Genomic DNA, 144,179 nt, shown 5'->3' with positions numbered 1-144,179 from the left:
AGGTTTTAAGATACTTACTAGTCAGGTACATTCTTAGGCGTTTAATATGGGGTTTTGTGTCCATTTCGTTGAGCAAGGAGTAGCTCTTGTCTATTCCATATTTGGCTTAAGGAACTTTATCTGTGCTCATTTCAATCTCTGGTTTTATGCAGCACCCCAACTCACCTTTCCCCTTAAGCAAGCATAAGTTGGTTTTCTAAATTTGAGACCCTGTTCTGTTTTGGAATGCAGTTCCTGTGTAGCCAAGTTTACATTCCGTGTATTAGTGATATCTTATGATGTTTCTTTTTCTGTGTGACTTATTTCAGTTAGACTCATCGTACCTGAATCCACTCATTATGCTGCTACAGGCCTGATGACATAGATTTCATTGCTGAGTGATACTGCATTGTACGTAAGTACCACAAGTTCTTTATCCATTTTTCACTTTCTGCGATGTTGAACTTGTACTGTAAACGATGTTCTTGTAAACAGAGGCGTCCCAAACTTTGGGGTGGCTGTGTCTTTTTGATTTTAATTTCCCTAAGCTATAGGACCATAAGCGGAAGTGCCCTAGGCTCTGTTGCTTTGTTTTTAGATGTTTCAGGAAACACCATACACTTCTCCCAAGTGGTTGTTGGCAATTTACATCCCGCCCATCAGCATAACAAGGCTCCCAGTTCTCCATGGCCTGTAATGCCTTTCTGGATTTTACACTTTTTTCAGATGGCCCTTTTGACCCGGGGGAAGTGAGACTTCATTGTAGTGCAGATTTCCTTTGCAAGCTTGCTTGGTTGGCCAAAAAGGGCGTATGCGTTTTTTCCTGAATATATTCAGGAAAAAACGCATACGCCCTTTTTGGCCAAGTGCATCATTGTGGACGTTCTGCCTTTTCTCCTATGCTTTCAATGCAATTCCAGTCTACCTCCTGAAATCGGTTTCCTGCAATTCTGCCCCGCTTTCAAGTCCTCTTGGCAGCCTTACTTCAGTCTATTTTTGGACGATAGCTGTCATTTATAACTCTGCAGGTTTGTGAATTACAGTGCCCCTGAGCTCCTTTCTTCAACTCGCTTTCTTTTGAGCTGGCCGCAACACTGCAGGATGGCTTCAGGCCCTAATCTGGTTCCGGTACGGCACGCTGAGCCTCTGGTTATTTCCTCTTCCTGGTGGGAAATGAGAGTTAAATTTGCCCGTCCAGACACCTCCAGCTAGCCTCTCATTGGTTCTCGCTATTCCTGTTCATCTTCCACAGAAATTGCAAACTGTGCCAAACAGGAGGTTAAAGGCGCTGACTCTCCAAGTGGGGAGAGTGTTAGTAAAGCGTCTGGAATGTTGCACCCGAGTACCAGGGTACGAAAACTGAGACATATTTGAACACGTCTCCCGATCACATGGTTGATCATACTCTGGGTTCCACATGCATGTTTTAGCTGAAGGAAGAATACCTAAAACCTGGGTAGTTGAAACCCGTGGAATGGGTACCATGCAATATGACTTCAAAGGGTCTTCATTTGCTCACCGAACCTCTCCAATCCTATCACTGCTGCGTTTATGCCCCTGTACACATGCTTGATTCTCTTTCGGAGACATAGCAATCCATAGGTTTTAAGATACTTACTAGTCAGGTACATTCTTAGGCGTTTAATATGTGGTGTTGAGTCCATTTCGTTGAGCAAGGAATAGCTCTTGTGTATTCCATATTTGGCTTAAGGAACTTTATCTGTGCTCATTTCAATCTCTGGTTTTATGCAGCACCCCAACTCACCTTTCCCCTTAAGCAAGCATAAGTTGGTTTTCTAAATTTGAGAACCTGTTCTGTTTTGGAATTCAGTTCCTGTGTAGCCAAGTTTACATTCCGTGTATTAGTGATAACTTATGATGTTTCTTTTTCTGTGTGACTTATTTCATTTAGAATCATCGTACCTGAATCTACTCATTATGCTGCTACGGCCCTGATGACATAGATTTCATTGCTGAGTGATACTGCATTGTACGTAAGTACCACAAGTTGTTTATCCATTTTTCACTTTCTGCGATGTTGAACTTGTACTGTAAACGAGGTTCTTGTAAACAGAGCCGTTCCAAACTTTGGGGTGGCTGTGTCTTTTTGATTTTAATTTCCCTAAGCTATAGGACCATAAGTGGAAGTGCCCTAGGCTCTGTTGCTTTGTTTTTTAGATGTTTCAGGAAACACCATACACTTCTCCCGAGTGTCTGTTGGCAATTTACATCCCGCCCATCAGCATAACAAGGCTCCCAGTTCTCCATGGCCTGTTGCCTTTCTGGATTTTACACTTTTTTCAGATGGCCCTTTTGACCGGGGGGAAGTGAGACTTCATTGTAGTGCAGATTTCCTTTGCAAGCTTGCTTGGTTGGCCAAAAAGGGCGTATGCGTTTTTTCCTGAATATATTCAGGAAAAAACGCATACGCCCTTTTTGGCCAAGTGCATCATTGTGGACGTTCTGCCTCTTTTCCTATGCTTTCAATGCAATTCCAGTCTACCTCCTGAAATCGGTTTCCTGCAATTCTGCCCCGCTTTCAAGTCCTCTTGGCAGCCTTACTTCAGTCTATTTTTGGACGATAGCTGTCATTTATAACTCTGCAGGTTTGTGAATTACAGTGTCCCTGAGCTCCTTTCTTCAACTCGCTTTCTTGTGAGCTGGCCGCAACACCGCAGGATGGCTTCAGGCCCTAATCTGGTTCCGGCACGGCACGCTGAGCCTTTGGTTAATTCCTCTTCCTGGTGGGAAATGAGAGTTAAATTTGCCCGTCCAGACACCTCCAGCTAGTCTCTCATTGGTTCTCGCTATTCCTGTTCATCTTCCGCAGAAATTGCAAACTGGGCCAAACAGGAGGTTAAAGACACTGACTCTCCAAGTCGGGAGAGTGTTAATAAAGCGTCTGGAATGTTGCACCCGAGTACCAGGGTACGAAAACTGAGACATATTTGAACACGTCTCCCGATCACATGGTTGATCATACTCTGGGTTCCACATGCATGTTTTAGCTGAAGGAAGAATACCTAAAACCTGGGTAGTTGAAACCCGTGGAATGGGTACCATGCAATATGACTTCAAAGGGTCTTCATTTGCTCACCGAACCTCTCCAATCCTATCACTGCTGCGTTTATGCCCCTGTACACATGCTTGATTCTCTTTCGGAGACATAGCAATCCATAGGTTTTAAGATACTTACTAGTCAGGTACATTCTTAGGCGTTTAATATGCGGTGTTGAGTCCATTTCGTTGAGCAAGGAGTAGCTCTTGTCTATTCCATATTTGGCTTAAGGAACTTTAAATGTGCTCATTTCAATCTCTGGTTTTATGCAGCACCCCAACTCACCTTTCCCCTTAAGCAAGCATAAGTTGGTTTTCTAAATTTGAGACCCTGTTCTGTTCTGTAATTCAGTTCCTGTGTAGCCAAGTTTACATTCCGTGTATTACTGATATCTTATGATGTTTCTTTTTCTGTGTGACTTATTTCAGTTAGAATCATCATACCTGAATCCACTCATTGTGCTGCTAAGGGCCTGATGACACAGATTTCATTGCTGAGTGATATTGCTTTGTAAGTAAATACCACAACTTCTTTATCCATTTTTCACTTTCTGCGATGTTGAACTTGTACTGTAAACGAGGTTCTTGTAAACAGAGCCGTTCCAAACTTTGGGGTGGCTGTGTCTTTTTGATTTTAATTTCCCTAAGGTATAGGACCGTACGTGGCAGTGCCCTAGGTTCTGTTGCTTTGTTTTTTAGATGTTTCAGGAAACACCATACACTTCTCCCGAGTGGTTGTTGGCAATTTACATCCCGCCCATCAGCATAACAAGGCTCCCAGTTTTCCATGGCCTGTCCTGCCTTTCTGGATTTTACACTTTTTTCAGATGGCCCTTTTGACCGGGGGGAAGTGAGACTTCATTGTAGTGCAGATTTCCTTTGCAAGCTTGCTTGGTTGGCCAAAAAGGGCGTATGCGTTTTTTCCTGAATATATTCAGGAAAAAACGCATATGCCCTTTTTGGCCAAGTGCATCATTGTGGACGTTCTGCCTCTTTTCCTATGCTTTCAATGCAATTCCAGTCTACCTCCTGAAATCGGTTTCCTGCAATTCTGCCCCGCTTTCAAGTCCTCTTGGCAGCCTTACTTCAGTCTATTTTTGGACGATAGCTGTCATTTATAACTCTGCAGGTTTGTGAATTACAGTGCCCCTGAGCTCCTTTCTTCAACTCGCTTTCTTGTGAGCTGGCCGCAACACCGCAGGATGGCTTCAGGCCCTAATCTGGTTTCGGCACGGCACGCTGAGCCTTTGGTTAATTCCTCTTCCTGGTGGGAAATGAGAGTTAAATTTGCCCGTCCAGACCCCTCCAGCTAGTCTCTCATTGGTTCTCGCTATTCCTGTTCATCTTCCGCAGAAATTGCAAACTGGGCCAAACAGGAGGTTAAAGACACTGACTCTCCAAGTCGGGAGAGTGTTAATAAAGCGTCTGGAATGTTGCACCCGAGTACCAGGGTACGAAAACTGAGACATATTTGAACACGTCTCCCGATCACATGGTTGATCATACTCTGGGTTCCACATGCATGTTTTAGCTGAAGGAAGAATACCTAAAACCTGGGTAGTTGAAACCCGTGGAATGGGTACCATGCAATATGACTTCAAAGGGTCTTCATTTGCTCACCGAACCTCTCCAATCCTATCACTGCTGCATTTATGCCCCTGTACACATGCTTGATTCTCTTTCGGAGACAGAGCAATCCATAGGTTTTAAGATACTTACTAGTCAGGTACATTCTTAGGTGTTTAATATGCGGTGTTGAGTCCATTTCATTGAGCAAGGAGTAGCTCTTGTCTATTCAATATATGACTTAAGGAACTTTATCTGTGCTCATTTCAATCTCTGGTTTTATGCAGCACCCCAACTCACCTTTACCCTTAAGCAAGCATAAGTTGGTTTTCTAAATTTGAGACCCTGTTCTGTTCTGTAATTCAGTTCCTGTGTAGCCAAGTTTACATTCCGTGTATTAGTGATATCTTATGTTTCTTTTTCTGTGTGACTTATTTCAGTTAGAATCATCGTACCTGAATCCACTCATTATGCTGCTACGGGCCTGATGACATAGATTTCATTGCTGAGTGATACTGCATTGTACGTAAGTACCACAAGTTCTTTATCCATTTTTCACTTTCTGTGATATTGAACATGTACGGTAAACAAGGTTCTTGTAAACGGAGGCGTCCCAAACTTTGGGGTGGCTGTGTCTTTTTGATTTTAATTTCCCTAAGCTATAGGACCATAAGTGGAAGTGCCCTAGGCTCTGTTGCTTTGTTTTTTAGATGTTTCAGGAAACACCATACACTTCTCCCGAGTGGTTGTTGGCAATTTACATCCCGCCCATCAGCATAACAAGGCTCCCAGTTCTCCATGGCCTGTCCTGCCTTTCTGGATTTTACACTCTTTTCAGATGGCCCTTTTGACCGGGGGGAAGTGAGACTTCATTGTAGTGCAGATTTCCTTTGCAAGCTTGCTTGGTTGGCCAAAAAGGGCGTATGCGTTTTTTCCTGAATATATTCAGGAAAAAACGCATACGCCCTTTTTGGCCAAGTGCATCATTGTGGACGTTCTGCCTCTTTTCCTATGCTTTCAATGCAATTCCAGTCTACCTCCTGAAATCGGTTTCCTGCAATTCTGCCCCGCTTTCAAGTCCTCTTGGCAGCCTTACTTCAGTCTATTTTTGGACGATAGCTGTCATTTATAACTCTGCAGGTTTGTGAATTACAGTGCCCCTGAGCTCCTTTCTTCAACTCGCTTTCTTGTGAGCTGGCCGCAACACCGCAGGATGGCTTCAGGCCCTAATCTGGTTCCGGCACGGCACGCTGAGCCTTTGGTTAATTCCTCTTCCTGGTGGGAAATGAGAGTTAAATTTGCCCGTCCAGACACCTCCAGCTAGTCTCTCATTGGTTCTCGCTATTCCTGTTCATCTTCCGCAGAAATTGCAAACTGGGCCAAACAGGAGGTTAAAGACACTGACTCTCCAAGTCGGGAGAGTGTTAATAAAGCGTCTGGAATGTTGCACCCGAGTACCAGGGTACGAAAACTGAGACATATTTGAACACGTCTCCCGATCACATGGTTGATCATACTCTGGGTTCCACATGCATGTTTTAGCTGAAGGAAGAATACCTAAAACCTGGGTAGTTGAAACCCGTGGAATGGGTACCATGCAATATGACTTCAAAGGGTCTTCATTTGCTCACCGAACCTCTCCAATCCTATCACTGCTGCGTTTATGCCCCTGTACACATGCTTGATTCTCTTTCGGAGACATAGCAATCCATAGGTTTTAAGATACTTACTAGTCAGGTACATTCTTAGGCGTTTAATATGCGGTGTTGAGTCCATTTCGTTGAGCAAGGAGTAGCTCTTGTCTATTCCATATTTGGCTTAAGGAACTTTAAATGTGCTCATTTCAATCTCTGGTTTTATGCAGCACCCCAACTCACCTTTCCCCTTAAGCAAGCATAAGTTGGTTTTCTAAATTTGAGACCCTGTTCTGTTCTGTAATTCAGTTCCTGTGTAGCCAAGTTTACATTCCGTGTATTACTGATATCTTATGATGTTTCTTTTTCTGTGTGACTTATTTCAGTTAGAATCATCATACCTGAATCCACTCATTGTGCTGCTAAGGGCCTGATGACACAGATTTCATTGCTGAGTGATATTGCTTTGTAAGTAAATACCACAACATCTTTATCCATTTTTCACTTTCTGCGATGTTGAACTTGTACTGTAAACGAGGTTCTTGTAAACAGAGCCGTTCCAAACTTTGGGGTGGCTGTGTCTTTTTGATTTTAATTTCCCTAAGGTATAGGAACGTACGTGGCAGTGCCCTAGGTTCTGTTGCTTTGTTTTTTAGATGTTTCAGGAAACACCATACACTTCTCCCGAGTGGTTGTTGGCAATTTACATCCCGCCCATCAGCATAACAAGGCTCCCAGTTTTCCATGGCCTGTCCTGCCTTTCTGGATTTTACACTTTTTTCAGATGGCCCTTTTGACCGGGGGGAAGTGAGACTTCATTGTAGTGCAGATTTCCTTTGCAAGCTTGCTTGGTTGGCCAAAAAGGGCGTATGCGTTTTTTCCTGAATATATTCAGGAAAAAACGCATACGCCCTTTTTGGCCAAGTGCATCATTGTGGACGTTCTGCCTCTTTTCCTATGCTTTCAATGCAATTCCAGTCTACCTCCTGAAATCGGTTTCCTGCAATTCTGCCCCGCTTTCAAGTCCTCTTGGCAGCCTTACTTCAGTCTATTTTTGGACGATAGCTGTCATTTATAACTCTGCAGGTTTGTGAATTACAGTGCCCCTGAGCTCCTTTCTTCAACTCGCTTTCTTGTGAGCTGGCCGCAACACCGCAGGATGGCTTCAGGCCCTAATCTGGTTCCAGCACGGCACTCTGAGCCTTTGGTTAATTCCTCTTCCTGGTGGGAAATGAGAGTTAAATTTGCCCGTCCAGACCCCTCCAGCTAGTCTCTCATTGGTTCTCGCTATTCCTGTTCATCTTCCGCAGAAATTGCAAACTGGGCCAAACAGGAGGTTAAAGACACTGACTCTCCAAGTCGGGAGAGTGTTAATAAAGCGTCTGGAATGTTGCACCCGAGTACCAGGGTACGAAAACTGAGACATATTTGAACACGTCTCCCGATCACATGGTTGATCATACTCTGGGTTCCACATGCATGTTTTAGCTGAAGGAAGAATACCTAAAACCTGGGTAGTTGAAACCCGTGGAATGGGTACCATGCAATATGACTTCAAAGGGTCTTCATTTGCTCACCGAACCTCTCCAATCCTATCACTGCTGCATTTATGCCCCTGTACACATGCTTGATTCTCTTTCGGAGACAGAGCAATCCATAGGTTTTAAGATACTTACTAGTCAGGTACATTCTTAGGTGTTTAATATGCGGTGTTGAGTCCATTTCATTGAGCAAGGAGTAGCTCTTGTCTATTCAATATATGACTTAAGGAACTTTATCTGTGCTCATTTCAATCTCTGGTTTTATGCAGCACCCCAACTCACCTTTACCCTTAAGCAAGCATAAGTTGGTTTTCTAAATTTGAGACCCTGTTCTGTTCTGTAATTCAGTTCCTGTGTAGCCAAGTTTACATTCCGTGTATTAGTGATATCTTATGTTTCTTTTTCTGTGTGACTTATTTCAGTTAGAATCATCGTACCTGAATCCACTCATTATGCTGCTACGGGCCTGATGACATAGATTTCATTGCTGAGTGATACTGCATTGTACGTAAGTACCACAAGTTCTTTATCCATTTTTCACTTTCTGTGATATTGAACATGTACGGTAAACAAGGTTCTTGTAAACGGAGGCGTCCCAAACTTTGGGGTGGCTGTGTCTTTTTGATTTTAATTTCCCTAAGCTATAGGACCATAAGTGGAAGTGCCCTAGGCTCTGTTGCTTTGTTTTTTAGATGTTTCAGGAAACACCATACACTTCTCCCGAGTGGTTGTTGGCAATTTACATCCCGCCCATCAGCATAACAAGGCTCCCAGTTCTCCATGGCCTGTCCTGCCTTTCTGGATTTTACACTCTTTTCAGATGGCCCTTTTGACCGGGGGGAAGTGAGACTTCATTGTAGTGCAGATTTCCTTTGCAAGCTTGCTTGGTTGGCCAAAAAGGGCGTATGCGTTTTTTCCTGAATATATTCAGGAAAAAACGCATACGCCCTTTTTGGCCAAGTGCATCATTGTGGACGTTCTGCCTCTTTTCCTATGCTTTCAATGCAATTCCAGTCTACCTCCTGAAATCGGTTTCCTGCAATTCTGCCCCGCTTTCAAGTCCTCTTGGCAGCCTTACTTCAGTCTATTTTTGGACGATAGCTGTCATTTATAACTCTGCAGGTTTGTGAATTACAGTGCCCCTGAGCTCCTTTCTTCAACTCGCTTTCTTGTGACCTGGCCGCAACACCGCAGGATGGCTTCAGGCCCTAATCTGGTTCCGGCCCGGCATGCTGAGCCTTTGGTTAATTCCTCTTCCTGGTGGGAAATGAGAGTTAAATTTGCCCGTCCAGACACCTCCAGGTAGTCTCTCATTGGTTCTCGCTATTCCTGTTCATCTTCCGCAGAAATTGCAAACTGGGCCAAACAGGAGGTTAAAGGGACTGACTCTCCAAGTGGGGAGAGTGTTAGTAAAGCGTCTGTAATGTTGCACCCGAGTACCAGGGTACGAAAACTGAGACATATTTGAACACGTCTCCCGATCACATGGTTGATCATACTCTAGGTTCCACATGCATGTTGTAGCTGAAGGAACAATACCTTACACCTGGGTAGTTGAAACCCGTGGAATGGGTACCATGCAATATGACTTCAAAGGGTCTTCATTTGCTCACGAACCTCTCCAATCCTATCACTGCTGCATTTATGCCCCTGTACACATGCTTGATTCTCTTTCGGAGACATAGCAATCCATAGGTTTTAAGATACTTACTAGTCAGGTACATTCTTAGGCGTTTAATATGCGGTGTTGAGTCCATTTCGTTGAGCAAGGAGTAGCTCTTGTCTATTCCATATTTGGCTTAAGGAACTTTATCTGTGCTCATTTCAATCTCTGGTTTTATGCAGCAACCCAACTCACCTTTCCCCTTAAGCAAGCATAAGTTAGTTTTCTAAATTTGAGACCCTGTTCTGTTCTGTAATTCAGTTCCTGTGTAGCCAAGTTTACATTCCGTGTATTACTAATATCTTATGATGTTTCTTTTTCTGTGTGACTTATTTCAGTTAGAATCATCATACCTGAATCCACTCATTGTGCTGCTAAGGGCCTGATGACACAGATTTCATTGCTGAGTGATATTGCTTTGTAAGTAAATACCACAACTTCTTTATCCATTTTTCACTTTCTGCGATGTTGAACTTGTACTGTAAACGAGGTTCTTGTAAACAGAGCCGTTCCAAACTTTGGGGTGGCTGTGTCTTTTTGATTTTAATTTCCCTAAGCTATAGGACCATAAGTGGAAGTGCCCTAGGTTCTGTTGCTTTGTTTTTTAGATGTTTCAGGAAACACCATACACTTCTCCCAAGTGTCTGTTGGCAATTTACATCCCGCCCATCAGCATAACAAGGCTCCCAGTTCTCCATGGCCTGTCCTGCCTTTCTGGATTTTACACTTTTTTCAGATGGCCCTTTTGACCGGGTGGAAGTGAGACTTCATTGTAGTGCAGATTTCCTTTGCAAGCTTGCTTGGTTGGCCAAAAAGGGCGTATGCGTTTTTTCCTGAATATATTCAGGAAAAAACGCATACGCCCTTTTTGGCCAAGTGCATCATTGTGGACGTTCTGCCTCTTTTCCTATGCTTTCAATGCAATTCCAGTCTACCTCCTGAAATCGGTTTCCTGCAATTCTGCCCCGCTTTCAAGTCCTCTTGGCAGCCTTACTTCAGTCTATTTTTGGACGATAGCTGTCATTTATAACTCTGCAGGTTTGTGAATTACAGTGCCCCTGAGCTCCTTTCTTCAACTCGCTTTCTTGTGACCTGGCCGCAACACCGCAGGATGGCTTCAGGCCCTAATCTGGTTCCGGCACGGCACGCTGAGCCTTTGGTTATTTCCTCTTCCTGGTGGGAAATGAGAGTTAAATTTGCCCGTCCAGACACCTCCAGCTAGTCTCTCATTGGTTCTCGCTATTCCTGTTCATCTTCCGCAGAAATTGCAAACTGGGCCAAACAGGAGGTTAAAGGCGCTGACTCTCCAAGTGGGGAGAGTGTTAGTAAAGCGTCTGGAATGTTGCACCCGAGTACCAGGGGAGGAAAACTGAGACATATTTGAACACGTCTCCCGTTCACATGGTTGATCATACTTGGGTTCCACATGCATGTTTTAGCTGAAGGAAGAATACCTTAAACCTGGAGAGTTGAGACCCGTGTAATGGGTACCATGCAATATGACTTCAAAGGGTCTTCATTTGCTCACCGAACCTCTCCAATCCTATCACTGCTGCGTTTATGCCCCTGTACACATGCTTGATTCTCTTTCAGAGACATAGCAATCCATAGGTTTTAAGATACTTACAAGTCAGGTACATTCTTAGGCGTTTAATATGCGGTGTTGAGTCCATTTCATTGAGCAAGGAGTAGCTCTTGTCTATTCCATATTTGGCTTAAGGAACTTTATCTGTGCTCATTTCAATCTCTGGTTTTATGCAGCACCCCAACTCACCTTTACCCTTAAGCAAGCATAAGTTGTTTTTCTAAATTTGAGACCCTGTTCTGTTCTGTAATTCAGTTCCTGTGTAGCCAAGTTTCCATTCCGTGTATTACTGATATCTTATGATGTTTCTTTTTCTGTGTGACTTATTTCAGTTAGAATCATCATACCTGAATCCACTCATTGTGCTGCTAAGGGCCTGATGACATAGATTTCATTGCTGAGTGATATTGCTTTGTAAGTGAATACCACAACTTCTTTATCCATTTTTCACTTTCTGCGATGTTGAACTTGTACTGTAAACGAGGTTCTTGTAAACAGAGCCGTTCCAAACTTTGGGGTGGCTGTGTCTTTTTGATTTTAATTTCCCTAAGCTATAAGACCATAAGTGGAAGTGCCCTAGGCTCTGTTGCTTTGTTTTTTAGATGTTTCAGGAAACACCATACACTTCTCTCAAGTGTCAGTTGGCAATTTACATCCCACCCATCAGCATAACAAGGCTCCCAGTTCTCAATGGCCTGTTGCCTTTCTGGATTTTACACTTTTTTCAGATGGCCCTTTTGACCGGGGGGAAGTGAGACTTCATTGTAGTGTAGATTTCCTTTGCAAGCTTGCTTGGTTGGCCAAAAAGGGCGTATGCGTTTTTTCCTGAATATATTCAGGAAAAAACGCATACGCCCTTTTTGGCCAAGTGCATCATTGTGGACGTTCTGCCTCTTTTCCTATGCTTTCAATGCAATTCCAGTCTACCTCCTGAAATCGGTTTCCTGCAATTCTGCCCCGCTTTCAAGTCCTCTTGGCAGCCTTACTTCAGTCTATTTTTGGACGATAGCTGTCATTTATAACTCTGCAGGTTTGTGAATTACAGTGCCCCTGAGCTCCTTTCTTCAACTCGCTTTCTTGTGACCTGGCCGCAACACCGCAGGATGGCTTCAGGCCCTAATCTGGTTCCGGCCCGGCATGCTGAGCCTTTGGTTAATTCCTCTTCCTGGTGGGAAATGAGAGTTAAATTTGCCCGTCCAGACACCTCCAGCTAGCCTCTCATTGGTTCTCGCTATTCCTGTTCATCTTCCGCAGAAATTGCAAACTGGGCCAAACAGGAGGTTAAAGGGACTGACTCTCCAAGTGGGGAGAGTGTTAGTAAAGCGTCTGGAATGTTGCACCCGAGTACCAGGGGAGGAAAACTGAGACATATTTGAACACATCTCCCGATCACATGGTTGATCATACTCTAGGTTCCACATGCATGTTTTAGCTGAAGGAAGAATACCTTAAACATGGGTAGTTGAAACCCGTGGAATGAGTACCATGCAATATGACTTCAAAGGGTCTTCATTTGCTCACCGAACTTCTCCAATCCTATCACTGCTGCGTTTATGCCCCTGTACACATGCTTGATTCTCTTTTGGAGACATAGCAATCCATAGGTTTTAAGATACTTACTAGTCAGGTACATTCTTAGGCGTTTAATATGCAGTGTTGAGTCCATTTCATTGAGCAAGGAGTAGCTCTTGTCTATTCCATATTTGACTTAAGGAACTTTATCTGTGCTCATTTCAATCTCTGGTTTTATGCAGCACCACAACTCACCTTTACCCTTAAGCAAGCATAAGTTGGTTTTCTAAATTTGAGACCCTGTTCTGTTCTGTAATTCAGTTCCTGTGTAGCCAAGTTTACTTTCCATGTATTACTGATATCTTATGATGTTTCTTTTTCTGTGTGACTTATTTCAGTTAAAATCATCATACCTGAATCCACTCATTGTGCTGCTAAGGGCCTGATGACACAGATTTCATTGCTGAGTGATACTGCATTGTAAGTAAATACCACAACTTCTTTATCCATTTTTCACTTTCTGCGATGTTGAACTTGTACTGTAAACGAGGTTCTTGTAAACAGAGCCGTTCCAAACTTTGGGGTGGCTGTGTCTTTTTGATTTTAATTTCCCTAAGCTATAGGACCATAAGTGGAAGTGCCCTAGGTTCTGTTGCTTTGTTTTTTAGATGTTTCAGGAAACACCATACACTTCTCCCGAGTGGTTGTTGGCAATTTACATCCCGCCCATCAGCATAACAAGGCTCCCAGTTCTCCATGGCCTGTCCTGCCTTTCTGGATTTTACACTTTTTTCAGATGGCCCTTTTGACCGGGGGGAAGTGAGACTTCATTGTAGTGCAGATTTCCTTTGCAAGCTTGCTTGGTTGGCCAAAAAGGGCGTATGCGTTTTTTCCTGAATATATTCAGGAAAAAACGCATACACCCTTTTTGGCCAAGTGCATCATTGTGGACGTTCTGCCTCTTTTCCTATGCTTTCAATGCAATTCCAGTCTACCTCCTGAAATCGATTTCCTGCAATTCTGCCCCGCTTTCAAGTCCTCTTGGCAGCCTTACTTCAGTATATTTTTGGACGATAGCTGTCATTTATAACTCTGCAGGTTTGTGAATTACAGTGCCCCTGAGCTCCTTTCTTCAACTCGGTTTCTTGTGACCTGGCCGCAACACCGCAGGATGGCTTCAGGCCCTAATCTGGTTCCGGTACGGCACGCTGAGCCTTTGGTTATTTCCTCTTCCTGTTGGGAAATGAGAGTTAAATTTGCCCGTCCAGACACCTCCATCTAGCCTCTCATTGGTTCTCGCTATTCCTGTTCATCTTCCGCAGAAATTGCAAACTGTGCCAAACAGGAGGTTAAAGGCGCTGACTCTCCAAGTGGGGAGAGTGTTAGTAAAGCGTCTGGAATGTTGCACCCGAGTACCAGGGGAGGAAAACTTAGACATATTTGAACACGTCTCCCGATCACATGGTTGATCATACTCTGGGTTCCACATGCATGTTTTAGCTGAAGGAAGAATACCTAAAACCTGGGTAGTTGAAACCCGTGGAATGGGTACCATGCAATATGACTTCAAAGGGTCTTCATTTGCTCACCGAACCTCTCCAATCCTATCACTGCTGCGTTTATGCCCCTGTACACATGCTTGATTCTCTTTCGGAGACATAGCAATCCATAGGTTTTAAGATACTTACTAGTCAGGTACATTCTTAGGCGTTTAATATGCGGTGTTGAGTCCATTTCGTTGAGCAAGGAGTAGCTCTTGTCTATTCCATATTTGACTTAAGGAACTTTATCTGTGCTCATTTCAATCTCTGGTTTTATGCAGCACCCCAACTCACCTTTACCCTTAAGCAAGCATAAGTTGGTTTTCTAAATTTGAGACCCTGTTCTGTTCTGTAATTCAGTTCCTGTGTAGCCAAGTTTACATTCCGTGTATTACTGATATCTTATGATGTTTCTTTTTCTGTGTGACTTACTTCAGTTAGAATCATCATACCTGAATCCACTCATTGTGCTGCTAAGGGCCTGATGACACAGATTTCATTGCTGAGTGATATTGCTTTGTAAGTAAATACCACAACTTCTTTATCCATTTTTCACTTTCTGCGATGTTGAACTTGTACTGTAAACGAGGTTCTTGTAAACAGAGCCGTTCCAAACTTTGGGGTGGCTGTGTCTTTTTGATTTTAATTTCCCTAAGCTATAGGACCATAAGTGGAAGTGCCCTAGGTTCTGTTGCTTTGTTTTTTAGATGTTTCAGGAAACACCATACACTTCTCCCGAGTGGTTGTTGGCAATTTACATCCCGCCCATCAGCATAACAAGGCTCCCAGTTCTCCATGGCCTGTCCTGCCTTTCTGGATTTTACACTTTTTTCAGATGGCCCTTTTGACCGGGGGGAAGTGAGACTTCATTGTAGTGCAGATTTCCTTTGCAAGCTTGCTTGGTTGGCCAAAAAGGGCGTATGCGTTTTTTCCTGAATATATTCAGGAAAAAACGCATACGCCCTTTTTGGCCAAGTGCATCATTGTGGACGTTCTGCCTCTTTTCCTATGCTTTCAATGCAATTCCAGTCTACCTCCTGAAATCGATTTCCTGCAATTCTGCCCCGCTTTCAAGTCCTCTTGGCAGCCTTACTTCAGTCTATTTTTGGACGATAGCTGTCATTTATAACTCTGCAGGTTTGTGAATTACAGTGCCCCTGAGCTCCTTTCTTCAACTCGCTTTCTTGTGAGCTGGCCGCAACACCGCAGGATGGCTTCAGGCCCTAATCTGGTTTCGGCACGGCACGCTGAGCCTTTGGTTAATTCCTCTTCCTGGTGGGAAATGAGAGTTAAATTTGCCCGTCCAGACACCTCCAGCTAGTCTCTCATTGGTTCTCGCTATTCCTGTTCATCTTCCGCAGAAATTGCAAACTGGGCCAATCAGGAGGTTAAAGACACTGACCCTCCAAGTCGGGAGAGTGTTAGTAAAGCGTCTGGAATGTTGCACCCGAGTACCAGGGTACGAAAACTGAGACATATTTGAACACGTCTCCCGATCACATGGTTGATCATACTCTGGGTTCCACATGCATGTTTTAGCTGAAGGAAGAATACCTAAAACCTGGGTAGTTGAAACCCGTGGAATGGGTACCATGCAATATGACTTCAAAGGGTCTTCATTTGCTCACCGATCCTCTCCAATCCTATCACTGCTGCGTTTATGCCCCTGTACACATGCTTGATTCTCTTTCGGAGACATAGCAATCCATAGGTTTTAAGATACTTAGTAGTCAGGTACATTCTTAGGCGTTTAATATGCGGTGTTGAGTCCATTTCGTTGAGCAAGGAGTAGCTCTTGTCTATTCCATATTTGGCTTAAGGAACTTTATCTGTGCTCATTTCAATCTCTGGTTTTATGCAGCACCCCAACTCACCTTTCCCCTTAAGCAAGCATAAGTTGGTTTTCTAAATTTGAGAACCTGTTCTGTTTTGGAATTCAGTTCCTGTGTAGCCAAGTTTACATTCCGTGTATTAGTGATAACTTATGATGTTTCTTTTTCTGTGTGACTTATTTCAGTTAGAATCATCGTACCTGAATCTACTCATTATGCTGCTACGGCCCTGATGACATAGATTTCATTGCTGAGTGATACTGCATTGTACATAAGTACCACAAGTTGTTTATCCGTTTTTCACTTTCTGCGATGTTGAACTTGTACTGTAAACGAGGTTCTTGTAAACAGAGCCGTTCCAAACTTTGGGGTGGTTGTGTCTTTTTGATTTTAATTTCCCTAAGCTATAGGACCATAAGTGGAAGTGCCCTAGGCTCTGTTGCTTTGTTTTTTAGATGTTTCAGGAAACACCATACACTTCTCCAGAGTGTCTGTTGGCAATTTACATCCCGCCCATCAGCATAACAAGGCTCCCAGTTCTCCATGGCCTGTTGCCTTTCTGGATTTTACACTTTTTTCAGATGGCCCTTTTGACCGGGGGGAAGTGAGACTTCATTGTAGTGCAGATTTCCTTTGCAAGCTTGCTTGGTTGGCCAAAAAGGGCGTATGCGTTTTTTCCTGAATATATTCAGGAAAAAACGCATACGCCCTTTTTGGCCAAGTGCATCATTGTGGACGTTCTGCCTCTTTTCCTATGCTTTCAATGCAATTCCAGTCTACCTCCTGAAATCGGTTTCCTGCAATTCTGCCCCGCTTTCAAGTCCTCTTGGCAGCCTTACTTCAGTCTATTTTTGGACGATAGCTGTCATTTATAACTCTGCAGGTTTGTGAATTACAGTGCCCCTGAGCTCCTTTCTTCAACTCGCTTTCTTGTGAGCTGGCCGCAACACCGCAGGATGGCTTCAGGCCCTAATCTGGTTCCAGCACGGCACTCTGAGCCTTTGGTTAATTCCTCTTCCTGGTGGGAAATGAGAGTTAAATTTGCCCGTCCAGACCCCTCCAGCTAGTCTCTCATTGGTTCTCGCTATTCCTGTTCATCTTCCGCAGAAATTGCAAACTGGGCCAAACAGGAGGTTAAAGACACTGACTCTCCAAGTCGGGAGAGTGTTAATAAAGCGTCTGGAATGTTGCACCCGAGTACCAGGGTACGAAAACTGAGACATATTTGAACACGTCTCCCGATCACATGGTTGATCATACTCTGGGTTCCACATGCATGTTTTAGCTGAAGGAAGAATACCTAAAACCTGGGTAGTTGAAACCCGTGGAATGGGTACCATGCAATATGACTTCAAAGGGTCTTCATTTGCTCACCGAACCTCTCCAATCCTATCACTGCTGCATTTATGCCCCTGTACACATGCTTGATTCTCTTTCGGAGACATAGCAATCCATAGGTTTTAAGACACTTACTAGTCAGGTACATTCTTAGGTGTTTAATATGCGGTGTTGAGTCCATTTCATTGAGCAAGGAGTAGCTCTTGTCTATTCAATATATGACTTAAGGAACTTTATCTGTGCTCATTTCAATCTCTGGTTTTATGCAGCACCCCAACTCACCTTTACCCTTAAGCAAGCATAAGTTGGTTTTCTAAATTTGAGACCCTGTTCTGTTCTGTAATTCAGTTCCTGTGTAGCCAAGTTTACATTCCGTGTATTAGTGATATCTTATGTTTCTTTTTCTGTGTGACTTATTTCAGTTAGAATCATCGTACCTGAATCCACTCATTATGCTGCTACGGGCCTGATGACATAGATTTCATTGCTGAGTGATACTGCATTGTACGTAAGTACCACAAGTTCTTTATCCATTTTTCACTTTCTGTGATATTGAACATGTACGGTAAACAAGGTTCTTGTAAACGGAGGCGTCCCAAACTTTGGGGTGGCTGTGTCTTTTTGATTTTAATTTCCCTAAGCTATAGGACCATAAGTGGAAGTGCCCTAGGTTCTGTTGCTTTGTTTTTTAGATGTTTCAGGAAACACCATACACTTCTCCCGAGTGGTTGTTGGCAATTTACATCCCGCCCATCAGCATAACAAGGCTCCCAGTTCTCCATGGCCTGTCCTGCCTTTCTGGATTTTACACTCTTTTCAGATGGCCCTTTTGACCGGGGGGAAGTGAGACTTCATTGTAGTGCAGATTTCCTTTGCAAGCTTGCTTGGTTGGCCAAAAAGGGCGTATGCGTTTTTTCCTGAATATATTCAGGAAAAAACGCATACGCCCTTTTTGGCCAAGTGCATCATTGTGGACGTTCTGCCTCTTTTCCTATGCTTTCAATGCAATTCCAGTCTACCTCCTGAAATCGGTTTCCTGCAATTCTGCCCCGCTTTCAAGTCCTCTTGGCAGCCTTACTTCAGTCTATTTTTGGACGATAGCTGTCATTTATAACTCTGCAGGTTTGTGAATTACAGTGCCCCTGAGCTCCTTTCTTCAACTCGCTTTCTTGTGACCTGGCCGCAACACCGCAGGATGGCTTCAGGCCCTAATCTGGTTCCGGCCCGGCATGCTGAGCCTTTGGTTAATTCCTCTTCCTGGTGGGAAATGAGAGTTAAATTTGCCCGTCCAGACACCTCCAGGTAGTCTCTCATTGGTTCTCGCTATTCCTGTTCATCTTCCGCAGAAATTGCAAACTGGGCCAAACAGGAGGTTAAAGGGACTGACTCTCCAAGTGGGGAGAGTGTTAGTAAAGCGTCTGGAATGTTGCACCCGAGTACCAGGGTACGAAAACTGAGACATATTTGAACACGTCTCCCGATCACATGGTTGATCATACTCTAGGTTCCACATGCATGTTGTAGCTGAAGGAACAATACCTTACACCTGGGTAGTTGAAACCCGTGGAATGGGTACCATGCAATATGACTTCAAAGGGTCTTCATTTGCTCACGAACCTCTCCAATCCTATCACTGCTGCATTTATGCCCCTGTACACATGCTTGATTCTCTTTCGGAGACATAGCAATCCATAGGTTTTAAGATACTTACTAGTCAGGTACATTCTTAGGCGTTTAATATGCGGTGTTGAGTCCATTTCGTTGAGCAAGGAGTAGCTCTTGTCTATTCCATATTTGGCTTAAGGAACTTTATCTGTGCTCATTTCAATCTCTGGTTTTATGCAGCAACCCAACTCACCTTTCCCCTTAAGCAAGCATAAGTTAGTTTTCTAAATTTGAGACCCTGTTCTGTTCTGTAATTCAGTTCCTGTGTAGCCAAGTTTACATTCCGTGTATTACTAATATCTTATGATGTTTCTTTTTCTGTGTGACTTATTTCAGTTAGAATCATCATACCTGAATCCACTCATTGTGCTGCTAAGGGCCTGATGACACAGATTTCATTGCTGAGTGATATTGCTTTGTAAGTAAATACCACAACTTCTTTATCCATTTTTCACTTTCTGCGATGTTGAACTTGTACTGTAAACGAGGTTCTTGTAAACAGAGCCGTTCCAAACTTTGGGGTGGCTGTGTCTTTTTGATTTTAATTTCCCTAAGCTATAGGACCATAAGTGGAAGTGCCCTAGGTTCTGTTGCTTTGTTTTTTAGATGTTTCAGGAAACACCATACACTTCTCCCGAGTGTCTGTTGGCAATTTACATCCCGCCCATCAGCATAACAAGGCTCCCAGTTCTCCATGGCCTGTCCTGCCTTTCTGGATTTTACACTTTTTTCAGATGGCCCTTTTGACCGGGTGGAAGTGAGACTTCATTGTAGTGCAGATTTCCTTTGCAAGCTTGCTTGGTTGGCCAAAAAGGGCGTATGCGTTTTTTCCTGAATATATTCAGGAAAAAACGCATACGCCCTTTTTGGCCAAGTGCATCATTGTGGACGTTCTGCCTCTTTTCCTATGCTTTCAATGCAATTCCAGTCTACCTCCTGAAATCGGTTTCCTGCAATTCTGCCCCGCTTTCAAGTCCTCTTGGCAGCCTTACTTCAGTCTATTTTTGGACGATAGCTGTCATTTATAACTCTGCAGGTTTGTGAATTACAGTGCCCCTGAGCTCCTTTCTTCAACTCGCTTTCTTGTGACCTGGCCGCAACACCGCAGGATGGCTTCAGGCCCTAATCTGGTTCCGGCACGGCACGCTGAGCCTTTGGTTATTTCCTCTTCCTGGTGGGAAATGAGAGTTAAATTTGCCCGTCCAGACACCTCCAGCTAGTCTCTCATTGGTTCTTGCTATTCCTGTTCATCTTCCGCAGAAATTGCAAACTGGGCCAAACAGGAGGTTAAAGGCGCTGACTCTCCAAGTGGGGAGAGTGTTAGTAAAGCGTCTGGAATGTTGCACCCGAGTACCAGGGGAGGAAAACTGAGACATATTTGAACACGTCTCCCGTTCACATGGTTGATCATACTTGGGTTCCACATGCATGTTTTAGCTGAAGGAAGAATACCTTAAACCTGGAGAGTTGAGACCCGTGTAATGGGTACCATGCAATATGACTTCAAAGGGTCTTCATTTGCTCACCGAACCTCTCCAATCCTATCACTGCTGCGTTTATGCCCCTGTACACATGCTTGATTCTCTTTCAGAGACATAGCAATCCATAGGTTTTAAGATACTTACAAGTCAGGTACATTCTTAGGCGTTTAATATGCGGTGTTGAGTCCATTTCATTGAGCAAGGAGTAGCTCTTGTCTATTCCATATTTGGCTTAAGGAACTTTATCTGTGCTCATTTCAATCTCTGGTTTTATGCAGCACCCCAACTCACCTTTACCCTTAAGCAAGCATAAGTTGGTTTTCTAAATTTGAGACCCTGTTCTGTTCTGTAATTCAGTTCCTGTGTAGCCAAGTTTCCATTCCGTGTATTACTGATATCTTATGATGTTTCTTTTTCTGTGTGACTTATTTCAGTTAGAATCATCATACCTGAATCCACTCATTGTGCTGCTAAGGGCCTGATGACATAGATTTCATTGCTGAGTGATATTGCTTTGTAAGTGAATACCACAACTTCTTTATCCATTTTTCACTTTCTGCGATGTTGAACTTGTACTGTAAACGAGGTTCTTGTAAACAGAGCCGTTCCAAACTTTGGGGTGGCTGTGTCTTTTTGATTTTAATTTCCCTAAGCTATAAGACCATAAGTGGAAGTGCCCTAGGCTCTGTTGCTTTGTTTTTTAGATGTTTCAGGAAACACCATACACTTCTCCCAAGTGTCAGTTGGCAATTTACATCCCACCCATCAGCATAACAAGGCTCCCAGTTCTCAATGGCCTGTTGCCTTTCTGGATTTTACACTTTTTTCAGATGGCCCTTTTGACCGGGGGGAAGTGAGACTTCATTGTAGTGTAGATTTCCTTTGCAAGCTTGCTTGGTTGGCCAAAAAGGGCGTATGCGTTTTTTCCTGAATATATTCAGGAAAAAACGCATACGCCCTTTTTGGCCAAGTGCATCATTGTGGACGTTCTGCCTCTTTTCCTATGCTTTCAATGCAATTCCAGTCTACCTCCTGAAATCGGTTTCCTGCAATTCTGCCCCGCTTTCAAGTCCTCTTGGCAGCCTTACTTCAGTCTATTTTTGGACGATAGCTGTCATTTATAACTCTGCAGGTTTGTGAATTACAGTGCCCCTGAGCTCCTTTCTTCAACTCGCTTTCTTGTGACCTGGCCGCAACACCGCAGGATGGCTTCAGGCCCTAATCTGGTTCCGGCCCGGCATGCTGAGCCTTTGGTTAATTCCTCTTCCTGGTGGGAAATGAGAGTTAAATTTGCCCGTCCAGACACCTCCAGCTAGCCTCTCATTGGTTCTCGCTATTCCTGTTCATCTTCCGCAGAAATTGCAAACTGGGCCAAACAGGAGGTTAAAGGGACTGACTCTCCAAGTGGGGAGAGTGTTAGTAAAGCGTCTGGAATGTTGCACCCGAGTACCAGGGGAGGAAAACTGAGACATATTTGAACACATCTCCCGATCACATGGTTGATCATACTCTAGGTTCCACATGCATGTTTTAGCTGAAGGAAGAATACCTTAAACATGGGTAGTTGAAACCCGTGGAATGAGTACCATGCAATATGACTTCAAAGGGTCTTCATTTGCTCACCGAACCTCTCCAATCCTATCACTGCTGCGTTTATGCCCCTGTACACATGCTTGATTCTCTTTTGGAGACATAGCAATCCATAGGTTTTAAGATACTTACTAGTCAGGTACATTCTTAGGCGTTTAATATGCAGTGTTGAGTCCATTTCATTGAGCAAGGAGTAGCTCTTGTCTATTCCATATTTGACTTAAGGAACTTTATCTGTGCTCATTTCAATCTCTGGTTTTATGCAGCACCACAACTCACCTTTACCCTTAAGCAAGCATAAGTTGGTTTTCTAAATTTGAGACCCTGTTCTGTTCTGTAATTCAGTTCCTGTGTAGCCAAGTTTACTTTCCGTGTATTACTGATATCTTATGATGTTTCTTTTTCTGTGTGACTTATTTCAGTTAAAATCATCATACCTGAATCCACTCATTGTGCTGCTAAGGGCCTGATGACACAGATTTCATTGCTGAGTGATACTGCATTGTAAGTAAATACCACAACTTCTTTATCCATTTTTCACTTTCTGCGATGTTGAACTTGTACTGTAAACGAGGTTCTTGTAAACAGAGCCGTTCCAAACTTTGGGGTGGCTGTGTCTTTTTGATTTTAATTTCCCTAAGCTATAGGACCATAAGTGGAAGTGCCCTAGGTTCTGTTGCTTTGTTTTTTAGATGTTTCAGGAAACACCATACACTTCTCCCGAGTGGTTGTTGGCAATTTACATCCCGCCCATCAGCATAACAAGGCTCCCAGTTCTCCATGGCCTGTCCTGCCTTTCTGGATTTTACACTTTTTTCAGATGGCCCTTTTGACCGGGGGGAAGTGAGACTTCATTGTAGTGCAGATTTCCTTTGCAAGCTTGCTTGGTTGGCCAAAAAGGGCGTATGCGTTTTTTCCTGAATATATTCAGGAAAAAACGCATACACCCTTTTTGGCCAAGTGCATCATTGTGGACGTTCTGCCTCTTTTCCTATGCTTTCAATGCAATTCCAGTCTACCTCCTGAAATCGATTTCCTGCAATTCTGCCCCGCTTTCAAGTCCTCTTGGCAGCCTTACTTCAGTATATTTTTGGACGATAGCTGTCATTTATAACTCTGCAGGTTTGTGAATTACAGTGCCCCTGAGCTCCTTTCTTCAACTCGGTTTCTTGTGACCTGGCCGCAACACCGCAGGATGGCTTCAGGCCCTAATCTGGTTCCGGTACGGCACGCTGAGCCTTTGGTTATTTCCTCTTCCTGTTGGGAAATGAGAGTTAAATTTGCCCGTCCAGACACCTCCAGCTAGCCTCTCATTGGTTCTCGCTATTCCTGTTCATCTTCCGCAGAAATTGCAAACTGTGCCAAACAGGAGGTTAAAGGCGCTGACTCTCCAAGTGGGGAGAGTGTTAGTAAAGCGTCTGGAATGTTGCACCCGAGTACCAGGGGAGGAAAACTTAGACATATTTGAACACGTCTCCCGATCACATGGTTGATCATACTCTGGGTTCCACATGCATGTTTTAGCTGAAGGAAGAATACCTAAAACCTGGGTAGTTGAAACCCGTGGAATGGGTACCATGCAATATGACTTCAAAGGGTCTTCATTTGCTCACCGAACCTCTCCAATCCTATCACTGCTGCGTTTATGCCCCTGTACACATGCTTGATTCTCTTTCGGAGACATAGCAATCCATAGGTTTTAAGATACTTACTAGTCAGGTACATTCTTAGGCGTTTAATATGCGGTGTTGAGTCCATTTCGTTGAGCAAGGAGTAGCTCTTGTCTATTCCATATTTGACTTAAGGAACTTTATCTGTGCTCATTTCAATCTCTGGTTTTATGCAGCACCCCAACTCACCTTTACCCTTAAGCAAGCATAAGTTGGTTTTCTAAATTTGAGACCCTGTTCTGTTCTGTAATTCAGTTCCTGTGTAGCCAAGTTTACATTCCGTGTATTACTGATATCTTATGATGTTTCTTTTTCTGTGTGACTTACTTCAGTTAGAATCATCATACCTGAATCCACTCATTGTGCTGCTAAGGGCCTGATGACACAGATTTCATTGCTGAGTGATATTGCTTTGTAAGTAAATACCACAACTTCTTTATCCATTTTTCACTTTCTGCGATGTTGAACTTGTACTGTAAACGAGGTTCTTGTAAACAGAGCCGTTCCAAACTTTGGGGTGGCTGTGTCTTTTTGATTTTAATTTCCCTAAGCTATAGGACCATAAGTGGAAGTGCCCTAGGTTCTGTTGCTTTGTTTTTTAGATGTTTCAGGAAACACCATACACTTCTCCGGAGTGGTTGTTGGCAATTTACATCCCGCCCATCAGCATAACAAGGCTCCCAGTTCTCCATGGCCTGTCCTGCCTTTCTGGATTTTACACTTTTTTCAGATGGCCCTTTTGACCGGGGGGAAGTGAGACTTCATTGTAGTGCAGATTTCCTTTGCAAGCTTGCTTGGTTGGCCAAAAAGGGCGTATGCGTTTTTTCCTGAATATATTCAGGAAAAAACGCATACGCCCTTTTTGGCCAAGTGCATCATTGTGGACGTTCTGCCTCTTTTCCTATGCTTTCAATGCAATTCCAGTCTACCTCCTGAAATAGGTTTCCTGCAATTCTGCCCTGCTTTCAAGTCCTCTTGGCAGCCTTACTTCAGTCTATTTTTGGACGATAGCTGTCATTTATAACTCTGCAGGTTTGTGAATTACAGTGCCCCTGAGCTCCTTTCTTCAACTCGCTTTCTTGTGACCTGGCCGCAACACCGCAGGATGGCTTCAGGCCCTAATCTGGTTCCGGCACGGCACGCTGAGCCTTTGGTTATTTCCTCTTCCTGGTGGGAAATGAGAGTTAAATTTGCCCGTCCAGACACCTCCAGCTAGTCTCTCATTGGTTCTCGCTATTCCTGTTCATCTTCCGCAGAAATTGCAAACTGGGCCAAACAGGAGGTTAAAGGCGCTGACTCTCCAAGTGGGGAGAGTGTTAGTAAAGCGTCTGGAATGTTGCACCCGAGTACCAGGGGAGGAAAACTGAGACATATTTGAACACGTCTCCCGTTCACATGGTTGATCATACTTGGGTTCCACATGCATGTTTTAGCTGAAGGAAGAATACCTTAAACCTGTAGAGTTGAGACCCGTGTAATGGGTACCATGCAATATGACTTCAAAGGGTCTTCATTTGCTCACCGAACCTCTCCAATCCTATCACTGCTGCGTTTATGCCCCTGTACACATGCTTGATTCTCTTTCGGAGACATAGCAATCCATAGGTTTTAAGATACTTACTAGTCAGGTACATTCTTAGGCGTTTAATATGCGGTGTTGAGTCCATTTCGTTGAGCAAGGAGTAGCTCTTGTCTATTCCATATTTGGCTTAAGGAACTTTATCTGTGCTCATTTCAATCTCTGGTTTTATGCAGCACCCCAACTCACCTTTCCCCTTAAGCAAGCATAAGTTGGTTTTCTAAATTTGAGAACCTGTTCTGTTTTGGAATTCAGTTCCTGTGTAGCCACGTTTACATTCCGTGTATTAGTGATATCTTATGATGTTTCTTTTTCTGTGTGACTTATTTCAGTTAGAATCATCGTACCTGAATCTACTCATTATGCTGCTTCGGGCCTGATGACATAGATTTCATTGCTGAGTGATACTGCATTGTACGTAAGTACCACAAGTTCTTTATCCATTTTTCACTTTCTGCGATGTTGAACTTGTACTGTAAACGAGGTTCTTGTAAACAGAGGCCTCCCAAACTTTGGGGTGGCTGTGTCTTTTTGATTTTAATTTCCCTAAGCTATAGGACCATAAGTGGAAGTGCCCTAGGCTCTGTTGCGTTGTTTTTTAGATGTTTCAGGAAACACCATACACTTTTCCCGAGTGTCTGTTGGCAATTTACATCCCGCCCATCAGCATAACAAGGCTCCCAGTTCTCCATGGCCTGTTGCCTTTCTGGATTTTACACTTTTTTCAGATGGCCCTTTTGACCGGGGGGAAGTGAGACTTCATTGTAGTGCAGATTTCCTTTGCAAGCTTGCTTGGTTGGCCAAAAAGGGCGTATGCGTTTTTTCCTGAATATATTCAGGAAAAAACGCATACGCCCTTTTTGGCCAAGTGCATCATTGTGGACGTTCTGCCTCTTTTCCTATGCTTTCAATGCAATTCCAGTCTACCTCCTGAAATCGGTTTCCTGCAATTCTGCCCCGCTTTCAAGTCCTCTTGGCAGCCTTACTTCAGTCTATTTTTGGACGATAGCTGTCATTTATAATTCTGCAGGTTTGTGAATTACAGTGCCCCTGAGCTCCTTTCTTCAACTCGCTTTCTTGTGAGCTGGCCGCAACACCGCAGGATGGATTCAGGCCCTAATCTGGTTCTGGCACGGCACGCTGAGCCTTTGGTTAATTCCTCTTCCTGGTGGGAAATGAGAGTTAAATTTGCCCGTCCAGACACCTCCAGCTAGTCTCTCATTGGTTCTCGCTATTCCTGTTCATCTTCCGCAGAAATTGCAAACTGGGCCAAACAGGAGGTTAAAGACACTGACTCTCCAAGTCGGGAGAGTGTTAGTAAAGCGTCTGGAATGTTGCACCCGAGTACCAGGGTACGAAAACTGAGACATATTTGAACACGTCTCCCGATCACATGGTTGATCATACTCTGGGTTCCACATGCATGTTTTAGCTGAAGGAAGAATACCTAAAACCTGGGTATTTGAAACCCGTGGAATGGGTACCATGCAATATGACTTCAAAGGGTCTTCATTTGCTCACCGAACCTCTCCAATCCTATCACTGCTGCGTTTATGCCCCTGTACACATGCTTGATTCTCTTTCAGAGACATAGCAATCCATAGGTTTTAAGATACTTACTAGTCAGGTACATTCTTAGGCGTTTAATATGCGGTGTTGAGTCCATTTCGTTGAGCAAGGAGTAGCTCTTGTCTATTCCATATTTGGCTTAAGGAACTTTATCTGTGCTCATTTCAATCTCTGGTTTTATGCAGCACCCCAACTCACCTTTACCCTTAAGCAAGCATAAGTTGGTTTTCTAAATTTGAGACCCTGTCCTGTTCTGTAATTCAGTTCCTGTGTAACCAAGTTTACATTCCGTGTATTACTGATATCTTATGATGTTTCTTTTTCTGTGTGACTTATTTCAGTTAGAATCATCATACCTGAATCCACTCATTGTGCTGCTAAGGGCCTGATGACACAGATTTCATTGCTGAGTGATATTGCTTTGTAAGTAAATACCACAACTTCTTTATCCATTTTTCACTTTCTGCGATGTTGAACTTGTACTGTAAACGAGGTTCTTGTAAACAGAGGCCTCCCAAACTTTGGGGTGGCTGTGTCTTTTTGATTTTAATTTCCCTAAGCTATAGGACCATAAGTGGAAGTGCCCTAGGCTCTGTTGCTTTGTTTTTTAGATATTTCAGGAAACACCATAACACTTCTCCCGAGTGTCCGTTGGCAATTTACATCCCGCCCATCAGCATAACAAGGCTCCCAGTTCTCCATGGCCTGTCCTGCCTTTCTGGATTTTACACTTTTTTCAGATGGCTCTTTTGACCGGGGGGAAGTGAGACTTCATTGTAGTGCAGATTTCCTTTGCAAGCTTGCTTGGTTGGCCAAAAAGGGCGTATGCGTTTTTTCCTGAATATATTCAGGAAAAAACGCATACGCCCTTTTTGGCCAAGTGCATCATTGTGGACGTTCTGCCTCTTTTCCTATGCTTTCAATGCAATTCCAGTCTACCTCCTGAAATCGGTTTCCTGCAATTCTGCCCCGCTTTCAAGTCCTCTTGGCAGCCTTACTTCAGTCTATTTTTGGACGATAGCTGTCATTTATAACTCTGCAGGTTTGTGAATTACAGTGCCCCTGAGCTCCTTTCTTCAACTCGCTTTCTTGTGACCTGGCCGCAACACCGCAGGATGGCTTCAGGCCCTAATCTGGTTCCGGCCCGGCATGCTGAGCCTTTGGTTAATTCCTCTTCCTGGTGGGAAATGAGAGTTAAATTTACCCGTCCAGACACCTCCAGCTAGCCTCTCATTGGTTCTCGCTATTCCTGTTCATCTTCCGCAGAAATTGCAAACTGGGCCAAACAGGAGGTTAAAGGGACTGACTCTCCAAGTGGGGAGAGTGTTAGTAAAGTGTCTGGAATGTTGCACCCGAGTACAAGGGGAGGAAAACTGAGACATATTTGAACACGTCTCCCGATCACATGGTTGATCATACTCTAGGTTACACATGCATGTTTTAGCTGAAGGAAGAATACCTTAAACCTGAGTAGTTGAAACCCGTGGAATGGGTACCATGCAATATGACTTCAAAGGGTCTTCATTTGCTCACCGAACCTCTCCAATCCTATCACTGCTGCGTTTATGCCCCTGTACACATGCTTGATTCTCTTTCGGAGACATAGCAATCCATAGGTTTTAAGATACTTACAAGTCAGGTACATTCTTAGGCGTTTAATATGCGGTGTTGAGTCCATTTCGTTGAGCAAGGAGTAGCTCTTGTCTATTCCATATTTGGCTTAAGGAACTTTATCTGTGCTCATTTCAATCTCTGGTTTTATGCAGCACCCCAACTCACCTTTACCCTTAAGCAAGCATAAGTTGGTTTTCTAAATTTGAGACCCTGTTCTGTTCTGTAATTCAGTTCCAGTGTAGCCAAGTTTCCATTCCGTGTATTACTGATATCTTATGATGTTTCTTTTTCTGTGTGACTTATTTCAGTTAGAATCATCATACCTGAATCCACTCATTGTGCTGCTAAGGGCCTGATGACATACATTTCATTGCTGAGTGATATTGCTTTGTAAGTGAATACCACAACTTCTTTATCCATTTTTCACTTTCTGCGATGTTGAACTTGTACTGTAAACGAGGTTCTTGTAAACAGAGCCGTTCCAAACTTTGGGGTGGCTGTGTCTTTTTGATTTTAATTTCCCTAAGCTATAGGACCATAAGTGGAAGTGCCCTAGGCTCTGTTGCTTTGTTTTTTAGATGTTTCAGGAAACACCATACACTTCTCCGGAGTGTCTGTTGGCAATTTACATCCCACCCATCAGCATAACAAGCTCCCAGTTCTCCATGGCCTGTTGCCTTTCTGGATTTTACACTTTTTTCAGATGGCCCTTTTGACCGGGGGGAAGTGAGACTTCATTGTAGTGCAGATTTCCTTTGCAAGCTTGCTTGGTTGGCCAAAAAGGGCGTATGCGTTTTTTCCTGAATATATTCAGGAAAAAACGCATACGCCCTTTTTGGCCAAGTGCATCATTGTGGACGTTCTGCCTCTTTTCCTATGCTTTCAATGCAATTCCAGTCTACCTCCTGAAATCGGTTTCCTGCAATTCTGCCCCGCTTTCAAGTCCTCTTGGCAGCCTTACTTCAGTCTATTTTTGGACGATAGCTGTCATTTATAACTCTGCAGGTTTGTGAATTACAGTGCCCCTGAGCTCCTTTCTTCAACTCGCTTTCTTGTGACCTGGCCGCAACACCGCAGGATGGCTTCAGGCCCTAATCTGGTTCCGGCCCGGCATGCTGAGCCTTTGGTTAATTCCTCTTCCTGGTGGGAAATGAGAGTTAAATTTGCCCGTCCAGACACCTCCAGCTAGCCTCTCATTGGTTCTCGCTATTCCTGTTCATCTTCCGCAGAAATTGCAAACTGGGCCAAACAGGAGGTTAAAGGGACTGACTCTCCAAGTGGGGAGAGTGTTAGTAAAGTGTCTGGAATGTTGCACCCGAGTACCAGGGGAGGAAAACTGAGACATATTTGAACACGTCTCCCGATCACATGGTTGATCATACTCTAGGTTCCACATGCATGTTTTAGCTGAAGGAAGAATACCTTAAACCTGGGTAGTTGAAACCCGTGGAATGAGTACCATGCAATATGACTTCAAAGGGTCTTCATTTGCTCACCGAACCTCTCCAATCCTATCACTGCTGCGTTTATGCCCCTGTACACATGCTTGATTCTCTTTCGGAGACATAGCAATCCATAGGTTTTAAGATACTTAGTAGTCAGGTACATTCTTAGGCGTTTAATATGCGGTGTTGAGTCCATTTCGTTGAGCAAGGAGTAGCTCTTGTCTATTCCATATTTGACTTAAGGAACTTTATCTGTGCTCATTTCAATCTCTAGTTTTATGCAGCACCACAACTCACCTTTACCCTTAAGCAAGCATAAGTTGGTTTTCTAAATTTGAGACCCTGTTCTGTTCTGTAATTCAGTTCCTGTGTAGCCAAGTTTACATTCCGTGTATTACTGATATCTTATGATGTTTCTTTTTCTGTGTGACTTATTTCAGTTAGAATCATCATACCTGAATCCACTCATTGTGCTGCTAAGGGCCTGATGACACAGATTTCATTGCTGAGTGATATTGCTTTGTAAGTAAATACCACAACTTCTTTATCCATTTTTCACTTTCTGCGATGTTGAACTTGTACTGTAAACGAGGTTCTTGTAAACAGAGCCGTTCCAAACTTTGGGGTGGCTGTGTCTTTTTGATTTTAATTTCCCTAAGCTATAGGACCATAAGTGGAAGTGCCCTAGGTTCTGTTGCTTTGTTTTTTAGATGTTTCAGGAAACACCATACACTTCTCCCGAGTGGTTGTTGGCAATTTACATCCCGCCCATCAGCATAACAAGGCTCCCAGTTCTCCATGGCCTGTCCTGCCTTTCTGGATTTTACACTTTTTTCAGATGGCTCTTTTGACCGGGGGGAAGTGAGACTTCATTGTAGTGCAGATTTCCTTTGCAAGCTTGCTTGGTTGGCCAAAAAGGGCGTATGCGTTTTTTCCTGAATATATTCAGGAAAAAACGCATACGCACTTTTTGGCCAAGTGCATCATTGTGGACGTTCTGCCTCTTTTCCTATGCTTTCAATGCAATTCCAGTCTACCTCCTGAAATCGGTTTCCTGCAATTCTGCCCCGCTTTCAAGTCCTCTTGGCAGCCTTACTTCAGTATATTTTTGGACGATAGCTGTCATTTATAACTCTGCAGGTTTGTGAATTACAGTGCCCCTGAGCTCCTTTCTTCAACTCGCTTTCTTTTGAGCTGGCCGCAACACCGCAGGATGGCTTCAGGCCCTAATCTGGTTCCGGTACGGCACGCTGAGCCTTTGGTTATTTCCTCTTCCTGTTGGGAAATGAGAGTTAAATTTGCCCGTCCAGACACCTCCAGCTAGCCTCTCATTGGTTCTCGCTATTCCTGTTCATCTTCCGCAGAAATTGCAAACTGTGCCAAACAGGAGGTTACAGGCGCTGACTCTCCAAGTGGGGAGAGTGTTAGTAAAGCGTCTGGAATGTTGCACCCGAGTACCAGGGGAGGAAAACTTAAACATATTTGAACACGTCTCCCGATCACATGGTTGATCATACTCTGGGTTCCACATGCATATTTTAGCTGAAGGAAGAATACCTAAAACCTGGGTAGTTGAAACCCTTGGAATGGGTACCATGCAATATGACTTCAAAGGGTCTTCATTTGCTCACCGAACCTCTCCAATCCTATCACTGCTGCGTTTATGCCCCTTTACACATGCTTGATTCTCTTTCGGAGACATAGCAATCCATAGGTTTTAAGATACTTACTAGTCAGGTACATTCTTAGGCGTTTAATATGCGGTGTTGAGTCCATTTCGTTGAGCAAGGAGTAGCTCTTGTCTATTCCATATTTGGCTTAAGGAACTTTATCTGTGCTCATTTCAATCTCTGGTTTTATGCAGCACCCCAACTCACCTTTACCCTTAAGCAAGCATAAGTTGGTTTTCTAAATTTGAGACCCTGTTCTGTTTTGGAATGCAGTTCCTGTGTAGCCAAGTTTACATTCCGTGTATTAGTGATATCTTATGATGTTTCTTTTTCTGTGTGACTTATTTCAGTTAGAATCATCGTACCTGAATCCACTCATTATGCTGCTACGGGCCTGATGACATAGATTTCATTGCTGAGTGATACTGCATTGTACGTAAGTACCACAAGTTCTTTATCCATTTTTCACTTTCTGTGATATTGAACTTGTACGGTAAACGAGGTTCTTGTAAACGGAGGCGTCCCAAACTTTGGGGTGGCTGTGTCTTTTTGATTTTAATTTCCCTAAGCTATAGGACCATAAGTGGAAGTGCCCTAGGCTCTTTTGCTTTGTTTTTTAGATGTTTCAGGAAACACCATACACTTCTCCCGAGTGGTTGTTGGCAATTTACATCCCGCCCATCAGCATAACAAGGCTCCCAGTTCTCCATGGCCTGTCCTGCCTTTCTGGATTTTACACTTTTTTCAGATGGCCCTTTTGACCGGGGGGAAGTGAGACTTCATTGTAGTGCAGATTTCCTTTGCAAGCTTGCTTGGTTGGCCAAAAAGGGCGTATGCGTTTTTTCCTGAATATATTCAGGAAAAAACGCATACGCCCTTTTTGGCCAAGTGCATCATAGTGGACGTTCTGCCTCTTTTCCTATGCTTTCAATGCAATTCCAGTCTACCTCCTGAAATCGGTTTCCTGCAATTCTGCCCCGCTTTCAAGTCCTCTTGGCAGCCTTACTTCAGTCTATTTTTGGACGATAGCTGTCATTTATAACTCTGCAGGTTTGTGAATTACAGTGCCCCTGAGCTCCTTTCTTCAACTCGCTTTCTTGTGACCTGGCCGCAACACCGCAGGATGGCTTCAGGCCCTAATCTGGTTCCTGCCCGGCACACTGAGCCTTTGGTTAATTCCTCTTCCTGGTGGGAAATGAGAGTTAAATTTGCCCGTCCAGACACCTCCAGCTAGCCTCTCATTGGTTCTCGCTATTCCTGTTCATCTTCCGCAGAAATTGCAAACTGGGCCAAACAGGAGGTTAAAGGGACTGACTCTCCAAGTGGGGAGAGTGTTAGTAAAGCGTCTGGAATGTTGCACCCGAGTACCAGGGGAGGAAAACTGAGACATATTTGAACACATCTCCCGATCACATGGTTGATCATACTCTAGGTTCCACATGCATGTTTTACCTGAAGGAAGAATACCTTAAACCTGGGTAGTTGAAACCCGTGGAATGGGTACCATGCAATATGACTTCAAAGGGTCTTCATTTGCTCACCGAACCTCTCCAATCCTATCACTGCTGCGTTTATGCCCCTGTACACATGCTTGATTCTCTTTCGGAGACATAGCAATCCATAGGTTTTAAGATACTTACTAGTCAGGTACATTCTTAAGCATTTAATATGGGGTGTTGAGTCCATTTCGTTGAGCAAGGAGTAGCTCTTGTCTATTCCATATTTGGCTTAAGGAACTTTATCTGTGCTCATTTCAATCTCTGGTTTTATGCAGCACCCCAACTCACCTTTACCCTTAAGCAAGCATAAGTTGGTTTTCTAAATTTGAGACCCTGTTCTGTTCTGTAATTCAGTTCCTGTGTAGCCAAGTTTACATTCCGTGTATTACTGATATCTTATGATGTTTCTTTTTCTGTGTGACTTATTTCAGTTAGAATCATCATACCTGAATCCACTCATTGTGCTGCTAAGGGCCTGATGACACAGATTTCATTGCTGAGTGATATTGCTTTGTAAGTAAATACCACAACTTCTTTATCCATTTTTCACTTTCTGCGATGTTGAACTTGTACTGTAAACGAGGTTCTTGTAAACAGAGCCGTTCCAAACTTTGGGGTGGCTGTGTCTTTTTGATTTTAATTTCCCTAAGCTATAGGACCATAAGTGGAAGTGCCCTAGGTTCTGTTGCTTTGTTTTTTAGATGTTTCAGGAAACACCATACACTTCTCCCGAGTGGTTGTTGGCAATTTACATCCCGCCCATCAGCATAACAAGGCTCCCAGTTCTCCATGGCCTGTCCTGCCTTTCTGGATTTTACACTTTTTTCAGATGGCTCTTTTGACCGGGGGGAAGTGAGACTTCATTGTAGTGCAGATTTCCTTTGCAAGCTTGCTTGGTTGGCCAAAAAGGGCGTATGCGTTTTTTCCTGAATATATTCAGGAAAAAACGCATACGCCCTTTTTGGCCAAGTGCATCATTGTGGACGTTCTGCCTCTTTTCCTATGCTTTCAATGCAATTCCAGTCTACCTCCTGAAATCGGTTTCCTGCAATTCTGCCCCGCTTTCAAGTCCTCTTGGCAGCCTTACTTCAGTATATTTTTGGACGATAGCTGTCATTTATAAGTCTGCAGGTTTGTGAATTACAGTGCCCCTGAGCTCCTTTCTTCAACTCGCTTTCTTTTGAGCTGGCCGCAACACCGCAGGATGGCTTCAGGCCCTAATCTGGTTCCGGTACGGCACGCTGAGCCTTTGGTTATTTCCTCTTCCTGTTGGGAAATGAGAGTTAAATTTGCCCGTCCAGACACCTCCAGCTAGCCTCTCATTGGTTCTCGCTATTCCTGTTCATCTTCCGCAGAAATTGCAAACTGTGCCAAACAGGAGGTTACAGGCGCTGACTCTCCAAGTGGGGAGAGTGTTAGTAAAGCGTCTGGAATGTTGCACCCGAGTACCAGGGGAGGAAAACTTAAACATATTTGAACACGTCTCCCGATCACATGGTTGATCATACTCTGGGTTCCACATGCATATTTTAGCTGAAGGAAGAATACCTAAAACCTGGGTAGTTGAAACCCTTGGAATGGGTACCATGCAATATGACTTCAAAGGGTCTTCATTTGCTCACCGAACCTCTCCAATCCTATCACTGCTGCGTTTATGCCCCTGTACACATGCTTGATTCTCTTTCGGAGACATAGCAATCCATAGGTTTTAAGATACTTACTAGTCAGGTACATTCTTAGGCGTTTAATATGCGGTGTTGAGTCCATTTCGTTGAGCAAGGAGTAGCTCTTGTCTATTCCATATTTGGCTTAAGGAACTTTATCTGTGCTCATTTCAATCTCTGGTTTTATGCAGCACCCCAACTCACCTTTACCCTTAAGCAAGCATAAGTTGGTTTTCTAAATTTGAGACCCTGTTCTGTTTTGGAATGCAGTTCCTGTGTAGCCAAGTTTACATTCCGTGTATTAGGGATATCTTATGATGTTTCTTTTTCTGTGTGACTTATTTCAGTTAGAATCATCGTACCTGAATCCACTCATTATGCTGCTACGGTCCTGATGACATAGATTTCATTGCTGAGTGATACTGCATTGTACGTAAGTACCACAAGTTCTTTATCCATTTTTCACTTTCTGTGATATTGAACTTGTACGGTAAACGAGGTTCTTGTAAACGGAGGCGTCCCAAACTTTGGGGTGGCTGTGTCTTTTTGATTTTAATTTCCCTAAGCTATAGGACCATAAGTGGAAGTGCCCTAGGCTCTTTTGCTTTGTTTTTTAGATGTTTCAGGAAACACCATACACTTCTCCCGAGTGGTTGTTGGCAATTTACATCCCGCCCATCAGCATAACAAGGCTCCCAGTTCTCCATGGCCTGTCCTGCCTTTCTGGATTTTACACTTTTTTCAGATGGCCCTTTTGACCGGGGGGAAGTGAGACTTCATTGTAGTGCAGATTTCCTTTGCAAGCTTGCTTGGTTGGCCAAAAAGGGCGTATGCGTTTTTTCCTGAATATATTCAGGAAAAAACGCATACGCCCTTTTTGGCCAAGTGCATCATAGTGGACGTTCTGCCTCTTTTCCTATGCTTTCAATGCAATTCCAGTCTACCTCCTGAAATCGGTTTCCTGCAATTCTGCCCCGCTTTCAAGTCCTCTTGGCAGCCTTACTTCAGTCTATTTTTGGACGATAGCTGTCATTTATAACTCTGCAGGTTTGTGAATTACAGTGCCCCTGAGCTCCTTTCTTCAACTCGCTTTCTTGTGACCTGGCCGCAACACCGCAGGATGGCTTCAGGCCCTAATCTGGTTCCTGCCCGGCACACTGAGCCTTTGGTTAATTCCTCTTCCTGGTGGGAAATGAGAGTTAAATTTGCCCGTCCAGACACCTCCAGCTAGCCTCTCATTGGTTCTCGCTATTCCTGTTCATCTTCCGCAGAAATTGCAAACTGGGCCAAACAGGAGGTTAAAGGGACTGACTCTCCAAGTGGGGAGAGTGTTAGTAAAGCGTCTGGAATGTTGCACCCGAGTACCAGGGGAGGAAAACTGAGACATATTTGAACACATCTCCCGATCACATGGTTGAGCATACTCTAGGTTCCACATGCATGTTTTAGCTGAAGGAAGAATACCTTAAACCTGGGTAGTTGAAACCCGTGGAATGGGTACCATGCAATATGACTTCAAAGGGTCTTCATTTGCTCACCGAACCTCTCCAATCCTATCACTGCTGCGTTTATGCCCCTGTACACATGCTTGATTCTCTTTCGGAGACATAGCAATCCATAGGTTTTAAGATACTTACTAGTCAGGTACATTCTTAAGCGTTTAATATGGGGTGTTGAGTCCATTTCGTTGAGCAAGGAGTAGCTCTTGTCTATTCCATATTTGGCTTAAGGAACTTTATCTGTGCTCATTTCCATCTCTGGTTTTATGCAGCACCCCAACTCACCTTTACCCTTAAGCAAGCATAAGTTGGTTTTCTAAATTTGAGACCCTGTTCTGTTCTGTAATTCTGTTCCTGTGTAGCCAAGTTTACATTCCGTGTATTACTGATATCTTATGATGTTTCTTTTTCTGTGTGACTTATTTCAGTTAGAATCATCATACCTGAATCCACTCATTGTGCTGCTAAGGGCCTGATGACACAGATTTCATTGCTGAGTGATATTGCTTTGTAAGTAAATACCACAACTTCTTTATCCATTTTTCACTTTCTGCGATGTTGAACTTGTACTGTAAACGAGGTTCTTGTAAACAGAGCCGTTCCAAACTTTGGGGTGGCTGTGTCTTTTTGATTTTAATTTCCCTAAGCTATAGGACCATAAGTGGAAGTGCCCTAGGTTCTGTTGCTTTGTTTTTTAGATGTTTCAGGAAACACCATACACTTCTCCCGAGTGGTTGTTGGCAATTTACATCCCGCCCATCAGCATAACAAGGCTCCCAGTTCTCCATGGCCTGTCCTGCCTTTCTGGATTGTACACTTTTTTCAGATGGCCCTTTTGACCGGGGGGAAGTGAGACTTCATTGTAGTGCAGATTTCCTTTGCAAGCTTGCTTGGTTGGCCAAAAAGGGCGTATGCGTTTTTTCCTGAATATATTCAGGAAAAAACGCATACGCCCTTTTTGGCCAAGTGCATCATTGTGGACGTTCTGCCTCTTTTCCTATGCTTTCAATGCAATTCCAGTCTACCTCCTGAAATCGGTTTCCTGCAATTCTGCCCCGCTTTCAAGTCCTCTTGGCAGCCTTACTTCAGTATATTTTTGGACGATAGCTGTCATTTATAACTCTGCAGGTTTGTGAATTATAGTGCCCCTGAGCTCCTTTCTTCAACTCGGGTTCTTTTGAGCTGGCCACAACACCGCAAGATGGCTTCAGGCCCTAATCTGGTTCCGGTACGGCACGCTGAGCCTTTGGTTATTTCCTCTTCCTGGTGGGAAATGAGAGTTAAATTTGCCCGTCCAGACACCTCCAGCTAGCCTCTCATTGGTTCTCGCTATTCCTGTTCATCTTCCGCAGAAATTGCAAACTGGGCCAAACAGGAGGTTAAAGGGACTGACTCTCCAAGTGGGGAGAGTGTTAGTAAAGCGTCTGGAATGTTGCACCCGAGTACCAGGGGAGGAAAACTGAGACATATTTGAACACGTCTCCCGATCACATGGTTCATCATACTCTGGGTTCCACATGCATGTTTTAGCTGAAGGAAGAATACCTAAAACCTGGGTAGTTGAAACCCTTGGAATGGGTACCATGCAATATGACTTCAAAGGGTCTTCATTTGCTCACCGAACCTCTCCAATCCTATCACTGCTGCGTTTATGCCCCTGTACACATGCTTGATTCTCTTTCGGAGACATAGCAATCCATAGGTTTTAAGATACTTACTAGTCAGGTACATTCTTAGGCGTTTAATATGCGGTGTTGAGTCCATTTCGTTGAGCAAGGAGTAGCTCTTGTCTATTCCATATTTGGCTTAAGGAACTTTATCTGTGCTCATTTCAATCTCTGGTTTTATGCAGCACCCCAACTCACCTTTCCCCTTAAGCAAGCATAAGTTGGTTTTCTAAATTTGAGACCCTGTTCTGTTTTGGAATGCAGTTCCTGTGTAGCCAAGTTTACATTCCGTGTATTAGTGATATCTTATGATGTTTCTTTTTCTGTGTGACTTATTTCAGTTAGAATCATCGTACCTGAATCCACTCATTATGCTGCTACGGTCCTGATGACATAGATTTCATTGCTGAGTGATACTGCATTGTACGTAAGTACCACAAGTTCTTTATCCATTTTTCACTTTCTGTGATATTGAACTTGTACGGTAAACGAGGTTCTTGTAAACGGAGGCGTCCCAAACTTTGGGGTGGCTGTGTCTTTTTGATTTTAATTTCCCTAAGCTATAGGACCATAAGTGGAAGTGCCCTAGGCTCTTTTGCTTTGTTTTTTAGATGTTTCAGGAAACACCATACACTTCTCCCGAGTGGTTGTTGGCAATTTACATCCCGCCCATCAGCATAACAAGGCTCCCAGTTCTCCATGGCCTGTCCTGCCTTTCTGGATTTTACACTTTTTTCAGATGGCCCTTTTGACCGGGGGGAAGTGAGACTTCATTGTAGTGCAGATTTCCTTTGCAAGCTTGCTTGGTTGGCCAAAAAGGGCGTATGCGTTTTTTCCTGAATATATTCAGGAAAAAACGCATACGCCCTTTTTGGCCAAGTGCATCATAGTGGACGTTCTGCCTCTTTTCCTATGCTTTCAATGCAATTCCAGTCTACCTCCTGAAATCGGTTTCCTGCAATTCTGCCCCGCTTTCAAGTCCTCTTGGCAGCCTTACTTCAGTCTATTTTTGGACGATAGCTGTCATTTATAACTCTGCAGGTTTGTGAATTACAGTGCCCCTGAGCTCCTTTCTTCAACTCGCTTTCTTGTGACCTGGCCGCAACACCGCAGGATGGCTTCAGGCCCTAATCTGGTTCCTGCCCGGCACACTGAGCCTTTGGTTAATTCCTCTTCCTGGTGGGAAATGAGAGTTAAATTTGCCCGTCCAGACACCTCCAGCTAGCCTCTCATTGGTTCTCGCTATTCCTGTTCATCTTCCGCAGAAATTGCAAACTGGGCCAAACAGGAGGTTAAAGGGACTGACTCTCCAAGTGGGGAGAGTGTTAGTAAAGCGTCTGGAATGTTGCACCCGAGTACCAGGGGAGGAAAACTGAGACATATTTGAACACGTCTCCCGTTCACATGGTTGATCATACTTGGGTTCCACATGCATGTTTTAGCTGAAGGAAGAATACCTTAAACCTGGAGAGTTAAGACCCGTGTAATGGGTACCATGCAATATGACTTCAAAGGGTCTTCATTTGCTCACCGAACCTCTCCAATCCTATCACTGCTGCGTTTATGCCCCTGTACACATGCTTGATTCTCTTTCGGAGACATAGCAATCCATAGGTTTTAAGATACTTACTAGTCAGGTACATTCTTAGGCGTTTAATATGCGGTGTTGAGTCCAATTCGTTGAGCAAGGAGTAGCTCTTGTCTATTCCATATTTGACTTAAGGAACTTTATCTGTGCTCATTTCAATCTCTGGTTTTATGCAGCACCCCAACTCACCTTTACCCTTAAGCAAGCATAAGTTGGTTTTCTAAATTTGAGACCCTGTTCTGTTCTGTAATTCAGTTCCTGTGTAGCCAAGTTTACATTCCGTGTATTACTGATATCTTATGATGTTTCTTTTTCTGTGTGACTTACTTCAGTTAGAATCATCATACCTGAATCCACTCATTGTGCTGCTAAGGGCCTGATGACACAGATTTCATTGCTGAGTGATATTGCTTTGTAAGTAAATACCACAACTTCTTTATCCATTTTTCACTTTCTGCGATGTTGAACTTGTACTGTAAACGAGGTTCTTGTAAACAGAGCCGTTCCAAACTTTGGGGTGGCTGTGTCTTTTTGATTTTAATTTCCCTAAGCTATAGGACCATAAGTGGAAGTGCCCTAGGCTCTGTTGCTTTGTTTTTTAGATGTTTCAGGAAACACCATACACTTCTCCCGAGTGTCTGTTGGCAATTTACATCCCGCCCATCTGCATAACAAGGCTCCCAGTTCTCCATGGCCTGTCCTGCCTTTCTGGATTTTACACTTTTTTCAGATGGCCCTTTTGACCGGGGGGAAGTGAGACTTCATTGTAGTGCAGATTTCCTTTGCAAGCTTGCTTGGTTGGCCAAAAAGGGCGTATGCGTTTTTTCCTGAATATATTCAGGAAAAAACGCATACGCCCTTTTTGGCCAAGTGCATCATTGTGGACGTTCTGCCTCTTTTCCTATGCTTTCAATGCAATTCCAGTCTACCTCCTGAAATCGGTTTCCTGCAATTCTGCCCCGCTTTCAAGTCCTCTTGGCAGCCTTACTTCAGTCTATTTTTGGACGATAGCTGTCATTTATAACTCTGCAGGTTTGTGAATTACAGTGCCCCTGAGCTCCTTTCTTCAACTCGCTTTCTTGTGACCTGGCCGCAACACCGCAGTATGGCTTCAGGCCCTAATCTGGTTCCGGCACGGCACGCTGAGCCTTTGGTTATTTCCTCTTCCTGGTGGGAAATGAGAGTTAAATTTGCCCGTCCAGACACCTCCAGCTAGTCTCTCATTGGTTCTCGCTATTCCTGTTCATCTTCCGCAGAAATTGCAAACTGGGCCAAACAGGAGGTTAAAGGCGCTGACTCTCCAAGTGGGGAGAGTGTTAGTAAAGCGTCTGGAATGTTGCACCCGAGTACCAGGGGAGGAAAACTGAGACATATTTGAACACGTCTCCCGTTCACATGGTTGATCATACTTGGGTTCCACATGCATGTTTTAGCTGAAGGAAGAATACCTTAAACCTGGAGAGTTAAGACCCATGTAATGGGTACCATGCAATATGACTTCAAAGGGTCTTCATTTGCTCACCAAACCTCTCCAATCCTATCACTGCTGCGTTTATGCCCCTGTACACATGCTTGATTCTCTTTCGGAGACATAGCAATCCATAGGTTTTAAGATACTTACTAGTCAGGTACATTCTTAGGCGTTTAATATGCGGTGTTGAGTCCATTTCGTTGAGCAAGGAGTAGCTCTTGTCTATTCCATATTTGACTTAAGGAACTTTATCTGTGCTCATTTCAATCTCTGGTTTTATGCAGCACCCCAACTCACCTTTACCCTTAAGCAAGCATAAGTTGGTTTTCTAAATTTGAGACCCTGTTCTGTTCTGTAATTCAAGTCCTGTGTAGCCAAGTTTACATTCCGTGTATTACTGATATCTTATGATGTTTCTTTTTCTGTGTGACTTACTTCAGTTAGAATATTCATACCTGAATCCACTCATTGTGCTGCTAAGGGCCTGATGACATAGATTTCATTGCTGAGTGATATTGCTTTGTAAGTAAATACCACAACTTCTTTATCCATTTTTCACTTTCTGCGATGTTGAACTTGTACTGTAAACGAGGTACTTGTAAACAGAGGCGTCCCAAACTTTGGGGTGGCTGTGTCTTTTTGATTTTAATTTCCCTAAGCTATAGGACCATAAGTGGCAGTGCCCTAGGCTCTGTTGCTTTGTTTTTTAGATGTTTCAGGAAACACCATAGACTTCTCCCCAGTGGTTGTTGGCAATTTACATCCCGCCCATCAGCATAACAAGGCTCCGAGTTCTCCATGGCCTGTCCTGCCTTTCTGGATTTTACACTTTTTTCAGATGGCCCTTTTGACCGGGGGGAAGTGAGACTTCATTGTAGTGCAGATTTCCTTTGCAAGCTTGCTTGGTTGGCCAAAAAGGGCGTATGCGTTTTTTCCTGAATATATTCAGGAAAAAACGCATACGCCCTTTTTGGCCAAGTGCATCATTGTGGACGTTCTGCCTCTTTTCCTATGCTTTCAATGCAATTCCAGTCTACCTCCTGAAATCGGTTTCCTGCAATTCTGCCCCGCTTTCAAGTCCTCTTGGCAGCCTTACTTCAGTCTATTTTTGGACGATAGCTGTCATTTATAACTCTGCAGGTTTGTGAATTACAGTGCCCCTGAGCTCCTTTCTTCAACTCGCTTTCTTGTGACCTGGCCGCAACACCGCAGGATGGCTTCAGGCCCTAATCTGGTTCCGGCACGGCACACTGAGCCTTTGGTTAATTCCTCTTCCTGGTGGGAAATGAGAGTTAAATTTGCCCGTCCAGACACCTCCAGCTAGTCTCTCATTGGTTCTCGCTATTCCTGTTCATCTTCCGCAGAAATTGCAAACTGGGCCAAACAGGAGGTTAAAGGCGCTGACTCTCCAAGTGGGGAGAGTGTTAGTAAAGCGTCTGGAATGTTGCACCCGAGTACCAGGGTAGGAAAACTGAGACATATTTGAACACGTCTCCCGTTCACATGGTTGATCATACTTGGGTTCCACATGCATGTTTTAGCTGAAGGAAGAATACCTTACACCTGGAGAGTTGAGACCCGTGGAATGGGTACCATGCAATATGACTTCAAAGGGTCTTCATTTGCTCACCGAACCTCTCCAATCCTATCACTGCTGCGTTTATGCCCCTGTACACATGCTTGATTCTCTTTTGGAGACATAGCAATCCATAGGTTTTAAGATACTTACTAGTCAGGTACATTCTTAGGCGTTTAATATGGGGTGTTGAGTCCATTTCGTTGAGCAAGGAGTAACTCTTGTCTATTCCGTATTTGGCTTAAGGAACTTTACCTGTACTCATTTCAATCTCTGGTTTTATGCAGCACCCCAACTCACCTTTCCCCTTAAGCAAGCATAAGTTGGTTTTCTAAATTTGAGACCCTGTTCTGTTTTGGAATGCAGTTCCTGTGTAGCCAAGTTTACATTCCGTGTATTAGTGATATCTTATGATGTTTCTTTTCCTGTGTGACTTATTTCAGTTAGAATCATCGTACCTGAATCCACTCATTATGCTGCTACGGGCCTGATGACATAGATTTCATTGCTGAGTGATACTGTATTGTACGTAAGTACCACAAGTTCTTTATCCATTTTTCACTTTCTGTGATATTGAACTTGTACGGTAAACGAGGTTCTTGTAAACGGAGGCGTCCCAAACTTTGGGGTGGCTGTGTCTTTTTGATTTTAATTTCCCTAAGCTATAGGACCATAAGTGGCAGTGCCCTAGGCTCTGTTGCTTTGTTTTTTAGATGTTTCAGGAAACACCATACACTTCTCCCGAGTGGTTGTTGGCAATTTACATCCCGCCCATCAGCATAACAAGGCTCCCAGTTCTCCATGGCCTGTCCTGCCTTTCTGGATTTTACACTTTTTTCAGATGGCCCTTTTGACCGGGGGGAAGTGAGACTTCATTGTAGTGCAGATTTCCTTTGCAAGCTTGCTTGGTTGGCCAAAAAGGGCGTATGCGTTTTTTCCTGAATATATTCAGGAAAAAACACATACGCACTTTTAGGCCAAGTGCATCATTGTGGACGTTCTGCCTCTTTTCCTATGCTTTCAATGCAATTCCAGTCTACCTCCTGAAATCGGTTTCCTGCAATTCTGCCCCGCTTTCAAGTCCTCTTGGCAGCCTTACTTCAGTCTATTTTTGGACGATAGCTGTCATTTATAACTCTGCAGGTTTGTGAATTACAGTGCCCCTGAGCTCCTTTCTTCAACTCGCTTTCTTGTGAGCTGGCCGCAACACCGCAGGATGGCTTCAGGCCCTAATCTGGTTCCGGAACGGCTCGCTGAGACTTTGGTTATTTCCTCTTCCTGGTGGGAAATGAGAGTTAAATTTGCCCGTCCAGACACCTCCAGCTAGCCTCTCATTGGTTCTCGCTATTCCTGTTCATCTTCCGCAGAAATTGCAAACTGGGCCAAACAGGAGGTTAAAGGCGCTGACTCTCCAAGTGGGGAGAGTGTTAGTAAAGCGTCTGGAATGTTGCACCCGAGTACCAGGGGAGGAAAACTGAGACATATTTGAACACGTCTCCCGATCACATGGTTGATCATACTTGGGTTCCACATGCATGTTTTAGCTGAAGGAAGAATACCTTAAACCTGGAGAGTTGAGACCCGTGGAATGGGTACCATGCAATATGACTTCAAAGGGTCTTCATTTGCTCACCGAACCTCTCCAATCCTATCACTGCTGCGTTTATGCCCCTGTACACATGCTTGATTCTCTTTCAGAGACATAGCAATCCATAGGTTTTAAGATACATACTAGACAGGTACATTCTTAGGCGTTTAATATGGGGTGTTGAGTCCATTTCGTTGAGCAAGGAGTAGCTCTTGTCTATTCCATATTTGGCTTAAGGAACTTTATCTGTGCTCATTTCAATCTCTGGTTTTATGCAGCACCCCAACTCACCTTTACCCTTAAGCAAGAATAAGTTGGTTTTCTAAATTTGAGACACTGTTCTGTTCTGTAATTCAGTTCCTGTGTAGCCAAGTTTACATTCCGTGTATTACTGATATCTTATGATGTTTCTTTTTCTCTGTGACTTATTTCAGTTAGAATCATCATACCTGAATCCACTCATTGTGCTGCTAAGGGCCTGATGACACAGATTTCATTGCTGAGTGATATTGCTATGTAAGTAAATACCACAACTTCTTTATCCATTTTTCACTTTCTGCGATGTTGAACTTGTACTGTAAACGAGGTTCTTGTAAACAGAGGCGTCCCAAACTTTGGGGTGGCTGTGTCTTTTTGATTTTAATTTCCCTAAGCTATAGGACCATAAGTGGCAGTGCCCTAGGCTCTGTTGCTTTGTTTTTTAGATGTTTCAGGAAACACCATACACTTCTCCCGAGTGTCTGTTGGCAATTTACATCCCGCCCATCAGCATAACAAGGCTCCCAGTTCTCCATGGCCTGTCCTGCCTTTCTGGATTTTACACTTTTTTCAGATGGCCCTTTTGACCGGGGGGAAGTGAGACTTCATTGTAGTGCAGATTTCCTTTGCAAGCTTGCTTGGTTGGCCAAAAAGGGCGTATGCGTTTTTTCCTGAATATATTCAGGAAAAAACGCATACGCCCTTTTTGGCCAAGTGCATCATTGTGGACGTTCTGCCACTTTTCCTATGCTTTCAATGCAATTCCAGTCTACCTCCTGAAATCGGTTTCCTGCAATTCTGCCCCGCTTTCAAGTCCTCTTGGCAGCCTTACTTCAGTCTATTTTTGGACGATAGCTGTCATTTATAACTCTGCAGGTTTGTGAATTACAGTGCCCCTGATCTCCTTTCTTCAACTCGCTTTCTTTTGAGCTGCCCGCAACACCGCAGGGTGGCTTCAGGCCCTAATCTGGTTCCGGCACGGCACGCTGAGCCTTTGGTTATTTCCTCTTCCTGTTGGGAAATGAGAGTTAAATTTGCCCGTCCAGACACCTCCAGCTAGCCTCTCATTGGTTCTCGCTATTCCTGTTCATCTTCCGCAGAAATTGCAAACTGTGCCAAACAGGAGGTTAAAGGCGCTGACTCTCCAAGTGGGGAGAGTGTTAGTAAAGCGTCTGGAATGTTGCACCCGAGTACCAGGGGAGGAAAACTGAGACATATTTGAACACGTCTCCCGATCACATGGTTGATCATACTCTGGGTTCCACATGCATGTTTTAGCTGAAGGAAGAATACCTAAAACCTGGGTAGTTGAAACCCCTGGAATGGGTACCATGCAATATGACTTCAAAGGGTCTTCATTTGCTCACTGAACCTCTCCAATCCTATCACTGCTGCGTTTATGCCCCTGTACACATGCTTGATTCTCTTTCGGAGACATAGCAATCCATAGGTTTTAAGATACTTACTAGTCAGGTACATTCTTAGGCGTTTAATATGCGGTGTTGAGTCCATTTCGTTGAGCAAGGAGTAGCTCTTGTCTATTCCATATTTGGCTTAAGGAACTTCATCTGTGCTCATTTCAATCTCTGGTTTTATGCAGCAACCCAACTCACCTTTCCCCTTAAGCAAGCATAAGTTGGTTTTCTAAATTTGAAAACCTGTTCTGTTTTGGAACTCAGTTCCTGTGTAGCCAAGTTTACATTCCGTGTATTAGTGATATCTTATGATGTTTCTTTTTCTGTGTGACTTATTTCAGTTAGGATCATCGTACCTGAATCCACTCATTATGCTGCTACGGGCCTGATGACATAGATTTCATTGCTGAGTGATACTGCATTGTACGTAAGTACCCCAAGTTCTTTATCCATTTTTCACTTTCTGCGATGTTGAACTTGTACTGTAAACGAGGTTCTTGTAAACAGAGCCGTTCCAAACTTTGGGGTGGCTGTGCCTTTTTGATTTTAATTTCCCTAAGCTATAGGACCATAAGTGGAAGTGCCCTAGGCTCTGTTGCTTTGTTTTTTAGATGTTTCAGGAAACACCATACACTTCTCCCGAGTGTCTGTTGGCAATTTACATCCCGCCCATCAGCATAACAAGGCTCCCAGTTCTCAATGGCCTGTTGCCTTTCTGGATTTTACACTTTTTTCAGATGGCCCTTTTGAACGGGGGGAAGTGAGACTTCATTGTAGTGCAGATTTCCTTTGCAAGCTTGCTTGGTTGGCCAAAAAGGGCGTATGCGTTTTTTCCTGAATATATTCAGGAAAAAACGCATACGCCCTTTTTGGCCAAGTGCATCATAGTGGACGTTCTGCCTCTTTTCCTATGCTTTCAATGCAATTCCAGTCTACCTCCTGAAATCGGTTTCCTGCAATTCTGCCCCGCTTTCAAGTCCTCTTGGCAGCCTTACTTCAGTCTATTTTTGGACGATAGCTGTCATTTATAACTCTGCAGGTTTGTGAATTACAGTGCCCCTGAGCTCCTTTCTTCAACTCGCTTTCTTTTGAGCTGGCCGCAACACCGCAGGATGGCTTCAGGCCCTAATCTGGTTCCGGCCCGGCATGCTGAGCCTTTGGTTAATTCCTCTTCCTGGTGGGAAATGAGAGTTAAATTTGCCCGTTCAGACACCTCCAGCTAGTCTCTCATTGGTTCTCGCTATTCCTGTTCATCTTCCGCAGAAATTGCAAACTGGGCCAAACAGGAGGTTAAAGGGACTGACTTTCCAAGTCGGGAGAGTGTTAGTAAAGCGTCTGGAATGTTGCACCCGAGTACCAGGGGAGGAAAACTGAGACATATTTGAACACGTCTCCCGTTCACATGGTTGATCATACTCTGGGTTCCACATGCATGTTTTAGCTGAAGGAAGAATACCTTACACCTGGAGAGTTGAGACCCGTGGAATGGGTACCATGCAATATGACTTCAAAGGGTCTTCATTTGCTCACCGAACCTCTCCAATCCTATCACTGCTGCGTTTATGCCCCTGTACACATGCTTGATTCTCTTTTGGAGACATAGCAATCCATAGGTTTTAAGATACTTACTAGTCAGGTACATTCTTAGGCGTTTAATATGGGCTGTTGAGTCCATTTCGTTGAGCAAGGAGTAACTCTTGTCTATTCCGTATTTGGCTTAAGGAACTTTACCTCTACTCATTTCAATCTCTGGTTTTATGCAGCACCCCAACTCACCTTTCCCCTTAAGCAAGCATAAGTTGGTTTTCTAAATTTGAGACCCTGTTCTGTTTTGGAATGCAGTTCCTGTGTAGCCAAGTTTACATTCCGTGTATTAGTGATATCTTATGATGTTTCTTTTCCTGTGTGACTTATTTCAGTTAGAATCATCGTACCTGAATCCACTCATTATGCTGCTACGGGCCTGATGACATAGATTTCACTGCTGAGTGATACTGTATTGTACGTAAGTACCACAAGTTCTTTATCCATTTTTCACTTTCTGTGATATTGAACTTGTACGGTAAACGAGGTTCTTGTAAACGGAGGCGTCCCAAACTTTGGGGTGGCTGTGTCTTTTTGATTTTAATTTCCCTAAGCTATAGGACCATAAGTGGCAGTGCCCTAGGCTCTGTTGCTTTGTTTTTTAGATGTTTCAGGAAACACCATACACTTCTCCCGAGTGGTTGTTGGCAATTTACATCCCGCCCATCAGCATAACAAGGCTCCCAGTTCTCCATGGCCTGTCCTGCCTTTCTGGATTTTACACTTTTTTCAGATGGCCCTTTTGACCGGGGGGAAGTGAGACTTCATTGTAGTGCAGATTTCCTTTGCAAGCTTGCTTGGTTGGCCAAAAAGGGCGTATGCGTTTTTTCCTGAATATATTCAGGAAAAAACACATACGCACTTTTAGGCCAAGTGCATCATTGTGGACGTTCTGCCTCTTTTCCTATGCTTTCAATGCAATTCCAGTCTACCTCCTGAAATCGGTTTCCTGCAATTCTGCCCCGCTTTCAAGTCCTCTTGGCAGCCTTACTTCAGTCTATTTTTGGACGATAGCTGTCATTTATAACTCTGCAGGTTTGTGAATTACAGTGCCCCTGAGCTCCTTTCTTCAACTCGCTTTCTTGTGAGCTGGCCGCAACACCGCAGGATGGCTTCAGGCCCTAATCTGGTTCCGGAACGGCTCGCTGAGACTTTGGTTATTTCCTCTTCCTGGTGGGAAATGAGAGTTAAATTTGCCCGTCCAGACACCTCCAGCTAGCCTCTCATTGGTTCTCGCTTTTCCTGTTCATCTTCCGCAGAAATTGCAAACTGGGCCAAACAGGAGGTTAAAGGCGCTGACTCTCCAAGTGGGGAGAGTGTTAGTAAAGCGTCTGGAATGTTGCACCCGAGTACCAGGGGAGGAAAACTGAGACATATTTGAACACGTCTCCCGATCACATGGTTGATCATACTTGGGTTCCACATGCATGTTTTAGCTGAAGGAAGAATACCTTAAACCTGGAGAGTTGAGACCCGTGGAATGGGTACCATGCAATATGACTTCAAAGGGTCTTCATTTGCTCACCGAACCTCTCCAATCCTATCACTGCTGCGTTTATGCCCCTGTACACATGCTTGATTCTCTTTCAGAGACATAGCAATCCATAGGTTTTAAGATACATACTAGACAGGTACATTCTTAGGCGTTTAATATGGGGTGTTGAGTCCATTTCGTTGAGCAAGGAGTAGCTCTTGTCTATTCCATATTTGGCTTAAGGAACTTTATCTGTGCTCATTTCAATCTCTGGTTTTATGCAGCACCCCAACTCACCTTTACCCTTAAGCAAGAATAAGTTGGTTTTCTAAATTTGAGACACTGTTCTGTTCTGTAATTCAGTTCCTGTGTAGCCAAGTTTACATTCCGTGTATTACTGATATCTTATGATGTTTCTTTTTCTGTGTGACTTATTTCAGTTAGAATCATCATACCTGAATCCACTCATTGTGCTGCTAAGGGCCTGATGACACAGATTTCATTGCTGAGTGATATTGCTATGTAAGTAAATACCACAACTTCTTTATCCATTTTTCACTTTCTGCGATGTTGAACTTGTACTGTAAACGAGGTTCTTGTAAACAGAGGCGTCCCAAACTTTGGGGTGGCTGTGTCTTTTTGATTTTAATTTCCCTAAGCTATAGGACCATAAGTGGCAGTGCCCTAGGCTCTGTTGCTTTGTTTTTTAGATGTTTCAGGAAACACCATACACTTCTCCCGAGTGTCTGTTGGCAATTTACATCCCGCCCATCAGCATAACAAGGCTCCCAGTTCTCCATGGCCTGTCCTGCCTTTCTGGATTTTACACTTTTTTCAGATGGCCCTTTTGACCGGGGGGAAGTGAGACTTCATTGTAGTGCAGATTTCCTTTGCAAGCTTGCTTGGTTGGCCAAAAAGGGCGTATGCGTTTTTTCCTGAATATATTCAGGAAAAAACGCATACGCCCTTTTTGGCCAAGTGCATCATTGTGGACGTTCTGCCACTTTTCCTATGCTTTCAATGCAATTCCAGTCTACCTCCTGAAATCGGTTTCCTGCAATTCTGCCCCGCTTTCAAGTCCTCTTGGCAGCCTTACTTCAGTCTATTTTTGGACGATAGCTGTCATTTATAACTCTGCAGGTTTGTGAATTACAGTGCCCCTGATCTCCTTTCTTCAACTCGCTTTCTTTTGAGCTGCCCGCAACACCGCAGGGTGGCTTCAGGCCCTAATCTGGTTCCGGCACGGCACGCTGAGCCTTTGGTTATTTCCTCTTCCTGTTGGGAAATGAGAGTTAAATTTGCCCGTCCAGACACCTCCAGCTAGCCTCTCATTGGTTCTCGCTATTCCTGTTCATCTTCCGCAGAAATTGCAAACTGTGCCAAACAGGAGGTTAAAGGCGCTGACTCTCCAAGTGGGGAGAGTGTTAGTAAAGCGTCTGGAATGTTGCACCCGAGTACCAGGGGAGGAAAACTGAGACATATTTGAACACGTCTCCCGATCACATGGTTGATCATACTCTGGGTTCCACATGCATGTTTTAGCTGAAGGAAGAATACCTAAAACCTGGGTAGTTGAAACCCCTGGAATGGGTACCATGCAATATGACTTCAAAGGGTCTTCATTTGCTCACTGAACCTCTCCAATCCTATCACTGCTGCGTTTATGCCCCTGTACACATGCTTGATTCTCTTTCGGAGACATAGCAATCCATAGGTTTTAAGATACTTACTAGTCAGGTACATTCTTAGGCGTTTAATATGCGGTGTTGAGTCCATTTCGTTGAGCAAGGAGTAGCTCTTGTCTATTCCATATTTGGCTTAAGGAACTTCATCTGTGCTCATTTCAATCTCTGGTTTTATGCAGCAACCCAACTCACCTTTCCCCTTAAGCAAGCATAAGTTGGTTTTCTAAATTTGAAAACCTGTTCTGTTTTGGAACTCAGTTCCTGTGTAGCCAAGTTTACATTCCGTGTATTAGTGATATCTTATGATGTTTCTTTTTCTGTGTGACTTATTTCAGTTAGGATCATCGTACCTGAATCCACTCATTATGCTGCTACAGGCCTGATGACATAGATTTCATTGCTGAGTGATACTGCATTGTACGTAAGTACCCCAAGTTCTTTATCCATTTTTCACTTTCTGCGATGTTGAACTTGTACTGTAAACGAGGTTCTTGTAAACAGAGCCGTTCCAAACTTTGGGGTGGCTGTGTCTTTTTGATTTTAATTTCCCTAAGCTATAGGACCATAAGTGGAAGTGCCCTAGGCTCTGTTGCTTTGTTTTTTAGATGTTTCAGGAAACACCATACACTTCTCCCGAGTGTCTGTTGGCAATTTACATCCCGCCCATCAGCATAACAAGGCTCCCAGTTCTCAATGGCCTGTTGCCTTTCTGGATTTTACACTTTTTTCAGATGGCCCTTTTGAACGGGGGGAAGTGAGACTTCATTGTAGTGCAGATTTCCTTTGCAAGCTTGCTTGGTTGGCCAAAAAGGGCGTATGCGTTTTTTCCTGAATATATTCAGGAAAAAACGCATACGCCCTTTTTGGCCAAGTGCATCATTGTGGACGTTCTGCCTCTTTTCCTATGCTTTCAATGCAATTCCAGTCTACCTCCTGAAATCGGTTTCCTGCAATTCTGCCCCACTTTCAAGTCCTCTTGGCAGCCTTACTTCAGTCTATTTTTGGACGATAGCTGTCATTTATAACTCTGCAGGTTTGTGAATTACAGTGCCCCTGAGCTCCTTTCTTCAACTCGCTTTCTTTTGAGCTGGCCGCAACACCGCAGGATGGCTTCAGGCCCTAATCTGGTTCCGGCCCGGCATGCTGAGCCTTTGGTTAATTCCTCTTCCTGGTGGGAAATGAGAGTTCAATTTGCCCGTTCAGACACCTCCAGCTAGTCTCTCATTGGTTCTCGCTATTCCTGTTCATCTTCCGCAGAAATTGCAAACTGGGCCAAACAGGAGGTTAAAGGGACTGACTTTCCAAGTCGGGAGAGTGTTAGTAAAGCGTCTGGAATGTTGCACCCGAGTACCAGGGGAGGAAAACTGAGACATATTTGAACACGTCTCCCGTTCACATGGTTGATCATACTCTGGGTTCCACATGCATGTTTTAGCTGAAGGAAGAATACCTTAAACCTGGAGAGTTGAGACCCGTGGAATGGGTACCATGCAATATGACTTCAAAGGGTCTTCATTTGCTCACCGAACCTCTCCAATCCTATCACTGCTGCGTTTATGCCCCTGTACACATGCTTGATTCTCTTTTGGAGGCATAGCAATCCATAGGTTTTAAGATACTTACTAGTCAGGTACATTCTTAGGCGTTTAATATGGGGTTTTGAGTCCATTTTGTTGAGCAAGGAGTAGCTCTTGTCTATTCCATATTTGGCTTAAGGAACTTTATCTGTGCTCATTTCAATCTCTGGTTTTATGCAGCACCCCAACTCACCTTTCCCCTTAAGCAAGCATAAGTTGGTTTTCTAAATTTGAGACCCTGTTCTCTTCTGTAATTCAGTTCCTGTGTAGCCAAGTTTACATTCCGTGTATTACTGATATCTTATGATGTTTCTTTTTCTGTGTGACTTACTTCAGTTAGAATCATCATACCTGAATCCACTCATTGTGCTGCTAAGGGCCTGATGACATAGATTTCATTGCTGAGTGATATTGCTTTGTAAGTAAATACCACAACTTCTTTATCCATTTTTCACTTTCTGCGATGTTGAACTTGTACTGTAAACGAGGTTCTTGTAAACAGAGGCGTCCCAAACTTTGGGGTGGCTGTGTCTTTTTGATTTTAATTTCCCTAAGCTATAGGACCATAAGTGGCAGTGCCCTAGGCTCTGTTGCTTTGCTTTTTAGATGTTTCAGGAAACACCATACACTTCTCCCGAGTGTCTGTTGGCAATTTACATCCCGCCCATCAGCATAACAAGGCTCCCAGTTCTCCATGGCCTGTCCTGCCTTTCTGGATTTTACACTTTTTTCAGATGGCCCTTTTGACCGGGGGGAAGTGAGACTTCATTGTAGTGCAGATTTCCTTTGCAAGCTTGCTTGGTTGGCCAAAAAGGGCGTATGCGTTTTTTCCTGAATATATTCAGGAAAAAACGCATACGCCCTTTTTGGCCAAGTGCATCATTGTGGACGTTCTGCCTCTTTTCCTATGCTTTCAATGCAATTCCAGTCTACCTCCTGAAATCGGTTTCCTGCAATTCTGCCCCGCTTTCAAGTCCTCTTGGCAGCCTTACTTCAGTCTATTTGTGGACGATAGCTGTCATTTATAACTCTGCAGGTTTGTGAATTACAGTGCCCCTGAGCTCCTTTCTTCAACTCGCTTTCTTTTGAGCTGGCCGCAACACCGCAGGATGGCTTCAGGCCCTAATCTGGTTCCGGTACGGCACGCTGAGCCTTTGGTTATTTCCTCTTCCTGGTGGGAAATGAGAGTTAAATTTGCCCGTCCAGACACCTCCAGCTAGCCTCTCATTGGTTCTCGCTATTCCTGTTCATCTTCCGCAGAAATTGCAAACTGGGCCAAACAGGAGGTTAAAGGGACTGACTCTCCAAGTGGGGAGAGTGTTAGTAAAGCGTCTGGAATGTTGCACACGAGTACCAGGGGAGGAAAACTGAGACATATTTGAACACGTCTCCCGATCACATGGTTGATCATACTCTAGGTTCCACATGCATGTTTTAGCTGAAGGAAGAATACCTTAAACCTGGGTAGTTGAAACCCGTGGAATGGGTACCATGCAATATGACTTCAAAGGGTCTTCATTTGCTCACCGAACCTCTGCAATCCTATCACTGCTGCGTTTATGCCCCTGTACACATGCTTGATTCTCTTTCGGAGACATAGCAATCCATAGGTTTTAAGATACTTACTAGTCAGTTACATTCTTAGGCGTTTAATATGCGGTGTTGAGTCCATTTCGTTGAGCAAGGAGTAGCTCTTGTCTATTCCATATTTGACTTAAGGAATTTTATCTGTGCTCATTTCAATCTCTGGTTTTATGCAGCACCCCAACTCACCTTTACCCTTAAGCAAGAATAAGTTGGTTTTCTAAATTTGAGACCCTGTTCTGTTCTGTAATTCAGTTCCTGTGTAGCCAAGTTTACATTCCGTGTATTACAGATATCTTATGATATTTCTTTTTCTGTGTGACTTATTTCAGTTAGAATCATCATACCTGAATCCACTCATTGTGCTGCTAAGGGCCTGATGACACAGATTTCATTGCTGAGTGATTTTGCTTTGTAAGTAAATACCACAACTTCTTTATCCATTTTTCACTTTCTGCGATGTTGAACTTGTACTGTAAACGAGGTTCTTGTAAACAGAGGCGTCCCAAACTTTGGGGTGGCTGTGTCTTTTTTATTTTAATTTCCCTAATCTATAGGACCATAAGTGGCAGTGCCCTAGGCTCTGTTGCTTTGTTTTTTAGATGTTTCAGGAAACACCATACACTTCTCCCGAGTGTCTGTTGGCAATTTACATCCCGCCCATCAGCATAACAAGGCTCCCAGTTCTCCATGGTCTGTCCTGCCTTTCTGGATTTTACACTTTTTTCAGATGGCCCTTTTGACCGGGGGGAAGTGAGACTTCATTGTAGTGCAGATTTCCTTTGCAAGCTTGCTTGGTTGGCCAAAAAGGGCGTATGCGTTTTTTCCTGAATATATTCAGGAAAAAACGCATACGCCCTTTTTGGCCAAGTGCATCATTGTGGACGTTCTGCCTCTTTTCCTATGCTTTCAATGCAATTCCAGTCTACCTCCTGAAATCGGTTTCCTGCAATTCTGCCCCGCTTTCAAGTCCTCTTGGCAGCCTTACTTCAGTCTATTTTTGGACGATAGCTGTCATTTATAACTCTGCAGGTTTGTGAATTACAGTGCCCCTGAGCTCCTTTCTTCAACTCGCTTTCTTTTGAGCTGGCCGCAACACCGCAGGATGGCTTCAGGCCCTAATCTGGTTCCGGCACGGCACGCTGAGCCTTTGGTTATTTCCTCTTCCTGGTGGGAAATGAGAGTTAAATTTGCCCGTCCAGACAACTGCAGCTAGCCTCTCATTGGTTCTCGCTATTCCTGTTCATCTTCCGCAGAAATTGCAAACTGGGCCAAACAGGAGGTTAAAGGCGCTGACTCTCCAAGTGGGGAGAGTGTTAGTAAAGCGTCTGGAATGTTGCACCCGAGTACCAGGGGAGGAAAACTGAGACATATTTGAACACGTCTCCCGTTCACATGGTTGATCATACTTGGGTTCCACATGCATGTTTTAGCTGAAGGAAGAATACCTTAAACCTGGAGAGTTGAGACCCGTGTAATGGGTACCATGCAATATGACTTCAAAGGGTCTTCATTTGCTCACCGAACCTCTCCAATCCTATCACTGCTGCGTTTATGTCCCTGTACACACGCTTGATTCTCTTTTGGAGACATAGCAATCCATAGGTTTTAAGATACTTACTAGTCAGGTACATTCTTAGGTGTTTAATATGGGGTGTTGAGTCCATTTCGTTGAGCAAGGAGTAGCTCTTGTCTATTCCATATTTGGCTTAAGGAACTTTATCTGTGCTCATTTCAATCTCTGGTTTTATGCAGCACCCCAACTCACCTTTCCCCTTAAGCAAGCATAAGTTGGTTTTCTAAATTTGAGACCCTGTTCTGTTCTGTAATTCAGTTCCTGTGTAGCCAAGTTTACATTCCGTGTATTACTGATATCTTATGATGTTTCTTTTTCTGTGTGACTTACTTCAGTTAGAATCATCATACCTGAATCCACTCATTGTGCTGCTAAGGGCCTGATGACATAGACTTCATTGCTGAGTGATATTGCTTTGTAAGTAAATACCACAACTTCTTTATCCATTTTTCACTTTCTGCGATGTTGAACTTGTACTGTAAATGAGGTTCTTGTAAACAGAGGCGTCCCAAACTTTGGGGTGGCTGTGTCTTTTTGATTTTAATTTCCCTAAGCTATAGGACCATAAGTGGCAGTGCCCTAGGCTCTGTTGCTTTGCTTTTTAGATGTTTCAGGAAACACCATACACTTCTCCCGAGTGTCTGTTGGCAATTTACATCCCGCCCATCAGCATAACAAGGCTCCCAGTTCTCCATGGCCTGTCCTGCCTTTCTGGATTTTACACTTTTTTCAGATGGCCCTTTTGACCGGGGGGAAGTGAGACTTCATTGTAGTGCAGATTTCCTTTGCAAGCTTGCTTGGTTGGCCAAAAAGGGCGTATGCGTTTTTTCCTGAATATATTCAGGAAAAAACGCATACGCACTTTTTGGCCAAGTGCATCATTGTGGACGTTCTGCCTCTTTTCCTATGCTTTCAATGCAATTCCAGTCTACCTCCTGAAATCGGTTTCCTGCAATTCTGCCCCGCTTTCAAGTCCTCTTGGCAGCCTTACTTCAGTCTATTTTTGGACGATAGCTGTCATTTATAACTCTGCAGGTTTGTGAATTACAGTGCCCCTGAGCTCCTTTCTTCAACTCGCTTTCTTGTGACCTGGCCGCAACACCGCAGGATGGCTTCAGGCCTTAATCTGGTTCCGGCCCGGCATGCTGAGCCTTTGGTTAATTCCTCTTCCTGGTGGGAAATGAGAGTTAAATTTGCCCGTCCAGACACCTCCAGTTAGCCTCTCATTGGTTCTCGCTATTCCTGTTCATCTTCCGCAGAAATTGCAAACTGGGCCAAACAGGAGGTTAAAGGGACTGACTCTCCAAGTGGGGAGAGTGTTAGTAAAGCGTCTGGAATGTTGCACCCGAGTACCAGGGGAGGAAAACTGAGACATATTTGAACACGTCTCCCAATCACATGGTTGATCATACTTGGGTTCCACATGCATGTTTTAGCTGAAGGAAGAATACCTTAAACCTGGAGAGTTGAGACCCGTGGAATGGGTACCATGCAATATGACTTCAAAGGGTCTTCATTTGCTCACCGAACCTCTCCAATCCTATCACTGCTGCGTTTATGTCCCTGTACACACGCTTGATTCTCTTTTGGAGACATAGCAATCCATAGGTTTTAAGATACTTACTAGTCAGGTACATTCTTAGGTGTTTAATATGGGGTGTTGAGTCCATTTCGTTGAGCAAGGAGTAGCTCTTGTCTATTCCATATTTGGCTTAAGGAACTTTACCTGTGCTCATTTCAATCTCTGGTTTTATGCAGCACCCCAACTCACCTTTCCCCTTAAGGAAGCATAAGTTGGTTTTCTAAATTTGAGACCCTGTTCTGTTCTGTAATTCAGTTCCTGCGTAGCCAAGTTTACATTCCGTGTATTACTGATATCTTATGATGTTTCTTTTTCTGTGTGACTTACTTCAGTTAGAATCATCATACCTGAATCCACTCATTGTGCTGCTAAGGGCCTGATGACATAGATTTCATTGCTGAGTGATATTGCTTTGTAAGTAAATACCACAACTTCTTTATCCATTTTTCACTTTCTGCGATGTTGAACTTGTACTGTAAACGAGGTTCTTGTAAACAGAGGCGTCCCAAACTTTGGGGTGGCTGTGTCTTTTTGATTTTAATTTCCCTAAGCTATAGGACCATAAGTGGCAGTGCCCTAGGCTCTGTTGCTTTGCTTTTTAGATGTTTCAGGAAACACCATACACTTCTCCCGAGTGTCTGTTGGCAATTTACATCCCGCCCATCAGCATAACAAGGCTCCCAGTTCTCCATGGTCTGTCCTGCCTTTCTGGATTTTACACTTTTTTCAGATGGCCCTTTTGACCGGGGGGAAGTGAGACTTCATTGTAGTGCAGATTTCCTTTGCAAGCTTGCTTGGTTGGCCAAAAAGGGCGTATGCGTTTTTTCCTGAATATATTCAGGAAAAAACGCATACGCCCTTTTTGGCCAAGTGCATCATTGTGGACGTTCTGCCTCTTTTCCTATGCTTTCAATGCAATTCCAGTCTACCTCCTGAAATCGGTTTCCTGCAATTCTGCCCCGCTTTCAAGTCCTCTTGGCAGCCTTACTTCAGTCTATTTTTGGACGATAGCTGTCATTTATAACTCTGCAGGTTTGTGAATTACACTGCCCCTGAGCTCCTTTCTTCAACTCGCTTTCTTGTGACCTGGCCGCAACACCGCAGGATGGCTTCAGGCCTTAATCTGGTTCCGGCCCGGCATGCTGAGCCTTTGGTTAATTCCTCTTCCTGGTGGGAAATGAGAGTTAAATTTGCCCGTCCAGACACCTCCAGTTAGCCTCTCATTGGTTCTCGCTATTCCTGTTCATCTTCCGCAGAAATTGCAAACTGGGCCAAACAGGAGGTTAAAGGGACTGACTCTCCAAGTGGGGAGAGTGTTAGTAAAGCGTCTGGAATGTTGCACCCGAGTACCAGGGGAGGAAAACTGAGACATATTTGAACACGTCTCCCAATCACATGGTTGATCATACTTGGGTTCCACATGCATGTTTTAGCTGAAGGAAGAATACCTTAAACCTGGAGAGTTGAGACCCGTGGAATGGGTACCATGCAATATGACTTCAAAGGGTCTTCATTTGCTCACCGAACCTCTCCAATCCTATCACTGCTGCGTTTATGTCCCTGTACACACGCTTGATTCTCTTTTGGAGACATAGCAATCCATAGGTTTTAAGATACTTACTAGTCAGGTACATTCTTAGGTGTTTAATATGGGGTGTTGAGTCCATTTCGTTGAGCAAGGAGTAGCTCTTGTCTATTCCATATTTGGCTTAAGGAACTTTACCTGTGCTCATTTCAATCTCTGGTTTTATGCAGCACCCCAACTCACCTTTCCCCTTAAGCAAGCATAAGTTGGTTTTCTAAATTTGAGACCCTGTTCTGTTCTGTAATTCAGTTCCTGTGTAGCCAAGTTTACATTCCGTGTATTACTGATATCTTATGATGTTTCTTTTTCTGTGTGACTTACTTCAGTTAGAATCATCATACCTGAATCCACTCATTGTGCTGCTAAGGGCCTGATGACATAGATTTCATTGCTGAGTGATATTGCTTTGTAAGTAAATACCACAACTTCTTTATCCATTTTTCACTTTCTGCGATGTTGAACTTGTACTGTAAACGAGGTTCTTGTAATCAGAGGCGTCCCAAACTTTGGGGTGGCTGTGTCTTTTTGATTTTAATTTCCCTAAGCTATAGGACCATAAGTGGCAGTGCCCTAGGCTCTGTTGCTTTGCTTTTTAGATGTTTCAGGAAACACCATACACTTCTCCCGAGTGTCTGTTGGCAATTTACATCCCGCCCATCAGCATAACAAGGCTCCCAGTTCTCCATGGCCTGTCCTGCCTTTCTGGATTTTACACTTTTTTCAGATGGCCCTTTTGACCGGGGGGAAGTGAGACTTCATTGTAGTGCAGATTTCCTTTGCAAGCTTGCTTGGTTGGCCAAAAAGGGCGTATGCGTTTTTTCCTGAATATATTCAGGAAAAAACGCATACGCCCTTTTTGGCCAAGTGCATCATTGTGGACGTTCTGCCTCTTTTCCTATGCTTTCAATGCAATTCCAGTCTACCTCCTGAAATCGGTTTCCTGCAATTCTGCCCCGCTTTCAAGTCCTCTTGGCAGCCTTACTTCAGTCTATTTGTGGACGATAGCTGTCATTTATAACTCTGCAGGTTTGTGAATTACAGTGCCCCTGAGCTCCTTTCTTCAACTCGCTTTCTTTTGAGCTGGCCGCAACACCGCAGGATGGCTTCAGGCCCTAATCTGGTTCCGGCCCGGCATGCTGAGCCTTTGGTTAATTCCTCTTCCTGGTGGGAAATGAGAGTTAAATTTGCCCGTCCAGACACCTCCAGCTAGCCTCTCATTGGTTCTCGCTATTCCTGTTCATCTTCCGCAGAAATTGCAAACTGGGCCAAACAGGAGGTTAAAGGGACTGACTCTCCAAGTGGGGAGAGTGTTAGTAAAGCGTCTGGAATGTTGCACCCGAGTACCAGGGGAGGAAAACTGAGACATATTTAAACACGTCTCCCGTTCACATGGTTGATCATACTTGGGTTCCACATGCATGTTTTAGCTGAAGGAAGAATACCTTAAACCTGGAGAGTTGAGACCCGTGTAATGGGTACCATGCAATATGACTTCAAAGGGTCTTCATTTGCTCACCGAACCTCTCCAATCCTATCACTGCTGCGTTTATGCCCCTGTACACATGCTTGATTCTCTTTCGGAGACATAGCCATCCATAGGTTTTAAGATACTTACTAGTCAGGTACATTCTTAGGCGTTTAATATGGGGTGTTGAGTCCATTTCGTTGAGCAAGGAGTAGCTCTTGTCTATTCCATATTTGGCCTAAGGAACTTTATCTGTGCTCATTTCAATCTCCGGTTTTATGCAGCACCCCAACTCACCTTTACCCTTAAGCAAGCATAAGTTGGTTTTCTAAATTTGAGACCCTGTTCTGTTCTGTAATTCAGTTCCTGTGTAGCCAAGTTTACATTCCGTGTATTACTGATATCTTATGATGTTTCTTTTTCTGTGTGACTTATTTCAGTTAGAATCATCATACCTGAATCCACTCATTGTGCTGCTAAGGGCCTGATGACACAGATTTCATTGCTGAGTGATACTGCATTGTACGTAAGTACCACAAGTTCTTTATCCATTTTTCACTTTCTGTGATATTGAACTTGTACGGTAAACGAGGTTCTTGTAAACGGAGGCGTCCCAAACTTTGGGGTGGCTGTGTCTTTTTGATTTTAATTTCCCTAAGCTATAGGACCATAAGTGGAAGTGCCCTAGGCTCTGTTACTTTGTTTTTTAGATGTTTCAGGAAACACCATACACTTCTCCCGAGTGGTTGTTGGCAATTTACATCCCGCCCATCAGCATAACAAGGCTCCCAGTTCTCCATGGCCTGTCCTGCCTTTCTGGATTTTACACTTTTTTCAGATGGCCCTTTTGACCGGGGGGAAGTGAGACTTCATTGTAGTGCAGATTTCCTTTGCAAGCTTGCTTGGTTGGCCAAAAAGGGCGTATGCGTTTTTTCCTGAATATATTCAGGAAAAAACGCATACGCCCTTTTTGGCCAAGTGCATCATTGTGGACGTTCTGCCTCTTTTCCTATGCTTTCAATGCAATTCCAGTCTACCTCCTGAAATCGGTTTCCTGCAATTCTTCCCCACTTTCAAGTCCTCTTGGCAGCCTTACTTCAGTTTATTTTTGGACGATAGCTGTCATTTATAACTCTGCAGGTTTGTGAATTACAGTGCCCCTGAGCTCCTTTCTTCAACTCGCTTTCTTTTGAGCTGGCCGCAACACCGCAGGATGGCTTCAGGCCCTAATCTTGTTCCGGTACAGCACAATGAGCCTTTGGTTATTTCCTCTTCCTGGTGGGAAATGAGAGTTAAATTTGCCCGTCCAGACACCTCCAGCTAGCCTCTCATTGGTTCTCGCTATTCCTGTTCATCTTCCGCAGAAATTGCAAACTGGCCCAAAGAGGAGGTTAAAGGGACTGACTCTCCAAGTGGGGAGAGTGTTAGTAAAGCGTCTGGAATGTTGCACACGAGTACCAGGGGAGGAAAACTGAGACATATTTGAACACGTCTCCCGATCACATGGTTGATCATACTCTAGGTTCCACATGCATGTTTTAGCTGAAGGAAGAATACCTTAAACCTGGGTTGTTGAAACCCGTGGAATGGGTACCATGCAATATGACTTCAAAGGGTCTTCATTTGCTCACCGAACCTCTCCAATCCTATCACTGCTGCGTTTATGCCCCTGTACACATGCTTGATTCTCTTTCGGAGACATAGAAATCCATAGGTTTTAAGATACTTACTAGTCAGGTACATTCTTAGGCGTTTAATATGGGGTGTTGAGTCCATTTCGTTGAGCAAGGAGTAGCTCTTGTCTATTCCATATTTGACTTAAGGAACTTTATCTGTGCTCATTTCAATCTCTGGTTTGATGCAGCACCCCAACTCACCTTTACCCTTAAGCAAGCATAAGTTGGTTTTCTAAATTTGAGACCCTGTTCTGTTCTGTAATTCAGTTCCTGTGTAGCCAAGTTTACATTCCGTGTATTACTGATATCTTATGATGTTTCTTTTTCTGTGTGACTTATTTCAGTTAGAATCATCATACCTGAATCCACTCATTGTGCTGCTAAGGGCCTGATGACACAGATTTCATTGCTGAGTGATATTGCTTTGTAAGTAAATACCACAACTTCTTTATCCATTTTTCACTTTCTGCGATGTTGAACTTGTACTGTAAACGAGGTTCTTGTAAACAGAGGCGTCCCAAACTTTGGGGTGGCTGTGTCTTTTTGATTTTAATTTCCCTAAGCTATAGGACCATAAGTGGCAGTGCCCTAGGCTCTGTTGCTTTGTTTTTTAGATGTTTCAGGAAACACCATACACTTCTCCCGAGTGTCTGTTGGCAATTTACATCCCGCCCATCAGCATAACAAGGCTCCCAGTTCTCCATGGCCTGTCCTGCCTTTCTGGATTTTACACTTTTTTCAGATGGCCCTTTTGACCGGGGGGAAGTGAGACTTCATTGTAGTGCAGATTTCCTTTGCAAGCTTGCTTGGTTGGCCAAAAAGGGCGTATGCGTTTTTTTCTGAATATATTCAGGAAAAAACGCATACGCCCTTTTTGGCCAAGTGCATCATTGTGGACGTTCTGCCTCTTTTCCTATGCTTTCAATGCAATTCCAGTCTACCTCCTGAAATCGGTTTCCTGCAATTCTGCCCCGCTTTCAAGTCCTCTTGGCAGCCTTACTTCAGTCTATTTGTGGACGATAGCTGTCATTTATAACTCTGCAGGTTTGTGAATTACAGTGCCCCTGAGCTCCTTTCTTCAACTCGCTTTCTTGTGACCTGGCCGCAACACCGCAGGATGGCTTCAGGCCCTAATCTGGTTCCGGCACGGCACGCTGAGCCTTTGGTTAATTCCTCTTCCTGGTGGGAAATGAGAGTTAAATTTGCCCGTCCAGACACCTCCAGCTAGCCTCTCATTGGTTCTCGCTATTCCTGTTCATCTTCCGCAGAAATTGCAAACTGGGCCAAACAGGAGGTTAAAGGGACTGACTCTCCAAGTGGGGAGAGTGTTAGTAAAGCGTCTGGAATGTTGCACCCGAGTACCAGGGGAGGAAAACTGAGACATATTTGAACACGTCTCCCGATCACATGGTTGATCATACTCTAGGTTCCACATGCATGTTTTAGCTGAAGGAAGAATACCTTAAACCTGGGTAGTTGAAACCCGTGGAATGGGTACCATGCAATATGACTTCAAAGGGTCTTCATTTGCTCACCAAACCTCTCCAATCCTATCACTGCTGCGATTATGCCCCTGTACACATGCTTGATTCTCTTTCGGAGACATAGCAATCCATAGGTTTTAAGATACTTACAAGTCAGGTACATTCTTAGGCGTTTAATATGGGGTGTTGAGTCCATTTCGTTGAGCAAGGAGTAGCTCTTTTCTATTCCATATTTGGCTTAAGGAACTTTATCTGTGCTCATTTCAATCTCTGGTTTTATGCAGCACCCCAACTCACCTTTACCCTTAAGCAAGCATAAGTTGTTTTTCTAAATTTGAGACCCTGTTCTGTTCTGTAATTGAGTTCCTGTGTAGCCAAGTTTACATTCCGTGTATTACTGATATTTTATGATGTTTCTTTTTCTGTGTGACTTATTTCAGTTAGAATCATCATACCTGAATCCACTCATTGTGCTGCTAAGGGCCTGATGACATAGATTTCATTGCTGAGTGATATTGCTTTGTAAGTGAATACCACAACTTCTTTTTCCATTTTTCACTTTCTGCGATGTTGAACTTGTACTGTAAACGAGGTTCTTGTAAACAGAGCCGTTCCAAACTTTGGGGTGGCTGTGTCTTTTTGATTTTAATTTCCCTAAGCTATAGGACCATAAGTGGAAGTGCCCTAGGCTCTGTTGCTTTGTTTTTTAGATGTTTCAGGAAACACCATACACTTCTCCCGAGTGTCTGTTGGCAATTTACATCCCGCCCATCAGCATAACAAGGCTCCCAGGTCTCAATGGCCTTTTGCCTTTCTGGATTTTACACTTTTTTCAGATGGCCCTTTTGACCGGGTGGAAGTGAGACTTCATTGTAGTGCAGATTTCCTTTGCAAGCTTGCTTGGTTGGCCAAAAAGTGCATATGCGTTTTTTCCTGAATATATTCAGGAAAAAACGCATACGCCCTTTTTGGCCAAGTGCATCATTGTGGACGCTCTGCCTCTTTTCCTATGCTTTCAATGCAATTCCAGTCTACCTCCTGAAATCGGTTTCCTGCAATTCTGCCCCGCTTTCAAGTCCTCTTGGCAGCCTTACTTCAGTCTATTTTTGGACGATAGCTGTCATTTATAACTCTGCAGGTTTGTGAATTACAGTGCCCCTGAGCTCCTTTCTTCAACTCGCTTTCTTGTGACCTGGCCGCAACACCGCAGGATGGCTTCAGGCCCTAATCTGGTTCCGGCACGGCACGCTGAGCCTTTGGTTATTTCCTCTTCCTGGTGGGAAATGAGAGTTAAATTTGCCCGTCCAGACACCTCCAGCTAGCCTCTCATTGGTTCTCGCTATTCCTGTTCATCTTCCGCAGAAATTGCAAACTGGGCCAAACAGGAGGTTAAAGGCGCTGACTCTCCAAGTGGGGAGAGTGTTAGTAAAGCGTCTGGAATGTTGCACCCGAGTACCAGGGGAGGAAAACTGAGACATATTTGAACACGTCTCCCGTTCACATGGTTGATCATACTTGGGTTCCACATGCATGTTTTAGCTGAAGGAAGAATACCTTAAACCTGGAGAGTTGAGACCCGTGTAATGGGTACCATGCAATATGACTTCAAAGGGTCTTCATTTGCTCACCGAACCTCTCCAATCCTATCACTGCTGCGTTTATGCCCCTGTACACATGCTTGATTCTCTTTCGGAGACATAGCAATCCATAGGTTTTAAGATACTTACTAGTCAGGTACATTCTTAGCCGTTTAATATGCGGTGTTGAGTCCATTTCGTTGAGCAAGGAGTAGCTCTTGTCTATTCCATATTTGGCCTAAGGAACTTTATCTGTGCTCATTTCAATCTCTGGTTTTATGCAGCACCCCAACTCACCTTTCCCCTTAAGCAAGCATAAGTTGGTTTTCTAAATTTGAGACCCTGTTCTGTTCTGTAATTCAGTTCCTGTGTAGCCAAGTTTACATTCCGTGTATTACTGATATCTTATGATGTTTCTTTTTCTGTGTGACTTATTTCAGTTAGAATCATCATACCTGAATCCACTCATTGTGCTGCTAAGGGCCTGATGACACAGATTTCATTGCTGAGTGATATTGCTTTGTAAGTAAATACCACAACTTCTTTATCCATTTTTCACTTTCTGCGATGTTGAACTTGTACTGTAAACGAGGTTCTTGTAAACAGAGCCGTTCCAAACTTTGGGGTGGCTGTGTCTTTTTGATTTTAATTTCCCTAATCTATAGGACCATAAGTGGAAGTGCCCTAGGTTCTGTTGCTTTGTTTTTTAGATGTTTCAGGAAACACCATACACTTCTCCCGAGTGGTTGTTGGCAATTTACATCCCGCCCATCAGCATAACAAGGCTCCCAGTTCTCCATGGCCTGTCCTGCCTTTCTGGATTTTACACTTTTTTCAGATGGCCCTTTTGACCGGGGGGAAGTGAGACTTCATTGTAGTGCAGATTTCCTTTGCAAGCTTGCTTGGTTGGCCAAAAAGGGCGTATGCGTTTTTTCCTGAATATATTCAGGAAAAAACGCATACGCCCTTTTTGGCCAAGTGCATCATTGTGGACGTTCTGCCTCTTTTCCTATGCTTTCAATGCAATTCCAGTCTACCTCCTGAAATCGGTTTCCTGCAATTCTGCCCCGCTTTCAAGTCCTCTTGGCAGCCTTACTTCAGTCTATTTTTGGACGATAGCTGTCATTTATAACTCTGCAGGTTTGTGAATTACAGTGCCCCTGAGCTCCTTTCTTCAACTCGCTTTCTTTTGAGCTGGCCGCAACACCGCAGGATGGCTTCAGGCCCTAATCTGGTTCCGGTACGGCACGCTGAGCCTTTGGTTATTTCCTCTTCCTGGTGGGAAATGAGAGTTAAATTTGCCCGTCCAGACACCTCCAGCTAGCCTCTCATTGGTTCTCGCTATTCCTGTTCATCTTCCGCAGAAATTGCAAACTGGGCCAAACAGGAGGTTAAAGGCGCTGACTCTCCAAGTGGGGAGAGTGTTAGTAAAGCGTCTGGAATGTTGCACCCGAGTACCAGGGGAGGAAAACTGAGACATATTTGAATACGTCTCCCGTTCACATGGTTGATCATACTCTGGGTTCCACATGCATGTTTTAGCTGAAGGAAGAATACCTTAAACCTGGAGAGTTGAGACCCGTGTAATGGGTACCATGCAATATGACTTCAAAGGGTCTTCATATGCTCACCGAACCTCTCCAATCCTATCACTGCTGCGTTTATGCCCCTGTACACACGCTTGATTCTCTTTTGGAGACATAGCAATCCATAGGTTTTAAGATACTTACTAGTCAGGTACATTCTTAGGTGTTTAATATGGGGTTTTGAGTCCATTTCGTTGAGCAAGGAGTAGCTCTTGTCTATTCCATATTTGGCTTAAGGAACTTTATCTGTGCTCATTTCAATCTCTGGTTTTATGCAGCACCCCAACTCACCTTTCCCCTTAAGCAAGCATAAGTTGGTTTTCTAAATTTGAGACCCTGTTCTGTTTTGGAATGCAGTTCCTGTGTAGCCAGGTTTACATTCCGTGTATTAGTGATATCTTATGATGTTTCTATTTCTGTGTGACTTATTTCAGTTAGAATCATCGTACCTGAATCCACTCATTATGCTGCTACGGGCCTGATGACATAGATTTCATTGCTGAGTGATACTGCATTGTACGTAAGTACCACAAGTTCTTTATCCATTTTTCACTTTCTGTGATATTGAACTTGTACAGTAAACGAGGTTCTTGTAAATGGAGGCGTCCCAAACTTTGGGGTGGCTGTGTCTTTTTGATTTTAATTTCCCTAAGCTATAGGACCATAAGTGGAAGTGCCCTAGGCTCTGTTGCTTTGTTTTTTAGATGTTTCAGGAAACACCATACACTTCTCCCGAGTGGTTGTTGGCAATTTACATCCCGCCCATCAGCATAACAAGGCTCCCAGTTCTCTATGGCCTGTTGCCTTTCTGGATTTTACACTTTTTTCAGATGGCCCTTTTGACCGGGGGGAAGTGAGACTTCATTGTAGTGCAGATTTCCTTTGCAAGCTTGCTTGGTTGGCCAAAAAGGGCGTATGCGTTTTTTCCTGAATATATTCAAGAAAAAACGCATACGCCCTTTTTGGCCAAGTGCATCATTGTGGACGTTCTGCCTCTTTTCCTATGCTTTCAATGCAATTCCAGTCTACCTCCTGAAATCGGTTTCCTGCAATTCTGCCCCGCTTTCAAGTCCTCTTGGCAGCCTTACTTCAGTCTATTTTTGGACGATAGCTGTCATTTATAACTCTGCAGGTTTGTGAATTACAGTGCCCCTGAGCTCCTTTCTTCAACTTGCTTTCTTGTGACCTGGCCGCAACACCGCAGGATGGCTTCAGGCCCTAATCTGGTTCCTGCACGGCACGCTGAGCCTTTGGTTATTTCCTCTTCCTGGTGGGAAATGAGAGTTAAATATGCCCGTCCAGACACCTCCACCTAGTCTCTCATTGGTTCTCGCTATTCCTGTTCATCTTCAACAGAAATTGCAAACTGGGCCAAACAGGAGGTTAAAGGGACTGACTCTCCAAGTGGGGAGAGTGTTAGTAAAGCGTCTGGAATGTTGCACCCGAGTACCAGGGGAGGAAAACTGAGACATATTTGAACACGTCTCCCGTTCACATGGTTGATCATACTTGGGTTCCACATGCATGTTTTAGCTGAAGGAAGAATATCTTAAACCTGGAGAGTTGAGACCCGTGTAATGGGTACCATGCAATATGACTTCAAAGGGTCTTCATTTGCTCACCGAACCTCTCCAATCCTATCACTGCTGCGTTTATGCCCCTGTACACACGCTTGATTCTCTTTTGGAGACATAGCAATCCATAGGTTTTAAGATACTTACTAGTCAGGTACATTCTTAGGCGTTTAATATGGGGTTTTGAGTCCATTTCGTTGAGCAAGGAGTAGCTCTTGTCTATTCCATATTTGGCTTAAGGAACTTTATCTGTGCTCATTTCAATCTCTGGTTTTATGCAGCACCCCAACTCACCTTTCCCCTTAAGCAAGCATAAGTTGGTTTTCTAAATTTGAGACCCTGTTCTGTTTTGGAATGCAGTTCCTGTGTAGCCAAGTTTACATTCCATGTATTAGTGATATCTTATGATGTTTCTTTTTCTGTGTGACTTATTTCAGTTAGAATCATCATACCTGAATCCACTTATTGTGCTGCTAAGGGCCTGATGACACAGATTTCATTGCTGAGTGATATTGCTTTGTAAGTAAATACCACAACTTCTTTATCCATTTTTCACTTTCTGCGATGTTGAACTTGTACTGTAAACGAGGTTCTTGTAAACAGAGCCGTTCCAAACTTTGGGGTGGCTGTGTCTTTTTCATTTTAATTTCCCTAAGCTATAGGACCATAAGTGGAAGTGCCCTAGGCTCTGTTGCTTTGTGTTTTAGATGTTTCAGGAAACACCATACACTTCTCCCTAGTGGTTGTTGGCAATTTACATCCCGCCCATCAGCATAACAAGGCTCCCAGTTCTCCATGGCCTGTCCTGCCTTTCTGGATTTTACACTTTTTTCAGATGGCCCTTTTGACCGGGGGGAAGTGAGACTTCGTTGTAGTGCAGATTTCCTTTGCAAGCTTGCTTGGTTGGCCAAAAAGGGCGTATGCGTTTTTTCCTGAATATATTCAGGAAAAAACGCATACGCCCTTTTCGGCCAAGTGCATCATTGTGGACGTTCTGCCTCTTTTCCTATGCTTTCAATGCAATTCCAGTCTACCTCCTGAAATCGGTTTCCTGCAATTCTGCCCCGCTTTCAAGTCCTCTTGGCAGCCTTACTTCAGTCTATTTTTGGACGATAGCTGTCATTTATAACTCTGCAGGTTTGTGAATTACAGTGCCCCTGAGCTCCTTTCTTCAACTCGCTTTCTTTTGAGCTGGCCGCAACACCGCATGATGGCTTCAGGCCCTAATCTGGTTCCGGCACGGCACGCTGAGCCTTTGGTTATTTCCTCTTCCTGGTGGGAAATGAGAGTTAAATTTGCCCGTCCAGACACCTCCAGCTAGCCTCTCATTGGTTCTCGCTATTCCTGTTCATCTTCCGCAGAAATTGCAAACTGGGCCAAACAGGAGGTTAAAGGCGCTGACTCTCCAAGTGGGGAGAGTGTTAGTAAAGCGTCTGGAATGTTGCACCCGAGTACCAGGGGCGGAAAACTGAGACATATTTGAACACGTCTCCCGATCACATGGTTGATCATACTCTGGGTTCCACATGCATGTTTTAGCTGAAGGAAGAATACCTAAAATCTGGGTAGTTGAAACCCGTGGAATGGGTACCATGCAATATGACTTCAAAGGGTCTTCATTTGCTCACCGAACCTCTCCAATCCTATCACGGCTGCGTTTATGCCCCTGTACACATGCTTGATTCTCTTTCAGAGACATAGCAATCCATAGGTTTTAAGATACTTACTAGTCAGGTACATTCTTAGGCGTTTAATATGCGGTGTTGAGTCCATTTCGTTGAGCAAGGAGTAGCTCTTGTCTATTCCATATTTGGCTTAAGGAACTTTATCTGTGCTCATTTCAATCTCTGGTTTTATGCAGCACCCCAACTCACCTTTCCCCTTAAGCAAGCATAAGTTGGTTTTCTAAATTTGAGACCCTGTTCTGTTCTGTAATTCAGTTCCTGTGTAGCCAAGTTTCCATTCCGTGTATTACTGATATCTTATGATGTTTCTTTTTCTGTGTGACTTATTTCAGTTAGAATCATCATACCTGAATCCACTCATTGTGCTGCTAAGGGCCTGATGACACAGATTTCATTGCTGAGTGATATTGCTTTGTAAGTAAATACCACAACTTTTTTATCCATTTTTCAATTTCTGCGATGTTGAACTTGTACTGTAAACGAGGTTCTTGTAAACAGAGCCGTTCCAAACTTTGGGGTGGCTGTGTCTTTTTGATTTTAAATTCCCTAAGCTATAGGACCATAAGTGGAAGTGCTCTAGGTTCTGTTGCTTTGTTTTTTAGATGTTTCAGGAAACACCATACACTTCTCCCCAGTGTTTGCTGGCAATTTACATCCCGCCCTTCAGCATAACAAGGCTCCCAGTTCTCCATGGCCTGTCCTGCCTTTCTGGATTTTACACTTTTTTCAGATGGCCCTTTTGACCGGGGGGAAGTGAGACTTCATTGTAGTGCAGATTTCCTTTGCAAGCTTGCTTGGTTGGCCAAAAAGGGCGTATGCGTTTTTTCCTGAATATATTCAGGAAAAAACGCATACGCCCTTTTTGGCCAAGTGCATCATTGTGGACGTTCTGCCTCTTTTCCTATGCTTTCAATGCAATTCCAGTCTACCTCCTGAAATCGGTTTCCTGCAATTCTACCCCGCTTTCAAGTCCTCTTGGCAGCCTTACTTCAGTCTATTTTTGGACGATAGCTGTCATTTATAACTCTGCAGGTTTGTGAATTACAGTGCCCCTGAACTCCTTTCTTCAACTCGCTTTCTTTTGAGCTGGCCGCAACACTGCAGGATGGCTTCAGGGCCTAATCTGGTTCCGGCACGGCACACTGAGCCTTTGGTTATTTTCTCTTCCTGGTGGGAAATGAGAGTTAAATTTGCCCATCCAGACACCTCCAGCTAGCCTCTCATTGGTTCTTGCTATTCCTGTTCATCTTCCGCAGAAATTGCAAACTGGGCCAAAGAGGAGGTTAAAGGCGCTGACTTTCCAAGTGGGGAGAGTGTTAGTAAAGCGTCTGGAATGTTGCACCCGAGTACCGGGGTACGAAAACTGAGACATATTTGAACACGTCTCCCGATCACATGGTTGATCATACTCTAGGTTCCACATGCATGTTTTAGCTGAAGGAAGAATACCTTAAACCTGGGTAGTTGAAACCCGTGGAATGGGTACCATGCAATATGACTTCAAAGGGTCTTCATTTGCTCACCGAACCTCTCCAATCCTATCACTGCTGCGTTTATGCCCCTGTACACATGCTTGATTCTCTATCGGAGACATAGCAATCCATAGGTTTTAAGATACTTACTAGTCAGGTACATTCTTAGGCGTTTAATATGCGGTGTTGAGTCCATTTCGTTGAGCAAGGAGTAGCTCTTGTCTATTCCATATTTGGCTTAAGGAACTTTATCTGTGCTCATTTCAATCTCTGGTTTTATGCAGCACCCCAACTCACCTTTCCCCTTAAGCAAGCATAAGTTGGTTTTCTAAATTTGAGACCCTGTTCTGTTCTGTAATTCAGTTCCTGTGTAGCCAAGTTTACATTCCGTGTATTACTGATATCTTATGATGTTTCTTTTTCTGTGTGACTTATTTCAGTTAGAATCATCATACCTGAATCCACTCATTGTGCTGCTAAGGGCCTGATGACACAGATTTCATTGCTGAGTGATATTGCTTTGTAAGTAAATACCACAACTTTTTTATCCATTTTTCAATTTCTGCGATGTTGAACTTGTACTGTAAACGAGGTTCTTGTAAACAGAGCCGTTCCAAACTTTGGGGTGGCTGTGTCTTTTTGATTTTAAATTCCCTAAGCTATAGGACCATAAGTGGAAGTGCTCTAGGTTCTGTTGCTTTGTTTTTTAGATGTTTCAGGAAACACCATACACTTCTCCCCAGTGTTTGCTGGCAATTTACATCCCGCCCTTCAGCATAACAAGGCTCCCAGTTCTCCATGGCCTGTCCTGCCTTTCTGGATTTTACACTTTTTTCAGATGGCCCTTTTGACCGGGGGGAAGTGAGACTTCATTGTAGTGCAGATTTCCTTTGCAAGCTTGCTTGGTTGGCCAAAAAGGGCGTATGCGTTTTTTCCTGAATATATTCAGGAAAAAACGCATACGCCCTTTTTGGCCAAGTGCATCATTGTGGACGTTCTGCCTCTTTTCCTATGCTTTCAATGCAATTCCAGTCTACCTCCTGAAATCGGTTTCCTGCAATTCTACCCCGCTTTCAAGTCCTCTTGGCAGCCTTACTTCAGTCTATTTTTGGACGATAGCTGTCATTTATAACTCTGCAGGTTTGTGAATTACAGTGCCCCTGAACTCCTTTCTTCAACTCGCTTTCTTTTGAGCTGGCCGCAACACTGCAGGATGGCTTCAGGGCCTAATCTGGTTCCGGCACGGCACACTGAGCCTTTGGTTATTTTCTCTTCCTGGTGGGAAATGAGAGTTAAATTTGCCCATCCAGACACCTCCAGCTAGCCTCTCATTGGTTCTTGCTATTCCTGTTCATCTTCCGCAGAAATTGCAAACTGGGCCAAGCAGGAGGTTAAAGGCGCTGACTCTGCAAGTGGGGAGAGTGTTAGTAAAGCGTCTGGAATGTTGCACCCGAGTACCAGGGGAGGAAAACTGAGACATATTTGAACACGTCTCCCGTTCACATGGTTGATCATACTCTGGGTTCCACATGCATGTTTTAGCTGAAGGAAGAATACCTTAAACCTGGAGAGTTGAGACCCGTGAAATGGGTACCATGCAATATGACTTCAAAGGGTCTTCATTTGCTCACCGAACCTCTCCAATCCTATCACTGCTGCGTTTATGCCCCTGTACACACGCTTGATTCTCTTTTGGAGACATAGCAATCCATAGGTTTTAAGATACTTACTAGTCAGGTACATTCTTAGGCGTTTAATATGGGGTTTTGAGTCCATTTCATTGAGCAAGGAGTAGCTCTTGTCTATTCCATATTTGGCTTAAGGAACTTTATCTGTGCTCATTTCAATCTCTGGTTTTATGCAGCACCCCAACTCACCTTTCCCCTTAAGCAAGCATAAGTTGGTTTTCTAATTTTGAGACCCTGTTCTGTTTTGGAATGCAGTTCCTGTGTAGCCAAGTTTACATTCCGTGTATTAGTGATATCTTATGATGTTTCTTTTTCTGTGTGACTTATTTCAGTTAGAATCATCGTACCTGAATCCACTCAATATGCCGCTACGGGCCTGATGACATAGATTTCATTGCTGAGTGATACTGCATTGTACGTAAGTACCACAAGTTCTTTATCCATTTTTCACTTTCTGTGATATTGAACTTGTACGGTAAACGAGGTTCTTGTAAACGGAGGCGTCCCAAACTTTGGGGTGGCTGTGTCTTTTTGATTTTAATTTCCCTAAGCTATAGGACCATAAGTGGAAGTGCCCTAGGCTCTGTTGCTTTGTTTTTTAGATGTTTCAGGAAACACCATACACTTCTCCCGAGTGGTTGTTGGCAATTTACATCCCGCCCATCAGCATAACAAGGCTCCCAGTTCTCCATGGCCTGTCCTGCCTTTCTGGATTTTACACTTTTTTCAGATGGCCCTTTTGACCGGGGGGAAGTGAGACTTCATTGTAGTGCAGATTTCCTTTGCAAGCTTGCTTGGTTGGCCAAAAAGGGCGTATGCGTTTTTTCCTGAATATATTCAGGAAAAAACGCATACGCCCTTTTTGGCCAAGTGCATCATTGTGGACGTTCTGCCTCTTTTCCTATGCTTTCAATGCAATTCCAGTCTACCTCCTGAAATGGGTTTCCTGCAATTCTGCCCCGCTTTCAAGTCCTCTTGGCAGCCTTACTTCAGTCTATTTTTGGACGATAGCTGTCATTTATAACTCTGCAGGTTTGTGAATTACAGTGCCCCTGAGCTCCTTTCTTCAACTCGCTTTCTTGTGAGCTGGCTGCAACACCGCAGGATGTCTTCAGGCCCTAATCTGGTTCCAGCACGGCACGCTGAGCCTTCGGTTATTTCCTCTTCCTGGTGGGAAATGAGAGTTAAATTTGCCCGTCCAGACACCTCCAGCTAGCCTCTCATTGGTTCTCGCTATTCCTGTTCATCTTCCGCAGAAATTGCAAACTGGGCCAAACAGGAGGTTAAAGGGACTGACTCTCCAAGTCGGGAGAGTGTTAGTAAAGCGTCTGGAATGTTCCACCAAAGTACCAGGGGACGAAAACTGAGACATATTTGAACACGTCTCCCGATCACATGGTTGATCATACTCTGGGTTCCACATGCATGTTTTAGTTGAAGGAAGAATACCTAAAATATGGGTAGTTGAAACCCGTGGAATGGGTACCATGCAATATGACTTCAAAGGGTCTTCATTTGCTCACTGAACCTCTCCAATCCTATCACTGCTGCGTTTATGCCCCTGTACACATGCTTGATTCTCTTTCGGAGACATAGCAATCTGTAGGTTTTAAGATACTTAGTAGTCAGGTACATTCTTAGGCGTTTAATATGCGGTGTTGAGTCCATTTCGTTGAGCAAGGAGTAGCTCTTGTCTATTCCATATTTGGCTTAAGGAACTTTATCTGTGCTCATTTCAATCTCTGGTTTTATGCAGCACCCCAACTCACCTTTCCCCTTAAGCAAGCATAAGTTGGTTTTCTAAATTTGAGACCCTGTTCTGTTCTGTAATTCAGTTCCTGTGTAGCCAAGTTTACATTCCGTGTATTACTGATATCTTATGATGTTTCTTTTTCTGTGTGACTTATTTCAGTTAGAATCATCATACCTGAATCCACTCATTGTGCTGCTAAGGGCCTGATGACACAGATTTCATTGCTGAGTGATATTGCTTTGTAAGTAAATACCACAACTTCTTTATCCATTTTTCACTTTCTGCGATGTTGAACTTGTACTGTAAACGAGGTTCTTGTAAACAGAGGCGTTCCAAACTTTGGGGTGGCTGTGTCTTTTTGATTTTAATTTCCCTAAGCTATAGGACCATAAGTGGAAGTGCCCCAGGTTCTGTTGCTTTGTTTTTTAGATGTTTCAGGAAACACCATACACTTCTCCCGAGTGGTTGTTGGCAATTTACATCCCGCCCATCAGCATAACAAGGCTCCCAGTTCTCCATGGCCTGTCCTGCCTTTCTGGATTTTACACTTTTTTCAGATGGCCCTTTTGACCGGGGGGAAGTGAGACTTCATTGTAGTGCAGATTTCCTTTGCAAGCTTGCTTGGTTGGCCAAAAAGGGCGTATGCGTTTTTTCCTGAATATATTCAGGAAAAAACGCATACGCCCTTTTTGGCCAAGTGCATCATTGTGTACGTTCTGCCTCTTTTCCTATGCTTTCAATGCAATTCCAGTCTACCTCCTGAAATCGGTTTCCTGCAATTCTGCCCCGCTTTCAAGTCCTCTTGGCAGCCTTACTTCAGTCTATTTTTGGACGATAGCTGTCATTTATAACTCTGCAGGTTTGTGAATTACAGTGCCCCTGAGCTCCTTTCTTCAACTCGCTTTCTTTTGAGCTGGCCGCAACACCGCAGGATGGCTTCAGGCCCTAATCTGGTTCCGGCCCGGCATGCTGAGCCTTTGGTTAATTCCTCTTCCTGGTGGGAAATGAGAGTTAAATTTGCCCGTCCAGACACCTCCAGCTAGCCTCTCATTGGTTCTCGCTATTCCTGTTCATCTTCCGCAGAAATTGCAAACTGGGCCAAACAGGAGGTTAAAGGGACTGACTCTCCAAGTCGGGAGAGTGTTAGTAAAGCGTCTAGAATGTTGCACCCGAGTACCAGGGGAGGAAAACTGAGACATATTTGAATACGTCTCCCGTTCACATGTTTGATCATACTCTGGGTTCCACATGCATGTTTTAGCTGAAGGAAGAATACCTTAAACCTGGAGAGTTGAGACCCGTGTAATGGGTACCATGCAATATGACTTCAAAGGGTCTTCATATGCTCACCGAAACTCTCCAATCCTATCACTGCTGCGTTTATGCCCCTGTACACATGCTTGATTCTCTTTCGGAGACATAGCAATCCATAGGTTTTAAGATACTTACTAGTCAGGTACATTCTTAGGCGTTTAATATGGGGTGTTGAGTCCCTTTCGTTGAGCAAGGAGTAGCTCTTGTCTATTCCATATTTGGCTTAAGGAACTTTATCTGTGCTCATTTCAATCTCTGGTTTATGCAGCACCCCAACTCACCTTTACCCTTAAGCAAGCATAAATTTGTTTTCTAAATTTGAGACCCTGTTCTGTTCTGTAATTCAGTTCCTGTGTAGCCAAGTTTACATTCCGTGTATTACTGATATCTTATGATGTTTCTTTTTCTGTGTGACTTATTTCAGTTAGAATCATCATACCTGAATCCACTCATTGTGCTGCTAAGGGCCTTGTGACACAGATTTCATTGCTGAGTGATATTGCTTTGTAAGTAAATACCACAACTTCTTTATCCATTTTTCACTTTCTGTGATATTGAACTTGTACTGTAAACGAGGTTCTTGTAAACAGAGGCGTCCCAAACTTTGGGGTGGCTGTGTCTTTTTGATTTTAATTTCCCTAAGCTATAGGACCATAAGTGGAAGTGCCCTAGGCTCTGTTGCTTTGTTTTTTAGATGTTTCAGGAAACACCATACACTTCTCCTGAGTGTCTGTTGGCAATTTACATCCCGCCCATCAGCATAACAAGGCTCCCAGTTCTCAATGGTATGTTGCCTTTCTGGATTTTACCCTTTTTTCAGATGGCCCTTTTGACCGGGGGGAAGTGAGACTTCATTGTAGTGCAGATTTCCTTTGCAAGCTTGCTTGGTTGGCCAAAAAGGGCGTATGCGTTTTTTCCTGAATATATTCAGGAAAAAACGCATACGCCCTTTTTGGCCAAGTGCATCATTGTGGACGTTCTGCCTCTTTTCCTATGCTTTCAATGCAATTCCAGTCTACCTCCTGAAATCGGTTTCCTGCAATTCTGCCCCGCTTTCAAGTCCTCTTGGCAGCCTTACTTCAGTCTATTTTTGGACGATAGCTGTCATTTATAACTCTGCAGGTTTGTGAATTACAGTGCCCCTGAGCTCCTTTCTTCAACTCGCTTTCTTTTGAGCTGGCCGCAACACCGCAGGATGGCTTCAGGCCCTAATCTGGTTCCGGCCCTGCATGCTGAGCCTTTGGTTAATTCCTCTTCCTGGTGGGAAATGAGAGTTAAATTTGCCCGTCCAGACTCCTCCAGCTAGCCTCTCATTGGTTCTCGCTATTCCTGTTCATCTTCCGCAGAAATTGCAAACTGGGCCAAACAGGAGGTTAAAGGGACTGACTCTCCAAGTCGGGAGAGTGTTAGTAAAGCGTCTGGAATGTTCCACCGAAGTACCAGGGGACGAAAACTGAGACATATTTGAACACGTCTCCCGATCACATGGTTGATCATACTCTGGGTTCCACATGCATGTTTTAGCTGAAGAAAGAATACCTTAAACCTGGAGAGTTGAGACCCGTGGAATGGGTACCATGCAATATGACTTCAAAGGGTCTTCATTTGTTCACCGAATCTCTCCAATCCTATCACTGCTGCGTTTATGACCCTTGTACACACGCTTGATTCTCTTTCGGAGACATAGCAATCTATAGGTTTTAAGATACTTACTAGTCAGGTACATTCTTAGGCGTTTAATATGAGGTGTCGAGTCCATTTCGTTGAGCAAGGAGTAGCTCTTGTCTATTCCATATTTGGCTTAAGGAACTTTGTGCTCATTTCAATCTCTGGCTTTATGCAGCACCCCAACTCACCTTTCCCCTTAAGCAAGCATAAGTTGGTTTTCTAAATTTGAGACCCTCTTCTGTTCTGTAATTCAGTTCCTGTGTAGCCAAGTTTCCATTCCGTGTATTACTGATATCTTATGATGTTTCTTTTTCTGTGTGACTTATTTCAGTTAGAATCATCATACCTGAATCCACTCATTGTGCTGCTAAGGGCTTGATGACACAGATTTCATTGCTGAGTGATATTGCTTTGTAAGTAAATACCACAACTTCTTTATCCATTTTTCACTTTCTGCGATGTTGAACTTTTACTGTAAACGAGGTTCTTGTAAACAGAGGCGTCCCAAACTTTGGGGTGGCTGTGTCTTTTTGATTTTAATTTCCCTAAGCTATGGGATCATAAGTGGCAGTGCCCTAGCCTCTGTTGCTTTGTTTTTTAGATGTTTCAGGAAACACCATACACTTCTCCCAAGTATCTGTTTGCAATTTATATCCCGCCCATCAGCATAACAAGGCTCCCAGTTCTCCATGGCCTGTCCTGCCTTTCTGGATTTTACACTTTTTTCAACTTGCCCTTTTGACCGGGGGGAAGTGAGACTTCATTGTAGTGCAGATTTCCTTTGCAAGCTTGCTTGGTTGGCCAAAAAGGGCGTATGTGTTTTTTCCTGAATATATTCAGGAAAAAACGCATACGCCCTTTTTGGCCAAGTGCATCATTGTGGACGTTCTGCCTCTTTTCCTATGCTTTCAATGCAATTCCAGTCTACCTCCTGAAATCGGTTTCCTGCAATTCTGCCCCGCTTTCAGGTCCTCTTGGCAGCCTTACTTCAGTCTATTTTTGGACGATAGCTGTCATTTATAACTCTGCAGGTTTGTGAATTACAGTGCCCCTGAGCTCCTTTCTTCAACTCGCTTTCTTTTGAGCTGGCCGCAACACCGCAGGATGGCTTCAGGCCCTAATCTGGTTCTGGCACGGCACGCTGAGCCTTTGGTTATTTCCTCTTCCTGGTGGGAAATGAGAGTTAAATTTGCCCGTCCAGACACCTCCACCTAGCCTCTCATTGGTTCTCGCTATTCCTGTTCATCTTCCGCAGAAATTGCAAACTGGGCCAAACAGGAGGTTAAAGGCGCTGACTCTCCAAGTGGGGAGAGTGTTAGTAAAGCGTCTGGAATGTTGCACCTGAGTACCAGGGGCGGAAAACTGAGATATATTTGAACACGTCTCCCGATCACATGGTTGATCATACTCTGGGTTCCACATGCATGTTTTAGTTGAAGGAAGAATACCTAAAATATGGGTAGTTGAAACCCGTGGAATGGGTACCATGCAATATGGCTTCAAAGGGTCTTCATTTGCTCACTGAACCTCTCCAATCCTATCACTGCTGCGTTTATGCCCCTGTACACATGCTTGATTCTCTTTCGGAGACATAGCAATCTATAGGTTTTAAGATACTTACTAGTCAGGTACATTCTTAGGCGTTTAATATGCGGTGTTGAGTCCATTTCGTTGAGCAAGGAGTAGCTCTTGTCTATTCCATATTTGGCTTAAGGAACTTTATCTGTGCTCATTTCAATCTCTGGTTTTATGCAGCACCCCAACTCACCTTTCCCCTTAAGCAAGCATAAGTTGGTTTTCTAAATTTGAGACCCTGTTCTGTTCTGTAATTCAGTTCCTGTGTAGCCAAGTTTACATTCCGTGTATTACTGATATCTTATGATGTTTCTTTTTCTGTGTGACTTATTTCAGTTAGAATCATCATACCTGAATCCACTCATTGTGCTGCTAAGGGCCTGATGACACAGATTTCATTGCTGAGTGATATTGCTTTGTAAGTAAATACCACAACTTCTTTATCCATTTTTCACTTTCTGCGATGTTGAACTTGTACTGTAAACGAGGTTCTTGTAAACAGAGCCGTTCCAAACTTTGGGGTGGCTGTGTCTTTTTGATTTTAATTTCCCTAAGCTATAGGACCATAAGTGGAAGTGCCCTAGGTTCTGTTGCTTTGTTTTTTAGATGTTTCAGGAAACACCATACACTTCACCCGAGTGGTTGTTGGCAATTTACATCCCGCCCATCAGCATAACAAGGCTCCCAGTTCTCCATGGCCTGTCCTGCCTTTCTGGATTTTACACTTTTTTCAGATGGCCCTTTTGACCGGGGGGAAGTGAGACTTCATTGTAGTGCAGATTTCCTTTGCAAGCTTGCTTGGTTGGCCAAAAAGGGCGTATGCGTTTTTTCCTGAATATATTCAGGAAAAAACGCATACGCCCTTTTTGGCCAAGTGCATCATTGTGGACGTTCTGCCTCTTTTCCTATGCTTTCAATGCAATTCCAGTCTACCTCCTGAAATCGGTTTCCTGCAATTCTGCCCCGCTTTCAAGTCCTCTTGGCAGCCTTACTTCAGTCTATTTTTGGACGATAGCTGTCATTTATAACTCTGCAGGTTTGTGAATTACAGTGCCCCTGAGCTCCTTTCTTCAACTCGCTTTCTTGTGACCTGGCCGCAACACCGCAGGATGGCTTCAGGCCCTAATCTTGTTCCGGCCCGGCATGCTGAGCCTTTGGTTAATTCCTCTTCCTGGTGGGAAATGAGAGTTCAATTTGCCCGTCCAGACACCTCCAGCTAGCCTCTCATTGGTTCTCGCTATTCCTGTTCATCTTCCGCAGAAATTGCAAACTGGGCCAAACAGGAGGTTAAAGGGACTGACTCTCCAAGTCGGGAGAGTGTTAGTAAAGCGTCTAGAATGTTGCACCCGAGTACCAGGGGAGGAAAACTGAGACATATTTGAATACGTCCCCGTTCACGTGTTTGATCATACTCTGGGTTCCACATGCATGTTTTAGCTGAAGGAAGAATACCTTAAACCTGGAGAGTTGAGACCCGTGTAATGGGTACCACGCAATATGACTTCAAAGGGTCTTCATATGCTCACCGAAACTCTCCAATCCTATCACTGCTGCGTTTATGCCCCTGTACACATGCTTGATTCTCTTTCGGAGACATAGCAATCCATAGGTTTTAAGATACTTACTAGTCAGGTACATTCTTAGGCGTTTAATATGGGGTGTTGAGTCCCTTTCGTTGAGCAAGGAGTAGCTCTTGTCTATTCCATATTTGGCTTAAGGAACTTTATCTGTGCTCATTTCAATCTCTGGTTTATGCAGCACCCCAACTCACCTTTACCCTTCAGCAAGCATAAGTTTGTTTTCTAAATTTGAGACCCTGTTCTGTTCTGTAATTCAGTTCCTGTGTAGCCAAGTTTACATTCCGTGTATTACTGATATCTTATGATGTTTCTTTTTCTGTGTGACTTATTTCAGTTAGAATCATCATACCTGAATCCACTCATTGTGCTGCTAAGGGCCTTGTGACACAGATTTCATTGCTGAGTGATATTGCTTTGTAAGTAAATACCACAACTTCTTTATCCATTTTTCACTTTCTGTGATATTGAACTTGTACTGTAAACGAGGTTCTTGTAAACAGAGGCGTCCCAAACTTTGGGGTGGCTGTGTCTTTTTGATTTTAATTTCCCTAAGCTATAGGACCATAAGTGGAAGTGCCCTAGGCTCTGTTGCTTTGTTTTTTAGATGTTTCAGGAAACACCATACACTTCTCCTGAGTGTCTGTTGGCAATTTACATCCCGCCCATCAGCATAACAAGGCTCCCAGTTCTCAATGGTATGTTGCCTTTCTGGATTTTACCCTTTTTTCAGATGGCCCTTTTGACCGGGGGGAAGTGAGACTTCATTGTAGTGCAGATTTCCTTTGCAAGCTTGCTTGGTTGGCCAAAAAGGGCGTATGCGTTTTTTCCTGAATATATTCAGGAAAAAACGCATACGCCCTTTTTGGCCAAGTGCATCATTGTGGACGTTCTGCCTCTTTTCCTATGCTTTCAATGCAATTCCAGTCTACCTCCTGAAATCGGTTTCCTGCAATTCTGCCCCGCTTTCAAGTCCTCTTGGCAGCCTTACTTCAGTCTATTTTTGGACGATAGCTGTCATTTATAACTCTGCAGGTTTGTGAATTACAGTGCCCCTGAGCTCCTTTCTTCAACTCGCTTTCTTGTGACCTGGCCGCAACACCGCAGGATGGCTTCAGGCCCTAATCTGGTTCCGGCCCTGCATGCTGAGCCTTTGGTTAATTCCTCTTCCTGGTGGGAAATGAGAGTTAAATTTGCCCGTCCAGACACCTCCAGCTAGCCTCTCATTGGTTCTCGCTATTCCTGTTCATCTTCCGCAGAAATTGCAAACTGGGCCAAACAGGAGGTTAAAGGGACTGACTCTCCAAGTCGGGAGAGTGTTAGTAAAGCGTCTGGAATGTTGCACCCGAGTACCAGGGGAGGAAAACTGAGACATATTTGAACACGTCTCCCGTTCACATGGTTGATCATACTCTGGGTTCCACATGCATGTTTTAGCTGAAGGAAGAATACCTTAAACATGGAGAGTTGAGACCCGTGTAATGGGTACCATGCAATATGACTTCAAAGGGTCTTCATTTGCTCACCGAACCTCTCCAATCCTATCACTGCTGCGTTTATGCCCCTGTACACATGCTTGATTCTCTTTCGGAGACATAGCAATCCATAGGTTTTAAGATACTTACTAGTCAGGTACATTCTTAGGCGTTTAATATGCGGTGTTGAGTCCATTTCGTTGAGCAAGGAGTAGCTCTTGTCTATTCCATATTTGGCTTAAGGAGCTTTATCTGTGCTCATTTCAATCTCTGGTTTTATGCAGCACCCCAACTCACCTTTCCCCTTAAGCAAGCATAAGTTGGTTTTCTAAATTTGAGACCCTGTTCTGTTCTGTAATTCAGTTCCTATGTAGCCAAGTTTCCATTCCGTGTATTACTGATATCTTATGATGTTTCTTTTTCTGTGTGACTTATTTCAGTTAGAATCATCATACCTGAATCCACTCATTGTGCTGCTAAGGACCTGATGACACAGATTTCATTGCTGAGTGATATTGCTTTGTAAGTAAATACCACAACTTCTTTATCCATTTTTCACTTTCTGCGATGTTGAACTTGTACTGTAAAAGAGGTTCTTGTAAACAGAGCCATTCCAAACTTTGGGGTGGCTGTGTCTTTTTGATTTTAATTTCCCTAAGCTATAGGACCATAAGTGGAAGTGCCCTAGGTTCTGTTGCTTTGTTTTTTAGATGTTTCAGGAAACACCATACACTTCTCCCGAGTGGTTGTTGGCAATATACATCCCGCCCATCAGCATAACAAGGCTCCCAGTTCTCCATGGCCTGTCCTGCCTTTCTGGATTTTACACTTTTTTCAGATGGCCCTTTTGACCGGGGGGAAGTGAGACTTCATTGTAGTGCAGATTTCCTTTGCAAGCTTGCTTGGTTGGCCAAAAAGGGCGTATGCGTTTTTTCCTGAATATATTCAGGAAAAAACGCATACACCCTTTTTGGCCAAGTGCATCATTGTGGACGTTCGGACTCTTTTCCTATGCTTTCAATGCAATTCCAGTCTACCTCCTGAAATCGGTTTCCTGCAATTCTGCCCCGCTTTCAAGTCCTCTTGGCAGCCTTACTTCAGTCTATTTTTGGACGATAGCTGTCATTTATAACTCTGCAGGTTTGTGAATTACAGTGCCCCTGAGCTCCTTTCTTCAACTCGCTTTCTTGTGACCTGGCCGCAACACCGCAGGATGGCTTCAGGCCCTAATCTGGTTCCGGCACGGCACGCTGAGCCTTTGGTTATTTCCTCTTCCTGGTGGGAAATGAGAGTTAAATTTGCCCGTCCAGACACCTCCAGCTAGTCTCTCATTGGTTCTCGCTATTCCTGTTCATCTTCCGCAGAAATTGCAAACTGGTCCAAACAGGAGGTTAAAGGGACTGACTCTCCAAGTCGGGAGAGTGTTAGTAAAGCGTCTGGAATGTTGCACCCGAGTACCAGGGTACGAAAACTGAGACATATTTGAACACGTCTCCCATTCACATGGTTGATCATACTCTGGGTTCCACATGCATGTTTTAGCTGAAGGAAGAATACCTTAAACCTGGAGAGTTGAGACCCGTGGAATGGGTACCATGCAATATGACTTCAAAGGGTCTTCATTTGCTCACCGAACCTCTCCAATCCTATCACTGCTGCGTTTATTCCCCTGTATACACGCTTGATTCTCTTTTGGAGACATAGCAATCCATAGGTTTTAAGATATTTACTAGTCAGGTACATTCTTAGGCGTTTAATATGGGGTGTTGAGTCCATTTCGTTGAGCAAGGAGTAGCTCTTGTCTATTCCATATTTGGCTTAAGGAACTTTATCTGTGCTCATTTCAATCTCTGGTTTTATGCAGCACCCCAACTCACCTTTCCCCTTAAGCAAGCATAAGTTGGTTTTCTAAATTTGAGACCCTGTTCTGTTTTGGAATGCAGTTCCTGTGTAGCCAAGTTTACATTCCGTGTATTAGTGATATCTTATGATGTTTCTTTTTCTGTGTGACTTATTTCAGTTAGAATCATCGTACCTTAATCCACTCATTATGCTGCTACGGGCCTGATGACATAGATTTCATTGCAGGGTGATACTGCATTGTACGTAAGTACCACAAGTTCTTTATCCATTTTTCACTTTCTGCGATGTTGAACTTGTACTGTTTCGAGGTTCTTGTAAACAGAGCCGTTCCAAACTTTGGGGTGGCTGTGTCTTTTTGATTTTAATTTCCCTAAGCTATAGGACCATAAGTGGAAGTGCCCTAGGCTCTGTTGCTTTGTTTTTTAGATGTTTCAGGAAACACCATACACTTCTCCCGAGTGTCTGTTGGCAATTTACATCCCGCCCATCAGCATAACAAGGCTCCCAGTTCTCCATGGCCTGTCCTGCCTTTCTGGATTTTACACTTTTTTCAGATGGCCCTTTTGACCGGGGGGAAGTGAGACTTCATTGTAGTGCAGATTTCCTTTGCAAGCTTGCTTGGTTGGCCAAAAAGGGCGTATGCGTTTTTTCCTGAATATATTCAGGAAAAAACGCATACGCCCTTTTTGGCCAAGTGCATCATTGTGGACGTTCTGCCTCTTTTCCTATGCTTTCAATGCAATTCCAGTCTACCTCCTGAAATCGGTTTCCTGCAATTCTGCCCCGCTTTCAAGTCCTCTTGGCAGCCTTACTTCAGTCTATTTTTGGACGATAGCTGTCATTTATAACTCTGCAGGTTTGTGAATTACAGTGCCCCTGAGCTCCTTTCTTCAACTCGCTTTCTTGTGACCTGGCCGCAACACCGCAGGATGGCTTCAGGCCCTAATCTGGTTCTGGCACGGCACGCTGAACCTTTGGTTATTTCCTCTTCCTGGTGGGAAATGAGAGTTAAATTTGCCCGTCCAGACACCTCCAGCTAGCCTCTCATTGGTTCTCGCTATTCCTGTTCATCTTCCGCAGAAATTGCAAACTGGGCCAAACAGGAGTTTAAAGGCGCTGACTCTCCAAGTGGGGAGAGTGTTAGTAAAGCGTCTGGAATGTTGCACCCGAGTACCAGGGGAGGAAAACTGAGACATATTTGAACACGTCTCCCGTTCACATGGTTGATCATACTTGGGTTCCACATGCATGTTTTAGCTGAAGGAAGAATACCTTAAACTTGGGTAGTTGAAACCCGTGGAATGGGTACCATGCAATATGACTTCAAAGGGTCTTCATTTGCTCACCAAACCTCTCCAATCCTATCACTGCTGCGTTTATGCCCCTGTACACATGCTTGATTCTCTTTCGGAGACTTAGCAATCCATAGGTTTTAAGATACTTACTAGTCAGGTACATTCTTAGGCGTTTAATATGCGGTGTTGAGTCCATTTCGTTGAGCAAGGAGTAGCTCTTGTCTATTCCATATTTGGCTTAAGGAACTTTATCTGTGCTCATTTCAATCTCTGGTTTTATGCAGCACCCCAACTCACCTTTACCCTTAAGCAAGCATAAGTTGGTTTTCTAAATTTGAGACCCTGTTCTGTTCTGTAATTCAGTTCCTGTGTAGCCAAGTTTACATTCCGTGTATTACTGATATCTTATGATGTTTCTTTTTCTGTGTGACTTATTTCAGTTAGAATCATCATACCTGAATCCACTCATTGTGATGCTAAGGGCCTGATGACATAGATTTCATTGCTGAGTGATATTGCTTTGTAAGTAAATACCACAACTTCTTTATCCATTTTTCACTTTCTGCGATGTTGAACTTGTACTGTAAACGAGGTTCTTGTAAACAGAGGCATCCCAAACTTTTGGGTGGCTGTGTCTTTTTGATTTTAATTTCCCTAAGCTATAGGACCATAAGTGGAAGTGCCCTAGGTTCTGTTGCTTTGTTTTTTAGATGTTTCAGGAAACACCATACACTTCTCCCGAGTGGTTGTTGGCAATTTACATCCCGCCCATCAGCATAACAAGGCTCCCAGTTCTCCATGGCCTGTCCTGCCTTTCTGGATTTTACACTTTTTTCAGATGGCCCTTTTGACCGGGGGGAAGTGAGACTTCATTGTAGTGCAGATTTCCTTTGCAAGCTTGCTTGGTTGGCCAAAAAGGGCGTATGCGTTTTTTCCTGAATATATTCAGGAAGAAACTCGTACGCCGTTTTTGGCCAAGTGCATCATTGTGGACGTTCTGCCTCTTTTCCTATGCTTTCAATGCAATTCCAGTCTACCTCCTGAAATCGGTTTCCTGCAATTCTGCCCCGCTTTCAAGTCCTCTTGGCAGCCTTACTTCAGTCTATTTTTGGACGATAGCTGTCATTTATAACTCTGCAGGTTTGTGAATTACAGTGCCCCTGAGCTCCTTTCCTCAACTCGGTTTCTTTTGAGCTGGCCGCAACACCGCAGGATGGCTTCAGGCCCTAATCTGGTTCCGGTACGGCACGCTGAGCCTTTGGTTATTTCCTCTTCCTGTTGGGAAATGAGAGTTAAATTTGCCCGTCCACACACCTCCAACTAGCCTCTCATTGGTTCTCGCTATTCCTGTTCATCTCCCGCAGAAATTGCAAACTGTCCCAAACAGGAGGTTAAAGGCGCTGACTCTCCAAGTGGGGAGAGTGTTAGTAAAGCGTCTGGAATGTTGCACCCGAGTACCAGGGTACGAAAACTGAGACATATTTGAACACGTCTCCCGATCACATGGTTGATCATACTCTGGGTTCCACATGCATGTTTTAGCTGAAGGAAGAATACCTAAAACCTGGGTAGTTGAAACCCGTGGAATGGGTACCATGCAATATGACTTCAAAGGGTCTTCATTTGCTCACCGAACCTCTCCAATCCTATCACTGCTGCGTTTATGCCCCTGTACACATGCTTGATTCTCTTTCGGAGACATAGCAATCCATAGGTTTTAAGATACTTACTAGTCAGGTACATTCTTAGGCGTTTAATATGCGGTGTTGAGTCCATTTCGTTGAGCAAGGAGTAGCTCTTGTCTATTCCATATTTGGCTTAAGGAACTTTATCTGTGCTCATTTCAATCTCTGGTTTTATGCAGCAACCCAACTCACCTTTCCCCTTAAGCAAGCATAAGTTGGTTTTCTAAATTTGAGACCCTGTTCTGTTTTGGAATTCAGTTCCTGTGTAGCCAACTTTACATTCCGTGCATTAGTGATATCTTATGATGTTTCTTTTTCTGTGTGACTTATTTCAGTTAGAATCATCGTACCTGAATCTACTCATTATGCTGCTACGGGCCTGATGACGTAGATTTCATTGCTGAGTGATACTGCATTGTACGTAAGTACCACAAGTTCTTTATCCATTTTTCACTTTCTGCGATGTTGAACTTGTACTGTAAACGAGGTTTTTGTAAACAGAGCCGTTCCAAACTTTGGGGTGGCTGTGTCTTTTTGATTTTAATTTCCCTAAGCTATAGGATCATAAGTTGAAGTGCCCTAGGCTCTGTTGCTTTGTTTTTTAGATGTTTCAGAAAACACCATACACTTCTCCCAAGTGTCTGTTGGCAATTTACATCCCGCCCATCAGCATAACAAGGCTCCCAGTTCTCAATGGCCTGTGGCCTTTCTGGATTTCACACTTTTTTCAGATGGCCCTTTTGACCGGGGGGAAGTGAGACTTCATTGTAGTGCAGATTTCCTTTGCAAGCTTGCTTGGTTGGCCAAAAAGGGCGTATGCGTTTTTTCCTGAATATATTCAGGAAAAAACGCATACGCCCTTTTTGGCCAAGTGCATCATTGTGGACGTTCTGCCTCTTTTCCTATGCTTTCAATGCAATTCCAGTCTACCTCCTGAAATCGGTTTCCTGCAATTCTGCCCCGCTTTCAAGTCCTCTTGGCAGCCTTACTTCAGTCTATTTTTGGACGATAGCTGTCATTTATAACTCTGCAGGTTTGTGAATTACAGTGCCCCTGAGCTACTTTCTTCAACTCGCTTTCTTGTGACCTGGCCGCAACACCGCAGGATGGCTTCAGGCCCTAATCTGGTTCTGGCACGGCACGCTTAACCTTTGGTTATTCCCTCCTCCTGGTGGGAAATGAGATTTAAATTTGCCCGTCCAGACACCTCCAGCTTGCCTCTCATTGGTTCTCGCTATTCCTGTTCATCTTCCGCAGAAATTGCAAACTGTGCCAAACAGGAGGTTAAAGGCGCTGACTCTCCAAGTGGGGAGAGTGTTAGTAAAGCGTCTGGAATGTTGCACCGGAGTACCAGGGGAGGAAAACTGAGACATATTTGAACACGTCTCCCGTTCACATGGTTGATCATACTCTGGGTTCCACATGCATGTTTTAGCTGAAGGAAGAATACCTAAAACCTGGGTAGTTGAAACCCGTGGAATGGGTACCATGCAATAGGACTTCAAAGGGTCTTCATTTGCTCACCGAACCTCTCCAATCCTATCACTGCTGCGTTTATGCCCCTGTACACATGCTTGATTCTGCTTCAGAGACATAGCAATCTATAGGTTTTAAGATACTTACTAGTCAGGTACATTCTTAGGCGTTTAATATGCGGTTTTGAGTCCATTTCGTTGAGCAAGGTGTAGCTCTTGTCTATTACATATTTGGCTTAAGGAACTTTATCTGTGCTCATTTCAATCTCTGGTTTTATGCAGCACCCCAACTCACCTTTCCCCTTAAGCAAGCATAAGTTGGTTTTCTAAATTTGAGACCCTGTTCTGTTCTGTAATTCAGTTCCTGTGTAGCCAAGTTTACATTCTGTGTATTACTGATATCTTATGATGTTTCTTTTTCTGTGTGACTTATTTCAGTTAGAATCATCATACCTGAATCCACTCATTGTGCTGCTAAGCGCCTGATGACACAGATTTCATTGCTGAGTGATATTGCTTTGTAAGTAAATACCACAACTTCTTTATCCATTTTTCACTTTCTGCGATGTTGAACTTGTACTGTAAACGAGGTTCTTGTAAACAGAGCCGTTCCAAACTTTTGGGTGGCTGTGTCTTTTTGATTTTAATTTCCCTAAGCTATAGGACCATAAGTGGAAGTGCCCGAGGCTCTGTTGCTTTGTTTTTTAGATGTTTCAGGAAACACCATACACTTCTCCCAAGTGGTTGTTGGCAATTTACATCCCGCCCATCAACATAACAAGGCTCCCAGTTCTCCATGGCCTGTCCTGCCTTTCTGGATTTTACACTTTTTTCAGATGGCCCTTTTGACCGGGGGAAAGTGAGACTTCATTGTAGTGCAGATTTCCTTTGCAAGCTTGCTTGGTTGGCCAAAAAGGGCATATGCGTTTTTTCCTGAATATATTCAGGAAAAAACGCATACGCCCTTTTTGGCCAAGTGCATCATTGTGGACGTTCTGCCTCTTTTCCTATGCTTTCAATGCAATTCCAGTCTACCTCCTGAAATCGGTTTCCTGCAATTCTGCCCCGCTTTCAAGTCCTCTTGGCAGCCTTACTTCAGTCTATTTTTGGACGATAGCTGTCATTTATAACTCTGCAGGTTTGTGAATTACAGTGCCCCTGAGCTCCTTTCTTCAACTCGCTTTCTTGTGATCTGGCCGCAACACCGCAGGATGGCTTCAGGCCCTAATCTGGTTCCGGCACGGCACGCTGAGCCTTTGGTTATTTCCTCTTCCTGGTGGGAAATGAGAGTTAAATTTGCCCGTCCAGACACCTCCATGTAGTCTCTCATTGGTTCTCGCTATTCCTGTTCATCTTCCGCAGAAATTGCAAACTGGGCCAAACAGGAGGTTAAAGGCGCTGACTCTCCAAGTGGGGAGAGTGTTAGTAAAGCGTCTGGAATGTTGCACCCGAGTACCAGGGGAGGAAAACTGAGACATATTTGAACACGTCTCCCGTTCACATGGTTGATCATACTTGGGTTCCACATGCATGTTTTAGCTGAAGGAAGAATACCTTAAACCTGGGTAGTTGAAACCCGTGGAATGGGTACCATGCAATATGACTTCAAAGGGTCTTCATTTGCTCACCGAACCTCTCCAATCCTATCACTGCTGCGTTTATTCCCCTGTACACATGCTTGATTCTCTTTCGGAGACATAGCAATCCATAGGTTTTAAGATACTTACTAGTCAGGTACATTCTTAGGCGTTTAATATGCGGTGTTGAGTCCATTTCGTTGAGCAAGGAGTAGCTCTTGTCTATTCCATATTTGGCTTAAGGAACTTTATCTGTGCTCATTTCAATCTCTGGTTTTATGCAGCACCCCAACTCACCTTTCACCTTAAGCAAGCATAAGTTGGTTTTCTAAATTTGAGACCCTGTTCTGTTCTGTAATTCTGTTCCTGTGTAGCCAAGTTTCCATTCCGTGTATTACTGATATCTTATGATGTTTCTTTTTCTGTGTGACTTATTTCAGTTAGAATCATCATACCTGAATCCACTCATTGTGCTGCTAAGGGCCTGATGACACAGATTTCATTGCTGAGTGATATTGCTTTGTAAGTAAATACCACAAGTTCTTTATCCATTTTTCACTTTCTGCGATGTTGAACTTGTACTGTAAACGAGGTTCTTGTAAACAGAGCCATTCCAAACTTTGGGGTGGCTGTGTCTTTTTGATTTTAATTTCCCTAAGCTATAGGACCATAAGTGGATGTGCCCTAGGTTCTGTTGCTTTGTTTTTTAGATGTTTCAGGAAACACCATACACTTCTCCCGAGTGGTTGTTGGCAATTTACATCCCGCCCATCAGCATAACAAGGCTCCCAGTTCTCCATGGCCTGTCCTGCCTTTCTGGATTTTACACTTTTTTCAGATGGCCCTTTTGACCGGGGGGAAGTGAGACTTCATTGTAGTGCAGATTTCCTTTGCAAGCTTTCTTGGTTGGCCAAAAAGGGCGTATGCGTTTTTTCCTGAATATATTCAGGAAAAAACGCATACGCCCTTTTTGGCCAAGTGCATCATTGTGGACGTTCTGCCTCTTTTCCTATGCTTTCAATGCAATTCCAGTCTACCTCCTGAAATCGGTTTCCTGCAATTCTGCCCCGCTTTCAAGTCCTCTTGGCAGCCTTACTTCAGTCTATTTTTGGACGATAGCTGTCATTTATAACTCTGCAGGTTTGTGAATTACAGTGCCCCTGAGCTCCTTTCTTCAACTCGCTTTCTTGTGAGCTGGCCGCAACACCGCAGGATGGCTTCAGGCCCTAATCTGGTTCCGGCACGGCACGCTGAGCCTTTGGTTATTTCCTCTTCCTGGTGGGAAATGAGAGTTAAATTTGCCCGTCCAGACACCTCCAGCTAGTCTCTCATTGGTTCTCGCTATTCCTGTTCATCTTCCGCAGAAATTGCAAACTGGGCCAAACAGGAGGTTAAAGGCGCTGACTCTCCAAGTGGGGAGAGTGTTAGTAAAGCGTCTGGAATGTTGCACCCGAGTACCAGGGGAGGAAAACTGAGACATATTTGAACACGTCTCCCGTTCACATGGTTGATCATACTTGGGTTCCACATGCATGTTTTAGCTGAAGGAAGAATACCTTAAACCTGGGTAGTTGAAACCCGTGGAATGGGTACCATGCAATATGACTTCAAAGGGTCTTCATTTGCTCACCGAACCTCTCCAATCCTATCACTGCTGCATTTATGCCCCTGTACACATGCTTGATTCTCTTTCGGAGACATAGCAATCCATAGGTTTTAAGATAGTTACTAGTCAGGTACATTCTTAGGCGTTTAATATGCGGTGTTGAGTCCATTTCGTTGAGCAAGGAGTAGCTCTTGTCTATTCCATATTTGGCTTAAGGAGCTTTATCTGTGCTCATTTCAATCTCTGGTTTTATGCAGCACCCCAACTCACCTTTCCCCTTAAGCAAGCATAAGTTGGTTTTCTAAATTTGAGACCCTGTTCTGTTCTGTAATTCAGTTCCTGTGTAGCCAAGTTTCCATTCCGTGTATTACTGATATCTTATGATGTTTCTTTTTCTGTGTGACTTATTTCAGTTAGAATCATCATACCTGAATCCACTCATTGTGCTGCTAAGGGCCTGATGACACAGATTTCATTGCTGAGTGATATTGCTTTGTAAGTAAATACCACAAGTTCTTTATCCATTTTTCACTTTCTGCGATGTTGAACTTGTACTGTAAACGAGGTTCTTGTAAACAGAGCCATTCCAATCTTTGGGGTGGCTGTGTCTTTTTGATTTTAATTTCCCTAAGCTATAGGACCATAAGTGGAAGTGCCCTAGGTTCTGTTGCTTTGTTTTTTAGATGTTTCAGGAAACACCATACACTTCTCCCGAGTGGTTGTTGGCAATTTACATCCCGCCCATCAGCATAACAAGGCTCCCAGTTCTCCATGGCCTGTCCTGCCTTTCTGGATTTTACACTTTTTTCAGATGGCCCTTTTGACCGGGGGGAAGTGAGACTTCATTGTAGTGCAGATTTCCTTTGCAAGCTTGCTTGGTTGGCCAAAAAGGGCGTATGCGTTTTTTCCTGAATATATTCAGGAAAAAACGCATACACCCTTTTTGGCCAAGTGCATCATTGTGGACGTTCGGACTCTTTTCCTATGCTTTCAATGCAATTCCAGTCTACCTCCTGAAATCGGTTTCCTGCAATTCTGCCCCGCTTTCAAGTCCTCTTGGCAGCCTTACTTCAGTCTATTTTTGGACGATAGCTGTCATTTATAACTCTGCAGGTTTGTGAATTACAGTGCCCCTGAGCTCCTTTCTTCAACTCGCTTTCTTGTGAGCTGGCCGCAACACCACAGGATGGCTTCAGGCCCTAATCTGGTTCCGGCACGGCACGCTGAGCCTTTGGTTATTTCCTCTTCCTGGTGGGAAATGAGAGTTAAATTTGCCCGTCCAGACACCTCCAGCTAGTCTCTCATTGGTTCTCGCTATTCCTGTTCATCTTCCGCAGAAATTGCAAACTGGGCCAAACAGGAGGTTAAAGGCGCTGACTCTCCAAGTAGGGAGAGTGTTAGTAAAGCGTCTGGAATGTTGCACCCGAGTACCAGGGTACGAAAACTGAGACATATTTGAACACGTCTCCCGATCACATGGTTGATCATACTCTAGGTTCCACATGCATGTTTTAGCTGAAGGAAGAATACCTTAAACCTGTGTAGTTGAAACCCGTGGAATGGGTACCATGCAATATGACTTCAAAGGGTCTTCATTTGCTCACCGAACCTCTCCAATCCTATCACTGCTGCGTTTATGCCCCTGTACAAATGCTTGATTCTCTTTCAGAGACATAGCAATCCATAGGTTTTAAGATACTTACAAGTCAGGTACATTCTTAGGCGATTAATATGCAGTGTTGAGTCCATTTCGTTGAGCAAGGAGTAGCTCTTGTCTATTCCATATTTGGCTTAAGGAACTTTATCTGTGCTCATTTCAATCTCTGGTTTTATGCAGCACCCCAACTCACCTTTACCCTTAAGCAAGCATAAGTTGGTTTTCTAAATTTGAGACCCTGTTCTGTTCTGTAATTCAGTTCCTGTGTAGCCAAGTTTCCATTCCGTGTATTACTGATATCTTATGATGTTTCTTTTTCTGTGTGACTTATTTCAGTTAGAATCATCATACCTGAATCCACTCATTGTGCTGCTAAGGGCCTGATGACACAGATTTCATTGCTGAGTGATACTGCTTTGTAAGTAAATACCACAAGTTCTTTATCCATTTTTCACTTTCTGCGATGTTGAACTTGTACTGTAAACGAGGTTCTTGTAAACAGAGGCGTCCCAAACTTTGGGGTGGCTGTGTCTTTTTGATTTTAATTTCCCTAAGCTATAGGACCATAAGTGGAAGTGCCCTAGGTTCTGTTGCTTTGTTTTTTAGATGTTTCAGGAAACACCATACACTTCTCCCGAGTGGTTGTTGGCAATTTACATCCCGCCCATCAGCATAACAAGGCTCCCAGTTCTCCATGGCCTGTCCTGCCTTTCTGGATTTTACACTTTTTTCAGATGGCCCTTTTGTCCGGCGGGAAGTGAGACTTCATTGTAGTGCAGATTTCCTTTGCAAGCTTGCTTGGTTGGCCAAAAAGGGCGTATGCGTTTTTTCCTGAATATATTCAGGAAAAAACGCATACGCCCTTTTTGGCCAAGTGCATCATTGTGGACGTTCTGCCTCTTTTCCTATGCTTTCAATGCAATTCCAGTCTACCTCCTGAAATCGGTTTCCTGCAATTCTGCCCCGCTTTCAAGTCCTCTTGGCAGCCTTACTTCAGTCTATTTTTGGACGATAGCTGTCATTTATAACTCTGCAGGTTTGTGAATTACAGTGCCCCTGAGCTCCTTTCTTCAACTCGCTTTCTTTTGACCTGGCCGCAACACCGCAGGATGGCTTCAGGCCCTAATCTGGTTCCGGCACGGCACGCTGAGCCTTTGGTTAATTCCTCTTCCTGGTGGGAAATGAGAGTTAAATTTGCCCATCCAGACACCTCCAGCTAGTCTCTCATTGGTTCTCGCTATTCCTGTTCATCTTCCGCAGAAATTGCAAAGTGTGCCAAACAGGAGGTTAAAGGTGCTGACCTTCCAAGTGGGGAGAGTGTTAGTAAAGCGTCTGGAATGTTGCACCCGAGTACCAGGGGAGGAAAACTGAGACATATTTGAACACGTCTCCCGATCACATGGTTGATCATACTCTGTGTTCCACATGCATGTTTTAGCTGAAGGAAGAATACCTAAAACCTGGGTAGTTGAAACCCGTGGAATGGGTACCATGCAATATGACTTCAAAGGGTCTTCATTTGCTCACCGAACCTCTCCAATCCTATCACTGCTGTGTTTATGCCCCTGTACACATGCTTGATTCTCTTTCGGAGACATAGCAATCCATAGGTTTTAAGATACTTACTAGTCAGGTACATTCTTAGGCGTTTAATATGCGGTGTTGAGTCCATTTCATTGAGCAAGGAGTAGCTCTTGTCTATTCCATATTTGGCTTAAGGAACTTTATCTGTGCTCATTTCAATCTCTGGTTTTATGCAGCACCCCAACTCACCTTTACCCTTAAGCAAGCATAAGTTGATTTTCTAAATTTGAGACCCTGTTCTGTTCTGTAATTCAGTTCCTGTGTAGCCAAGTTTACATTCCGTGTATTACTGATATCTTATGATGTTTCTTTTTCTGTGTGACTTATTTCAGTTAGAATCATCATACCTGAATCCACTCATTGTGCTGCTAAGGGCCTGATGACACAGATTTCATTGCTGAGTGATACTGCTTTGTAAGTAAATACCACAACTTCTTTATCCATTTTTCACTTTCTGCGATGTTGAACTTGTACTGTAAACGAGGTTCTTGTAAACAGAGGCGTCCCAAACGTTGGGATGGCTGTGTCTTTTTGATTTTAATTTCCCTAAGCTATAGGACCATAAGTGGAAGTGCCCTAGGTTCTGTTGCTTTGTTTTTTAGATGTTTCAGGAAACACCATACACTTCTCCCGAGTGGTTGTTGGCAATTTACATCCCGCCCATCAGCATAACAAGGCTCCCAGTTCTCCATGGCCTGTCCTGCCTTTCTGGATTTTACACTTTTTTCAGATGGCCCTTTTGTCCAGCGGGAAGTGAGACTTCATTGTAGTGCAGATTTCCTTTGCAAGCTTGCTTGGTTGGCCAAAAAGGGCGTATGCGTTTTTTCCTGAATATATTCAGGAAAAAACGCATACGCCCTTTTTGGCCAAGTGCATCATTGTGGACGTTCTGCCTCTTTTCCTATGCTTTCAATGCAATTCCAGTCTACCTCCTGAAATCGGTTTCCTGCAATTCTGCCCCGCTTTCAAGTCCTCTTGGCAGCCTTCCTTCAGTCTATTTTTGGACGATAGCTGTCATTTATAACTCTGCAGGTTTGTGAATTACAGTGCCCCTGAGCTCCTTTCTTCAACTCGCTTTCTTTTGAGCTGGCCGCAACAGCTCAGGATGGCTTCAGGCCCTAATCTGGTTCCGGCACGGTACACTGAGCCTTTGGTTATTTCCTCTTCCTGGTGGGAAATGAGAGTTAAATTTGCCCGTCCAGACACCTCCAGCTAGTCTCTCATTGGTTCTCGCTATTCCTGTTCATCTTCCGCAGAAATTGCAAACTGGGCCAAACAGGAGGTTAAAGGCGCTGACTCTCCAAGTGGGGAGAGTGTTAGTAAAGCGTTTGGAATGTTGCACCCGAGTACCAGGGGAGGAAAACTGAGACATATTTGAACACGTCTCCCGTTCACATGGTTGATCATACTTGGGTTCCACATGCATGTTTTAGCTGAAGGAAGAATACCTTAAACCTGGAGAGTTGAGACCCGTGTAATGGGTACCATGCAATATGACTTCAAAGGGTCTTCATTTGCTCACCGAACCTCTCCAATCCTATCACTGCTGCATTTATGCCCCTGTACACATGCTTGATTCTCTTTTGGAGACATAGCAATCCATAGGTTTTGCGATACTTATTAGTCAGGTACATTCTTAGGCGTTTAATATGCGGTGTTGAGTCCATTTCGTTGAGCAAGGAGTAGCTCTTGTCTATTCTATATTTCACTTAAGGAACTTTATCTGTGCTCATTTCAATCTCTGGTTTTATGCAGCACCCCAACTCACCTTTACCCTTAAGCAAGCATAAGTTGGTTTTCTAAATTTGAGACCCTGTTCTGTTCTGTAATTCAGTTCCTGTGTAGCCAAGTTTACATTCCGTGTATTACTGATATGTTATGATGTTTCTTTTTCTGTGTGACTTATTTCAGTTAGAATCATCATACCTGAATCCACTCATTGTGCTGCTAAGGGCCTGATGACATAGATTTCATTGGTGAGTGATATTGCTTTGTAAGTAAATACCACAACTTCTTTATCCATTTTTCACTTTCTGCGATGTTGAACTTATACTGTAAAGGAGGTTCTTGTAAACAGAGGCGTCCCAAACTTTGGGGTGGCTGTGTCTTTTTGATTTTAATTTCCCTAAGCTAAAGGACCATAAGTGGCAGTGCCCTAGGCTCTGTTGCTTTGTTTTTTAGATGTTTCAGGAAACACCTTACACTTCTCCCAAGTGTCTGTTGGCAATTTACATCCCGCCCATCAGCATAACAAGGCTCCCAGTTCTCCATGGCCTGTCCTGCCTTTCTGGATTTTACACTTTTTTCAGATGGCCCTTTTGACCGGGGGGAAGTGAGACTTCATTGTAGTGCAGATTTCCTTTGCAAGCTTGCTTGGTTGGCCAAAAAGGGCGTATGCGTTTTTTCCTGAATATATTCAGGAAAAAACGCATACGCCCTTTTTGGCCAAGTGCATCATTGTGGACGTTCTGCCTCTTTTCCTATGCTTTCAATGCAATTCCAGTCTACCTCCTGAAATCGGTTTCCTGCAATTCTGCCCCGCTTTCAAGTCCTCTTGGCAGCCTTACTTCAGTCTATTTTCGGACGATAGCTGTCATTTATAACTCTGCAGGTTTGTGAATTACAGTGCCCCTGAGCTCCTTTCTTCAACTCGCTTTCTTGTGACCTGGCCGCAACACCGCAGGATGGCTTCAGGCCCTAATCTGGTTCCGGCCCGGCACACTGAGCCTTTGGTTATTTCCTCTTCCTGGTGGGAAATGAGAGTTAAATTTGCCCGTTGAGACACCTCCAGCTAGTCTCTCATTGGTTCTCGCTATTCCTGTTCATCTTCCGCAGAAATTGCAAACTGGGCCAAACAGGAGGTTAAAGGGACTGACTCTCCAAGTCGGGAGAGTGTTAGTAAAGCGTCTGGAATGTTGCACCCGAGTACCAGGGTACGAAAACTGAGACATATTTGAACACGTCTCCCGATCACATGGTTGATCATACTCTGGGTTCCACATGCATGTTTTAGCTGAAGGAAGAATACCTAAAACCTGGGTAGTTGAAACCCGTGGAATGGGTACCATGCAATATGACTTCAAAGGGTCTTCATTTGCTCACGAACCTCTCCAGTCCTATCACTGCTGCATTTCTACCCCTGTACACATGCTTGATTCTCTTTCGGAGACATAGCAATCCATAGGTTTTAAGATACTTACTAGACAGGTACATTCTTAGGCGTTTAATATGCGGTGTTGAGTCCATTTCATTGAGCAAGGAGTAGCTCTTGTCTATTCCATATTTGGCTTAAGGAACTTTATCTGTGCTCATTTCAATCTCTGGTTTTATGCAGCACCCCAACTCACCTTTACCCTTAAGCAAGCATAAGTTGGTTTTCTAAATTTGAGACCCTGTTCTGTTTTGGAATGCAGTTCCTGTGTAGCCAAGTTTACATTCCGTGTATTAGTGATATCTTATGATGTTTCTTTTTCTGTGTGACTTATTTCAGTTAGAATCATCGTACCTGAATTCACTCATTATGCTGCTAAGGGCCTGATGACATAGATTTCATTGCTGAGTGATACTGCATTGTACGTAAGTACCTCAAGTTCTTTATCCATTTTTCACTTTCTGTGATATTGAACTTGTACGGTAAACGAGGTTCTTGTAAACGGAGGCATCCCAAACTTTGGGATGGCTGTGTCTTTTTGAATTTAATTTCCCTAAGCTATAGGACCATAAGTGGAAGTGCCCTAGGCTCTGTTGCTTTGTTTTTTAGATGTTTCAGGAAACACAATACACTTCTCCAGAGTGACTGTTGGCAATTTACATCCCGCCCATCAGCATAAGAAGGCTCCCAGTTCTCCATGGCCTGTCGTGCCTTTATGGATTTTACATTTTATTCAGATGGCCCTTTTGACCAGGTGGAAGTGAGACTTCATTGTAGTGCAGGTTTCCTTTGCAAGCATGTTTGGTTGGCCAAAAAGTGGGTATGCGTTTTTTCCTGAATATATTCAGGAAAAAACGCATACGCCCTTTTTGGCCAAGTGCATCATTGTGGACGTTCTGCCTCTTTTCCTATGCTTTCAATGCAATTCCAGTCTACCTCCTGAAATCGGTTTCCTGCAATTCTGCCCCGCTTTCAAGTCCTCTTGGCAGCCTTACTTCAGTCTATTTTTGGACGAAAGCTGTCATTTATAACTCTGCAGGTTTGTGAATTACAGTGCCCCTGAGCTCCTTTCTTCAACTCGCTTTCTTGTGAGCTGGCCGCAACACCGCAGGATGGCTTCAGGCCCTAATCTGGTTCCGGCACGGCACGCTGAGCCTTTGGTTAATTCCTCTTCCTGGTGGGAAATGAGAGTTAAATTTGCCCGTCCAGACACCTCCAACTAGTCTCTCATTGGTTCTCGCTATTCCTGTTCATCTTCCGCAGAAATTGCAAACTGGGCCAAACAGGAGGTTAAAGGGACTGACTCTCCAAGTCGTGAGAGTGTTAGTAAAGCGTCTGGAATGTTGCACCCGAGTACCAGGGTACGAAAACTGAGACATATTTGAACACGTCTCCCGATCACATGGTTGATCATACTCTGGGTTCCACATGCATGTTTTAGCTGAAGGAAGAATACCTAAAACCTGGGTAGTTGAAACCCGTGGAATGGGTACCATGCAATATGACTTCAAAGGGTCTTCATTTGCTCACCGAACCTCTCCAATCCTATCACTGCTGCGTTTATGCCCCTGTACACATGCTTGATTCTCTTTCGGAGACATAGCAATCCATAGGTTTTAAGATACTTACTAGTCAGGTACATTCTTAGGCGTTTAATATGCGGTGTTGAGTCCATTTCGTTGAGCAAGGAGTAGCTCTTGTCTATTCCATATTTGGCTTAAGGAACTTTATCTGTGCTCATTTCAATCTCTGGTTTTATGCAGCACCCCAACTCACCTTTACCCTTAAGCAAGCATAAGTTGGTTTTCTAAATTTGAGACCCTGTTCTGTTCTGTAATTCAGTTCCTGTGTAGCCAAGTTTACATTCCGTGTATTACTGATATCTTATGATGTTTCTTTTTCTGTGTGACTTATTTCAGTTAGAATCATCATACCTGAATCCACTCATTGTGCTGCTAAGGGCCTGATGACACAGATTTCATTGCTGAGTGATATTGCTTTGTAAGTAAATACCACAACTTCTTTATCCATTTTTCACTTTCTGTGATGTTGAACTTGTACTGTAAACGAGGTTCTTGTAAACAGAGCCGTTCCAAACTTTGGGGTGGCTGTGTCTTTTTGATTTTAAATTCCCTAAGCTATAGGACCATAAGTGGAAGTGCCCTAGGCTCTGTTGCTTTGTTTTTTAGATGTTTCAGGAAACACCATACACTTCTCCCAAGTGTCTGTTGGCAATTTACATCCCGCCCATCAGCATAACAAGGCTCCCAGTTCTCCATGGCCTGTCCTGCCTTTCTGGATTTTACACTTTTCTCAGATGGCCCTTTTGACCAGGGGGAAGTGAGACTTCATTGTAGTGCAGATTTCCTTTGCAAGCTTGCTTGGTTGGCCAAAAAGCGCGTATGCGTTTTTTCCTGAATATATTCAGGAAAAAACACATACGCCCTTTTTGGCCAAGTGCATCATTGTGGACGTTCTGCCTCTTTTCCTATGCTTTCAATGCAATTCCAGTCTACCTCCTGAAATCGGTTTCCTGCAATGCTGCCCCGCTTTCAAGTCCTCTTGGCAGCCTTACTTCAGTCTATTTTTGGACGATAGCTGTCATTTATAACTCTGCAGGTTTGTGAATTACAGTGCCCCTGAGCTCCTTTCTTCAACTCGCTTTCTTGTGAGCTGGCCGCAACACCGCAGGATGGCTTCAGGCCCTAATCTGGTTCTGGCACGGCACGCTGAGCCTTTGGTTAATTCCTCTTCCTGTTGGGAAATGAGAGTTAAATTTGCCCGTCCCGATACCTTCAGCTAGTCTCTCATTGGTTCTCGCTATTCCTGTTCATCTTCCGCAGAAATTGCAAACTGGGCCAAACAGGAGGTTAAAGGCACTGACTCTCCAAGTGGGGAGAGTGTTAGTAAAGCATCTGGAATGTTGCACCCGAGTACCAGGGGAGGAAAACTGAGACATATTTGAACACGTCTCCCGTTCACATGGTTGATCATACTCTGGGTTCCACATGCATGTTTTAGCTGAAGGAAGAATACCTAAAACCTGGAGAGTTGAGACCCGTGTAATGGGTACCATGCAATATGACTTCAAAGGGTCTTCATTTGCTCACCGAACCTCTCCAATCCTATCACTGCTGCGTTTATGCCCCTGTACACACGCTTGATTCTCTTTTGGAGACATAGCAATCCATAGGTTTTAAGATACTTAATAGACAGGTACATTCTTAGGCGTTTAATATGCGGTGTTGAGTCCATTTCGTTGAGCAAGGAGTAGCTCTTGTCAATTCCATATTTGGCTTAAGGAACTTTATCTGTGCTCATTTCAATCTCTGGTTTTATGCAGCATCCCAACTCACCTTTCCCCTTAAGCAAGCATAAGTTGGTTTTCTAAATTTGAGACCCTGTTCTGTTCTGTAATTCAGTTCCTGTGTAGCCAAGTTTACATTCCGTGTATTACTGATAACTTATGATGTTTCTTTTTCTGTGTGACTTATTTCAGTTAGAATCATCATAACTGAATCCACTCATTGTGCTGCTAAGGGCCTGATGACATAGATTTCATTGCTGAGTGATATTGCTTTGTAAGTAAATACCACAACTTCTTTATCCATTTTTCACTTTCTGCGATGTTGAACTTGTACTGTAAACGAGGTTCTTGTAAATGGACGCGTCCCAAACTTTGGGGTGGCTGTGTCTTTTTGATTTTAATTTCCCTAAGCTATAGGACCATAAGTGGAAGTGCCCTAGGCTCTGTTGCTTTGTTTTTTAGATGTTTCAGGAAACACCATACACTTCTCCTGAGTGTCTGTTGGCAATTTACATCCCGCCCATCAGCATAACAAGGCTCCCAGTTCTCCATGGCCTGTCCTGCCTTTCTGGATTTTACACTTTTTTCAGATGGCCCTTTTAACCAGGGAGAAGTGAGACTTCATTGTAGTGCAGATTTCCTTTGCAAGTTTGCTTGGTTGGCCAAAAAGGGCGTATGCGTTTTTTCCTGAATATATTCAGGAAAAAACGCATATGCCCTTTTTGGCCAAGTGCATCATTGTGGACGTTCTGCCTCTTTTCCTATGCTTTCAATGCAATTCCAGTCTACCTCCTGAAATCGGTTTCCTGCAATTCTGCCCCGCTTTCAAGTCCTCTTGGCAGCCTTACTTCAGTCTATTTTTGGACGATAGCTGTCATTTATAACTCTGCAGGTTTGTGAATTACAGTGCCCCTGAGCTCCTTTCTTCAACTCGCTTTCTTGTGACCTGGCCGCAACACCGCAGGATGTCTTCAGGCCCTAATCTGGTTCTGGCACGGCACGCTGAGCCTTTGGTTAATTCCTCTTCCTGGTGGGAAATGAGAGTTAAATTTGCCCATCCAGACACCTCCAGCTAGTCTCTCATTGATTCTCGCTATTCCTGTTCATCTTCCGCAGAAATTGCAAACTGGGCCAAACAGGAGGTTTAAGGGACTGACTCTCCAAGTGGGGAGAGTGTTAGTAAGCGTCTGGAATGTTGCACCCGAGTACCAGGGTACGAAAACTGAGACATATTTGAACGCATCTCCCGATCACATGGTTGATCATACTCTAGGTTCCACATGCATGTTTTAGCTGAAGGAAGAATACCTTAAACCTGGGTAGTTGAAACCCGTGGAATGGGTACCATGCAACATGACTTCAAAGGGTCTTCATTTGCTCATCGAAACTCTCCAATCCTATCACTGCTGCGTTTATGCCCCTGTACACACGCTTGATTCTCTTTTGGAGACATAGCAATCCATAGGTTTTAAGATACTTACTAGTCAGGTACATTCTTAGGCGTTTAATATGGGGTGTTGAGTGCATTTCGTTGAGCAAGGAGTAGCTCTTGTCTATTCCATATTTGACTTAAGGAACTTTATCTGTGCTCATTTCAATCTCTGGTTTTATGTAGCACCCCAACTCACCTTTCCCCTTAAGCAAGCATAAGTTGGTTTTCTAAATTTGAGACCCTGTTCTGTTTTGGAATGCAGTTCCTGTGTAGCCAAGTTTACATTCCGTGTATTAGTGATATCTTATGATGTTTCTTTTTCTGTGTGACTTATTTCAGTTAGAATCATCGTACCTGAATCCACTCATTATGCTGCTAAGGGCCTGATGACATAGATTTCATTGCTGAGTGACACTGCATTGTACATAAGTACCTCAAGTTCTTTATCCATTTTTCTCTTTCTGTGATATTGAACTTGTATGGTAAACGAGGTTCTTGTAAACGGAGGTGTCCCAAACTTTGGGGTGGCTGTGTCATTTTGATTTTAATTTCCCTAAGCTATAGGACCATAAGTGGAAGTGCCCTAGGCTCTGTTGCTTTGTTTTTTAGATGTTTCAGGAAACACCATACACTTCTCCCGAGTGGTTGTTGGCAATTTACATCCCGCCCATCAGCATAACAAGGCTCCCAGTTCTCCATGGCCTGTCCTGCCTTTCTGTATTTTACACTTTTTTCAGATGGCCCTTTTAACCGGGGAGAAGTGAGACTTCATTATAGTGCAGATTTCATTTGCAAGATTGCTTGGTTGGCCAAAAAGGGCGTATGCGTTCTTTCCTGAATATATTCAGGAAAGAACGCATACGCCCTTTTTGGCCAAGTGCATCATTGTGGACGTTGTGCCTCTTTTCCTATGCTTTCAATGCAATTCCAGTCTACCTCCTGAAATCGGTTTCCTGCAATTCTGCCCCGCTTTCAAGTCCTCTTGGCAGCCTTACTTCAGTCTATTTTTGGACGATAGCTGTCATTTATAACTCTGCAGGTTTGTGAATTACAGTGCCCCTGAGCTCCTTTCTTCAACTCGCTTTCTTGTGAGCTGGCCGCAACACCGCAGGATGGCTTCAGGCCCTAATATGGTTCCGGCACGGCACGCTGAGCCTTTGGTTAATTCCTCTTCCTGGTGGGAAATGAGAGTTAAATTTGCCCGTCCAGACACCTCCAGCTAGTCTCTCATTGGTTCTCGCTATTCCTGTTCATCTTCCGCAGAAATTGCAAACTGGGCCAAACAGGAGGTTAAAGGGACTGACTCTCCAAGTCGGGAGAGTGTTAGTAAAGCGTCTGGAATGTTGCACCCGAGTACCAGGGTACGAAAACTGAGACATATTTGAACACGTCTCCCGATCACATGGTTGATCATACTCTGGGTTCCACATGCATGTTTTAGCTGAAGGAAGAATACCTAAAACCTGGGTAGTTGAAACCCGTGGAATAGGTACCATGCAATATGACTTCAAAGGGTCTTCATTTGCTCACCGAACCTCTCCAATCCTATCACTGCTGCGTTTATGCCCCTGTACACATGCTTGATTCTCTTCCGGAGACATAGCAATCCATAGGTTTTAAGATACTTACTAGTCAGGTACATTCTTAAGCGTTTAATATGCGGTGTTGAGTCCATTTCGTTGAGCAAGGAGTAGCTCTTGTCTATTCCATATTTGGCTTAAGGAACTTTATCTGTGCTCATTTCAATCTCTGGTTTTATGCAGCACCCCAACTCACCTTTCCCCTTAAGCAAGCATAAGTTGGTTTTCTAAATTTGAGACCCTGTTCTGTTCTGTAATTCAGTTCCTGTGTAGCCAAGTTTACATTCCGTGTATTACTGATATCTTATGATGTTTCTTTTTCTGTGTGACTTATTTCAGTTAGAATCATCATACCTGAATCCACTCATTGTGCTGCTAAGGGCCTGATGACACAGATTTCATTGCTGAGTGATATTGCTTTGTAAGTAAATACCACAACTTCTTTATCCATTTTTCACTTTCTGCGGTGTTGAACTTGTACTGTAAACGAGGTTCTTGTAAACAGAGCCGTTCCAAACTTTGGGGTGGCTGTGTCTTTTTGATTTTAAATTCCCTAAGCTATATGACCATAAGTGGCAGTGCCCTAGGCTCTGTTGCTTTGTTTTTTAGATGTTTCAGGAAACACCATACACTTCTCCCGAGTGGTTGTTGGCAATTTACATCCCGCCCATCAGCATAACAAGGCTCCCAGTTGTCCATGGCCTGTCCTGCCTTTCTGGATTTTACACTTTTTTCAGATGGCCCTTTTGACCGGGGGGAAGTGAGACTTCATTGTAGTGCAGATTTCCTTTGCAAGCTTGCTTGGTTGGCCAAAAAGGGCGTATGCGTTTTTTCCTGAATATATTCAGGAAAAAACGCATACGCCCTTTTTGGCCAAGTGCATCATTGTGGACGTTCTGCCTCTTTTCCTATGCTTTCAATGCAATTCCAGTCTACCTCCTGAAATCGGTTTCCTGCAATTCTGCCCCGCTTTCAAGTCCTCTTGGCAGCCTTACTTCAGTCTATTTTTGGACGATAGCTGTCATTTATAACTCTGCTGGTTTGTGAATTGCAGTGCCCCTGAGCTCCTTTCTTCAACTCGCTTTCTTGTGACCTGGCCGCAACACCGCAGGATGGCTTCAGGCCCTAATCTGGTTCCAGCCCGGCATGCTGAGCCTTTGGTTAATTCCTCTTCCTGGTGGGAAATGAGAGTTAAATTTGCCCGTCCAGACACCTCCAGCTAGCCTCTCATTGGTTCTCGCTATTCCTGTTCATCTTCCACAGAAATTGCAAACTGGGCCAAACAGGAGGTTAAAGGGACTGACTCTCCAAGTCGGGAGAGTGTTAGTAAAGCGTCTGGAATGTTGCACCCGAGTACCAGGGGAGGAAAACTGAGACATATTTGAACACGTCTCCCGTTCACACGGTTGATCATACTCTGGGTTCCACATGCATGTTTTAGCTGAAGGAAGAATACCTTAAACCTGGAGAGTTGAGACCCGTGTAATGGGTACCATGCAATATGACTTCAAAGGGTCTTCATTTGCTCACCGAACCTCTCCAATCCTATCACTGCTGCGTTTATGCCCCTGGACACACGCTTGATTCTCTTTTGGCGACATAGCAATCCATAGGTTTTAAGATACTTACTAGTCAGGTACATTCTTAGGCGTTTAATATGGGGTGTTGAGTCCATTTCGTTGAGCAAGGAGTAGCTCTTGTCTATTTCATATTTGGCTTAAGGAACTTTATCTGTGCTCATTTCAATCTCTGGTTTTATGCAGCACCCCAACTCACCTTCCCCCTTAAGCAAGCATAAGTTGGTTCTCTAAACTTGAGACACTGTTCTGTTTTGTAATTCAGTTCATGTGTAGCCAAGTTCACATTCTGTGTATTAGTGATACCTTATGATGTTTCTTTTCTGTGTGACTTATTTCAGTTCGAATCATCATACCTGAATCCACTCATTATGCTGCTACGGGCCTGATGACATAGATTTCATTGCTGAGTGATATTGCCTTGTACGTAAGTACCACAAGTTCTTTATCCATTTTTCACTTTCTGCGATTTTGAACTTGTACTGTAAACGAGGTTCTTGTAAACAGAGCCGGCCCAAACTTTGGGGTGGCTGTGTCTTTTTGATTTTAATTTCCCTAAGCTATAGGACCATAAGTGGAAGTGCCCTAGGCTCTGTTGCTTTGTTTTTTAGATGTTTCAGGAAACACCATACACTTCTCCAGAGTGGCTGTTGGCAATTTACTTCCCGCCCATCAGCATAAGAAGGCTCCCAGTTCTCCATGGCCTGTCGTGCCTTTATGGATTTTACACTTTTTTCAGATGGCCCTTTTGACCAGGTGGAAGTGAGACTTCATTGTAGTGCAGATTTCCTTTGCAAGCTTGCTTGGTTGGCCAAAAAGGGCGTATGCGTTTTTTCCTGAATATATTCAGGAAAAAACGCATACGCCCTTTTTGGCCAAGTGCATCATTGTCGAGTTTCTGACTCTCTTCATATGCTTTCAATGCAATTCCAGTCTACCTCCTGAAATCGGTTTCCTGCAATTCTGCCTTGCTTTCAATGCCTCTTCATAGCCTTACCTCAATATATTTTTTAAAAATAGTTGGCCTTTATAACTCTGCAGGTTTTTGAATTGCAGTGGCCCTTAGCTCCATTTTTTAGCTCTTATTTTTGTGGTATTGCCCCATAACCACAGGATTCCTTGAAGCCCTATTTTTCTTCTGGGGCACCTGCTGTGCCTTTGGTTAATTCTTCTTACTGATGTGATATTAGAGTGACATGTGCCCATTGAAACCGCTACAGCTAGTTTCTCACTGGTTCCCCCTATTCCCATTCATCCTCTGCACTAACTGCAGACTGTGCGATACCAGAACTTAAAGGCATTGACTCCATGTGGGGATGTTGTTAGTAAAGCGGCTGGAATGTCAATCCGGAGCCCCAGGAGAGGAAAAATGAGGTGCGTTTTAGAAACCTTTCCCAATCATATGGTATACCAGTCACTGGGTTTCCCAAGCATGGTTTAGCTGTAGGAAGATTCCCTTCAACCTGGAGTGTTGGGACCCTTGGAATGAGTAGCATGAAGTATTGCATTAAACTTTCGGCAGTTGCTCACCAAAGCTCACCAATCCTGTCAGCCCCAAGTGTCCAGCCTTATGTCTTATCCAGCTGTGGGTTTATATGTGGTCAATCCAGGTTGCATCACAGCCCCTGAGCGAATTTTGTAAGAATTTTTCTCTCTTTCATTGTTTCAGTGTTTTGTTTTTAAAATTTATTTCTATAATGGGGTTTAGCTCCTTTTCACTGCTGTGTCTGTGCCGCTCTGCACACACTTGATTCCCTTATGGAGATATATCAATACATGGGTTTTAAGATTCTTATTCCTCAGATATATTTCTCTGCGGTGTATAGGGTGTGTTGAGGCCTGTTCATTGAGCAAGGTGTAGATCTTGTCTAATACCTATTTGGTTTATTGAACGGTATCTGTGCTAATTTCAAACTCTGGTTTTATGCATCACCCCACCTCTCCTTTCCCCTTAAGCTGACATAAGTGTGTTTTCTAAATGTGAGACACTGTTCTGTTCTGTAATTCATTTCTTGTGCAGCCATATTTACCCTCCCTCTATAAGTGATATCTTATGATATGTTTCTTTTTCTGTTTGACTTATTTCAAGTAGTATTATCGGACCTAAATCCACTCTTTATCCTTCTACTAGCCTTATTACATTGATTTCATGGTGAAGAGATATTCCATTGTACATAAGTACCACATCTTCTTTATCCATTGTTCTCTTTCCTGGGATATTTAAGGTGTACTGAAGTTGAGGTTCTTGTAAACAGAGTAGCCCTAAACTGTGGTGTGCTTGTGTCTTGTTGATTTTTAGACTTCCCTAGATATACTCCCATGATTGGAAGTGTCCTATGCTCTGTAGCTCTGTTTTTTAGATGATTTAGGAACCACCATACACTTCTCCAGAGTGGCTCTCGGCAGTTCACACACTGCCCATCAGCGTATAAAGTCTCCCTGTTCTCCATGGCCTGTCCTGCATTTCTGGTTTTTACAATTTTTTAGGATGGCCCTTTTGACCGGTGGGAAGTGAGACTTCTTTGTTGTGCACATTTGCATTGCTTGCTTGCTTCGTTGCCCATAAAGTGCGTATGCGTTTTTTCCTGGATATAATCAGGAAAAAACGCATACGCCCTTTTGGGCCAACTGCATCATTGTCGAAATTCTGCCGCTTTTCATGTGCGTTAAAGACGAGTCCAATCTATCTCTTGAAATCTGTTTCTTGCAATTCTGTCTTGCATTCAGATCCTCTTCTTTGCCTTACCTCAACATATTTTTGGACGTTAGTTTTCATTTATAACTCTGCAGGTTTGTGAATTGCAGTGACCCTGAGCTCCATTTTTTAAGTTGCTCTTTTGTGAGCTGGCCTCAAACCCGCAGGATTGCTTCAGGCCCTATTTTGGCTCCGGCGAGGCAGGCTGAGCCTTTCTTTAATTCTTATTCTTAATGGGAAATTAGAGTGATATGTGCCCGTCCAAACCCCTACAACTCTTCTCTCATTGGTTCCCCCTCTTCCCGTTCATCCTCCTCACAATTTGCAAAATGTGTGAAACAGAAGTTTAAATGTGCTGATTCTCCAAGTGGGGAGATTCTAAGTAGCGTGGCTGGAATGGTGAACAGGAGCACCAGGAGAGGATAAATGAGGTGCATTTTAGACACATCTCCCGATCACATGGTGTACAGTCCTCTGGGTTTTCCATGCATGTTTTAGCTGTAGGAAGATCCCTTGAACCTGCAGATTTGGGACCCATTGAATGGGTACCAGGTAGTATTACTTTAAAGGGTGTGCATTTCCTCACCCAACCTCACATTTCTCTTAGCGCAAACAGTTTCCAGCCTTATGTCTCATCCTGCTGTGGGTCTAGATGTGTTCAATCCATGTTGCATCACCGTCCCTGAGGAAAAGTTGTAAGAGGTTTTCTCTGTCTCTCTGTCGTTTATTTTTTTCAATTTATTACTATATTGGTTACAGCTGATTTTCAAAGCTCTGTTTCTTGCTGCTGTACATCCACTTGATTCGCGTACAGAGAGACATCAATAAATTCTTTTTCAGATTCTTACCAGTCGTATATATTCTTTTCCGGTGACTTGAGTGTGCTGAGTGCAGTTCTTTTAGCTACCGTGTAGGCCTTGTTGATTATCAGTTTGGTATTTGGAATGGTATCTTTGCTAATTTCAACCTCCTGGATGATGCCTCACCCCTCCCCACCTTTCCCGTTTAGCAGCCTTATGCGTGTTTTCTACATATTTGACTATGTTTTTGTTTTGTAATTTATTTCATGTGTAGCCATTTTGGATTCCACCTTTAAGTGATATCTTATGATATGTGTCTTTTTCTTTTTGAATTCTGTCACTTAGAATGATCATACGTAACTCCTCCGGAGTTGTTACAACTGGCCATATTTCATTGATTTCCAGGCTGAATAATATTCCACTCTACCTAAGTACCACATCTCTATCCATTTTTTCCCTCCAGAGACATTTAAGTTATATCCTAGTCGAGGATCTTTTAAACAGAGAGGGGGTAAACATTGGGGTGCCTGTGTCCTCTCGATTTTTGTTTTTCCCAAGATATACGCCCATGAGTGCAAGTGCCCTATGCTCTGTAGCTCATTTTTTAGATGCTTTAGTAAACACAATACACTTCTCCAGAATGGCCGTTGGCAATATACATTTCCACTATAAGTCTCACAGGGCTCCCTCTTCTCGTTGCCCTGTCCTGCATTTCTGTTGTTTACGCTTTATGAGGATGGCTCTTCTGACTGATGCGAAGTGATATCTTTTGTAGTATTGACTTCCAGTGCCCACCTGTTTGGTTGGCTAAAAAAGTGTATGCCCTTTTCTTGAATATATACAGAAAAGAACGCATACACCCTTTTTGGCCAACTGCAATGTTGGCAATGTTGGCAATGTTCAGCTCCTTTTCTTGTGCTTAATGGCGAGTCCTTTCTACCTCCTCAAATCCCTTTCCTGCCATTCTCCCTTGCTTACAAGTCCTTTTCTCTGACTTTCCTCAAGACATTTTTCAGTGATGGATATTTTCAACTCTGCAGTTTTGTGAATTTTACTGCCCCTGAGTTCCATTGTTCAACTCGTGTTTATGGGAACTGGCCACAAAGCAGCGGGATTTCCTCAAGCCCTATACTGTTTCCATGGGCAACCCTAGCCTTTGGTCAATTCGTCTTCCTGATTGGAAATTAGAGTGACATGTGCCTGTCTGAACACCTAGGACTTGTCTCTCATTGTTCCTCATCCTTCCGCTTCATCCTCTGGACAAATTCCAAACTGTACGCAACAGGATGTTGACAGTGCTGACATCTCCAAGTGGGGAGACTGTTAGTAAAGACGCTGGAGGGGTGAACCCGAGCACCAGGAGATGAGGAGATGAGATGCCTTTTCCAAACTCTTCCCGATCAGACGGTATACCATCCTCTGGGTGTGACAGACATGTTTTAGCAGTAGGAAGAGTCCCATTCATGTAAGGAGAACACCAGGGCTTTTTCAAAATCAGTGTCTCCCCGAAACCCAAACTGGGGAAGTTTTTAAGCTACGGCTACACATATGTTCATTAAGGGCCTTGGGAAGTAGGCAGAGTCCAAACTTTAGATGATTGAAGTCTTCAGGGTCAGAAGCACTCACCACCAGCTTCCCTTAGGCTACACTTTAACTGTCATTGATAGATGATGTCAATAAAAATATCTATTCTTTTTCAGATTATTTCCCCTTATAGGTTATTGCAAAATGTTGAGTGTAGTTCCCTGTGCTATACAGTAGTTCCTTGTTGATGATCTATTTTATACATAGCAGTGTGTATGTGTTCATTCCAAACTGTTAATTTATCCCTCCTCCCACCTTTCCCCTTTGGTAATAATAAATTATAAGATTTTATACTTCTCAGAAATGGGGGAGCTGAAAGAGAGGTATCATTTTCAATGGAAAAGCATTTAAAACAAGATTGAAGGTTTAACCAAGATTATTAGCTGTACATCCTTGGAAAGAAATCACTTCGTTTCTCTAATATTGACCTGACAAATAAGACAAACCTTTTCACTGAACTTGCTTATAAAAAGTGATGGAAATATCAAATGGAAGTGTTAAAAACATCTTATTTTACCCGAGCCTTATACACTGTTCTATGTTAACTACAGTTTGGCTCACACATCTGTTCATTGAGGTTACAATAGTCTCAATTTCTGTTACTGATCCTCCAGAGTGGACCCCAACAAGTGTCCCCCTGCCCAGTGTCATTGGGGCCAACAGATCGAGACTGAGTTTGGTTCACAAGCAAAGGAAACTTTATATTTTGATCAGAGAATGGAGAGGTGAGAGCATGCACTACCCCGTGGGCTGTGGGCTGGGCTGCTGTGTAGAGATCCTGTCAGAGTCAGTGGGAGGGAGGGAGGCGGCGGAGCTCTCGAGGGCCGGGTTGGCTGTAGCTCAGGCTCTATATCGTGGAGTCTGCACTGGGCCCCAGGAGCTGAGGTGTCGACCCAGCCATTCTGCACTAGGAAATCTGGTCTGAAGTGCCGGGTGTGGAACCTCTGCATGCGGGACCCTAGGAGCACGTGAAATTAGACAAAGCACAAAGGATAAAAAAGGTTAGACTTGACTTTATTGCCCAGATTCTATTTTTATCTCCCAGGGATTTTTAATGGGCTTTGCTGGGGACAAACCCCTCCTCTGCCTTTTGTCCCGTTCCTCATTCTTGGAGTGCTGAGGGTGCAGACCCTTCTTCTGTAACTGCTGAGTGCTGAGTTGGGAGCCCTCATACCCTGGGGCGAGGGTCAGAGCTTCTCCCCAGCAGCCTCCCGGTGACGTTGATTGTCCCCAGGACCCCTGCCTCCCTGCTCGTCCACCTGAGCACCAGCATTGGAAGTGTTATAGATTCTAATGACCTTTAAGGGTCCAGGAAAGAGATGTGCAGAGACGCTGTGGGGGCCGGTTTCACCCCGCCCCACATTTGTTCGGCCACCTTAGGCTGACCGTCTCTGCCAGCCTAGATGCTCTGACCAGTAGTCTGCGCTTTCTTCAATTAGGCCCCTGAATTAACGTACAAACAGCACCAGGTGTCAGAGCCCTGCCCGCTCAACTCCCAGACAGTCCAGGGTCAGTGGTGACCAAGGACCATGATGGTTACTGAGTCAACAGCCTTTTGAAGTAAACAGGAGTCCAGCCGGTCTTATTGGCCACCATCATCACGGTGTCTGTAGGCTTTTCTATGGTGACAGTGTGGTATACTGTTCCCCCGCCAAGATTATTAGCTCCCCTCTGGGTGCAGTAAGTCCTGCAAGCAGTAGTCTACTCTTTTGGGACACACTCTTGTTGTTTTATGAGAGAAACTCCAGGTCAAGTGATGTTCACACGAGTCGTCATGGTGCCCTGTTGCCCCCGGTTATCTCTCTGGATGTTGGAGTTGGAGGGCCTCCTCACTCGAGGTCGGTGTGCCCACGGAGCGAACCCTGCAACTTCAGGGCATGGTTGGTGGTTAGGATCACCACGTGGGGTCCTTTTCCCTTAGGAGGGAGGTGGCCTTTTGGGCTGCTGATTTCCAGGTTTTTAGATACCGCCAGTATCTTGGCCAGATGTGGCAGTGGGCCAAGCCCCTTAGTGACCGTAGTTTATCCTACCTGGATGGCATTCTTGCATTGTTCCATTTCAAGCGGTCCCAGTTTTTGCACTAATTCTCCAATGGCGATTCACCTTTCACCGGGAATGTAAAGGTCAAAGGGTTTAGCTAAATTAGGGAGTTCCAGGGCAAGGGTCTGAATTGACTGCTCTTTCCATTCTTGAAAGGCCACTTCTGGATTCTATTCAAAAGGATCATCATCTTTTCCTTTCAGTGTTTCATATAGAGGCCCAGCTAGTAGACTGTAGTTAGGGATCCAGAAGCAGCAAACCCTGGCCTCCCCAGGAACCCCTAAGCTGTCTTCTAGTTTTAGAAAGGGGTAAGGCTGAAAATGGTTTCTTCCCTTTCCTGGGATGGGCTTCTCTGACCTTCTGTGAGAATGAAGCCCAGGCAGGTCACCGCAGTCTGTGATATTTGAGCTTTTTCTTGGACAACTTCTATCCTTTATTGGCTTGGTAGTTCAGAGGCCTCCTTAGTAGGGCTGGTGATCAGAATGTCGTCTGCATATTGAAGGAGGGTTTCCTTTTCCAGAGGTAGAACTTTTAGGTCTTTAGCTAAGCTTTCCCCAAAGATGGTGTGGGAATTTTTGCACCCTTGGGGCCAGACGGCCCGGAAGTATTGTTTTAGTTGTATGTGGAGTCCTGCCACTCACAAGCCAAAATTTCTTGTGACTCTGGGACTAATGGAATACAAAAGAAGGCATCATTGAAGACTAATACAGAATACCATGTCCTGGTGGTTGGTAGAATGACCAGCAGGGTGTAGGAATTAGGAGCAACTGGAGGTATATCCTCGGTGGCTTCACTGACTGTCCTGACATCCTTTACCAGGTCCCCAGCAGCCCATGGGGCTCTCGTGGTCAGACCAATCCCAGAATATGGAGCTCACCTGGGCAGGTACCCCACCCCCACCCCAGCCCACGGGGCTCTCGTGGTCAGGCCCCTCCCAGGATACAGAGCTACCCTTGCAGGTACCGTGGCAGGGCTGGGCACACAGGAACCGTGCACATAGCCCTCATTGCAGAGCACCCCCAGCTCACGTGTCGCTCAGAGCTGACACAGAGCACCTCAGAGCAGGACTTGAACTAACAAACAGCAGCTGCGACAGGTCTGTGACCCTGGGCATCACTCCGTGAGGCCTCCCTCCACCTGGTCTTCCAGAGACTTCCACTGCACCCGGGGCACCAGGCCTCTGTCTCCAACCACCACCCACCCCTCCTCTGCCTGACTCCTGGGTTCCTCTCATTGGGAGAGGGTTTTCTTGAAGTTGTCTCCCACTCATGGGCCAGATAAAATGATTAGAAAACAAGCCAAAGCTGCAGCCCCTTGTCTATCCTGACTCTCAGGAGCCCACACCTGTTCCTTGGACCTGGCCGGTTCAGCAAGTTCCATTTTCTGCAACTGTGAGCCCCTGAGGGGTGATGATTGGCTGACCTGGGCAGCCTTACCGTGCCGGCCAGCCCTCCCCAGGTGTGCCTGGGTTGAGATCAATATAAATACCACTCCAGGCAGCAAGAGCCCCTGCAGCCGTGCCTGACGCCATTTTCTCTGCCCTGTCAGCAGTCTCGGGGCTGGGCTGGTGGGAGGGAGTGAGAGGCCACGGCTTTGTGGGTGGCCCAGTGTGAGTGGGGCTCTGCTGGACTTTCTGCAGCAGTTGCCAGGCTGCCACCTGCTAAAGAAGAGGATGTGTCACCCATACCTGCTGCTGGAATTTCTCCCTGGGCAGAGGTGAGGAAGGAAAAAAGCAGTGGGGGCAGGGACAGGACGGGTATCTCAGGCAGGGAAATGGAAATCTTCCAGAAGAGCACCCAGGGCCAGGACCATCCTGGCTGGCCTGCAGGCACCAAGTCGGCCGGCATGCTGTCACTCGTGTGGCTCTATGGCCCTTCCTCTAGGCTTTCAAGTCCTTGTATATATTCAGGTGTTTTACCTGGGACGGGTGGGAATAGTTCAGCAGCAACTGGCCTGGGGCTCAGCTCACGTTTACTCACAGATGCCTCGGCACGGTGCCCCAGCTTTGCAATGAGGACGCTTGTTGTGTGGGGGCTGCTGGCTGAATGGGAGATGATTCCCCACCACTGACCAACTTCAGAATTGTTTACAACTGGAGCAAGTGCCCTGATACGGTTTTCCTCTGTGTAACTGGTGGGTTCTGTGTTTTTTTTCTCTTTTTCGTTTTTGGTTCAAGGTAGATTTTATTCCTCTTTTTTGTATTTACAGATATAAGCATGGAAATAATTTATTCATATAAATACATGTATGTGCAGGGAATAATTGTTTTTTCTGTTTTATTTTTTAAATTTTATTTCTTTTTAATTTTGAATTTTATTTTATATTTTTATACAGCAGGTTCTTATTGGTTATCTATTTTATACATATAAATGTATACATGCCAATCCCAGTCTCTCAACTCCTCCCACCACCACCCCCCAACAGCTTTCCCCCCTTGTTGTCCATACGTTTGTTGTCTACATCTGTTGCTCTATTTATGCCTTGCAAAATGGTTAATCTGTACAGTTTTTCTAGGTTCCACATATATGCATGAATATACAAGATTTGTTTTTCTCTTTCTGACTTACTTCACTCTGTATGACAGTCTCTAGATCCATCGACGTCTCTACAAATGACCCAATTTCATTCCTTTAAATGGCTTAGTAATATTCCATTTTATATATGTACCACAGCTTTATGCATTCGTCTGTCTGTGGGCATTTAGGTTGCTTCCATTACCTCGATATTGTAAATAGTGATGCAATGAACATTGCGGTGAATGACTCTTTTTGATTTATGGTTTTGTCTGGGTATATGTCCAGTACTGGGATTGCTGTATCATATGGTAATTTTATTGTTAGTTTCTTAAGAAATTCCATATTGTTCTCCATAATGACTGTATCAATTTATATTCCCAACAATAGTGGAAGAGGGTTCCTTTTCTCCACACCCTTTCCAGCATTTTTTGTTTGTAGATTTTCAATGATGCCTACTCTACCAGGTGTGAGGTGATACCTCATTGTTGAATCCATTTCGTTGAGCAAGGGGTAGCTCTTGTCTGTTACATATTTGGCTTATGGAATGGTATCTGTGCTAATTTCAAACTCTGCTTTTATGCAGCACCCCAACTCACCTTCCCCCTTAAGCAGGCATAAGTTGGTTTTCTAAACTTGAGACCCTGTTCTGTTTTGTAATTCAGTTCATGTGTAGCCAAGTTCACATTCCGTGTATTAGTGATACCTTATGATGTTTCTTTTTCTGTGTGACTTATTTCACTTAGAATCATCGTGCCTCAATCCACTCATTATGCTGGTACGGGCCTGGTGACATAGATTTCATTGCTGAGTGGCATTCTGTTGTACATAAGTACCGCAACTTCTTTATCCATTATTTGCTCTCTGGGATATTTAACTTGTGCCGTAGAAGAGATTTCTGTAAAAAGAGCCATCCCAAATTTTGGGGTTGCTGTGTCTTTTTGATATTAATTTCCCTAAGCTATGGACCATAAGTGGAAGTGCCCTAGGCTCTGTTGCTTTGTTTTTTAGATGTTTCAGGAAACACCATACACTTCTCCCGAGTGGTTGTTGGCAATTTACATCCCGCCCATCAGCATAACAAGGCTCCCAGTTCTCCATGGCCTGTTGCCTTTCTGGATTTTACCCTTTTTTCAGATGGCCCTTTTGACCGGGGGGAAGTGAGACTTCATTGTAATGCAGATTTCCTTTGCAAGCTTGCTTGGTTGGCCAAAAAGGGCGTATGCGTTTTTTCCTGAATATATTCAGGAAAAAACGCATACGCCCTTTTTGGCCAAGTGCATCATTGTGGACGTTCTGCCTCTTTTCCTATGCTTTCAATGCAATTCCAGTCTACCTCCTGAAATCGGTTTCCTGCAATTCTGCCCCGCTTTCAAGTCCTCTTGGCAGCCTTACTTCAGTCTATTTTTGGACGATAGCTGTCATTTATAACTCTGCAGGTTTGTGAATTACAGTGCCCCTGAGCTCCTTTCTTCAACTCGCTTTCTTGTGACCTGGCCGCAACACCGCAGGATGGCTTCAGGCCCTAATCTGGTTCCGGCCCGGCATGCTGAGCCTTTGGTTAATTCCTCTTCCTGGTGGGAAATGAGAGTTAAATTTGCCCGTCCAGACACCTCCAGCTAGCCTCTCATTGGTTCTCGCTATTCCTGTTCATCTTTCGCAGAAATTGCAAACTGGGCCAAAAAGGAGGTTAAAGGGACTGACTCTCCAAGTGGGGAGAGTGTTAGTAAAGCGTCTGGAATGTTGCACCCGAGTACCAGGGGACGAAAACTGAGACATATTTGAACACGTCTCCCGATCACATGGTTGATCATACTCTAGGTTCCACATGCATGTTTTAGCTGAAGGAAGAATACCTTAAACCTGGGTAGTTGAAACCCGTGGAATGGGTACCATGCAATATGACTTCAAAGGGTCTTCATTTGCTCACCGAACCTCTCCAATCCTATCACTGCTGCGTTTATGCCCCTGTACACATGCTTGATTCTCTTTCGGAGACATAGCAATCCATAGGTTTTAAGATACTTACTAGTCAGGTACATTCTTAGGCGTTTAATATGGGGTGTTGAGTCCATTTCATTGAGCAAGGAGTAGCTCTTGTCTATTCCATATTTGGCTTAAGGAACTTTATCTGTGCTCCTTTCAATCTCTGGTTTTATGCAGCACCCCAACTCACCTTTACCCTTAAGCAAGCATAAGTTGGTTTTCTAAATTTGAGACCCTGTTCTGTTCTGTAATTCAGTTCCTGTGTAGCCAAGTTTACATTCCGTGTATTACTGATATCTTATGATGTTTCTTTTTCTGTGTGACTTACTTCAGTTAGAATCATCATACCTGAATCCACTCATTGTGCTGCTAAGGGCCTGATGACACAGATTTCATTGCTGAGTGATATTGCTTTGTAAGTAAATACCACAACTTCTTTATCCATTTTTCACTTTCTGCGATGTTGAACTTGTACTGTAAACGAGGTTCTTGTAAACAGAGCTGTTCCAAACTTTGGGGTGGCTGTGTCTTTTTGATTTTAATTTCCCTAAGCTATAGGACCATAAGTGGAAGTGCCCTAGGCTCTGTTGCTTTGTTTTTTAGATGTTTCAGGAAACACCATACACTTCTCCCGAGTGGTTGTTGGCAATTTACATCCCGCCCATCAGCATAACAAGGCTCCCAGTTCTCCATGGCCTGTCCTGCCTTTCTGGATTTTACACTTTTTTCAGATGGCCCTTTTGACCGGGGGGAAGTGAGACTTCATTGTAGTGCAGATTTCCTTTGCAAGCTTGCTTGGTTGGCCAAAAAGGGTATATGCGTTTTTTCCTGAATATATTCAGGAAAAAACGCATATGCCCTTTTTGGCCAAGTGCATCATTGTGGACGTTCTGCCTCTTTTCCTATGCTTTCAATGCAATTCCAGTCTACCTCCTGAAATCGGTTTCCTGCAATTCTGCCCCGCTTTCAAGTCCTCTTGGCAGCCTTACTTCAGTCTATTTTTGGACGATAGCTGTCATTTATAACTCTGCAGGTTTGTGAATTACAGTGCCCCTGAGCTCCTTTCTTCAACTCGCTTTCTTTTGAGCTGGCCGCAACACCGCAGGATGCCTTCAGGCCCTAATCTGGTTCCGGTACGGCACGCTGAGCCTTTGGTTATGTCCTCTTCCTGGTGGGAAATGAGAGTTAAATTTGCCCGTCCAGACACCTCCAGCTAGCCTCTCATTGGTTCTCGTTATTCCTGTTCATCTTCCGCAGAAATTGCAAACTGGGCCAAACAGGAGGTTAAAGGCGCTGACACTCCAAGTGGGGAGAGTGTTAGTAAAGGGTCTGGAATGTTGCACCCGAGTACCAGGGGAGGAAAACTGAGACATATTTGAACACGTCTCCCGTTCACACTGTTGATCATACTCGGGGTTCCACATGCATGTTTTAGCTGAAGGAAGAATACCTTAAACCTGGAGAGTTGAGACCCGTGTAATGGGTACCATGCAATATGACTTCTAAGGGTCTTCATTTGCTCACCGAACCTCTCCAATCCTATCACTGCTGCGTTCATGCCCCTGTACACATGCTTGATTCTCTTTCGGAGACATAGCAATCCATAGGTTTTAAGATACTTATTAGTCAGGTACATTCTTAGGCGTTTAATATGCGGTGTTGAGTCCATTTCGTTGAGCAAGGAGTAGCTCTTGTCTATTCCATATTTGGCTTAAGGAACTTTATCTGTGCTCATTTCAATCTCTGGTTTTATGCAGCACCCCAACTCACCTTTCCCCTTAAGCAAGCATAAGTTGGTTTTCTAAATTTGAGACCCTGTTCTGTTCTGTAATTCAGTTCCTGTGTAGCCAAGTTTACATTCTGTGTATTACTGATATCTTATGATGTTTCTTTTTCTGTGTGACTTATTTCAGTTAGAATCATCATACCTGAATCCACTCATTGTGCTGCTAAGGGCCTGATGACAAAGATTTCATTGCTGAGTGATATTGCTTTGTAAGTGAATACCACAACTTCTTTATCCATTTTTCACTTTCTGTGATGTTGAACTTGTACTGTAAACGAGGTTCTTGTAAACAGAGCCGTTCCAAACTTTGGGGTGGCTGTGTCTTTTTGATTTTAATTTCCCTAAGCTATAGGACCATAAGTGGAAGTGCCCTAGGCTCTGTTGCTTTGTTTTTTAGATGTTTCAGGAAACACCATACACTTCTCCCGAGTGTCTGTTGGCAATTTACATCCCGCCCATCAGCATAACAAGGCTCCCAGTTCTCCATGGCCTGTCCTGCCTTTCTGGATTTTACCCTTTTTTCAGATGGCCCTTTTGACCGGGGGGAAGTGAGACTTCATTGTAGTGCAGATTTCCTTTGCAAGCTTGCTTGGTTGGCCAAAAAGGGCGTATGCGTTTTTTCCTGAATATATTCAGGAAAAAACGCATACGCCCTTTTTGGCCAAGTGCATCATTGTGGACGTTCTGCCTCTTTTCCTATGCTTTCAATGCAATTCCAGTCTACCTCCTGAAATCGGTTTCCTGCAATTCTGCCCCGCTTTCAAGTCCTCTTGGCAGCCTTACTTCAGTCTATTTTTGGACGATAGCTGTCATTTATAACTCTGCAGGTTTGTGAATTACAGTGCCCCTGAGCTCCTTTCTTCAACTCGCTTTCTTGTGAGCTGGCCGCAACACCGCAGGATGGCTTCAGGCCCTAATCTGGTTCCGGCCCGGCATGCTGAGCCTTTGGTTAATTCCTCTTCCTGGTGGGAAATGAGAGTTAAATTTGCCCGTCCAGACACCTCCAGCTAGCCTCTCATTGGTTCTCGCTATTCCTGTTCATCTTCCGCAGAAATTGCAAACTGGGCCAAACAGGAGGTTAAAGGCGCTGACTCTCCAAGTGGGGAGAGTGTTAGTAAAGGGTCTGGAATGTTGCACCCGAGTACCAGGGGAGGAAAACTGAGACATATTTGAACTCGTCTCCCGTTCACATGGTTGATCATACTCGGGGTTCCACATGCATGTTTTAGCTGAAGGAAGAATACCTTAAACCTGGAGAGTTGAGACCCGTGTAATGGGTACCATGCAATATGACTTCAAAGGGTCTTCATTTGCTCACCGAACCTCTCCAATCCTATCACTGCTGCGTTCATGCCCCTGTACACATGCTTGATTCTCTTTCGGAGACATAGCAATCCATAGGTTTTAAGATACTTATTAGTCAGGTACATTCTTAGGCGTTTAATATGCGGTGTTGAGTCCATTTCGTTGAGCAAGGAGTAGCTCTTGTCTATTCCATATTTGACTTAAGGAACTTTATCTGTGCTCATTTCAATCTCTGGTTTTATGCAGCACCCCAACTCACCTTTCCCCTTAAGCAAGCATAAGTTGGTTTTCTAAATTTGAGACCCTGTTCTGTTCTGTAATTCAGTTCCTGTGTAGCCAAGTTTACATTCCGTGTATTACTGATATCTTATGATGTTTCTTTTTCTGTGTGACTTATTTCAGTTAGAATCATCATACCTGAATCCACTCATTGTGCTGCTAAGGGCCTGATGACATAGATTTCATTGCTGAGTTATATTGCTTTGTAAGTGAATACCACAACTTCTTTATCCATTTTTCACTTTCTGTGATGTTGAACTTGTACTGTAAACGAGGTTCTTGTAAACAGAGCCGTTCCAAACTTTGGGGTGGCTGAGTCTTTTTGATTTTAATTTCCCTAAGCTATAGGACCATAAGTGGAAGTGCCCTAGGCTCTGTTGCTTTGTTTTTTAGATGTTTCAGGAAACACCATACACTTCTCCCGAGTGGTTGTTGGCAATTTACATCCCGCCCATCAGCATAACAAGGCTCCCAGTTCTCCATGGCCTGTTGCCTTTCTGGATTTTACCCTTTTTTCAGATGGCCCTTTTGACCGGGGGGAAGTGAGACTTCATTGTAGTGCAGATTTCCTTTGCAAGCTTGCTTGGTTGGCCAAAAAGGGCGTATGCGTTTTTTCCTGAATATATTCAGGAAAAAACGCATACGCCCTTTTTGGCCAAGTGCATCATTGTGGACGTTCTGCCTCTTTTCCTATGCTTTCAATGCAATTCCAGTCTACCTCCTGAAATCGGTTTCCTGCAATTCTGCCCCGCTTTCAAGTCCTCTTGGCAGCCTTACTTCAGTCTATTTTTGGACGATAGCTGTCATTTATAACTCTGCAGGTTTGTGAATTACAGTGCCCCTGAGCTCCTTTCTTCAACTCGCTTTCTTTTGAGCTGGCCGCAACACCGCAGGATGGCTTCAGGCCCTAATCTGGTTCCGGTACGGCACGGTGAGCCTTTGGTTAATTCCTCTTCCTGGTGGGAAATGAGAGTTAAATTTGCCCGTCCAGACACCTCCAGCTAGCCTCTCATTGGTTCTCGCTATTCCTGTTCATCTTCCGCAGAAATTGCAAACTGGGCCAAAAAGGAGGTTAAAGGGACTGACTCTCCAAGTGGGGAGAGTGTTAGTAAAGCGTCTGGAATGTTGCACCCGAGTACCAGGGTACGAAAACTGAGACATATTTGAACACGTCTCCCGATCACATGGTTGATCATACTCTAGGTTCCACATGCATGTTTTAGCTGAAGGAAGAATACCTTAAACCTGGGTAGTTGAAACCCGTGGAATGGGTACCATGCAATATGACTTCAAAGGGTCTTCATTTGCTCACCGAACCTCTCCAATCCTATCACTGCTGCGTTTATGCCCCTGTACACATGCTTGATTCTCTTTCGGAGACATAGCAATCCATAGGTTTTAAGATACTTACTAGTCAGGTACATTCTTAGGCGTTTAATATGGGGTGTTGAGTCCATTTCGTTGAGCAAGGAGTAGCTCTTGTCTATTCCATATTTGGCTTAAGGAACTTTATCTGTGCTCATTTCAATCTCTGGTTTTATGCAGCACCCCAACTCACCTTTACCCTTAAGCAAGCATAAGTTGGTTTTCTAAATTTGAGACCCTGTTCTGTTCTGTAATTCAGTTCCTGTGTAGCCAAGTTTACATTCCGTGTATTACTGATATCTTATGATGTTTCTTTTTCTGTGTGACTTACTTCAGTTAGAATCATCATACCTGAATCCACTCATTGTGCTGCTAAGGGCCTGATGACACAGATTTCATTGCTGAGTGATATTGCTTTGTAAGTAAATACCACAACTTCTTTATCCATTTTTCACTTTCTGCGATGTTGAACTTGTACTGTAAACGAGGTTCTTGTAAACAGAGCCGTTCCAAACTTTGGGGTGGCTGTGTCTTTTTGATTTTAATTTCCCTAAGCTATAGGACCATAAGTGGAAGTGCCCTAGGCTCTGTTGCTTTGTTTTTTAGATGTTTCAGGAAACACCATACACTTCTCCGGAGTGGTTGTTGGCAATTTACATCCCGCCCATCAGCATAACAAGGCTCCCAGTTCTCCATGGCCTGTCCTGCCTTTCTGGATTTTACACTTTTTTCAGATGGCCCTTTTGACCGGGGGGAAGTGAGACTTCATTGTAGTGCAGATTTCCTTTGCAAGCTTGCTTGGTTGGCCAAAAAGGGTGTATGCGTTTTTTCCTGAATATATTCAGGAAAAAACGCATATGCCCTTTTTGGCCAAGTGCATCATTGTGGACGTTCTGCCTCTTTTCCTATGCTTTCAATGCAATTCCAGTCTACCTCCTGAAATCGGTTTCCTGCAATTCTGCCCCGCTTTCAAGTCCTCTTGGCAGCCTTACTTCAGTCTATTTTTGGACGATAGCTGTCATTTATAACTCTGCAGGTTTGTGAATTACAGTGCCCCTGAGCTCCTTTCTTAAACTCGCTTTCTTGTGAGCTGGTCGCAACACCGCAGGATGGCTTCAGGCCCTAATCTGGTTCCGGTACGGCACGCTGAGCCTTTGGTTATGTCCTCTTCCTGGTGGGAAATGAGAGTTAAATTTGCCCGTCCAGACACCTCCAGCTAGCCTCTCATTGGTTCTCGCTATTCCTGTTCATCTTCCGCAGAAATTGCAAACTGGGCCAAACAGGAGGTTAAAGGCGCTGACTCTCCAAGTGGGGAGAGTGTTAGTAAAGGGTCTGGAATGTTGCACCCGAGTACCAGGGGAGGAAAACTGAGACATATTTGAACACGTCTCCCGTTCACACGGTTGATCATACTCGGGGTTCCACATGCATGTTTTAGCTGAAGGAAGAATACCTTAAACCTGGAGAGTTGAAACCCGTGGAATGGGTACCATGCAATATAATTTCAAAGGGTCTTCATTTGCTCACCGAACCTCTCCAATCCTATCACTGCTGCGTTTATGCCCCTGTACACATGCTTCATTCTCTTTCAGAGACATAGCAATCCATAGGTTTTAAGATACTTACTAGTCAGGTACATTCTTAGGCGTTTAATATGCGGTGTTGAGTCCATTTCGTTGAGCAAGGAGTAGCTCTTGTCTATTCCATATTTGGCTTAAGGAACTTTATCTGTGCTCATTTCAATCTCTGGTTTTATGCAGCACCCCAACTCACCTTTCCCCTTAAGCAAGCATAAGTTGGTTTTCTAAATTTGAGACCCTGTTCTGTTCTGTAATTCAGTTCCTGTGTAGCCAAGTTTCCATTCCGTGTATTACTGATATCTTATGATGTTTCTTTTTCTGTGTGACTTATTTCAGTTAGAATCATCATACCTGAATCCACTCATTGTGCTGCTAAGGGCCTGATGACATAGATTTCATTGCTGAGTGATACTGCATTGTACGTAAGTACCACAAGTTCTTTATCCATTTTTCACTTTCTGTGATATTGAACTTGTACGGTAAACGAGGTTCTTGTAAACAGAGGCGTCCCAAACTTTGGGGTGGCTGTGTCTTTTTGATTTTAATTTCCCTAAGCTATTCGACCATAAGTGGAAGTGCCCTAGGCTCTGTTGCTTTGTTTTTTAGATGTTTCAGGAGACACCATACAGTTCTCCCCAGTGTCTGTTGGCAATTTACATCCCGCCCATCAGCATAACAAGGCTCCCAGTTCTCCATGGCCTGTCCTGCCTTTCTGGATTTTACCCTTTTTTCAGATGGCCCTTTTGACCGGGGGGAAGTGAGACTTCATTGTAGTGCAGATTTCCTTTGCAAGCTTGCTTGGTTGGCCAAAAAGGGCGTATGCGTTTTTTCCTGAATATATTCAGGAAAAAACGCATACGCCCTTTTTGGCCAAGTGCATCATTGTGGACGTTCTGCCTCTTTTCCTATGCTTTCAATGCAATTCCAGTCTACCTCCTGAAATCGGTTTCCTGCAATTCTGCCCCGCTTTCAAGTCCTCTTGGCAGCCTTACTTCAGTCTATTTTTGGACGATAGCTGTCATTTATAACTCTGCAGGTTTGTGAATTACAGTGCCCCTGAGCTCCTTTCTTCAACTCGCTTTCTTGTGAGCTGGCCGCAACACCGCAGGATGGCTTCAGGCCCTAATCTGGTTCCGGTACGGCATGCTGAGCCTTTGGTTATTTCCTCTTCCTGGTGGGAAATGAGAGTTAAATTTGCCCGTCCAGACACCTCCAGCTAGCCTCTCATTGGTTCTCGCTATTCCTGTTCATCTTCCGCAGAAATTGCAAACTGGGCCAAACAGGAGGTTAAAGGCGCTGACTCTCCAAGTGGGGAGAGTGTTAGTAAAGCGTCTGGAATGTTGCACCCGAGTACCAGGGGAGGAAAACTGAGACATATTTGAACACGTCTCCCGTTCACATGGTTGATCATACTTGGGTTACACATGCATGTTTTAGCTGAAGGAAGAATACCTTAAACCTGGAGAGTTGAGACCCGTGTAATGGGTACCATGCAATATGACTTCAAAGGGTCTTCATTTGCTCACCGAACCTCTCCAATCCTATCACTGCTGCGTTTATGCCCCTGTACACATGCTTGATTCTCTTTTGGAGACATAGCAATCCATAGGTTTTACGATACTTACTAGTCAGGTACATTCTTAGGCGTTTAATATGCGGTGTTGAGTCCATTTCGTTGAGCAAGGAGTAGCTCTTGTCTATTCCATATTTGACTTAAGGAACTTTATCTGTGCTCATTTCAATCTCTGGTTTTATGCAGCACCCCAACTCACCTTTACCCTTAAGCAAGCATAAGTTGGTTTTCTAAATTTGAGACCCTGTTCTGTTCTGTAATTCAGTTCCTGTGTAGCCAAGTTTACATTCCGTGTATTACTGATATCTTATGATGTTTCTTTTTCTGTGTGACTTATCTCAGTTAGAATCATCATACCTGAATCCACTCATTGTGATGCTAAGGGCCTGATGACACAGATTTCATTGCTGAGTGACATTGCTTTGTAAGTAAATACCACAACTTCTTTATCCATTTTTCACTTTCTGCGATGTTGAACTTGTACTGTAAACGAGGTTCTTGTAAACAGAGGCGTCCCAAACTTTGGGGTGGCTGTGTCTTTTTGATTTTAATTTCCCTAAGCTATAGGACCATAAGTGGCAGTGCCCTAGGCTCTGTTGCTTTGTTTTTTAGATGTTTCAGGAAACACCATACACTTCTCCCGAGTGTCTGTTGGCAATTTACATCCCGCCCATCAGCATAACAAGGCTCCCAGTTCTCCATGGCCTGTCCTGCCTTTCTGGATTTTACACTTTTTTCAGATGGCCCTTTTGACCGGGGGGAAGTGAGACTTCATTGTAGTGCAGATTTCCTTTGCAAGCTTGCTTGGTTGGCCAAAAAGGGCGTATGCGTTTTTTCCTGAATATATTCAGGAAAAAACGCATACGCCCTTTTTGGCCAAGTGCATCATTGTGGACGTTCTGCCTCTTTTCCTATGCTTTCAATGCAATTCCAGTCTACCTCCTGAAATCGGTTTCCTGCAATTCTGCCCCGCTTTCAAGTCCTCTTGGCAGCCTTACTTCAGTCTATTTTTGGACGATAGCTGTCATTTATAACTCTGCAGGTTTGTGAATTACAGTGCCCCTGAGCTCCTTTCTTCAACTCGCTTTCTTGTGAGCTGGCCGCAACACCGCAGGATGGCTTCAGGCCCTAATCTGGTTCCGGCCCGGCATGCTGAGCCTTTGGTTAATTCCTCTTCCTGGTGGGAAATGAGAGTTAAATTTGCCCGTCCAGACACCTCCAGCTAGCCTCTCATTGGTTCTCGCTATTCCTGTTCATCTTCCGCAGAAATTGCAAACTGGGCCAAAGAGGAGGTTAAAGGCGCTGACTCTCCAAGTGGGGAGAGTGTTAGTAAAGGGTCTGGAATGTTGCACCCGAGTACCAGGGGAGGAAAACTGAGACATATTTGAACACGTCTCCCGTTCACACGGTTGATCATACTCGGGGTTCCACATGCATGTTTTAGCTGAAGGAAGAATACCTTAAACCTGGAGAGTTGAAACCCGTGGAATGGGTACCATGCAATATGACTTCAAAGGGTCTTCATTTGCTCACCGAACCTCTCCAATCCTATCACTGCTGCGTTTATGCCCCTGTACACATGCTTCATTCTCTTTCAGAGACATAGCAATCCATAGGTTTTAAGATACTTACTAGTCAGGTACATTCTTAGGCGTTTAATATGCGGTGTTGAGTCCATTTCGTTGAGCAAGGAGTAGCTCTTGTCTATTCCATATTTGGCTTAAGGAACTTTATCTGTGCTCATTTCAATCTCTGGTTTTATGCAGCACCCCAACTCACCTTTCCCCTTAAGCAAGCATAAGTTGGTTTTCTAAATTTGAGACCCTGTTCTGTTCTGTAATTCAGTTCCTGTGTAGCCAAGTTTACATTCCGTGTATTACTGATATCTTATGATGTTTCTTTTTCTGTGTGACTTATTTCAGTTAGAATCATCATACCTGAATCCACTCATTGTGCTGCTAAGGGCCTGATGACATAGATTTCATTGCTGAGTGATACTGCATTGTACGTAAGTACCACAAGTTCTTTATCCATTTTTCACTTTCTGTGATATTGAACTTGTACGGTAAACGAGGTTCTTGTAAACAGAGGCGTCCCAAACTTTGGGGTGGCTGTGTCTTTTTGATTTTAATTTCCCTAAGCTATAGGACCATAAGTGGAAGTGCCCTAGGCTCTGTTGCTTTGTTTTTTAGATGTTTCAGGAGACACCATACAGTTCTCCCGAGTGTCTGTTGGCAATTTACATCCCGCCCATCAGCATAACAAGGCTCCCAGTTCTCCATGGCCTGTCCTGCCTTTCTGGATTTTACACTTTTTTCAGATGGCCCTTTTGACCGGGGGGAAGTGAGACTTCATTGTAGTGCAGATTTCCTTTGCAAGCTTGCTTGGTTGGCCAAAAAGGGCGTATGCGTTTTTTCCTGAATATATTCAGGAAAAAACGCATACGCCCTTTTTGGCCAAGTGCATCATTGTGGACGTTCTGCCTCTTTTCCTATGCTTTCAATGCAATTCCAGTCTACCTCCTGAAATCGGTTTCCTGCAATTCTGCCCTGCTTTCAAGTCCTCTTGGCAGCCTTACTTCAGTCTATTTTTGGACGATAGCTGTCATTTATAACTCTGCAGGTTTGTGAATTACAGTGCCCCTGAGCTCCTTTCTTCAACTCGCTTTCTTGTGACCTGGCCGCAACACCGCAGGATGGCTTCAGGCCCTAATCTGGTTCCGGTACGGCATGCTGAGCCTTTGGTTATTTCCTCTTCCTGGTGGGAAATGAGAGTTAAATTTGCCCGTCCAGACACCTCCAGCTAGCCTCTCATTGGTTCTCGCTATTCCTGTTCATCTTCCGCAGAAATTGCAAACTGGGCCAAACAGGAGATTAAAGGCGCTGACTCTCCAAGTGGGGAGAGTGTTAGTAAAGCGTCTGGAATGTTGCACCCGAGTACCAGGGGAGGAAAACTGAGACATATTTGAACATGTCTCCCGTTCATATGGTTGATCATACTTGGGTTCCACATGCATGTTTTAGCTGAAGGAAGAATACCTTAAACCTGGAGAGTTGAGACCCGTGTAATGGGTACCATGCAATATGACTTCAAAGGGTCTTCATTTGCTCACCGAACCTCTCCAATCCTATCACTGCTGCGTTTATGCCCCTGTACACATGCTTGATTCTCTTTTGGAGACATAGCAATCCATAGGTTTTACGATACTTACTAGTCAGGTACATTCTTAGGCGTTTAATATGCGGTGTTGAGTCCATTTCGTTGAGCAAGGAGTAGCTCTTGTCTATTCCATATTTGGCTTAAGGAACTTTATCTGTGCTCATTTCAATCTCTGGTTTTATGCAGCACCCCAACTCACCTTTCCCCTTAAGCAAGCATAAGTTGGTTTTCTAAATTTGAGACCCTGTTCTGTTCTGTAATTCAGTTCCTGTGTAGCCAAGTTTACATTCTGTGTATTACTGATATCTTATGATGTTTCTTTTTCTGTGTGACTTACTTCAGTTAGAATCATCATACCTGAATCCACTCATTGTGCTGCTAAGGGCGTGATGACACAGATTTCATTGCTGAGTGATATTGCTTTGTAAGTAAATACCACAACTTCTTTATCCATTTTTCACTTTCTGCGATGTTGAACTTGTACTGTAAACGAGGTTCTTGTAAACAGAGCCGTTCCAAACTTTGGGGTGGCTGTGTCTTTTTGATTTTAATTTCCCTAAGCTATAGGACCATAAGTGGAAGTGCCCTAGGTTCTGTTGCTTTGTTTTTTAGATGTTTCAGGAAACACCATACACTTCTCCCGAGTGGTTGTTGGCAATTTACATCCCGCCCATCAGCATAACAAGGCTCCCAGTTCTCCATGACCTGTCCTGCCTTTCTGGATTTTACACTTTTTTCAGATGGCCCTTTTGACCGGGGGGAAGTGAGACTTCATTGTAGTGCAGATTTCCTTTGCAAGCTTGCTTGGTTGGCCAAAAAGGGCGTATGCGTTTTTTCCTGAATATATACAGGAAAAAACACATACGCTCTTTTTGGCCAAGTGCATCATTGTGGACGTTCTGCCTCTTTTCCTATGCTTTCAATGCAATTCCAGTCTACCTCCTGAAATCGGTTTCCTGCAATTCTGCCCCGCTTTCAAGTCCTCTTGGCAGCCTTACTTCAGTCTATTTTTGGACGATAGCTGTCATTTATAACTCTGCAGGTTTGTGAATTACAGTGCCCCTGAGCTCCTTTCTTCAACTCACTTTCTTGTGAGCTGGCCGCAACACCGCAGGATGGCTTCAGGCCCTAATCTGGTTCCGGGCCAGCATGCTGAGCCTTTGGTTAATTCCTCTTCCTGGTGGGAAATGAGAGTTAAATTTGCCCGTCCAGACACCTCCAGCTAGCCTCTCATTGGTTCTCGCTATTCCTGTTCATCTTCCGCAGAAATTGCAAACTGGGCCAAACAGGAGGTTAAAGGCGCTGACTCTCCAAGTGGGGAGAGTGTTAGTAAAGCGTCTGGAATGTTGCACCCGAGTACCAGGGGAGGAAAACTGAGACATATTTGAACACGTCTCCCGTTCACATGGTTGATCATACTTGGGTTCCACATGCATGTTTTAGCTGAAGGAAGAATACCTTAAACCTGGAGAGTTGAGACCCGTGTAATGGGTACCATGCAATATGACTTCAAAGGGTCTTCATTTGCTCACCGAACCTCTCCAATCCTATCACTGCTGCGTTTATGCCCCTGTACACATGCTTGATTCTCTTTTGGAGACATAGCAATCCATAGGTTTTACGATACTTACTAGTCAGGTACATTCTTAGGCGTTTAATATGCGGTGTTGAGTCCATTTCGTTGAGCAAGGAGTAGCTCTTGTCTATTCCATATTTGACTTAAGGAACTTTATCTGTGCTCATTTCAATCTCTGGTTTTATGCAGCACCCCAACTCACCTTTACCCTTAAGCAAGCATAAGTTGGTTTTCTAAATTTGAGACCCTGTTCTGTTCTGTAATTCAGTTCCTGTGTAGCCAAGTTTACATTCCGTGTATTACTGATATCTTATGATGTTTCTTTTTCTGTGTGACTTATCTCAGTTAGAATCATCATACCTGAATCCACTCATTGTGATGCTAAGGGCCTGATGACACAGATTTCATTGCTGAGTGACATTGCTTTGTAAGTAAATACCACAACTTCTTTATCCATTTTTCACTTTCTGCGATGTTGAACTTGTACTGTAAACGAGGTTCTTGTAAACAGAGGCGTCCCAAACTTTGGGGTGGCTGTGTCTTTTTGATTTTAATTTCCCTAAGCTATAGGACCATAAGTGGCAGTGCCCTAGGCTCTGTTGCTTTGTTTTTTAGATGTTTCAGGAAACACCATACACTTCTCCCGAGTGTCTGTTGGCAATTTACATCCCGCCCATCAGCATAACAAGGCTCCCAGTTCTCCATGGCCTGTCCTGCCTTTCTGGATTTTACACTTTTTTCAGATGGCCCTTTTGACCGGGGGGAAGTGAGACTTCATTGTAGTGCAGATTTCCTTTGCAAGCTTGCTTGGTTGGCCAAAAAGGGCGTATGCGTTTTTTCCTGAATATATTCAGGAAAAAACGCATACGCCCTTTTTGGCCAAGTGCATCATTGTGGACGTTCTGCCTCTTTTCCTATGCTTTCAATGCAATTCCAGTCTACCTCCTGAAATCGGTTTCCTGCAATTCTGCCCCGCTTTCAAGTCCTCTTGGCAGCCTTACTTCAGTCTATTTTTGGACGATAGCTGTCATTTATAACTCTGCAGGTTTGTGAATTACAGTGCCCCTGAGCTCCTTTCTTCAACTCGCTTTCTTGTGAGCTGGCCGCAACACCGCAGGATGGCTTCAGGCCCTAATCTGGTTCCGGCCCGGCATGCTGAGCCTTTGGTTAATTCCTCTTCCTGGTGGGAAATGAGAGTTAAATTTGCCCGTCCAGACACCTCCAGCTAGCCTCTCATTGGTTCTCGCTATTCCTGTTCATCTTCCGCAGAAATTGCAAACTGGGCCAAAGAGGAGGTTAAAGGCGCTGACTCTCCAAGTGGGGAGAGTGTTAGTAAAGGGTCTGGAATGTTGCACCCGAGTACCAGGGGAGGAAAACTGAGACATATTTGAACACGTCTCCCGTTCACACGGTTGATCATACTCGGGGTTCCACATGCATGTTTTAGCTGAAGGAAGAATACCTTAAACCTGGAGAGTTGAAACCCGTGGAATGGGTACCATGCAATATGACTTCAAAGGGTCTTCATTTGCTCACCGAACCTCTCCAATCCTATCACTGCTGCGTTTATGCCCCTGTACACATGCTTCATTCTCTTTCAGAGACATAGCAATCCATAGGTTTTAAGATACTTACTAGTCAGGTACATTCTTAGGCGTTTAATATGCGGTGTTGAGTCCATTTCGTTGAGCAAGGAGTAGCTCTTGTCTATTCCATATTTGGCTTAAGGAACTTTATCTGTGCTCATTTCAATCTCTGGTTTTATGCAGCACCCCAACTCACCTTTCCCCTTAAGCAAGCATAAGTTGGTTTTCTAAATTTGAGACCCTGTTCTGTTCTGTAATTCAGTTCCTGTGTAGCCAAGTTTACATTCCGTGTATTACTGATATCTTATGATGTTTCTTTTTCTGTGTGACTTATTTCAGTTAGAATCATCATACCTGAATCCACTCATTGTGCTGCTAAGGGCCTGATGACATAGATTTCATTGCTGAGTGATACTGCATTGTACGTAAGTACCACAAGTTCTTTATCCATTTTTCACTTTCTGTGATATTGAACTTGTACGGTAAACGAGGTTCTTGTAAACAGAGGCGTCCCAAACTTTGGGGTGGCTGTGTCTTTTTGATTTTAATTTCCCTAAGCTATAGGACCATAAGTGGAAGTGCCCTAGGCTCTGTTGCTTTGTTTTTTAGATGTTTCAGGAGACACCATACAGTTCTCCCGAGTGTCTGTTGGCAATTTACATCCCGCCCATCAGCATAACAAGGCTCCCAGTTCTCCATGGCCTGTCCTGCCTTTCTGGATTTTACACTTTTTTCAGATGGCCCTTTTGACCGGGGGGAAGTGAGACTTCATTGTAGTGCAGATTTCCTTTGCAAGCTTGCTTGGTTGGCCAAAAAGGGCGTATGCGTTTTTTCCTGAATATATTCAGGAAAAAACGCATACGCCCTTTTTGGCCAAGTGCATCATTGTGGACGTTCTGCCTCTTTTCCTATGCTTTCAATGCAATTCCAGTCTACCTCCTGAAATCGGTTTCCTGCAATTCTGCCCTGCTTTCAAGTCCTCTTGGCAGCCTTACTTCAGTCTATTTTTGGACGATAGCTGTCATTTATAACTCTGCAGGTTTGTGAATTACAGTGCCCCTGAGCTCCTTTCTTCAACTCGCTTTCTTGTGACCTGGCCGCAACACCGCAGGATGGCTTCAGGCCCTAATCTGGTTCCGGTACGGCATGCTGAGCCTTTGGTTATTTCCTCTTCCTGGTGGGAAATGAGAGTTAAATTTGCCCGTCCAGACACCTCCAGCTAGCCTCTCATTGGTTCTCGCTATTCCTGTTCATCTTCCGCAGAAATTGCAAACTGGGCCAAACAGGAGATTAAAGGCGCTGACTCTCCAAGTGGGGAGAGTGTTAGTAAAGCGTCTGGAATGTTGCACCCGAGTACCAGGGGAGGAAAACTGAGACATATTTGAACATGTCTCCCGTTCATATGGTTGATCATACTTGGGTTCCACATGCATGTTTTAGCTGAAGGAAGAATACCTTAAACCTGGAGAGTTGAGACCCGTGTAATGGGTACCATGCAATATGACTTCAAAGGGTCTTCATTTGCTCACCGAACCTCTCCAATCCTATCACTGCTGCGTTTATGCCCCTGTACACATGCTTGATTCTCTTTTGGAGACATAGCAATCCATAGGTTTTACGATACTTACTAGTCAGGTACATTCTTAGGCGTTTAATATGCGGTGTTGAGTCCATTTCGTTGAGCAAGGAGTAGCTCTTGTCTATTCCATATTTGGCTTAAGGAACTTTATCTGTGCTCATTTCAATCTCTGGTTTTATGCAGCACCCCAACTCACCTTTCCCCTTAAGCAAGCATAAGTTGGTTTTCTAAATTTGAGACCCTGTTCTGTTCTGTAATTCAGTTCCTGTGTAGCCAAGTTTACATTCTGTGTATTACTGATATCTTATGATGTTTCTTTTTCTGTGTGACTTACTTCAGTTAGAATCATCATACCTGAATCCACTCATTGTGCTGCTAAGGGCGTGATGACACAGATTTCATTGCTGAGTGATATTGCTTTGTAAGTAAATACCACAACTTCTTTATCCATTTTTCACTTTCTGCGATGTTGAACTTGTACTGTAAACGAGGTTCTTGTAAACAGAGCCGTTCCAAACTTTGGGGTGGCTGTGTCTTTTTGATTTTAATTTCCCTAAGCTATAGGACCATAAGTGGAAGTGCCCTAGGTTCTGTTGCTTTGTTTTTTAGATGTTTCAGGAAACACCATACACTTCTCCCGAGTGGTTGTTGGCAATTTACATCCCGCCCATCAGCATAACAAGGCTCCCAGTTCTCCATGACCTGTCCTGCCTTTCTGGATTTTACACTTTTTTCAGATGGCCCTTTTGACCGGGGGGAAGTGAGACTTCATTGTAGTGCAGATTTCCTTTGCAAGCTTGCTTGGTTGGCCAAAAAGGGCGTATGCGTTTTTTCCTGAATATATACAGGAAAAAACACATACGCTCTTTTTGGCCAAGTGCATCATTGTGGACGTTCTGCCTCTTTTCCTATGCTTTCAATGCAATTCCAGTCTACCTCCTGAAATCGGTTTCCTGCAATTCTGCCCCGCTTTCAAGTCCTCTTGGCAGCCTTACTTCAGTCTATTTTTGGACGATAGCTGTCATTTATAACTCTGCAGGTTTGTGAATTACAGTGCCCCTGAGCTCCTTTCTTCAACTCACTTTCTTGTGAGCTGGCCGCAACACCGCAGGATGGCTTCAGGCCCTAATCTGGTTCCGGGCCAGCATGCTGAGCCTTTGGTTAATTCCTCTTCCTGGTGGGAAATGAGAGTTAAATTTGCCCGTCCAGACACCTCCAGCTAGCCTCTCATTGGTTCTCGCTATTCCTGTTCATCTTCCGCAGAAATTGCAAACTGGGCCAAACAGGAGGTTAAAGGCGCTGACTCTCCAAGTGGGGAGAGTGTTAGTAAAGCGTCTGGAATGTTGCACCCGAGTACCAGGGGAGGAAAACTGAGACATATTTGAACACGTCTCCCGTTCACATGGTTGATCATACTTGGGTTCCACATGCATGTTTTAGCTGAAGGAAGAATACCTTAAACCTGGAGAGTTGAGACCCGTGTAATGGGTACCATGCAATATGACTTCAAAGGGTCTTCATTTGCTCACCGAACCTCTCCAATCCTATCACTGCTGCGTTTATGCCCCTGTACACATGCTTGATTCTCTTTCGGAGACATAGCAATCCATAGGTTTTACGATACTTACTAGTCAGGTACATTCTTAGGCGTTTAATATGCGATGTTGAGTCCATTTCGTTGAGCAAGGAGTAGCTCTTGTCTATTCCATATTTGGCTTAAGGAACTTTATCTGTGCTCATTTCAATCTCTGGTTTTATGCAGCACCCCAACTCACCTTTCCCCTTAAGCAAGCATAAGTTGGTTTTCTAAATTTGAGACCCTGTTCTGTTCTGTAATTCAGTTCCTGTGTAGCCAAGTTTCCATTCCGTGTATTACTGATATCTTATGATGTTTCGTTTTCTGTGTGACTTATTTCAGTTAGAATCATCATACCTGAATCCACTCATTGTGCTGCTAAGGGCCTGATGACACAGATTTCATTGCTGAGTGATGTTGCTTTGTAATTAAATACCACAACTTCTTTATCCATTTTTCACTTTCTGCGATGTTGAACTTCTACTGTAAACGAGGTTCTTGTAAACAGAGCCATTCCAAACTTTGGGGTGGCTGTGTCTTTTTGATTTTATATTCCCTAAGCTATAGGACCATAAGTGGAAGTGCCCTAGGCTCTGTTGCTTTGTTTTTTAGATGTTTCAGGAAACACCATACACTTCTCCCGAGTGGTTGTTGGCAATTTACATCCCGCCCATCAGCATAACAAGGCTTCCAGTTCTCCATGGCCTGTCCTGCCTTTCTGGATTTTACACTTTCTTCAGATGGCCCTTTTGACCGGGGGGAAGTGAGACTTCATTGTAGTGCAGATTTCCTTTGCAAGCTTGCTTGGTTGGCCAAAAAGGGCGTATGCGTTTTTTCCTGAATATATTCAGGAAAAAACGCATACGCCCTTTTTGGCCAAGTGCATCATTGTGGACGTTCTGCCTCTTTTCCTATGCTTTCAATGCAATTCCAGTCTACCTCCTGAAATCGGTTTCCTGCAATTCTGCCCCGCTTTCAAGTCCTCTTGGCAGCCTTACTTCAGTCTATTTTTGGACGATAGCTGTCATTTATAACTCTGCAGGTTTGTGAATTACAGTGCCCCTGAGCTCCTTTCTTCAACTCGCTTTCTTGTGACCTGGCCGCAACACCGCAGGATGGCTTCAGGCCCTAATCTGGTTCCGGTACGGCATGCTGAGCCTTTGGTTATTTCCTCTTCCTGGTGGGAAATGAGAGTTAAATTTGCCCGTCCAGACACCTCCAGCTAGCCTCTCATTGGTTCTCGCTATTCCTGTTCATCTTCCGCAGAAATTGCAAACTGGGCCAAACAGGAGATTAAAGGCGCTGACTCTCCAAGTGGGGAGAGTGTTAGTAAAGCGTCTGGAATGTTGCACCCGAGTACCAGGGGAGGAAAACTGAGACATATTTGAACATGTCTCCCGTTCACATGGTTGATCATACTTGGGTTCCACATGCATGTTTTAGCTGAAGGAAGAATACCTTAAACCTGGAGAGTTGAGACCCGTGTAATGGGTACCATGCAATATGACTTCAAAGGGTCTTCATTTGCTCACCGAACCTCTCCAATCCTATCACTGCTGCGTTTATGCCCCTGTACACATGCTTGATTCTCTTTTGGAGACATAGCAATCCATAGGTTTTACGATACTTACTAGTCAGGTACATTCTTAGGCGTTTAATATGCGGTGTTGAGTCCATTTCGTTGAGCAAGGAGTAGCTCTTGTCTATTCCATATTTGGCTTAAGGAACTTTATCTGTGCTCATTTCAATCTCTGGTTTTATACAGCACCCCAACTCACCTTTCCCCTTAAGCAAGCATAAGTTGGTTTTCTAAATTTGAGACCCTGTTCTGTTCTGTAATTCAGTTCCTGTGTAGCCAAGTTTACATTCTGTGTATTACTGATATCTTATGATGTTTCTTTTTCTGTGTGACTTACTTCAGTTAGAATCATCATACCTGAATCCACTCATTGTGCTGCTAAGGGCGTGATGACACAGATTTCATTGCTGAGTGATATTGCTTTGTAAGTAAATACCACAACTTCTTTATCCATTTTTCACTTTCTGCGATGTTGAACTTGTACTGTAAACGAGGTTCTTGTAAACAGAGCCGTTCCAAACTTTGGGGTGGCTGTGTCTTTTTGATTTTAATTTCCCTAAGCTATAGGACCATAAGTGGAAGTGCCCTAGGTTCTGTTGCTTTGTTTTTTAGATGTTTCAGGAAACACCATACACTTCTCCCGAGTGGTTGTTGGCAATTTACATCCCGCCCATCAGCATAACAAGGCTCGCAGTTCTCCATGACCTGTCCTGCCTTTCTGGATTTTACACTTTTTTCAGATGGCCCTTTTGACCGGGGGGAAGTGAGACTTCATTGTAGTGCAGATTTCCTTTGCAAGCTTGCTTGGTTGGCCAAAAAGGGCGTATGCGTTTTTTCCTGAATATATACAGGAAAAAACACATACGCTCTTTTTGGCCAAGTGCATCATTGTGGACGTTCTGCCTCTTTTCCTATGCTTTCAATGCAATTCCAGTCTACCTCCTGAAATCGGTTTCCTGCAATTCTGCCCCGCTTTCAAGTCCTCTTGGCAGCCTTACTTCAGTCTATTTGTGGACGATAGCTGTCATTTATAACTCTGCAGGTTTGTGAATTACAGTGCCCCTGAGCTCCTTTCTTCAACTCGCTTTCTTGTGAGCTGGCCGCAACACCGCAGGATGGCTTCAGGCCCTAATCTGGTTCCGGCCCGGCATGCTGAGCCTTTGGTTAATTCCTCTTCCTGGTGGGAAATGAGAGTTAAATTTGCCCGTCCAGACACCTCCAGCTAGCCTCTCATTGGTTCTCGCTATTCCTGTTCATCTTCCGCAGAAATTGCAATCTGGGCCAAAGAGGAGGTTAAAGGCGCTGACTCTCCAAGTGGGGAGAGTGTTAGTAAAAGGTCTGGAATGTTGCACCCGAGTACCAGGGGAGGAAAACTGAGACATATTTGAACACGTCTCCCGTTCACACGGTTGATCATACTCGGGGTTCCACATGCATGTTTTAGCTGAAGGAAGAATACCTTAAACCTGGAGAGTTGAAACCCGTGGAATGGGTACCATGCAATATAATTTCAAAGGGTCTTCATTTGCTCACCGAACCTCTCCAATCCTATCACTGCTGCGTTTATGCCCCTGTACACATGCTTCATTCTCTTTCAGAGACATAGCAATCCATAGGTTTTAAGATACTTACTAGTCAGGTACATTCTTAGGCGTTTAATATGCGGTGTTGAGTCCATTTCGTTGAGCAAGGAGTAGCTCTTGTCTATTCCATATTTGGCTTAAGGAACTTTATCTGTGCTCATTTCAATCTCTGGTTTTATGCAGCACCCCAACTCACCTTTCCCCTTAAGCAAGCATAAGTTGGTTTTCTAAATTTGAGACCCTGTTCTGTTCTGTAATTCAGTTCCTGTGTAGCCAAGTTTACATTCCGTGTATTACTGATATCTTATGATGTTTCTTTTTCTGTGTGACTTATTTCAGTTAGAATCATCATACCTGAATCCACTCATTGTGCTGCTAAGGGCCTGATGACATAGATTTCATTGCTGAGTGATACTGCATTGTACGTAAGTACCACAAGTTCTTTATCCATTTTTCACTTTCTGTGATATTGAACTTGTACGGTAAACGAGGTTCTTGTAAACAGAGGCGTCCCAAACTTTGGGGTGGCTGTGTCTTTTTGATTTTAATTTCCCTAAGCTATAGGACCATAAGTGGAAGTGCCCTAGGCTCTGTTGCTTTGTTTTTTAGATGTTTCAGGAGACACCATACAGTTCTCCCGAGTGTCTGTTGGCAATTTACATCCCGCCCATCAGCATAACAAGGCTCCCAGTTCTCCATGGCCTGTCCTGCCTTTCTGGATTTTACACTTTTTTCAGATGGCCCTTTTGACCGGGGGGAAGTGAGACTTCATTGTAGTGCAGATTTCCTTTGCAAGCTTGCTTGGTTGGCCAAAAAGGGCGTATGCGTTTTTTCCTGAATATATTCAGGAAAAAACGCATACGCCCTTTTTGGCCAAGTGCATCATTGTAGACGTTCTGCCTCTTTTCCTATGCTTTCAATGCAATTCCAGTCTACCTCCTGAAATCGGTTTCCTGCAATTCTGCCCTGCTTTCAAGTCCTCTTGGCAGCCTTACTTCAGTCTATTTTTGGACGATAGCTGTCATTTATAACTCTGCAGGTTTGTGAATTACAGTGCCCCTGAGCTCCTTTCTTCAACTCGCTTTCTTGTGACCTGGCCGCAACACCGCAGGATGGCTTCAGGCCCTAATCTGGTTCAGGTACGGCATGCTGAGCCTTTGGTTATTTCCTCTTCCTGGTGGGAAATGAGAGTTAAATTTGCCCGTCCAGACACCTCCAGCTAGCCTCTCATTGGTTCTCGCTATTCCTGTTCATCTTCCGCAGAAATTGCAAACTGGGCCAAACAGGAGATTAAAGGCGCTGACTCTCCAAGTGGGGAGAGTGTTAGTAAAGCGTCTGGAATGTTGCACCCGAGTACCAGGGGAGGAAAACTGAGACATATTTGAACATGTCTCCCGTTCACATGGTTGATCATACTTGGGTTCCACATGCATGTTTTAGCTGAAGGAAGAATACCTTAAACCTGGAGAGTTGAGACCCGTGTAATGGGTACCATGCAATATGACTTCAAAGGGTCTTCATTTGCTCACCGAACCTCTCCAATCCTATCACTGCTGCGTTTATGCCCCTGTACACATGCTTGATTCTGTTTTGGAGACATAGCAATCCATAGGTTTTACGATACTTACTAGTCAGGTACATTCTTAGGCGTTTAATATGCGGTGTTGAGTCCATTTCGTTGAGCAAGGAGTAGCTCTTGTCTATTCCATATTTGGCTTAAGGAACTTTATCTGTGCTCATTTCAATCTCTGGTTTTATGCAGCACCCCAACTCACCTTTCCCCTTAAGCAAGCATAAGTTGGTTTTCTAAATTTGAGACCCTGTTCTGTTCTGTAATTCAGTTCCTGTGTAGCCAAGTTTACATTCTGTGTATTACTGATATCTTATGATGTTTCTTTTTCTGTGTGACTTACTTCAGTTAGAATCATCATACCTGAATCCACTCATTGTGCTGCTAAGGGCCTGATGACACAGATTTCATTGCTGAGTGATGTTGCTTTGTAATTAAATACCACAACTTCTTTATCCATTTTTCACTTTCTGCGATGTTGAACTTCTACTGTAAACGAGGTTCTTGTAAACAGAGCCATTCCAAACTTTGGGGTGGCTGTGTCTTTTTGATTTTAATTTCCCTAAGCTATAGGACCATAAGTGGAAGTGCCCTAGGCTCTGTTGCTTTGTTTTTTAGATGTTTCAGGAAACACCATACACTTCTCCCGAGTGGTTGTTGGCAATTTACATCCCGCCCATCAGCATAACAAGGCTTCCAGTTCTCCATGGCCTGTCCTGCCTTTCTGGATTTTACACTTTCTTCAGATGGCCCTTTTGACCGGGGGGAAGTGAGACTTCATTGTAGTGCAGATTTCCTTTGCAAGCTTGCTTGGTTGGCCAAAAAGGGCGTATGCGTTTTTTCCTGAATATATTCAGGAAAAAACGCATACGCCCTTTTTGGCCAAGTGCATCATTGTGGACGTTCTGCCTCTTTTCCTATGCTTTCAATGCAATTCCAGTCTACCTCCTGAAATCGGTTTCCTGCAATTCTGCCCCGCTTTCAAGTCCTCTTGGCAGCCTTACTTCAGTCTATTTTTGGACGATAGCTGTCATTTATAACTCTGCAGGTTTGTGAATTACAGTGCCCCTGAGCTCCTTTCTTCAACTCGCTTTCTTGTGACCTGGCCGCAACACCGCAGGATGGCTTCAGGCCCTAATCTGGTTCCGGTACGGCACGCTAAGCCTTTGGTTATTTCCTCTTCCTGGTGGGAAATGAGAGTTAAATTTGCCCGTCCAGACACCTCCAGCTAGCCTCTCATTGGTTCTCGCTATTCCTGTTCATCTTCCGCAGAAATTGCAAACTGGGCCAAACAGGAGGTTAAAGGCGCTGACTCTCCAAGTGGGGAGAGTGTTAGTAAAGCGTCTGGAATGTTGCACCCGAGTACCAGGGGAGGAAAACTGAGACATATTTGAACACGTCTCCCGTTCACATGGTTGATCATACTTGGGTTCCACATGCATGTTTTAGCTGAAGGAAGAATACCTTAAACCTGGAGAGTTGAGACCCGTGTAATGGGTACCATGCAATATGACTTCAAAGGGTCTTCATTTGCTCACCGAACCTCTCCAATCCTATCACTGTTGCGTTTATGCCCCTGTACACATGCTTGATTCTCTTTCGGAGACATAGCAATCCATAGGTTTTTAAGATACTTACTAGTCAGGTACATTCTTAGGCGTTTAATATGCGGTGTTGAGTCCATTTCGTTGAGCAAGGAGTAGCTCTTGTCTATTCCATATTTGACTTAAGGAACTTTATCTGTGCTCATTTCAATCTCTGGTTTTATGCAGCACCCCAACTCACCTTTCCCCTTAAGCAAGCATAAGTTGGTTTTCTAAATTTGAGACCCTGTTCTGTTCTGTAATTCAGTTCCTGTGTAGCCAAGTTTACATTCCGTGTATTACTGATATCTTATGATGTTTCTTTTTCTGTGTGACTTATTTCAGTTAGAATCATCATACCTGAATCCACTCATTGTGCTGCTAAGGGCTTGATGACAAAGATTTCATTGCTGAGTGATTTTGCTTTGTAATTAAATACCACAACTTCTTTATCCATTTTTCACTTTCTGCGATGTTGAACTTGTACTGTAAACGAGGTTCTTGTAAACAGAGGCGTCCCAAACTTTGGGGTGGCTGTGTCTTTTTGATTTTAATTTCCCTAAGCTATAGGACCATAAGTGGAAGTGCCCTAGGTTCTGTTGCTTTGTTTTTTAGATGTTTCAGGAAACACCATACTCTTCTCCCGAGTGGTTGTTGGCAATTTACATCCCACCCATCAGCATAACAAGGCTCCCAGTTCTCCATGGCCTGTCCTGCCTTTCTGGATTTTACACTTTTTTGAGATGGCCCTTTTGACCGGGGGGAAGTGAGACTTCATTGTAGTGCAGATTTCCTTTGCAAGCTTGCTTGGTTGGCCAAAAAGGGCGTATGCGTTTTTTCCTGAATATATTCAGGAAAAAACGCATACGCCCTTTTTGGCCAAGTGCATCATTGTGGACGTTCTGCCTCTTTTCCTATGCTTTCAATGCAATTCCAGTCTACCTCCTGAAATCGGTTTCCTGCAATTCTGCCCCGCTTTCAAGTCCTCTTGGCAGCCTTACTTCAGTCTATTTTTGGACGATAGCTGTCATTTATAACTCTGCAGGTTTGTGAATTACAGTGCCCCTGAGCTCCTTTCTTCAACTCGCTTTCTTTTGAGCTGGCCGCAACACCGCAGGATGGCTTCAGGCCCTAATCTGGTTCCGGTACGGCACGGTGAGCCTTTGGTTATTTCCTCTTCCTGGTGGGAAATGAGAGTTAAATTTGCCCGTCCAGACACCTCCAGCTAGCCTCTCATTGGTTCTCGCTATTCCTGTTCATCTTCCACAGAAATTGCAAACTGGGCCAAACGGGAGGTTAAAGGCTCTGACTCTCCAAGTGGGGAGAGTGTTAGTAAAGCGTCTGGAATGTTGCACCCGAGTACCAGGGGAGGAAAACTGAGACATATTTGAACACGTCTCCCGTTCACATGGTTGATCATACTTGGGTTCCACATGCATGTTTTAGCTGAAGGAAGAATACCTTAAACCTGGAGAGTTGAGAACCGTATAATGGGTACCATGCAATATGACTTCAAAGGGTCTTCATTTGCTCACCGAACCTCTCCAATCCTATCACTGCTGCGTTTATGCCCCTGTACACATGCTTGATTCTCTTTTGGAGACATAGCAATCCATAGGTTTTACGATACTTACTAGTCAGGTACATTCTTAGGCGTTTAATATGCGGTGTTGAGTCCATTTCGTTGAGCAAGGAGTAGCTCTTGTCTATTCCATATTTGGCTTAAGGAACTTTATCTGTGCTCATTTCAATCTCTGGTTTTATGCAGCACCCCAACTCACCTTTCCCCTTAAGCAAGCATAAGTTGGTTTTCTAAATTTGAGACCCTGTTCTGTTCTGTAATTCAGTTCCTGTGTAGCCAAGTTTACATTCCGTGTATTACTGATATCTTATGATGTTTCTTTTTCTGTGTGACTTATTTCAGTTAGAATCATCATACCTGAATCCACTCATTGTGCTGCTAAGGGCCTGATGACATAGATTTCATTGCTGAGTGATATTGCTTTCTAAGTAAATACCACAACTTCTTTATCCATTTTTCACTTTCTGCGATGTTGAACTTGTACGGTAAACGAGGTTCTTGTAAACAGAGGCGTCCCAAACTTTGGGGTGGCTGTGTCTTTTTGATTTTAATTTCCCTAAGCTATAGGACCATAAGTGGAAGTGCCCTAGGCTCTGTTGCTTTGTTTTTTAGATGTTTCAGGAAACACCATACACTTCTCCCGAGTGTCTGTTGGCAATTTACATCCCGCCCATCAGCATAACAAGGCTCCCAGTTCTCCATGGCCTGTCCTGCCTTTCTGGATTTTACACTTTTTTCAGATGGCCCTTTTGACCGGGGGGAAGTGAGACTTCATTGTAGTGCAGATTTCCTTTGCAAGCTTGCTTGGTTGGCCAAAAAGGGCGTATGCGTTTTTTCCTGAATATATTCAGGAAAAAACGCATACGCCCTTTTTGGCCAAGTGCATCATTGTGGACGTTCTGCCTCTTTTCCTATGCTTTCAATGCAATTCCAGTCTACCTCCTGAAATCGGTTTCCTGCAATTCTGCCCCGCTTTCAAGTCCTCTTGGCAGCCTTACTTCAGTCTATTTTTGGACGATAGCTGTCATTTATAACTCTGCAGGTTTGTGAATTACAGTGCCCCTGAGCTCCTTTCTTCAACTCGCTTTCTTTTGAGCTGGCCGCAACACCGCAGGATGGCTTCAGGCCCTAATCTGGTTCCGGTACGGCACGGTGAGCCTTTGGTTATTTCCTCTTCCTGGTGGGAAATGAGAGTTAAATTTGCCCGTCCAGACACCTCCAGCTAGCCTCTCATTGGTTCTCGCTATTCCTGTTCATCTTCCACAGAAATTGCAAACTGGGCCAAACAGGAGGTTAAAGGCTCTGACTCTCCAAGTGGGGAGAGTGTTAGTAAAGCGTCTGGAATGTTGCACCCGAGTACCAGGGGAGGAAAACTGAGACATATTTGAACACGTCTCCCGTTCACATGGTTGATCATACTTGGGTTCCACATGCATGTTTTAGCTGAAGGAAGAATACCTTAAACCTGGAGAGTTGAGAACCGTATAATGGGTACCATGCAATATGACTTCAAAGGGTCTTCATTTGCTCACCGAACCT

Source organism: Stenella coeruleoalba (genome assembly GCF_951394435.1).
Source record: "Stenella coeruleoalba genome assembly, contig: scaffold_285, whole genome shotgun sequence".
NCBI lineage: Eukaryota > Metazoa > Chordata > Mammalia > Artiodactyla > Delphinidae > Stenella > Stenella coeruleoalba.
This window is presented reverse-complemented; position numbering follows the sequence as displayed.